This window comes from Corvus moneduloides, chromosome 5 (assembly GCF_009650955.1).
Source record: "Corvus moneduloides isolate bCorMon1 chromosome 5, bCorMon1.pri, whole genome shotgun sequence".
NCBI classification, from domain to species: Eukaryota; Metazoa; Chordata; class Aves; order Passeriformes; family Corvidae; genus Corvus; species Corvus moneduloides.
Window position 1 is genome coordinate 69,861,485 of NC_045480.1, and position 120,340 is coordinate 69,981,824.

At 39.8% G+C, this 120,340-nt stretch overlaps 1 protein-coding gene across 5 annotated transcripts; it reads left to right on the top strand.

The window, feature by feature from the left end:
* Positions 1-12,830: 12,830 nt before the first annotated feature.
* On the top strand, positions 12,831-98,002 carry PRDM5 (PR/SET domain 5). 5 transcript variants are annotated; one of them, XR_004240504.1, is made up of 21 exons: positions 12,831-13,096; positions 17,776-17,859; positions 25,000-25,122; positions 29,811-29,994; positions 30,727-30,901; positions 31,615-31,707; positions 31,978-32,099; positions 34,188-34,267; positions 37,752-37,836; positions 39,087-39,244; positions 44,084-44,177; positions 45,196-45,356; positions 46,805-46,898; positions 58,260-58,345; positions 67,692-67,796; positions 76,657-76,798; positions 86,110-86,270; positions 89,671-89,807; positions 90,785-90,927; positions 95,603-95,707; positions 97,821-98,002. XR_004240504.1 is itself a non-coding variant. In XM_032110486.1 (16 exons), the coding sequence occupies exons 1-16, from the start codon at positions 13,004-13,006 to the stop codon at positions 72,653-72,655; spliced, it is 1,902 nt and encodes a 633-aa protein (XP_031966377.1). In that variant the 5' UTR covers positions 12,832-13,003; the 3' UTR covers positions 72,656-74,106. The 5 variants fall into 5 exon arrangements, 2 of the variants coding, with proteins under 2 accessions (XP_031966377.1, XP_031966378.1); XR_004240505.1 differs by having other exon boundaries at positions 89,674-89,807; XR_004240506.1 differs by lacking the exons at positions 95,603-95,707; positions 97,821-98,002 and adding an exon at positions 91,031-91,383.
* The last annotated feature ends 22,338 nt before the right edge of the window (positions 98,003-120,340 follow it).

Genomic DNA, 120,340 nt, shown 5'->3' on the forward strand with positions numbered 1-120,340 from the left:
TCCTTACTGATCCTATCTACAATGAAGAAAACTGAAAAGGAGCAGGTGGAAGGGTTGTTACTTGAATATTTGCTGTTTATAGACATAAAATACTATGGCTGTTAAAAAGGATGTTACATCGCAAAGGCAGATAGCGTGAGGGAGGGATGATGATGGTGGGAGGGTGTCTCAGGCAGTTAACCATGATTCTTATTTTGACCCTTAGTGGAATCAGGACTTGCCCCCTGTGTCCTGGGGAATGAATTAGTTCTTTGAGGACACAGGGATGAGGACCGCTGCTGAGCACAGGCAGGGCTCACACCAGGCTGTGGGCACTCTTGATATTTTTCCTCCCATGCACCCATGCCTGTGCCAGCTGAGATCCTGCCCCATCACTAATACTGTGCTCATCCTCCTTGATTTCCCATTGCACAACTGGGAAGCTGAATGTGAAATAAACACAGATACATTTACTTCAAGTTGCTTGGCATGGTGTTGCAATTAAAAGCTGGAGCCTACTTTCTCCATTTGTTGTTCAATAGGGAATCATTGTTCCTCCTCCTGGCTTTTGTTTTCCCAAGTACCGTCTCTTCATGGCCATTCTTTCACAGACCACGAGTTTTGTTTGGGTTTTTTTTTTAACGTTTGACACATTTAAAGCTAATGGGCAGGTACTCTAAGCTAATGCGGAGATTATGCTGCTCTGGAGAGCTGGCCTGCTCTGTGTGGAGAGAGCGGAACAGCTGCAGACCGCCTGCAGATGTGGACCGGACGGACAGTTGCTCATGAGTGATTCCATTATGTTTCCTCAGATCCCTCTTTGAGTCATGTTGGGCAACTGCTCCTAACCTCTAATGGCTTCCTTATGCTCTCTCCCGCTCTCGTTCAAGCTGTGCAGCTGGCTGCCGGGGGGACAGCACGGTGACAAAGGCTGCTGCAGCACTCTTGGCAGGCAGATGATGCCTGACAGGGCACGGACAATGCAAGGGCTCTTCTTCCTCTGTAATTGGTGGCTGCTGAGGGCTGGGTAATCGGGCTCATGCCCTCTCCAGAGCGGGTGGAGCAGGCTGAAGGACATGGAGAAAAGGCTGCTTTGGTGGGAGCAGTAGGTTAAAGCAAGACACAACTGTTTCTGGATCCTGGGTAGTCACAGGTTCCCTGTCGGTATTGACAAAGGCCCTTTTCTCATTGTGTTTTGGAGCTGTCTGATCACTGTCCTCTGGCCTTGCCCAAGTGGCATCACAGCTGATTGTATAAGAACTCAGTCTAGCGTTCAGGACAGGCTTTGTAGGAGGCTCTGCCCAGAGCTATTGATCAGCCAGCTCCTAGCTCAGACAGAGCATAGAAGTGAAGGAAGACAGGAAAGTTATGAAATCCTTCTTAGCAGAACCTTGTGCTGCCTTTATTTCCAAGTGTGCAGGAATTGCTTCCAAGATCATGGCTGTTCCTGAGCTCAGATTGTGCCCTAGCACACAGCTTGTGATGCTGGCACCCACTCACCCTTCTGTAAGAGGTAAAGCTTGACAAAGCTGCTACTTATGTGCTGCACGTAGCAGCTAAGTCTTTGTCATCATCATTAAAAGAAACACCAAAATACCTCTGTCATTAAAGAATATAAATCTTTGACAGGAGCATTGAGGTAGGTCTCTCCAGAGCTCTTCCCTCAAACAGCTTTTCAACTCAAACCTCAGGTTTTCTTTGAACAAAGCCTACATCAGACAAACCTCTTGCAACAGAGACAAGAGAGAAAAGACAGGCTAGACATGGGGAAGGGCTTATAAACAAATCCCCTGCTGCTCACTTTGTCCCTGCTCCGAGTCTTGCTTTCAGTCAGCTCTGTGGCTTTCTGGGCTGAAGCAGACTGCAAGTTCATTTTGGCCCCTAGGGAACTTTTCCCATTGTCACTAGGGCTGGTTTCTGGCTTGTCCTGCTGCTCTCGGCTATCTCCTGAGCCTGAGCTGTGTGCCTGTGTCTCCTTGCTGTTTGCTTCCCTCCACTTATCACACCCAGTAGCTCACAAATGAAGATACCACATCTTTTCCCCTGCAGAGGGGCCCACTTTGCTGTGTTGTCCCCTTTAAAGGAAGTTAATATATGAAGAGAAACAATTAAATTGTATACTGTCTATCCTAGCCCCTAACCCAGATATTTTTCTGGAAAAAGAAGGGTTTGTTGTGATAAATGTGAAATGTGCAATATAAATATTTAGCTACTGTTAACTCATCTGTTAATGTTTCCTGCTATTTTTTCAAAGTTGTTTGTGTGCTTCTATGTATGATGTTCCCATCATACAATGCTGTTCTTTTCCATCTCAAAATAAAAACCTATTTTTTTTGAGTTCTTGTATAAAGGAGAAAATGAGCAGTTACCCACACCTCCAGTTTGTGCAAGGTTAATAACTGGGTGATCTCTTTGTCTTGTTTTTCAGCTGGAATTTGTGCTTTTGAGTCCTGTGTTGGTTTTTTTTTTTTTTGGTGGCCTACGCTGCTTATTTCTGCCAGTTCAGGAGATGTGCTTATAATGAAGAGTTTGGTTTAGTGTTTGGTGTATTTTCTGCATGGGATGCATAATTCTGCTCCCATTTTCTGCTGTTGCAGACCTGTGTGAATGCAAGTGTAGGGGCTTTGATTAAGCAGAAAGATCTGATAGGTGGTAATCAGGTGAGGAGTTCCTGGGAACTGTAACAAGCCTTCATCTGCTAAAGTAATGCAGCTCCCACCGTGCTCTGCATAAATGAGTATAGTTCCTTTTTTCCTGCTCCAGATTAAATCTTCCCAATAAGTGCAGAGAAGTGGCTATGGTGGAAACACCCCTCTGTAAATGAACCACCAGTGTAGTGAGAAGTTACACAAATCTGTAACATCTTCCCAATCCCATGGCACCAGAACAGCAAGACACTTCACAGGACAGGGACAAACAATGATACTGAGGAGGAGGAACGGACATGAAAGAAACAAACTATAATAACCAGAATAGAGGCACATTGTCATTAAATGAAAACATCTTAAACAATGACCTTTCTGACAAACCACAGAAATAGCAAACATGCAGCCTTTTTAATAACTGTTCCATACTGGAGTTTTGCACACATACCCCCTGGAAGCTTAATGCAATCCAAATGTCTGTCCCTTGGACAAGGCCTGGGGGTAAACGCTCTTTGATGCCTGAAGGAACAAGTGAAAGCTTGCAGGTTACCTCAAACTGGCAGGAAACCCATGCTCCTCACTATGCTTCTCTCCATTTCAATGTGAATTTTTAACATTTGATGTTTTCTTCATCTTTTTCATTGTTTCTATGGAAGGGAAGTGAGGGGAGATGGGGAAGAAGATTTTTGGTAAATGTTTTGTCATAAAAGGTATGCTTAGTGTCTATGCTAAAAACTAGAGTATGCTAAAAACTACTTGTGTGGAATTTTAGTTTGTACTGATGCTTGGCTGCTGCAGCCCTCATCAGTGTCATACTGCATTTGAAATGGATAAATGTCTCCATTGATATGATGATGGGGGTTTTGGATGAGTTGTCCTATTAGGCAAACACTATAAGCTGAGGGGATGGACAAAATACCATGTGGGATGACAGCAAAATCAGTAGCTGCTCTTTCCTAGACCTCTCAAAGCAGTAGATTTCTTATGAAGAAAATAGTCCGATTTTTTTTTTTTTTTTTGGTATATTGAAACCTTTTAAATTCTCACTTCTTTCTAACAGCTTTCATTAACGGGACCTATCAGATCCAATAACCATCTGGCTCTTAAATCAGGGGTCATTATGTGACTTTAATCTCTCATACCAGCATCTATTAATAAATTTTCAAAAGCCAACTGGAGAGCATTAGAGATTAATTGTGTTAAACTAAATATAGACTACTAAGAGTTAAAATACCTGTGATGGACAAATGTTCATCCACATCTATTTAGTGTTTTATTTCAAGCCTTTTAGGTTGTTGTATATTTTTCCTATGTCTTCTATCACAATTCAGTGTAAACTACTGCCAATCTTATTTGATGGTGTTTTATCAGAATTAAAATCTATTGTATATACCCCTGTAACTCTTACAGCAGTTTGAAAATTAAATTGAAGTAATGCAGTGTCAAGAAGTATTGCACAACTAATGAAATTCAGCAACTCCAAAGAGCAAAAAGATGGTTTCTCTCCAAGTAAGGTGACAGGGGAAATGAAGACTCTGCTTCTGTTTTCTCCTGGGGGCTCTGGGTGTATAGATGTGGCTATGGGAGGACCAGGTTGGTGGGTTCAGAAATCCACTGGTTAGAGAGGCAGGATCCTACCAGAAACTGCACTTTGAGTGCTCTGCATTCACTGTGCTTCCTTCCCTGCCAATTCTCCCTAGGGCTCCCTTGGTGCTGTAAGGATAACCTCGCTCAGGCACGGATCAGGCACAAGCATGTCAGCTGTGATGTATCCTTTGACTCTGTGCAGGTTAATGCTTTTCATCCCCAGTAACAGAAGAGGGAAGTGTGCGTGGCTGCAGGTTGGTCACAGACGTGTTGTACAGGGACTAACTGTGGCTGCTCTTTGAGTGCAGACAGGGCTTCTTCCAGACTTTCTGTGATGACTTATTACAGTTTGGGCAGAGTTTCATATAATTTCCAAAAGGGCATGTTAATGTCTTGTACCTCTTGAAAGACACACTTTTAAATAAGATGCAGCTGCCCTGTACTTTCAGCCCATTCCCTTGTTGCCTTATGAGAAAAGATGACTAACTCATTTACGGCAATCCTGAACAGTAATAACTTCAAATTTATGGTGCACCCAGTGTCCAGATGCCTCAGGGCGCCTGACAGGCTATAACTTACAACATAACTTTAAAAAAAACCCCATGTGATTGAGCACAATGGAACCGAGGGAGAAACAGAAACCCTATTGTGTGATAAATAGAACGGCGTCCCACAAACAATCTCCAACCCAAACTCGCTGCAGCCCGGCCCAGGGGGGTGCCATTGTGCTCTCTGAAATGCCAGAGAGGAGCACTCACTGGAGCTAAGGGGAAGCATTTGGACAGGCAAGCTTTGCACATGGAAAAGCAGAACCAGCTTCAGCTTTAGTCCCAGGAGTTGTGGGTTTTGTTAACCAAGGATGAATACTTCAGAAAGGAAGTGGCAGGCATCTCACAGATGTCTTTTATAGCTATTGCTTTGCTTCAAAAAGCCTGCTTTTCAGAGTACACTTAGGCTCTTATTAATCTAATGATTAATCTCTACATACAGACACAAATATTCTTCCATTGGTCCTACTCTACTAATTTCAGATACTTACAGAACTTCTTGTGGACTTTGATCTGCTCTCAAAATCAACTTCTGCCCCAAAGTGCAGGTGTATCAAGAGTTTGAATCGCCTTCTGCTCCTAGTGAACAGTGAAGGTAGCTCCTGAGAGAGGATTTCTCCCATTGCTTCAGTCTCCAGACATCTCTGCTTTGTGAAGCTGAGTAGACCTGTCAAGTTTAAACTGAAGGCTCTGTCTGAAAGAGAGGATTTATCTGAATCATGCTATCCTTACTTGTAAGGAAGGACACATTTCTAATTTTTGCCTTAATTTCGAAAACATAATAATAAGGGAATAAAGAAAAATTATTCAAAACGGAGTAATTTCACTATGAAGTATTTGTAAGAACACAACTTAATCTTTGAAATAGCTGTTGGTTTTCTTCATTTTTCCTTTATCATTTGTTTTTCCAATGTGCAAAAGTAAATTTACAATTGATCCTTGCAGACCTTGGCAATAATATCCAAAAATCATTTGAGCCAGAGTCATAGACTTGATGATTCTTATTATTTTTAGAGTCTAGTCTGACATCTTGATGTTTGGGACAGAGCTGCTGAGTACCCCTGGTGTCAGATGGAACATAACGAGGATGAGAGTTTTTAAATGGAGGAATTCAACAGAGAAGCCTTTTTCAAATGCTCATCCTGCACGGTTTAATGAGAACTTAACTCCTGACAAATGTTGGTGGTTTGATTTTTTTTTTGGTTGGTTTTTGTTAGGCTCAGTTCATCTTAAACATGCATGTGGTGCCCCTGATTATGCAGGCCCTTAAGCTTTATAAAGCAGTTCATGCCCAAAAGTATTGCTGAAGCTGGTTCTGCTGAGGCCTACAAGTAGAAAACTCCCAGATTCGTTTAAAATTTTTATATTCAGAGCTACCTGCTCTTTCTCAGAACAGAACGTGTGTTTGGATGGAGTGGAGCTAACATCCACAGAGCAGTTTAAGTGTCCGTCCTCTGGGCTTGTGGTAAAGCAGTAAGAATTTCCCATTCTTCCAGAGGAATTTGTTAAGAGTCCTGAGAAGGAAGTATCTCTGGGGGGAAAATGTTGTTAACTGAGAAAGTGACTTCTGTAGAGGGCAGGCAGGGAGGAGAGTGAGAAGCAAAAAATGCATTAAGGTATGTTCAGAGTAGTTGTTGTCCATTCTTAAGTCAATAGCTCTCACTTTGGTGTGTGCTATTGCCTCTTAGGACATGGATGTCAAATTACATGGTGTGTTGATTTCAGCTGTTCTAAAAATAACTAAAACTCAGGGGAAAAAAAAAATCCAACAGCATTACAAGTAATATCCCAGTTCCCAGATCCCTGGTGTCTGTGGGAATTCCCCTTGCACTTCAAATCTACTGCCTCCACCCCTAATGGTTTGGCCACTTGGGTTTTGTGTAGTATCTCAAGTCAAATACCATTGATATCTGTGAATTTAACACTTCATAAAAGAGGTGTGTGGGGGAATAAGTAATTGGGATCTGTAAATACTGGAGGCATGTGCTGGTCCTTGAAACATGAATTCAAAGTGTACAAGTGGTGCACTGAAGAGGATTCACAGAAGAAGTTTTAGGTTCTTTGAAGGGGATGAGGGGAAGCTGAAAGCTGAGGGTGTTTTTCCAGCAGAAAGGAATACTGAAATGCCAAAATGAAGACAAGATGTGAGTAAAAAGACTGGAAAGGGGTCAGAAGGGAAAGCAGTTGGTATGACAACTGCAGTGCAAGACTTGAATATAGAATCTGGTCTATTGCCTCTTAGGTGAACCTGGGAATTAGGTTTAGCCCCCCCAACAAGGTGATGCAGATCTGTTTGTGTTCCCATTGCCTGTAGGCCTTAGAGCAAACTGTTCTCTTCTGGGACCAGGTTTCCTGACCAGGGGAATTAAGTTGCTCCAGCTCCCAGTTCAGGAAGAAATGAACACATCTGTAGTGTGGATAATTGGGGGGTTTAAGCCCTCCACCAGTGGGTCAGGCACAGCTGAGTATGAAAGGTAAGAAGGTAGTGGACACTCACCCCGTTAAAAAGAGGGTAACTCAAATGCTGTTTTTCTGAGAATGGGAAGAAGAGAGGGAGGCCAAAGCACATAATAATCATGTGAAAGATGACCTGAGACAATTCTCTGAGCAAAGGACAGCACAGATTGTGAAAATGTGTGCTCAGAATGGCAAAATGAATTTTCCATAGCCAGCAGTTCTGAGAAATACCTTCTGTGTATACATAGCCATTCTCCAAGGATTTAAAAACATTCTGTGAAGCAGCTTAATGATACTCGAAGTAGTGGAGATTGATGGAGAAGTGAAAATATGAATATCCAACACTACCTGGCAGACATGAAAGGCAGAGGTCAGTCATGAGACTTGTCATCCATCTGCTAGAATAATATCAGCAAACCACTGTGAGTTCATAGTAGTCAGCTGTCTTCCTGCTACAGGAAAACCCAACATGGTGTCCCAGCTTCATGTCCTGTTGAGGAATGGTGGAAAAATACTTCACAGCATTAAAGCTCTTTCAAGGTTTTAGAAAGAATTTGTTGTATGGCTGGACTGCCAAATATGATGAGTTAATGACTGGCACAGAGCAGGTACTGAAAGGGAGACTAATTTCAATGTTTTTTCAACAAATAAAACTAGAATGCACAGAGCGGGAATCAGCTTGGTGATGAAGCTCTTGTTCCATGAAGATCCCTCTCAAGATTAGGTAGCAAGTAGAAGAGGAAGCAGGCAAGTTTAAGGCTTATTGCTCCCAGAAGGAGCACAGGATCAGCTCCAGAGAAGGCTGTAATGGGAAATGGGGCCTGGGAAGGAATAACCTTTATGCAACAGGGCATGTATGGGAATGGTTAGGATTGAAGGAAGTAGCTCACCAGGGAGAGGCTGGATCTGGGAAGTCACTTTCCATTAATGAAGGAAAGGCTGAGTTGATCCTGAAGGGGCTGACAGGAAAAATGGGGGAGGGGGGTACGTCAATTTGGGAAGTCGCTCTCAAGCTGAAATGAGACCTTCCTGAGTTGAGGAAGACACTTTTAGGGTGTGGCCCAGTTCATGTGCTACTACATAAAGTGTTTCTGTCAGTTGCTGTCTCTGAAGAAATTGAGATGGTTTACACTAAATGTTTTAAAATAAGTATTTTTAACCCTTCTCTACTTGCTTTTTAGACTTCTTTCCTATATCACTTTTAGGTCTATCACTGTGAAACCTGAATTACTAGCTTAATCTGCTACTTATTTTAAATTTTGTCTTTTTCTTTTAAACCCTGGTTTAAAACCCTCTCAAACAACAGAAGTGAACACTTAATATGCCATCAGCTGGGGAATGTAAATACAAATGCATGTCTGAATTTTCGTATATTCAAAGGGGAAGTAGAAAAATTTTAACTCTCTAATCCTGGCACCAACTTCTAGAATTTCGTATTTCTGAGAGAGATATTCTGACAGCAACTACTCTGTGCATGTAAGCAAACAATGAGACATAAGTTTAAAACCAATCTGATAATTTAAAGTTTTGCATGACCTTGAGCATCACAACACAAGAAGTCTACATTAGTCTACAGAAAACCCAAAAAATGAACTGTGCATCGATTAGAAGAGAGATTTTGCTAGGGAAATAATTTTTTTAGTTGCAGTGTTCGCTGAATTAAAAAAACTTCAAAAGAATCAGTGTAGAAAAAAAAAACAACAAAACCACCCCACCAAAAAAACAAAACAAAACAAAAAAAAAAAAGCCCCAAACAAAAACCAACTAATCCTTAAAAATAGCTCTGAAAGGAATTTTGCTCAGCAAATCAAAGCGCATCAGGAAAAGAACAACTTAAGCTTCTCAGAGCACCAAAAAACACAGACAAAACAAGCACTGTTACAACTGGAAAAGACCCCGAGACACTGAGTAGATGGGACTTTTTGTCATTTTTAAAAGGCACATTTAATTGTTTCAGAAAGTAGATTGTTCTACATAAAAGAGATTGAGTTTTTAGTTGGTAGTTTGACATATGGTTTGACTCCATGTCAACACAATTTGTTCCAGGTCCTTACGAGTCCCTGTGCCTGGTGATTATGGTGGCAAGGTTGCCATTGTCCCCAACACAGGGCAGGCTCTAAAGGTGTGTTACTAAGCTCTGGTAGATTTTTTTTCTAAGTGGAACTCTGTACAACTGAGAAAAGGAAAAAAATCTCAACCCTGAGAGGTCTGTCTGTTATTCCTCTTCCCATCTTTCACTGAGACTCTGCCATGAGACAAGCTGGAACCTTTCCTTTCTGAACACTTTCAGTGCAAAACGAGTCAGTGCAAACCCCATTTCCATCCTGGTCCAGGCACTGCCGTGTGGAAGGTCTGGGAAGTCACCGTGAAAAAAAGAACAATGGTCCCAAATGAAGTTAAGGACTTTGTACCTAGTCAGAGAAAGGGGCTTGGCAAATTCCAGGGAAACACCTGACTGAAACCCTTGCATTCCTGGTCAAAGCTAAGCATTATTTGCACACTGGAAATGTGCAGGTATACATGAACTAAGAGGAAACAGTCTGACAATATTGTACATGTCCTGCACCTGGGCTACAACCCAGATAAGACAAAGATTTGCTTTGAAAGAGCAGCTCCTGATCATACCAGGTTAAGAGGAATAGGATGAGGTTGGAGAGGAGATCCATAGATTCAGGAAGGATGTTTTCAAAACATACCTGCAAACTTGGTTAAACTGCAGTGCAGAAATGTTTTGTGGACTAGTGGACGTTCAAACTGGGAGGGAGCAGCCATTTTCATGAATAACACCCTTTCTCAGGTGTATCAGCTGCCAGAATCTAATTCTAGCATTGCTATGGATGCTGGAAAAGTTAATATTTTAATACTGGTTGATGCAAGGAACCCTTGAAAGGATTAAAAAACTCTTAGCCTCTCTGATTTCTGTCCAACTGCCTGCCGAGCAGGAGGAGGGAGGATAGAAATGTGAAGTCCCTGAAAAGTTTTAGAGATGATACTACACCATCTAAACAAGGGATTAGCAGTGAAAAGCCATCCTTTCTTCTTGGAGAACACATTTTCCTTCTAAGCTGCTGGACACTTCAGGGGCTGGCATGTTTACTTCTGGCATCTTGAAGACCGTTTTGGTCTTAGATCCTTTTGTTTGTTAGAATGTGACATATTGAGTATGACACTTAAATTAGCTGCTCCTCGAGTGGAGGGAGCAACATACCGTGCCTCTGGTATGATGTTGCAACAAGTACTGTAACTCCAGACAAAAACTCTTGCAATTATTTTGTTTGTCACCACAGGTGGATTCCTGCCACGGCATTTCATTTGGGGCACAGCAGCTTTCATGACTACGGAAGAGCTTCCATCTGAAAATACCTTGTTCCCTTTCCAAGGAAGTTATGCAAATGAATTTTGACAGTGTAAGGCTTCAAATCTGAAGGCTGCTGGATGCTCTTGTGTTTCTCCTTGGGGCTCTGTATAGAGCCATGCAGAAAGAGAAGGCCAACGTGTTCAGTTTCGGTGTGCTGCATTGCAAATGAGTTACAGCTTTAGGGTCAATGGCTGATTAAACTGAGAAAAGTGTATTTTGCTACAGGTGGACAGGCAGTTGTGAATATGTGATCAATGTCACACCACCAATACACTATGAAAGAAAAGACTGGTGACACTTTTGTCCAGTGCTACAGCATTTTTTTTCTAAGTTGTTCAAACAGAGTAAGACACAGGTAACTGCATTCCACATTAGAATAATAATGGCTGAAATTTACAAAAAAACCCCAGTTATTATGTACTTAAAGAGCTTAAAACCAAGACACAAATGCATCTGAATTGTGCTGTATTATTACCTTGAATATCATGTAGAAGAAATCTTTTGAGTTTCAAAATGAAGGACCCCCAAGTGATTTTTTTTTTCTCTTCTAAAGAGAAAAATACTGAGGCCTTCATAAAGTGTAAAATGATTTTAGAATATTCATGACCTTTGGAAAAGGTCAGAGACAGGCAAAATGATGCCAACATTTTAATCTGATATATATTAAGAAAGACTGGCATCCAATCAAAGAAGTGTTCTGGTCTCCAAAAACATTATGTTCAATTATGCATGTGAAACCTTTTGAGCTGGATCTTAATAAAAAGAATAGTTAAATTTTGCTCTTAGCTGTAAAACTGAAGCAATTGCCCCAGGCAACTTATTTTCTGTCAGTTCAATTTATTTGTTTTTGAGATGGTAGAATTTTTATTTCTATAGATTTTGATGCTCCCTTTTTATTACTAAATGAGTAGACAGTGTCCAGGCTATCAGTCAAGGTGTAAAATCTATGTGTCTGGCACGTTTTCATTCTCAAAATTATTCTTTCAACCATGTTGTTGGAACCTTTCATCCTTTTTTCTTGTCAAATTAAGGGTTTCATCAAATTTACCAGAGCATTTGCTCATATATTGAATATCATGCAGTATTGTATAAACTTCTCTGTATATACATGCATGTTGGTGGGAATATACATCACCTTTGTAAATATTTTTTCTTATAAAGCTTTATGATAGCTAAATTATGGCACTGTAGATGATAAGCACAAAAAGCCATCATTGTGTGCAAATATATAGAAAGGAACAAAAAGTAGTCAAAGGGAGTTGCATGTTCAGCTAGACCTGGCTTTTTAAAATTTAATTTCTCCCTAAATGCCCACCTAGGGGTGGGCAGAGATCCAACTGATCCAAAGCACTTTCATGATGATCTGTTCACTGTCATGTGGTAACTAAAATTCAGGACATTTTTTTTATTCCTTCCAAATGACACCAACACAAATTTTTTCTAATGCTTGGGTGGAAAACTAGGAGCTTTTAATATTTAACTTCTACTATTAATACATCTGTTAAGGTAGAAAGAGGTAGAGAGAAAAGAGGTTGTTACACTCCAGTGGTTTAATTATTATTATTATTAGCAGCATGATTTTAAAATGTATCTATAAATAGTTTTTTTCCCCTTGTCTTCCTTTTCCTTCTGGTTGCCTCACATGCCTTCACACTTATTTTTAATTCCATAATCAGATATAACCAACTCCTTTTCCCAGCTGCACCCCCACTTCAGTTTAGAGAGCAACAATATGAGTATGGCATCAATGAAAATCCCAAAAATCTCCAAGAAAGCTATTCAGCTTTCTAGAAGGTGGTCAGTGTATATTGTGCATATATATAATGTACATTTATAATCTATATTGTAGTTTTGTGAAAAAAATACTGGTGTGATGTTAGTCACCTGCTGAAATCGAACTTCTCCTCTCTTTTCGACGGCATTTTGTATAGTTGTAATCAGAAAACCACGTCTTTGCTGGGTATGTTGTAAGAATATACAAAATGTTTATTTTTTAGACAAAAAGTGTCACGTTTGCATGTTCATGAGGATGCTCAAGTTCTGGCTTTAGATCCGCGTTCCCTCAAAACCAACCCCCGAAAGTGAAGGATTACTTGGTTTCGAAGCGAAGCTGCCTTCACGCATTGGTGGAACACAAAAAAGGGGGATAAATCCGAGCGGGACACCGCCGCCCTCCGCCGTCCCCTCACGACGCCGCCATGGCGCCGCTCCCGCCACTGCCCCGCCGGGCGCGCGCGCCCCCTGCGGCCGCCCCGCCCCGTCCCGCGCGCTGGCCCCTCCCCTCAGGAGCCGGGAGAGCCCCGCATCCAGCCCCTCTTCCTGCCCCCTCCCCCGATCTCTCGCTCGCTGCTCCCGGTGGGATGGAAGTCCCCCGTAAGCCTCTTCCTTCTCCCCGGTAGCAGGCGGCGGGGCCCGAGTTCGGTGCAAAAATGCTGGGCATGTACGTGCCGGATAGGTTCGCCCTGAAGTCGTCCCGGGTGCAGGACGGGATGGGGCTCTACACGGCCCGCAGAGTGAAGAAGGTGGGTGATGGCGGGGGGACGGCCTCTCCCGGCCCGGCGGGGAGCGGCTGCCACGTATCACCGGGGAGCTGGGCGGCTCTCCCGCCCCTCTGCCCCGCTCCAAGTTCGCCTCAGCCGCGCTGTGCCCGCCCGGGCTCCCTCTGCTCACGGGAGGCACCGCCCGGCCGCTCCCCCCTCCCGCTTCAAGGAGCCTCCCGGGGCGCTGCCGCCTCAGGCGGGAAGGGGCGCGGGGGCCGGCGGAGGATTAGCTCTGAGGAATTTTATTTTCCCCGTTTTGTGACTTTTTTTAAAACTTTTTTTTTTTTTTTTTTTTTTTAAACTTGGTTTATGTGTCTGGCACAGCTGTGAGGGCAGCGCTCCCCCGGGCGGGACCGCCTCCCTGCCGGTCTGCACTCTGAGGGGAGGGGGAGCCGGCCGGGGTTCGCAGGCTCCTGTCACCCCCCTCACGGCTCTTCGGGCTCGGCGGGATCATGATTTAATTCCTCGTTTTGGCATAATAAAGCCTGGCCTCTGAACGATGTCATTCTGCTGAACTGGGTCTCATACCCCAACCAGGTGATGCCCCTTCACACCTCATAATTGAAAGTCTCTTGATAGTCTGGAATTCCAGCTGAGACTGTCCAGGTGGCTTGTTAGGACACATAAAGGCATACCAAAACGATGAACCTATCATTAGTATACTCTTCTCTGTGTTTTGTGTGTTTTGCTTTCCATCTTTGTCCTCATTTTGGCTCTGAATTTTTTTTCTAATTTTTCAGTGGTTTCATCAACAGGACTTTTGACACGATGGGGTGGAGGTGTCCCATTTTTAAGGTGTCCCTGAATGTTAAGGGCGGAGCTGGAAGGGGAACAATTTTATATAGTTTGGTTTTTAAGACTTCTCTATGGAGATTCTGAAGTTTCATTTGAAAACTTTGTGGGTTCACACAGCAAGGAAGGTTGTACACTGTTAGCAGTGGTTAATCCCTGGACTCAGAAATGGAGTGAGCTCTGGAGTGAAACTTATGGGAATCAGCATCCCGAGTTCAGAGGTGGGGGTCTGAGCTTTCATGCTTCACACTGGTGTCAGTTGAACCATTGGAGTTGCATGCTGGGACAAGTAGAGCATTTTCCTGCCTGAATTATTCCACCTCACTTTTGAACTTCATACGGACAAAGTGTGTGAGATCAGAGCTGTGCAGGCACCTAGAAAAAGTGTTGCAGGTGTCGTGTGTACTTCATGTGGACTGCAGAAGGTAAAGGCAGAGGCAGCTGTAGTAGAGTCTGTTTGTATTGGGAGTGTCTGATGACAGTGTTGGTTACAGACCTGTCCTTTGGCAGGGAACCCTCTGTGCTGGTAGCACAAATGGCTGTGGTGTGCCCTGGTCAGAAGAAAAGGCAGAGGAACCAACTCTTGAGTTGCTCTGTGGTTTATTAGAAGATACTCCTAAAATTTGTTGGGGGCCTAAGTACTGTGTTCTCTGTTGGGTGAAGGGTGGGTGTGTAAATAATGCAGGTGGTACATTGGACACAGCCAGACTCCATGTTACTCTTTTCCATGGAAAGAAAATTCACATCTGTAGTGCTCTTAATATGTTTCCTGTTTAGTAATGAGGCAGAAGAACTGCACTTCATGGCTGTGATAAAGCGTAACCTAGAGCTGTTCAATTAATTCCGTGGAGTTCTGGGATTGGGAGGAGGTGTTGAATGTGACACTTAATTGTGAAGTAAGACCTGTGTTGCTGAGTAGGAAATGCTGCACTGTTTTCTCTCTGCTGCTGTCACACAATTGCAGTTGTCTGAACTGAAAGTAAAAGAAAACATTGGGAGACCTTATAATCAGAAATTGCAGTACCAGCTCTCCAAGTGCTGTGGAGGCCTCTGAAAATTCTGCTGTTAGCAAAGTCTTGGTAATAGTACATTCTGAACTGCTGCTGCCTACCATCTGCTTGTGCACCTTCAGGCATGCGGGGCTTTCAGGTTTTTGTTTGTAATCATAAAAGGTGGAAACTTTCTGTTTTGTTACCTTAACAAAGCTATGATTCCTGTGTACTTTTCTGTTTTCCAGCAGCTGGCCTCAGGCTACAGAGCACCAGCATCAGGAGGCTCTTGGTGTAATCATCAGAGAGCCACTGCATTTCTTAGTGTTTTGCTGTGGCTGGAAGATTAGTCATTGCTGCTTTTTTGGAAGCAACTGTTGAATATAGCTTTTTCAGCATTGGAAAAATGTGCTTGTGTATACTGAATCATTTCTCTGACTTCAGACTGTGCTGTATGCCTCACGTTGATCAGAGGGGACGTTGAAGTCTTGAGTATGTTCTTGATTAATGTGTGTTGGCATATAACAACATGTTTATTAACCAGGAATAATGTGTGTGTGTGTGTGTATATATATATGTATACATGAAGAAAATGATCTGAAAGGCTAACAAATAATTTCACTTATCTCCATGGACCCTTGTGTTCCAAGACATCAGGTTTTGGTTTCCCTCTGAATTTGAGAAGCCGTAAAAAGTGCTTAGAAATCTGCATCACCTACTGCATCACCTAATGTAATTACAGTTACTCTGTGTTGGTGGACATGTTGCTTTTGCCATGGTTCTGAGCTTCCAGAAGGTCTTGAATACTGCAGTAGAGATTTCCTGGTTTGGAGTAGCTGAGATGGGAATGATGTGTGGTGTTTCTTGGTCTGAGCTGTTACTGAGCTTCATCCCAGCCGTGCTGTGGGCTTCAGGGATGGGTGAAATTGACACTATAGGTGCTGTACACATACAGCTGTATTTACCTGTTTCCACCTCCTTTGCTGATGAGGTAAGACAAGGAGGAAGTTTCAGCCTCAGTATTAAATCCTAGGATTTGAAAAACTGGTAGGGGAGGAACTCTGCCATTATTTATCAACAAAACGATGAAGGGTGGTATGGAAATCAATGAGAAGGAAGGACATGAAGTCCCAGAGTGCCAGTGTTTGCTGTCACTGCCCCTGTTTGGCTCCTTTGCTGCTCTGGGCTCCAGTTGCTGACTTCTGCTGTTCCTGTCTTTTTACCTTCTGCTTTGCGGCTCCTTGTAGTGAAATGTTCTTTGTGTACATGATGCCTTGAAGTGGCTACCTAAAAACAGAGGTTAGAAGAGAAGATTAACAGAATAAAGTTAAATATTTATTTGAAGGGCCTTCAAAGGTACACCTTGGGCAGTCAAGATGGACACCCGTGTCACTGATTCTTCACACTTCTGTAAGTTTGGTCCATTTGCATATCAGGGTTAATTCTCCAGTTATAATTTCAGTTAATGATGTAATTACCCCAAGTTTTCCCCTCCTCTCAAAGGCTTTTTGTTTACATATTTTGGGGCCTGGGACGACAAGGTGTCCTTGAAGTGCAAACTTAGAGGGGGTTTGTTACATCTAACCAGCAAGAGAGAGCAGAAGTTAACAGGCCGCACAAAACTTCAGAGTTAGACACTAGGCAGTACAGGATTTGAAAAATATAAAAGTTAAAACCTAAGGCATCACACATTTAAAAATTTACCTCTCAGTTCTGTTGCTTCATTCTGCAATGCCAATTTTCTTTTCCTTTGTTTATTACCACTTCAGGTTGAATTTTAAATACAAGGATTTTTTTTTTTTTTTTTTTTAATTTGATTTCTTGTTTCCAAGAGGGATGATCCTGGATGTTTTCCATTCCACTTTTTTCTCTTTACCTGTAGGCAACCTGTAAAAACTAAGCGAGAAGGGAAGCACGTAGCAGGCTATTGCTGGGAATATGGAATGTGCCTGGAGGAAGGGATATGTGGACAAGATCAATACTTTTATTAACCAAAATTCTGTTGTTTTTTAAAGAAACACCAAAGTTGCTTTTTAATATATACCTATAGTCTTTAATACTTACAAGTATACATGCTTTTGGATCTGAATGCTGCCTGAAGGAACACGGCATCCTGCATTCCAGGTTTTAGGGCCTGTCTGTGCAAATAAGGACAAGGCAGCGTGCGTGGGGGGAAGCTGGGCCTGTGGAAGAAGAAAGTCCTATTTAATTATTTTGCCCTGCTGCTCCTGTTCCTGTGACGTCTGTGCAGGAAAAAACCCCTGATGCCAAATACTTTTGGAAGAACATATCAATGGATGCTTTCACAGCGGGTGTTATGACTAGCAGGTGGTATAACATTTTAATTTTGTTTATGAAGGCTCAAATTAATTCACAAGCACGTGCATACTCCCTTACATTTTTAAACAAATCTCTCTGTATCATCAAGCCCTCAGTTATTCAGTGTTTTGATTTGTGGCACTTCAAAAAGTAGCGTTGCAAATAATCTCGCAAATAAATCTAATGTAAACTTGGTGCTTGCCAGATTCTTTGTTTTAGTTGGATGCCTGTTGCAAGGTGCTTCCTGAAAATTTTGTAAGAAATGTAAGAAATTTGACTTGTAAATTTCATCCTTATTTAAGATAAAGAAAAATCCGGCTTCCCAAAGGAGAAATAAGCGTGCAGAGGGAAGGTATGGTTCTCCAAAGTATGAAAAGAGTGGGAATGAGCTTCAAGTTGAACCCTCAAGGATGTGCACCTTCTTGGCATATAGTAGGACAATAAAGGAAAACTCTCCTTTTCTGTTTGAAGCTAAAAATTGCTCTGCTGGAGATGGGTGATTCACTTGCCTTTTTCTTTTTTACCCCTACTGATTCTTTCTCTTTGATAATTATTCCTTAGGGTGAAAAATTTGGTCCCTTTGCGGGGGAGAAACGAATGCCGCAGGAACTGGATGAGAACACAGACTGCAGGCTCATGTGGGAAGTGAGTAAAGTGACATCATCACACCTAGCAAGAACTGTTCTCAAAATTAAGTTTTACTGCAACAAATCCTTTCTATTTTTTTCCATAGCTTAAAGATTCCTGTAGTGAGATTTAGTACTTTTAAATTACACTGTCGGGGTGGAGGAGGGTTGTTTAAAACTAAAGAAAAAGGAAATGATAGTTTCTAATCACTGAAGTGTGAAAAAATACCAAGTCAAGCCAAATACAAATATAATAACACTGTGAAAAAGTATTAAAACATGTGAAAATAATTGAAAAAATTAAAATAATTTGAATTGGGAGGCAGATTGTAAGTTACAGAGATACAGATTTATGCTGATGGACACGTATCAGCTTATGGCTTCCTTCAGCTGTAATGTAAAACATTTCCTGGTATGACACTTGTGTTGGGATTTGGCAACTTAGATAAGTGAAGTTTTAAATTTTAGCAGCTTATAATGCAACGAGTAGTTGTGAGATTTTTCACAAAAGAGAAGCCTGGTACTATGGGCAGCTTTATATTTTTAATATGTATTAGGCAGGAACAGTAGTTTATACACCAGGTCTTGTAATTAGGTACACAACCCATCCTAGTTCCTGTTGTACCTGTGTGTGCCTGAAGTAAAATCTGAATTTACCAGTTGAGGAGACTGCACTAACTGAAAAATACTGGCAATAACAACATTCCCAACTTGTTAAAAATGCCTTCTTTGTGGTGCCTCTGTTCTGTCTTTGTAATCTTTATTTACTGCTGTAGTTCTTTGAGCAGAATTTCTTTTTTCCTCAGCCAAGCGTTTTCTATTGAACGCACATTTAGTCGTCTTTGACACTGAGGAGGGGACCCGTTCCTTACCTTTTCACCTTTCTCTGGTTAGAGGTGGAAGAAGGACTGTTACTTTTATTTTGTGGGGTATTGTACAAAAAAAGCTTATATTTGACATCTGGCCTAAAGTACTATCAGTGCATTTGAAAAATCTCTGGCATTAACATCACTGAGCAGCTTATGAAGAGAGCAGAGCATTGATGCGGCCTTAGCAGAGCTACAAATAGATTCCATACACTGGAAGGATGAGTGAGAGAATGTTAAAAGCCCATCTCATTTAACCCAAACTCAGTATAAATATCATGAGTGGTGAAGTATTCCTAGGTGAGTGCTAACTCCAGCCTGTGAAACCCTGTTTTCTCCCTTCCCTTTCTTTTGTCTGTTTTAATCTAGAGGTGTGCCTCAAATGCCCTTTCCCAGAGAAGAGGTGTGGACAATTTGTTCCCCTTTCCCTTTAGGTTATGTACTCAGAGCAACCAGTTTCATCCTCTTTGTTCCCAGCTGAAAACAGAGCAATACAATGTGCTTTTATTACAGATGTTTGCTGAGTACAGTACATGTTAATGGGCCCTGGCTCACTTGGCTCTTCCTGATGTTTCTGCAGGTTATTTCAAATCAGTGAAATGCTTGTGCTAGAACAAGGCTTTCAGAAAAGACAGTGGGTGGATTACAGCAATGAGAAGGTCTTTACGTTTGTTGGAAAGCTGGATGATTTTCCAGATTCCTCACTGCTGATGCTGGAATGAGATTTATCTGTTTCTGCAAGACAGAAAAGAAAAGGCAAATACATGTATTTACTGGTGACACTAATATGACCCCATTGACAGCAAATCAGAAAATGAGGTTTTTATGAGCTGTTTTAAAATAATTTCATAATATCTTACTGTAACCTAGTTTTGAGAGCCTTGAAAAGATTCCTGCATACCAAATTTTATGACTTCCTGAATGTTTTAACCCAAGTTGTTCATGTTTACTGAAGTTGATCTGAATGTGAGCTTTATAATATAATTTAAATCATGCTGGGAGTAGTCTTAAGTTGAGAATTGAGACCAGGAATGCAGAAAGTAAGACTTGAACAGTCCAAGTAGATGGTTATTCCAGAGCCTGTGGGAGGCACGCACAGAGACCGGCCAAGTTTGTGTGTAGTCAGCTGTACCAAAGATATTAAAAATAATTAATTTGAAGGCTATTGGAGGAAGGCACACTAAAGCCTGACTTCACAGTCTGATGGCAGTTAAAAACAAAAACATTTTCAGAGAGAACACCTTCAGAAAGAAGGCTTGAGTATAGAGGCTTTTTATAAGTACAAGGAAAAAAAATGGGCATTAGTGCAGCATTTCTTTCCTTGGCATGTGATGCCTGTGATCCAGGCTTCAATTTTATGGAATATTTTTCTGTGAGGAAGTTGGCCACATGCATTTCTAGTTGTGCAGAGTAGTGCTCTGTGATGTGGTCTGTTTTGATCAAGCCATTCCTTTTTCTCTGAGACCAGCATTGTGAGCTGGCATCTTTAAGGCATCACGTTGAGACAGAATTGCACGCATTATGTTTTCTTTTGGTCTCGGGCAAAACATGGGACCCAAAAAATTTATTGAGCCCAGTGATGTTGTTCAGAAAAATTCTGAAGATGTTAGAGTTTCTCTTTAAATTAAATATAGCAGGATGCCAATACTCTGCCTGTAACATGCATAGTTTTGAAGAAATCAAAGGTTTATACTTGCTCATTCAACAGATTCCAGGGAAGTGGGGCGGGTGGGAAGCATCCTTGATCTTGCTGTTATCTTTGTAAAGAGCTACAGGCCGAAATGTTTTATTTATGAGTGGTGTGATAGGAAGAAAAAAAACCGAACAAACCTGTGGTAACCATTTAGTTAGGAGTGATAATAAAAAGCCAAGAAAATGTGCAAATGGCGTTGTGCTTTTTCTTTCTTTCTGTTGTAAAAAGCCCTCTGTGTTATGCCCCAGCTCTCTGACTGTTGTGCTAGTGAAGGACACAGCTTGTTGCTGATGATGAGAGTTTTCTTCTTACTCTTAGCATCATCTCACTAGCACTTTGATTAAATGCTTCTTTGTGTGTATTAGTAAACTTGGCATAGCAGCTCAGAACTGTGTGTATTTGCTGGAAGAGCAAGTGCTTAAAGGCAAGAAGGAAATAATCTTTAGGTATTAAAAGTTCACAGATGTTTTTGCTCTGGAGGCTCAGATGTTCCTTTGTGAGGGGAAGATATCAGTTCATTTCTTTATATATGTTCAGTTCCTTTTCTTCATTATCCCTAACCAAGAAAGGGGGATTCATTTCACTCCTATTGGATTGTGGCAAGCATATACTTCTGGTGATGACTTTGGCAAATGTTGAAACAGGGAGGGCTGGAAAGATTTAGTCCGTCTTCAAATACTCTGACATACCATGAAGAAATGTTGGTCAGGGTTGGATGGAACATAATACGCCATGTAATGCTGAATGTTACATATTTCAGGTTGGGTTTCTGTCTATCTGCCAGGATCATGTTTTCTTCATTGTTACATTAAAACCAAAGAGATCAGCAATCAGTCTTTCAATGGAAGCCAGTGTTTGTGTTTATTTATATAAGAAAACGGAGTGAACTTAGTTTCTACTGCTTGACTCTCATCACTTTTGCTGTGACAGTTGTTTTCAGTTAAGTAAGCCTGCCTGAAAACTAGTGAAGGCAACCGAAAATCTGCTATTGGCTGCAACTAGCTTCAGATCAGGGCTGTGGTGTTTAGGATTGAGGTATAAAAAGTCAAGCACATTAAGCTTGGTGTGTTTTGGTGGCTTTCTTTTTTTTTTTTTTTTTTTTTTTTCCTTCTTTCTTTGATATCTTGCCTGTAAAATGTGCTTTTCTGGCATAGGAAGGCTTTTACACACAAGACATTAAGTCAAATTATGTCCATAGATTCATGATGAAATAAATCTTAATTTGATGAATTCTGTGTTTGCTTCAAGGTGAACATAATATTATAAATCTAGTTCTGAACAATATAGTCTTTATTTTTAATGTATGAAGACTACCTTCCCAGTCATTGTTGCTCCAATACAGTTTACATTGAAAACTGTTTGCTTCTAATGTTTTTTGTGTGCATCTTAATTTAATTTTCAGAAATGCTTTTGTTTTTCTCATTTCTTAAATGATCTGGGCTTTTACACAAGACAGAAATTGGTGCACTATCTCAGCTTCAAGTTTACGTCCCAGATTTTCAATTTTGCTAAATTAGTCCCAGCTGGGATAGATAGGTGTCCAAAGGATGAGAAGTCCAAAGTTATTAACGTTGTTATGAGCAACTCTGTTAAAACTTGTTTTAGTCATCTTTATCCATGTTAAGTGTATGATTTTGTATTAACTTTAGTGACTTTTGGTGCAGGCTCATTAATGATCTTTTTGGTTTTGGTGATGAGGAGAACCTACTGCTGAAAGTAACTGAGAGTGTTAACCTTCCATCTTCAGTTATGGGATATATTTAAGACGTTGGAAAGCATGTGTTGCTAGGCCGAGGTGTTTGTAGTCCAGTCTGAACTTACTGTAGAAGATCTCACACAGTTTGCTTAGGGAGATTTGGGTATCATTCCAGAGAAAGGGAAGTTCAACCCTGCTTCTGAAAGCTCCACAGAGTGTTAGCAGGAGTCTAGGAGTGAGCTTCCTGTACCCTTCTGTCCCTGGCAGGATCAGGTAATGTCCCTTCTGTCCCTGGCAGGGTCAGGTAATGTCATGCACCAGAAGGAGCTTCATTAGCATGGAAAACTGTTGCTGTGTGTTTTGGCTGAAGGAAAATGTCACATGCTGTCTCTGTCCCAGACTTCTTACTGTGTAAGCAAATCAGCAGTTGCTGCCTCAGGTTTCTTTTGCTAGAGTTATTTTAATGCTTTCTCCAGCAGTGTTAAAATGTGAATTCCTGCTCTGCAGTGAGCTCTATGATGGTCTGAACTCAGGGTGCAGCAGTATTGCATCTAGCTGTTTTATGCTATAACAATAAAAATCATATTTTCAGCTAATCAAAAAAAAAGCAATGCAGACAACACTACTTCTCTCTACATGATTGTTTGATGAACATAGATGTCTCGATTTAGAAATGTTTAGAAAATGGTTTCCAGAAAGCAGGCAGTGAGTTTACTGTCTTCAGCAAAGGTAACCATCTGCTTACTTGCTTCGAAGTTTTGGGGTTTTTTTGTTTTTCTCTTGCCAGGTGTGCATGGTAGAGCATTTGCAATACACTTGTGAGCATTTTAAAGTAGCATAAGTGACAAATTTGGATGTGTTTTGAAAATGGGGGGTAATTTCATTGCGGCATAAAAGGCTGGCAGATGGAATAGTGCCTGTTGCTGGTGGGCATTGCCAGCAGCTGAGGTGTTACTTAAGCCCGTTTAGGGTTTCATACAGGGTGCTTATAAATTGATCAGAGACACATTTTTTCCTGAACTCTTCTGTGGTGATCTGGTGCTTGTTAATGTGGCATCATTCAAATTGTCCTGATGGGCGTGGAGGTAGCACCTCACTCTGTGGGGTAACAGTGAATGTCATCTTACTGTGAAGGCATTTGACTGAATTCATTCAGTGACACCTTTTGTGTTGATTTTCAAGAGGATAATTCTTGGGCACCTCAGTTTGAGGTACATAATGTGGATATGTGTGTGCATTTTAGCTTTAAGTTTAGTTTGTTTAAGTGCTAGGTTTGGGATCCACTGCCATGGTGCTCAATGATCAGTTGATCATTTAGGAAACTCCCTATTCATGCAACCAGAAAAGTATTGGTTCATGTCACCAGTCTAGTCCATGCTAAGTACAGCGTTTTTGCAGTTTTTCTTTACTTTTCATGCTCACATGTGTGTATTCAATGCAGCATTATTTCTTTACGAGGTGAAAAAAGCAGTAGAAAATACAGAATGTTTTTAAGGGATTTATCGTATTCCTTTATCGATAGTTTCCTTATGTGTTAAAGCTCTGCTTCGTGTTTGGCATCTCTTTATGGATTGGCAGAGACTCTGAAAGCATAACTGAGATGACTGTGTATCACAGCAAATATAAATTATTCTTATATAATTTAAGGATCAAGCAAATAAAGAAAAATTGATGAAAAGTTAGATAGTGTAATGTATAGTTTTTATAATAGGACCTGGATTACTTCTCCTTCCAACTCAAAATCTGATGGAAGCCTTTATAGGAGCTACATGGTGGGCTCCTGTAACTTGTGCTTTGGTAGCTAAATCACAAAGCCTCTGTAGAACTGGGTGATTGTTACAGTATCACAGAATGGTTTGGGTTGGAAGGGACCTTAAAGACCATCCAGTTCCAACCCCCCTGCCAGGGACAGGGTTGCCACTCACTAGATCAGGTTGCTCAGGGCTTCATCCCATCTGGCCTTGAACACTTCCAGGGATGGGACATCTACAGCCTCTCTGGGAAACGATTGCAGTGCTTAGTGTCAGATAATATTGTTTCCAGATGCATTTCAGTGTGTAGGTTTGACACTTTTCACTGTGGTTAATCCATGTGTTGGAAAGTAATAGCTTTTAAAGTTTGAATGTTGGCACCTTTTCATGTGTCCTTTCTCCTTCAGAAGAGCACTAACGAACTTTGAAGATTCTTGCTTGTTTGCAGAACTACAGTAATTATTTTTTTTCTTAATCTGAGAGCAGTGTGCTGTCACCAGCTATTATTGTAATGGAATACAGTTTTTTTCTTTCTAATAATATCCTAAATGCTTAGGTAATTGAAGCAGTCATGCTGAAGAAATATGATATTGCATTCTATTAGAAACAAATATAGCAAGAATGTGAGCAATTTATATACAAAGCCATGAAGACAATCTAATTTTGATCTTACATAGCCGAATTCCCTAGCTCTTAGGAAATACCTGCTTTGGATACTTCTCGTTGACAGATGGAAAATAAAATCCATTCATTATATAAATAAATCACATGGAATAATAGTGTGGCTGTATGACCTTTTTGCACGACTCTCTATTGACTGGATCAGTGGAGGTTCAAGTGATCTATTATTTAAAATGAAACAAACAGGGTTTTTTGGCAGTGACAGATGTATTTTTCCAGCAATATGTCTTTGTGTTTTGAGGGAGGAGAATGACCTAGTTAATATTAAAGTTTTTGTTTCTGTTGTCTTCATTTTTTCGACATAAGCTGGGAATTTTGTTACAACTGTAGAAATTAGATGGATCTGTAATAAGGTCTAGATATGGAAATGGAGGTATATGATGTTTAAAGTGTTTTCTTCACTGAGTGGACAAAACCTGGACATATTTGGTATTTTAATTTTGCTTGGGGATTTTTTTTTTTAATGTTTCAGGTTCGTGGGAGCAAAGGCGAGGTCCTTTATATCCTGGATGCCAGCAACCCACGCCATTCTAACTGGCTGCGTTTTGTCCATGAGGCTCCATCCCAGGAGCAGAAGAACCTGGCAGCCATCCAGGTAGATTTGGTGGACTCCTCTCATTTGCTTCCTCTTACTGATTTACTAATTTGATCTCCTCCTTGGCCTTCATTTCTTGCAATAAAACTGCAAGATCTGGGGAAAGTGGTGAACTGTTTTTCTGTCTCTCTTTTTAGAAGAGAACTCTTGTGCTTAAGATAATACCATAAATAGGAGTGGTAGGATGGAAGATCAAAGAGGTCCTTAGGATCTGATGCTATTTGAAAGGTTGAAGGACTAATGATTTAGAGACCTGTATGTGGTTCATGCCAAACTTGGGTATGGGCTTAGGTGTGTGTAAAGCAGAAGCATGCATTTACATTATGGTTCAATAAAATTAATATTATATAATATGCATATTATATAATTTAATATAAATTGTGATGGATTTGAAAGGAAGTATGGTGCTGAAAATATTTAAGTAGAAAAGAGAATTGAACAATGTAATTATCTGATAGGATGATCATGTAGTGCCTGAGGATAAATTAATAAAAAAAAGATAATTATCTTGTCTTTTCTGTTGATCTGAATTTATCCAGCTTATTTTTTTTCATTTTTATAGTTGCCATTTGCAGCACGCTGTGGTAATGAGTTGCTCTGCTTTAATTATGTTGAAATATGCTTCTGTTTTTCTTCTAGAAACTTAATTTCACTTGATTCCCTAGTTCTGGTATAACAGTGAATAGTTATTTTATTTTTCTATGCCATCTTTGATTATATAGAGTTCTGTTACACCCATTCACTCTTACTTGACAGCTCTTCTCTCAAGCTGGAGTCTTAGTCTGATTTCTCACTTTTGGAAGTATTCTTTGACTTCACAGAATACAACAGAGACGAGATACTTTTCTAGTTCCAGCTGTTGTTCTTTTGGAGATTACGAAAGAAATTCGCTATCTGCTTTTTTTTTCAGCAGCTCAGTTTCACAGTAAATTAATGGCCACTCCCACATAAGTAAGAATTACATGACTGTGAAATTTTTTTCTCAAAGTGTATACTTGACAAAATGTGGTTTCAGGCTCACTTAAGGTATTTGCTGATGTAATCCCAATTTGCAAGCAATCATGAAAAGGAGAATTAATTATCAACTAGTAGCATAAAATTACTAGTCTGCTTTTTCATCGTGAGATGATTTTTTTTTTCCCCAAGGACTAGCTTGCAGGTCCCTGACAAAAGAATTATAGTTTATTTTGAGGCCAGACAAAAAAATTTGAATTTTTCCATGCCAAGAAAACAAAAGTTCATTTCTGATATAATTGATTGTCCTCCTTATGGTACCAGATGGGAAAGGCTCTCATACATGAGGTGTGATTAGCACCTCAACAGTGCACAGTCATTGTTAGCAAATGCAAAGTAAGGTTGACAAGAGGGAGCAGTGTGAACAATTAATGTTTGGTATTATCTTTCCAGTAAATGACCTGAGCTTCTGCGTAGAAGCTTTAATGGAATATCCACTGCATACCAGTGGGTTTCGTCGTAGGGAAAGTGATAGAAACAAATAATAATTTACTGAATTATTTCATAAGGTTTTTTAGTACCTTGAAGCCTATCATAACACAGAATATTCAGCTGGAAAAATATTCTAGCCTTCATGAGGAGCTATTACTAAGAAGTGCAGTATGGTCTAAGAACACAGGACAAATGTCAGAATTGCTGTAGTAGTTTAGCCTTGGGTTCTGTTTTGTCTCACATTTGTGTCTCAAAGGTTTTCTGCCTTGCCCTGCAATATAACATTATGGGACTAGATAAGGAGAGAGAGCTGAGGCTTCTGTATCTCCTTGGTGTGGTTCAGGTGCTGTATTTTAGATGAGGTATAATCTGAGTTCCTGGGCTGTGCGTGGGGTGTGTGTGTGTGAAGTCATCTCCATGCATTTCCTGGATTGTGTTTGTTGCCCTCACAGACATTGCCTGTATTGGTTTCACCTCTGCCAAACTTGACATCCTGGAGCTGCAGGCAAAGACTGGGAAAGGCAGTGTGTTTGTTTGGAGAGGTATCCAGGGACAGCTGGCAGAACAGGTAGGCTGAAGAGCTGGTTTGCTGCCAGGGAATTGGATACAGAGAGAAGTCAGGTAACACTTTGTGGGCACAGAGGGAAAGTGATTAAGGACTAGGGAGGCTGGGTTGGAGCCAGCTGCTCAAGCTCTGAAGGATGGAAAAGCCCTACACTCCCTCAGGTAACACAAGACTATGTGCTGCTTCCTCCTCCTGTGTTTTAAGCTTTCAGGGGTGATGACATAAGTGTTTTATGCTTTTGGATGAAAGTGTGATGGACTGTCAGTGATTCCATGTTCCCTCTTACAAAGCAGATATGAAGGTGTGTAACTGTATGGAAAAGCCAAGAATTTGCATGGAAGAGGTGCCTGTAGTGGACCAAAAAGGAGATAGCAAGGGCTATTGGAACTGGAAAACTGTATTTGCTGAGCAGGTCTGTGTGGCTTATAGTGTAAAAGACGACAGTGGAGGCAGAGGTGAGGGAAACAAGACTGAATAATAAACCAGGAATAACGTGAAGGGAAGTTATGATGCCCCCCATGATGAACACTTGGAGTTTCTCCCAAGGACCTTTGTGGTCTGCTGCAGATGAATGTTAGGAAAACAGCCAGCATGGTCTGAGCAGATGGGCAGGTGGCATGGCTGCAGATGTGTTCTTAGAAACAGGAGGGTTATTAAAATTATTTAAGAGAGTGGTTACTGTGTTTCCGATGTCTGCATGTACGTAGATTAATGTGATTCATGCAGGTGCTGCTGGTAGAGGCAGAGGTGTAAATTCTTCTGTGGTTTCTGGAGAGCTTCCATTGCCTTCACTCAAAATGCTGCCTTGAGGAGCTACTACAGTGTGGGTGTATATTGATTAATTAGTGCTCTGAATACCTGACTATTAGCATTTGTTTGGCTGGAAAAGCCAAACAAATTAACCTTGGAGGAGAAATGAGTTTAGATTGGGCTAACACCAAAGCTAATTTCTTTCCAATGCAAATGCAATCCAGAGCACTCAGGCATTGACAGTTCTTAGTACTTTGAGCATTGCTTTTGCCTGGGATACATGACTTTTTCTTTTCTTTTTTTAATTTTGAAATTTTCAAAATCTTAGTTTCCAAAAATTCTTTTCATTATTATTTTTGGTAAGCCATTAATAGATATGTGCTTCCCTTCATGAGGTTGTCTCGCTTTTAGAATAAGATTTTCCTAAACAGTGATGTACTGGAGGTTTACCCCAGGGGTTTTGTCCCGTCTCTGTGGAGACTGAGTGTAGAAAGACCTTTTACTTTTCCTCATGTCAAGAGTTTCCGTACATGATTTGTTTTGACTTCAGACTGTAGTGAATTAAAGGTCTCTGCGACTTGACAGAGACATATGAAAACCAGCAAGCTGTAGATGTGTGCAGAGGTTAGGTTGGCATACTCAGATATCTGGACTGCAGAATAGATCTTGAGAAAAAAAAATCCTACTTTTTTTTGTTTTCCAATGCTGCTGTTGAGATAAGGACAGAGAAGTGGTGCATCCTTGAAAGCAGCAGCTCTGTCAAGTCTGCTGAATTAAGTAGGTTTCACTCTTGTGTGACGGTATCTTGAGTAAAATATAACAGACCTTCTACAGCTCGAGGAATGCTACATCCCTGTTGACAGTTTAAATTAATCTTAGTGTATTACAAAAATTAAAAATCATTATCTTGTCCTTGCTCAAGGAAGCTTGTTACAAAATATATGGCTCGATGCAGGGTAAAGAAGCTTCAGTTAACTTTTCTGGGTGTTAATCAGATAAGCTTTAAGATTTATGATAGAACTTGGGAGTCTTCATTGCATAAAAATGAGTCTCCTTCAGTGCTTTAGGTAGTAGTACCTAAAGCACTTGGTTCATATATAGAAAGAAAAAAGGTATCTCTGAATATCACTTTAGGGGACAGATGTACAGATTCCTCCGCACACCCCACTGTGCCGGCGTTGGTAACTTTAATTAAGTGTTGTCAGGCCCAAAGTTGTTAGCTTATGTAGGTATTTGGAATTTTGTTCAGGCATTATCAAGAAGGTTTTAGAGCTTATTATTATGTAGTTTGTCCTGTCGTGCAGAATGTGGGCTGGATCCTTTTGTGGGGCTACGCTGATTTAAACCAGCACAGGGTTTAAAGTGCATTTTCCAGATGTGCCTGTTAATTTGATAGTGAAGATAACTGAGCAGAGGTGAAAGCCTGTTTGAGAAGGCTGGGGATCTTAAGGAGAGAGAGAGAGAGAGAGAAAATAACACTATGTAAACATGGTGCTGAAAGCTGTGTTAGAATTCCTGCAGTCAGCTGGGGAGAGAGATAAAGCTGTGTTGGTTATCTAAGTTTTGCTGGGTTTCTGATCCTCAAATATTTCATTTTCAAACTCTGAAGTTCTTGTCAAGTAGAGGGTGGCAGGAGAGGACTTTAATGCCACCTCCACGTTGGTCTAAACTACAGGGAATAGTGGAAAAGCCTCACAGGTGAGGCAGGGGAATATTTCCAAAATAGCAGAATACAAATGCTCTCTATCCATGCAGCCACATTGGGAAAGAAGTCTTAGCAAGGCTGTTGTAGCATTGTGCTCCCTGAGGTATGGAGCCAACCCTTCCATGCTTGAGGGATAATATTAGTTCAGGGTCTCATACTTGTGTCTAGGTTTTTGTTTTTCTGACATAATTGTTCATTGCCTCTACTTACTGTTGGCAACAGGAAGGGGAAAATATTTTCTATTTGGCTGTGGAAGATATTGAAACAGACACAGAGCTTTTGATTGGGTACTTGGACAGTGACATGGAAGAAGAGGAGGAGGAGGAGGAAGTAGTAACAGTTATCCAGGAAGATGAAGACAGTGGCAGCAATAAAGAAGTGCAACCAGCTGGTGAAAAAATTGCAGGTGAGCAATGTGTAAAATATAGGGTCACTTGAGAGCGTAAAAGTGGTAATGAAGAAAGGGAATGCTGACTGTATAGGACTGGGGAACTGGAAGGTTCCTGGGGTTTAATCTGAGTTCTTGCATTATTTTTATCTCTTTATTTGGGTTTGAGTTGAGCTTCTTTGCCTAATAAGGAGAAGCCAGTCAATTACTGAGTGAATGAGTGAGCCTGGATTTCTTTAGTAGCCATTAATTTTTGAACTAAAAGCAGAGTTTGTTTCACCTGACACACAGGGTTATGAATGCTGAGCTTTTGCTCTTAAGAGGGGTAGTTTCCTTCTTACTTAGGTGGGAGAGAAACAAACCTTTCATAAAGCTGTTCAGCCAATCCTAAGGTAAGCTGTCCAGGAAAAGGAAGGTGAGATGAGCTGTCTGGGGAATTCTCAGCATCTTTATCAAACATAAAGATGAATTTATGAATGACTAATTGCACTGAGGTTCCAATTGAGTTGAATGAGTCATTTGGGCCAACAGTCTAAGTCACACCCATCTTAATACTTTGCATCCATTTTCAGTAATGCTGATGGTAATCCAGTTAAGATAGGCTGTCTGTAATCCCTTCAGAGACTTTGTTTTTTTGTGAGTTTCATGCCACCGTTTTGCATAATCTGTTTCTGGCAGAGAGTCTCTCTTAATGTAACCAAAAAACCTGGGAACTATTCCTTTACATTGGTTTTGCCTCCAATCATGCAGATTCCCTCACCTGTAAGCAGGACCATGCATGCCCAAACTGTGAATCCAGTTTTCCCAGCCAGGAGATCCTAGCTGAGCATCTGCAGACTTTGCACCAAAAACCCAGTGAGGAAAAGGAATTTAAGTGCCGAAATTGTGGAAAGAAATTCCCCGTTAAACAAGCTCTACAAAGACAGTGAGTAGAAACAGGAGTGTTTTTTCAGGGATCATTTAAATCAATTTCATTCAATCATTTATTTCTGTTGACCTAATCACAATCTAAGCTTTAATTTTTATGCATCTGTATTTATACCCTTACCCTTTGCTTTAATCTTTTAATGTGTTAGTTTCTCATGTTTGTTGTAGACGTCAATGGGAGTTGCAAAAATGGCGACAATTTTTTATGTGTTAGAGTCATACACTGTAGACCAGACCTGAGCAGCAGTTTGGTGCAGCATTGCTGGTCTCCATCTGTAGAATATTTAGTAGTTTAGGAGGTGTAATTTTCAAACTGTGGATGTTGGTACAGAACTAAAGATGTAGAACAGAAAAGAAAACCAGTGCTTCATGTTTGCTTAATTAAATATTTGGATGATGGTAAAAGAAATAGAAACATGAAAGATGTGAGATTTAAGAACACATCTTTATTGTCCTTGAGAGTAAATAGGCAGTTTTGTCCCTAAAGTCATATATCTTAGAATTATGGTTCTGTACATAATTGGTTTGTCTTTTGTTGTTTATGTATGTATTTTCTTACAATTAGATATATTACTTTTTATTGTACATTTAATTACAGGTTCCAGATTGTTCACCTACTTTTTGTAAAGCTGTATATATTTTTTTAGTTACTTCGAGCCTGTGTAAGTTGTACAGTGTTGTCCTTACTTGGTTTTTTCCTTTGTTTCATAGTGTCCTTCAGTGCACAGAGAATATCAGTCCAGGAGACTCCTCAAGAAGTTTCCAGTGCTCTGTTTGCAATACTCTCTTCAGCTCGGAATCGAGGTTTTGTGTCCGAGTTACTACAGGACTGCTGTCATGTCCTTGCTGGCCTCCCTTTGCATGTTAGCTTTCCAAAAGCTTGGTAGTGTTTGGGAATCCTAACAGGGCAAGGACTCAAATGCTTTGATTCCTCTCTGCTGTAAGTAATGCATGAGGTGGCCTTGGAACTCTGCAGTGCAGCATGTGTTCAGCTCCCAGTACTTGCTACAGCTCTGGTTTCTGGAGACACTGCCTGATGTGGGGCTTTTTTCCTCTCTGTGTTATCCCATGTAGTTATGAGCAGCACAAGGAGGCGTGCAGAGGGGATGCCAGGTTCATATGCAAGGCAGATAGCTGTGGGAAGAGGTTCAAGAGCAAGGATGCCCTGAAAAAACACAAAGAAAATGTTCACAGTGGTAAGAAAGAGTTTAATGTTTCTTCAGAAAAATCCCTCTGATGTGTTCTTTAGCCTTAAATTTGCAAATCAGAGTAAATATTGTCTTTGGTTTCTTTTTTAATGGATTCATTTGTATCAAAAAGAAAATTAAGAAGCAACTAATTGCAGGAGTAACTATTTCCCCTCTCCCTGGGAGAAATTATTGTAAGCCAGATGAATCATTAGTCTCCTGCAGAAAATGTAATAGGAATCTTGACAACTTCAAACTAGGCAAAGAGTAGATGAAGCAAAGGTTTCGTAGTGAGGAGAATCAACCACTGGCACAAACTGCTACAGGAAATGGTGAGTTCTTGATTTTTTGGTATTTTCAGGACAAAATAGGACATCTTTTTTTGCTTAATAGAACAATTAGGCTCGATAAGGGTGTTGCATAAAATCCTATAGCATCTGTTGTGCAGGAAGCCAGACCAGACCATCCACTGGTCCTCTTTGGCCCTGGTGTGTTTGTATCTGTGCGCTGTGAATCCATAGTTTTCACTCAAACTTCACTCTCTTCTAATGAAAGGGCAAAATACTGCTCTCGGGTGCAAAATGCAGATCTCAGTCCTAGAATTCTGCACTCTCCCTGTGTGTCCCCTCCATGCCAATGGAAGATCATTATGTGTGGGGACAGCAGAATTCCAGAGTGCAGAGAAAACAGTGTTCAGTTGATGGTGACAGCACTGAGATGTTTTTTAAGATTTTCAGTCTCTTTTCTCCTGTCAAACTCTTGCAGTGTAGAGAAAACCTTCTGTAGTCATTCTTACAAGAGATTATCTCCTTTTTCTGGTGTCTGTAAGAATTTTTTTCATTGAGGGGCACTGTTATGTTTAGACTTAGCTTATGTCAGTTATGTAGTAGTATATGAATTCCACAGTTCTCCTGGATCACTCCAGACATGATGGAGAGTGGGTCCATGCAGAATATTTTTTCTCTGCTGGCACAATGAGCAGAGCTTTTAGTTTACCATTTGTGAGTTGTAGAAGTCACAACCGGTGTCAGTGCAGGAAGGAAAAGAACCTTCTGCTAGAAGACACTACTGTTTGGGGACACTTCTAGAATTCCTTTCTGCTTTGTGTTACCTAGAGGCACGGGAAGGTGGACAGGATTGTTGTGTGTTGCCTGTTAAACAAAGCTATGACCAGACACTCCCTGTCACCTTCCTTACCTCTGAAAGTGACTCATTAATGTCCTTCTAAGTTGAAGCACTAAGTGTATTCCTGTGTTATGTATCTGTTTGTGTCTATAAATACTTGTCATAAGTTTTATAACTTTGTACTTTTACAATCTTTTTGCTGTTCAATGTAGTATGAACATGTTTTACCTAAGCTAGGAACCATCTTGCATAGGCATCTTAAATGATAATAGAATAATTATGTTTATGGTGGCTTTGTCTTGAAATAAAATAGCTTAGTGGGTTATTAAAGTGAATCTCTAAAGGTAAGGAAAAGACAAACTCCATTAAATGCCCTGTGACTTTTTAAAGCAGATGTGAAAAGGGAAGGAAAATATGTCTGGTAGGTGACCTATAGCTTGTTTTGTAATTTGCATTTTAGACAAGATTGGAATTCATGATCTGGTGCTCATACAATTTCCCTGGTTTTTTTCAGTGAAAGACCATTAATGATATGTTATTTTATGTAGTAGGATGCTTTCTAAATAGACAAAAATGGGAAATGGTGATTTTAACTTAAGTTTGAGTTTTTATTGTTTCTGCACTACCTCCTGTATTGATTTCTAGATGAAATGAACTGTTCAGTTGCCAAGCGAGTTGTTCTCAGTTGTGAATTGTGGTCTTCATGTGGGATTGGTGGTGTATGGTAACATCTATTTGAAGGGTTTTTTTCTTTATTGTTCTGGTTTTCTTAATTTACATTCCACCAGTAACTGGTTTGTTGGACACCCACAGAGAACTGCTGATATGGAGCACTTTGAAGATGGGATACAAATGTAAAAATCCTATGTCAGTCAAATGACCTGTGAAAAGTCACAGGCTTAGTGGAAATATTTAGGTTCTTTCTTAGCACTTCCTCTTTAAGATGTTGGTGGTATTTTGTTTCTGTTTCAGGAAATTCTAGGAAGAAGCTGATGTGTTCAGTGTGCAATAAGAAATGTTCCTCAGCAGCAAATCTCCAGGAGCATCGAAAGGTCAGTAAGATGAAGGCTGACTCACAGCAGGCTCTGACTTCCCTGAGATGTGAGGCTCTGCTGCTTAGGTCACTTGAAAGCTGCTGCAGAGCAAGCCTTTGGGTGATCTCTTTCATGGTTACAAAGCCAACCTGTTCCGGTGTGGGTATTTATTTTTGTAATCACACTTGCTTAAACCAAGTATCTCCCTGAAGTTTTCATGCATCTCTCACCAAATGCAAATACGTTTGTGCACTCCAGCATTAAGTCAGAGTTGCCTGCTGTTCTTCAGCATTCTTAAGCACTAAGCTAAATCTAAAGTGTGTTATGTAATCATAGCATACATATAGACCATAAAATAGGTCATGAGCTTTCAGTTTTTGTACAAAACACAACAATTTCCTTACTGCTTTTTGACATACCACTTAGGGGAGTTATTTCTATTGTAGTTATGCAGCAGTAAGAAAAAAATTCTTCCTCAGCCCCAAATTTTTAATGTCTTTTTGTTTATGGACATAATCTTTTATAACCAGAACAGGAGGGGTTAACAGTTGGAAAAGCATCTACTTGAAATAAGGGTGTTCCTGTAGAAATACAGATGGACCATGAATATGAGATTCTGAATCCATTATACCCAAAGGAAGTCCCTGCAAGATTAATTTGATAAACCACAGAAACCCAGGAGAATCTGTTTTTGCAAAAAGATACATTGTACTGTTTATCAGATTAACTGTAAGTCTTTAATAATGCCCTGGTTGTAACCTGAATCCGTTGAGGATATAAATGATATCAATTAAAATATGTTGTTGCAAAGGAAAGGGTGGGCCCCCTCCTTTTTAATTTGTTTTTCTCCTTGCTTGTGTTAGTATGTCCTGCATTTCTTGTCTAATAGGGCTGTACTTTGTTATCATGGTGTGCCTTGCCCCACATGTCATTACAAGTTTTACACATTGGCACAGGTTTTACACATCAGGCCTTGAAAATGCAAAATATCCTGGTTAGTATGCCCATTTTATTAAATGCTTGTTCTATTTCAGTAGTTGTAATTTTGTGCAGACACTGTGACACACTAACAAGCTTCTCAAATATCACTGATTGTGTCTCACCTTGAGAATCACCATGAGGATTTTGTGCATAAAACTTTGTTTACTCTTCTTGATTGGCTTTTCTTTTAAAATATCCAGAAAATGGGTATTCCAGATTTACACACTTATATCAGATAGTGAAGGAGGTTGCACATAGTAGTACTCATGCTGTTTGTTTGCTTGAATTGATTTCTTTCTGTAGGAAGTGTGGCAGGATCATCAGCATTGCCAAAAATATTTGTACAGGCAACAAAACCACTAAGAAAATAATAGGTGAAACCAGGAGAAAAAGATGAATTTTCCCCCTATCCATTTCAATGTAAGGAAACAAAAGTAGAGAATAAAATGATGAAGTAGAAAACAAGCCCAAACAACAGAAAGAAAGAAGTCTGACAAGCACAGAGAAAGGAGGTAAAGAGGGTGGCTCTAGGGAGATGGACATTTGTTTGCTTTCTGAAGACATGGGCATTCATGTCATCTTTAATTTGAACTCATTTTTAGCTTTGTGTGTCTTGTGCACTGCTTGTGCCTTAACTGGCTAAAGATAAGCCCTTCCTTAGGCATGCACAATTAAACCTTGCTGTTGTCATCCAGACTGCTGCTTGTACCACGCTAGTTTTTGGTGACATGCCTTGGTTGTTTGGGGTTTTTTAAAATTTTATCTCAGTAAATTCAAGGAAACGTAGGGCTGTGTATATCCACCAGTTTTTTGTCTTATCCTCCAGCTGTACTGTTACTACCTTTTATCTTTTATTTATAGGAGTCCATGATTTGGGCTGCTAAGTGGTGTAATAACATAAAAAAATTAAATTCCCAGCAACACATCTCAAGAAATACTGTGCATGAGCCTACAGAAGACAGGGTAATAGAATGAAAAAGACTGTTGGAAGATTTCCTTTCTGCAAGTTTGTGATGTCTCCCGGTAAAACAAACAAAACACCATCTGAACTGGATTCTGATACTGAATTCTGGAGTTTGAGTAAAATGCAAAGTTAAATCACTTAATAATGATAATAATGAGGAGACAAGCAAGGACAGTGTTCATCTTCACTGATGCAGATTCTGCTAAATGATTCCTTTTAATAAAAGTATCTCATGTTTTGGATTTTAATTGTTCACAGGAACTTAAATTTCAAAGTGAGCAGGTGCATGTGAGTAGCACAGGCTGCCAGGCCTCTCCACTGATGCTCTACTGGTCTGTAGTGGAAAGGGAAGAAACATTCAAACAAATCCCAGGGTTGCTGGTTTCTTTTCCCAGTCAGAGTTGATAGTGCTGCGCTTCCAGTGTTTGTAGGTAGACTCTCTGTCTGTTCAGCTGTGGGCTGAGCTCCTGACTCTTATTGTAAGCATGTGTTTTCATGGTAAAGCAGCTCATTCTTCTTTCAAGAAAGAAGATTAAGGACACCTTTGAGTGTAGGACAGGAAGGCTTTTTTGACTTTGGGAATGCAGGTTTTATGGGTTACTGGTAGGACTCTCTTGTGCTGGTGCCTCTCTGGGTTTCTTACCAGATTTCTCACATGAATCTGTGCAGTTCCATTCAGCTGTAATTCTGTCTGCTGGAGACAAGGGACCAAACCAAGGTAGATCCTACTTTGGTCAGAATTCGAGAATGCGTATAAAAAACCCCTTGCTTCTTTCTGAACTTTTTAAACTTTGTAGAGCTGGACTTCCTGCAAAATTGTTGTGAGTAGAATCACACTTAAAAATCCTCTCTGCTTCTCGACCCCCGGCCCTCTTTTTTTACCTGCCAGTGCCTAGCATCTCTTTTGGGTTAATTTCTGACCACGTTGTTCAAAACTGAAGAGTGTTTTATTCTACTGGGCAATCTTTATTGTTTGTTTGCCAGAAGTTTCTCTCAACTGCCTCCTCTTTTTCCAGCATTTAGTCCTAGATGCCATTATGTGGTGTGATGTTGAAAATCCTGCATTTGTAGTTTGAGACAGTGCTGCCCCTCTACTGTCTGGCCTCTAGTAGCTTTTAAGAGAAACAGTTCTGCAAGAGTTTGATAGTACTTGTTTTTTAAAATTCTGACAGAAGCTATGAAGTGGTTTGTTTGTTATTTTTATATGTGTCTTATTGACAAGAAGAAAATGTTCTGAAAAGTTACTCTGCATTTGGTTTTTTAATACTTTCCTAACAACGGTATTTTAAATGGATCTGGTAGTTAGAAACAGGTTATACGAACTTGCAGTATAGGTGTAATGATAATTTTTTGTTTGCAGTTATAAATTTTTATTTTTTGGGAGATAGTCTTTTTCAGCAAGAGACAAGCAAGGGGGAAATCACAGAATATTAATGAGTATTAGTATAGCTACTGGCTAGTAAATAGCTACATTCTACTAGGGAATTTCTGTATATGTAAGATGTATGGTCTTGTTTCACACACACATTTAATTATCATAAAACACTCATTTTGCAGGTCCATGAGATCTTTGAGTGTCAAGAATGTGACAAGAAATTCATTTCGGCGAACCAGCTGAAGCGCCATATGATAACTCATTCAGGTAATGTACAGAAATGACACAGAGCTGTATGTGTGTGGATATGTATTTAATATGTATTGAATTTTACCTGAATTAGTTGCTTATGGAAGGCCCGATGAAATCTGTATTGTCCTGAGCTGGGCAGGCCAATCTCAGGTTCCAAGGAAACTATCCAAGCCAGCCTTTCCAAGCCTTCCAAAAATCCAAGTGAAGTGGTGTAGTCTTCTTTGTATTGCTGCTTTGTCAAGCTGTTTTGTCGTGCTAGCTGGGGTGGATGAGGTCAGTAAGCTGGGATGAGGTAAAAGATTGCTCCATGGCTTAGAGAGGAGGTGAAAAACCAGTGGTTGAGGTTTTATGCTGAGGAGAAGAGGCTGGGAGCTGTCAGTGATCTGTGATACACACTGAGTGCTTTCCTGTTTATCTGTATATGTGTTAGTGGGCTTATAGCTTCTGGTTAGAGGAGAGCAGCTCATGGTCCACCCCATCCACAGACCACCCACAAATGTTCCCTTGTGCCAGCACAATGCCAATGTGAGCAGGGACTGTCCCGTTGTAGGTTTGGAAGTGTGGCACAAGTTGGCTCTGCCAGGATTTCTGGTCACTGCAATCCAGCGTTTTCTGTGTCCTTCACCAGTGATTAGAAACATCAAGCAACACATTTGAAACACAAACATTGTTCTGTCAAATGCATTAGCATTTAAACAAATGCAGGTTTTTACAGCTGCACAGGCTTAGAATTGAACTGTTTTCTTGGTATCAGTCCACAGCAAAAGCTCGTTTCTTGCAACATAATCTGTATCTCAGAGGCTCCTGGCTTTTTGGATGAGCATTTGTGCAGTTAAGTTGCAGTCACCAGTTGAAGCATAAAGGCTTTTTGCATAGAAACTTTTGGTTTTGGAAGCTAATATGTATATTGTTAATTAAGTTTTAAAACATTTAAACTGTCATGCCTTCTTTAACATTTGTAATCTGGAAACACAGTTTTCCTCTTTGAAGTCATTCTCTTTTGATTTAAGCTAATTAATCAGAGTTGAGTTTAGCAATGAGTATTGCAAAGAATGTGCCAATTTCTTGAGATACACCATGGCTCATCTTTTGTGAAGTGACTTAACTGTCTAACATAAAGGGCATTAGATGTCTTTCTAATTGGTTTAATCTTAATTGGGTTGACTTAATTGCAGAAATCTCTTTGAGGAGATGACTGTCTCTGCCTTTCATCTTCTCCCCCTGTATAAACAGGAGATTAAATGTCCCCCACTCATTTTCTGCAGAAAAACGCCCCTACACCTGCGAGGTTTGCAATAAGTCCTTCAAACGACTTGATCAAGTGACTGCACACAAAATAATACACAGTGAAGATAAACCTTATAAATGCAAGCTTTGTGGAAAGGGATTTGCCCACAGAAATGTTTACAAGAATCACAAGAAGGTAAAGCACTCTGCTGTTGTTGTTTACAGGTCTGCCAGCCTCAGATTTGCAGATTTTTTTTTTCTTTTAAGTGGTTCATTGTTAAGCTCTGCCATGCTTATAAACATGGGATTAAAGTACTGGAGAATGTAGTTTTAGTGTTCTTTGTTATATCCAAGATCTCGAAAGGCTGAATCAATTCTAGTAAACAAAATAGTTAAATAAGCAGAAGTAGATCACAGTTGCTTGGTTAAAAGCATCAAATAAATCCCATTTTGACTTTTTTGTTCTGTTTTATTTTTTGCTTTGTTTGGTGGTGGTTTTTTGTTTTTTTTTTAAGTACTAGGTTACCAAGTTAATGTTACTGATTTAAAGATGTCTCCAAATATCTTTTTTAAAAGTGTAATTGAATAAAACTATGTGTAGTACTCTTGCAGTCATTGTTGGACTTAGCAGCAGATGCTTCCAAACGACACTAAATTTGAACTTGGTGCAGTGTTCACACATTAAAACCATGTGAGAAGAAACATTACCTGAAAAACAGGCTCACAAAGGGATATTCTGCCTGTGTTGATTGAACCTCAAATCTGTTGGCCTAATTTCTGTAATGCCTGTCATTAGTTCTAACCTGGGCTTATGTTTCTAATGGCAAGGCTCTATCCAGGACTGCTGTTTCAGAATTACAAGGCTGTGGAAAAAAAAAAAAAAAAAAGAAAAAAAACCCCAACCCTGATACAGCCATACCTCCAAGTCTTTCGCAGTGTGGCTCATGTTATATTCCATCTGGGAATTTGGCACAGGATCTTTGCACCATCTCTTGCACTTGCAGCCATAAATCATGTAAGAGCAATAATAATGCCTCTCACAGGATGAAATGGTGATGACTGTCTAAAACGAGAAGGCATGCAGCAGCCTGCTGAAGGACAAGATTAGCTGCCCTACATTATATTTTATGTTTTAGACTTACAGAAAATTGGACAGGACCTTGCAGATAGATTGGATATATTCTGAGAAAAATGTATAAAATGTTATCTAGAAAGATAGCTCTATATGTTAAGTGAATACTTCTTACATGTTTCCTGATGTTAACTTGCCACTGATGACTGATAGGGAGTTTGGGTTGAAAATGGACTTCAGGATTAAGTATGAAGGAGTAAACACTTTGACCCAATTCTGTGTTTAAAGCAGCAGCACCGCTAGCATGGTGCAAGGATTAGAGCCTCCACTAAATGGGAAAAATATTAAAATTTAGACAGCTTTAGTGGGTATCTAATTTTGACAAAATTCCTTAAAGCGTGTTGGAATGCTGGTTTCCTGGACTTGTTTGCACCTAGGGCTGGCCGTAAATCCACTCTCTTCTATATTGAGAGAAACTTATTCCTGTGTTTTGCATAAAGATTACCCAAACAGCTGTGACTGTTCACCTATCCACGTGTAGGTCTCTAAATTCTCTTGCTGAGTGAAGAGGTGAACAGGAGAGACAGGAGACTGACATGGATTGCCTGAATTGCTTTTGTGGACACACCGCTCTCCATTGAGGAAACAACAGGAGGGAGACGTAGCAGACAGCAGAGGGGAGTCTGGATGTGTCTGCACAGAAGCCAATTGTGCCACACAGCTGAAGGATGTGATGGTTTTGGATGCCAAAATAGTTTTGAGTACCTTGATTTTGGGAAGGCTATGCCTCGGGAAAGAGGACAATGGTTCTCCTGCTTGTTCACGGGAATGTTGTTCCAGGAGCAGTGCAAATGTAAAAGTCTATTGTGTATCGTACTTCTATGTATTTCTTCAGCTTGGGTTTTTAATGATTTTTAGCTATATGTTTCCTGTAGGATGTCCCCCTAGGTTTATTTTCGTTTGGAGGAAGAGAAGTTGAACTCTAAATAATTTCAGGGTGCTTTTCTGAGTTCCAGGATTAGGTTACTGAAATAGTAGCAGGGAGCATAGATATCTGCAGTAGGAATGATGGGTACAGGAGTTAAAAAAACACTTCATTCAACAGATGCCTTTAAGTTTGATAGCAACATGCTTAAAAAACCTTTGGATTTTATAGAAGGCTTGCATCCTTCTTACATTTAAGAGAATACAAATGCATTTTGTGCCTTTGGGTTCTTGGTCTGTGTTTTAGATGGAAACTTGTTGCTGTTGTTTCTGTAATTCCTGTTTTTTTAACCTGATTTCATGTTGGAAGTCTCAAAATAAAAATGGCTCCCACAATGTGTTTTTAAACATCATTCAGATGTGGGTGTCTGTTGGGTCATTTCAAAAGTGCAGAAGGAGATCAGTTCCTCACATTTCACAGGATTTCACTGGGACATGCAGCGGAGTTGCCAAGAGTGTATCTGCTCTGTTCAATGGAGCATTGGGATGTGAACCTTAACTGAGCACTGATGTTCTTAGAGCTGCAGATCTGAGGCAGGAACTGGGGTACCTCTCTGATCTGCTGCTCCTGCAAACAGGTGCTGCAATGCTCTCTGGAGGTGCATGTGCAAGCTGGCTTTGCCACTTGCTTGGAGATGTCAAGGCTAGGAAGTGTTCTGGGATATGGAACCAGCTCAGATGTTCTCAGTGAGAGCTGAGACTGTGACTGAATGGTCGTGTGAAGAATACAATTCCATTTTTGTGACAAGGCAAGAGAGTTGTATCTGAAATGAAGAGGCAAATGTAGCAAAGGGATTGTGCTACGGATAAGAGCAGTCACTTTTCATGCAGGGTAGATTGGATGAGGGTGCATGATCTGAGCCATGTAATGCAGATTACTTCCATACAGGAGATGTTTCTGCTCCATCTGGTCCTTTGTTGCAATGTATAGCGGATGAGTTCAGAGAACAAAGTATGAGGACATGACAGCTGAAATAGGTCATCAGACGCAGGATTTTAAAGGGTTTATGGCTAATCCAGGGTTGTTTGGTCCTGGGGAGCATAATGATTTGAAACGACTGTATTCCATCAGTTTATCTGTTGGGAATAAGTAGCCTTGGGCTGGGCTTAAGCCTCCACAGATGCTGTGGTAGGAAATGCTGCCATGAAATGCTCCATAAGAGCCCACTCTCAGTTGTTGGGATGATCTGTGTACCCTTGCATGTGGGTGTGCCTGGTTAGGCGATTTTCTTCGTAAGGAAGTTAAGATGTGCAGATGAATCTGTGTCTTCTGATCAAAAGATGAGGAGAGCTATGAAGGAGATGCTAAGGAGGAGTTCTGTACAAATCACTGTGCTCTTCAGAACTGTCACTCACGTGGCGAGTGTTCCAAACCAGGGCGTTTTTTAAATAAGCAGCATGAATTTTGCGCTCGTGAAAGGTGCCAGGTTGACAGCTCTGGAGACTGAACCCTTCTATTTATCCACAGAACAGGTACAGCACAGACAGCAGCACTGCGAGCTTCCCCACAGTGTCTCGTCAATGTGTCCCAACCCTGTTCTGGAGGAACCCCCAGTTGAGGTGAGAAGGCAGTTCAGTCTCTTCATGTCCTGTCAATCCTTGGCCTCACTGCCAGGGGGGGCTGAGCAGTGTGTCAGCTAATGCCAGCTGTGTTGGGAACCTGTAGAGTCTGGGCTTGAACATGAGAGATATTCCACACCTCTGATGGTCCTCCAGCAGTCTTTTTGCTTGCGGTGACATAGGCTGAGGTAAAGGAATTATTTTGAACCCAAGGCCTCCCTACACCATTGCAGTACACCCAGGTTTTGGTGCTGTGCATATGTGAGAGGGCATCGGTGTTAAAATCAAACTGGGTTCAAGGCCCTCAGCCAACCTGTCAATAATTATGCTGTCTCCCCACAGTGCCCTTTTCCCCCACAGCTGAAGGGGTAGAATAACAGTTGTGTGGATTCTGGATAGCAGAAATAGATTATATAAATACCTGCTGTGCTAATATTTGCCCTTAGTCTACTAAATTAACTCATTTACCTAATTTCCTGCATATTATAAAACACCATCCATCCCCTTTTCCTCTGGGTGCTCCAGCTTCTAATAAGGTCCTTGTGAGCTAATAAAGTATTTGGATGCTGATGCTTTAAAAACCTGCTTTCCTTTGCAAAAATAGTAGGAAATTGGGTAGATAGTAAATAAATCAGTACAACTTATTATCTACAGTGGGACAGCTGTTAATAACACTAGGAAACAGGGAAAGTGCTTTGGAATTTACAAAAGTAAAATAAAGCTGGATGTTTCCCAAACTCCAAAAAAGAAATTTGCTTCAACAACTCTGTGGTCTGGGAGATTCATCTGAGCTTAGCCTTTTATTTTATTCATAGCTTTGAGGCTGTTTTTCAGCTACAATGAATTTTTCTACAGCCAACAAAAATCTCGGTACTGTTGCTTCCATGGCTTTGTTTTTTTTCTGGTGATTTTTGTCTTTTGGTATTTTTTTTTAAGAAAAGAAGCTATATATAAAAGTAATCTCATGATTTGAGGAATTTTCTTTGCCAAATTTTAGGTACTGTTTTGAAAATCAGATTGGTTTTACCTTAAAACTTAAAAAAAAGAGGGTTGTGTGTGTTCAACTTTAAAGCATTTATTCATATAAGTATTAATGTAAGGCCAGTGTTAGAACAGCTGAAGCAATACAGCTGAGCTTGTAGTTTTTTTCTGTGGTTGTTCTGTATTTCTGTTTCTGTTTACATGCACACCTCGTGACACTTGTGAGGACGGGGAAGGCGCAGTTACTCAGTAGCTGCTGTGCTGGCTTTCAGGATCCTGGATGATGGCAGAATGATTATTTTAATTCTTCATCCCCTGATGTTTCCAATTCTGATGTCCCTTTCTGAGTCCAGTCTAGAAAATTTGCTGTAGTTACTGCAATGACAGCTGATTGATTTCCATGAGCCTTTCCTCTGACACGTTCTCTTTCATCCACAGACCCATTCTGAAGAGAGACCGTTCCAGTGTGAGGAATGCAAAGCCTTGTTCCGAACCCCCTTCTCTCTACAAAGACATCTGTTAATCCATAACAGTAAGCGCAAAGTCAGGGAGGAAAAATGGCTTCCTGGTTTCTCACATTGGGCTGAGAAAAACAAATATGTGGCACCTTGCTCCAATATACAACTTGCTGTGTTAAATTGGTACTAAGAATCAACTCTGTATGCAGGGAGTTAAAAAATTCAGAGCCAGGTTCAAAGCTTGCCTTCAGATGCACTTAAATGCAAATCCAAATACGCTGTAGAAAATCCAGCAATGATTTGAGGTCTGATGGCAAGAGATTTATTTCTGCATTAAGTGTGATACTGTTACCTCCATTTTAAGAAACAGAGATAAGTCGGTGACTTGCTCAGCTTTTGTAGGCAGTCCGGTTTAGAGCTTGACACTGAGATTGTCTCTCCTGTGCCAGGCCAGGCTCGTGTTTCCTGCTCCTGGCATAGAACTAGAGCTGCTCAGAGAAGTGCTGTATCCATTTTCCCTCATGAGTAACTTTTCTTGGCATTCTGTCCTTTTTTTTTAGTTGACTGTGTTACGATTTTCTTTTTGGTGGAATTTTCTCCATCTCTAGTATTTGCAGACCCCTAGATTAGCATTCAACCCTCTGAACATCAGGAGTTTAGATTTTAGAAAATACTGATGATGTAAAATCTTCGTACCTCAGAAGGCAGTACTTTGATTTGGGGAATATTCACACTGGCATAACTAAGAAAATCATGATCCTTTTTATAATCCTGCATAACAGTGTTTCTGTTAGATGAATTATTGGATTGGCATGTTTAGTTTGTTCTTCTACAATTGTCTTTCAAAGCTTCTGCAAATTTTATAAAGCATTGGATGCTGTAAATTTTTTCCCAATGTTAAATGTTCAAAATGATAAGGGAAAAGGTTAAAAACCTGTTCAGTAATGTGTATTCTAACGAACAAGGATTTGCAGAATATCCAAAATCCATAATTCACAATATGCAGAATTGTAGGTTTTGCTGAAGGTCTCTCTAAAAACATACACTTTGACTTTTTTTTCAAAGAGGATGACCTGGTTTTTGCTTTGTTAGGTGAGAGGACCTTCAAGTGTGATCATTGTGATGCCACTTTCAAAAGAAAGGACACACTGAATGTTCATATTCAAGTAGTACACGATGGACATAAGAAATACAAGTGTGACCTGTGTGACAAAGCTTTTGTGACGCCCTCAGTCCTGAAGAGCCATAAGAAAGTGAGTAGAATCAACTGATGGTTTCTTGTGTGCCCTCAAGGTTGTGATTCAGTGTAGAATCCCCAGCTGCTTCTGCATTTCTGGTTTTCAGTAGAAAGCTTACCCTGAAATGCTCATTGCAGTAGTGGTGTTCTTGGTGGCAAGCACTGTCTATAGCAAGTGCTTATGTTAAATCCAGTGCTCCAGCATCAGGTGTGTGGCAGGGTGGGACTTGCTGTACTGCTCTTAACACACTCCTTTCCACCAATCTCTGCAAAGGAATTGGGGTAAACTTTAGGAGGAAGCTTGCTCACTAGTTTGGCCTGAGGCACGATTGATGTTACAGGGAAGAAATGCAAAGAAAATAATTGAATCAAGAGCAAATCAGCTGAGAAAAGTCAGTTTAGGTGTTGCCACCTAATTCAGATTGTGAGAATTCGTTTAAAAAGTCATGCATGTATTGCTTGCCATGTAGTACATGCTTCATGGGTGTGTGTAAAAATTGGAATTGCTTTTGCTTTGTGCTACTGTCAGACTAGGACTGGCTGTGTTTGTGAGCCTTGTAGTCGTCATGTATTGCTCCCAGAAATCCCTTTGGTATTTGGGTCTTTGGAATGAATTAATAGCTGTGTGTCTGGTATATCCCAATATTGCTGATAGAGATACAAATGATTTCCAAATAACTGTATCCTAATCAGGTGAAGTTTAACATTCATATCTTTAATGTTAGGGAATGAAAACAGTGCAAGTCCATCCAGTATTGAAATGAGATCTCATTTACTCTTCCTTCAGCTACAGCATAATGTGTACTATGTGAGATAGGTTTTTTATGATGTAATGAAGAAATTTGTAATGAAGAATCATTTCAGTGTCTTTCATAAAAATAAGAAGTAATGTCCGTATCTGAAGAGGGTCGTGTGCTAGCTCGAAACCGAAATAGTCACCTGTACAAATAACTGAATGTGTTATCTTTGCTATCTCATTTAAATTAACATTCTTAGATGAGATAATCAGAAATTCTCCACTAAAAGAACAGCCACAGTTACAAGGAAAAGGAGTTCAATAGACTGATAAATCTTCAGTTCAGAACTGGGTGTTGAAAGTACAGTGTGAAAAATGATGGCGACCTTGTGTGTAATTGATTTCAGGGTGATCTTGCTGTTGACCACAGAGGTTGGATGGGAGAGTTTGTGATTTTTTTTTTTCCCATTTTGAAATAATTCTTTTATTATCAGCGAGACCTTCTAGCCCTAAAAGCCTGATTTCAAAAGACAAGCTGGTGATAGCTACAGTGTTCTTTTTGTGATCAATTCTCTAACACATAGAGCTAATTAGAATCTTTGCCTGGTGTGATGGTAAAATACGTAATAGAGGTAATAGCAGTCAATGTCAATACAATTAAATAGTCCATATTTCACTTTTTTATTTAATGCTGAACAGTCATTCTTGTCTTTCCCCACCCCATGTAGACTCACACAGGGGAAAAAGAAAAGATCTGCCCATATTGTGGACAGAAGTTCGCAAGCAATGGAACGCTGAGAGTTCATATTCGAAGCCATACAGGTATTTATTATAATAGATAAGACTTTCTAAATATGTTACAAGGTATCTCTGTGTCCACAGTTTATCTATCTAAAACCAGGCAAATTTACAGGTAGGCCTAACACAGTATCTTTGTCAGCCATTTCACCTGCTCAGTGTGTAAAAGCTGTTGTCACGTTTCATTTTGCAAGTTTATGTTTTCATTCACGTAAGTGGCATCAGGCAGCTGAAAGAGGTTTCTGTGTGATACTTTGTTTCCAACATAAAACTGTGTAGATTTGCCTGTGGCTTCAGAGCGTGAGTTAACAAATAGCCTTCCTATGACATTTTCTTCACTCTGCATAACCACGTCTGGCTTGCAGGGAGATGACAGTAATTTCTGTGTGCTGCTGATGTTACCCATCAGTTTGCATGGTGCAGAAAGCCTCAGTTTTTCAAGCTCATAGTGCAGATGGCTCTTGGGAAAATGCTCTGGAGATGTCCAAGTAAAAATGCTTTTCACACATGTGCTGCCACTAGTTACATTTCAGCTCTCTCAAGTAGGCTTCCCTAAATTTAAGAGTTGGGCTAAGGTGAGTTTTGTAAAACCACACACCAGGGACCTCTACCCTTGAGTTTAGAGCCCTGCAAAATTTGTAACCTCTGTTATAGGAGACTGTGACATTTTGTACTTACTTGAGGGAGAAGGACGCTGAAGATTTCTAGTACCTTTGTAAATGAAATGCAGGGGGGGAAACTGCCTTGCCAGGAGATGATACAGGTTGGAATTACAGGAATATGGGTTGTGGAAACAATTTATGAATGAATAATGCTGCAGAAGGGAAACTTTGAAGGCCTCTTTTTTTACCCAAGAAGCTAGAAGCAGTCATTTTATAGTTACTAACTCAGGAAAAATGCCTTGCTAAATTCATTTATAGTGACCTGTGATAAATAAACTCTGATCCTTTCCTCTTCCAGTCTTGCTGCTATTACAGTGTCAATTACATTTTTGGTGGTTTGCATCCTTCACTGTGAGAATGAACCAAAATAGGTTTTCATAGTAGTTTTTGTAATTCTTTTATTGTTCCTGATCATTTCTTGATTATCCTGATGAAGAATGGGGGGGAAGTTGCTGCTAAGTTGTGACTTGTGGTTTAAAAATAATATTTTTAAGTTACATGGCAAAATGCCTTATGTAAGGCTGAGTGAGAAAATGCTGCATTTGGATTCATGTTGTAATTCTGGAGAGATGGTTTTGTTTGGTGCTGTACCTGAAGGCTTCAGCCATGTTGTTCTTGGTCTTAACACAAGCTCACTGATCACAAGAGGAAATTGTTATCCAGAGTTCAGTGAGCCTGAGGAAACAGAGCTTTCTGAGGAATAACTTGCATCGTTCCCAAGGAACGTAAGCAGAGCTGATGAAGGAAATCCAGATCATCTGCAAACAGGGTAAAAAAAGGTTGAGCAGTCAAATTTCCTACAATGTGAAAATCCTTGACCACTTTTCAGGGAATTTCTGAGCAGTAAGAAATTTTCAGTTCATCAAATAGTGGAGCCACAAACTTATTTTACTCAGAGATGGATGTTTGGTTTCTTAACGTCGCAGTGACTAATACTTCATGTTATTGGTGTCTGTTAAATTCTTTGGGTTTGAATTAATAATTTCAGAACTGTGCCATCCTTTTTTACTTTGGTCAGACTTCAGAGTATCACTTTTCATTGTGAGCTGGAAGTGAAACAAGCAGCCGATGTCTGTTTTCAGGAGATGATTCATCCTTCTGAATAAGCCTTGAGCTGGGGCTAAGCTTTTGGTGCGACTAAGCAGTCCACAAGAAGTGTAAATATTGCAAAACCCTTCTTGTCTTAGTGTGATTATAGATGATGAGGCTTGAGGTCTGTGTCCAGACATTTGCATTATCCCATTCTCTGTGTGTGGTCAGCTAGACTTTGTTTTATGAGCTACTTTGTGTAAGAGGTTTTGTTCTGTATTTACAAAATAAATTGAGGTAGAGGTTTTTTTAAAGAGAGCTGTGCATCACTTTTTGTCATCCTTGTATTTATGAAGTTGTTCTTTACAAAAGGTGAGGTTCTAGGCTACCTTTCTGGTTCTGCTTTGGAATTATATTTTTGATATGCTTATTAATCCATATACAAAACCAGAAGCTCAGTCAGGTTTTGTCTTTTATTTAGTATGCAGCATGTGCTCTTGAATATTGCTGCTCACAGACATGCATGCTTCCTGGATAAGCAATTTTCTTCCCTCTTCTATCTTCAAATAAGACTCTGTAAATGAGCCCAAACAGTACTTGGCCTTTTGCAGCAACTGAGCTGGCTTGGGGTGAGTGAACATGTCTGCATGTGCATGTATAGAGGGAAGGGGGTGATGTTTGCCTCTGAACCTGGAGTATTGCTCTGTAATTCATCATCTGGGTTTCAGCCTTGGCATGACAGAGACAGCGCTCTGCAGGTCAGCTGAAACACTAGAGCACATTCTCCCTCTCCTGTATCCTGTTGGTTTATGACTTCTTGGGGTCACAGGGAGCTGGGGTTAATTCAGCAAAAGAATCCTTTGACTGTGATATAAATTCCTTGGCTTGTTCATAAATTGTAAAAGAAATCCTATGGTCTGCTCCATGGGCTTGAAAACCAGGGGCCGGGAGGTTAATTGCTTCCCTGAAGTTTTAAGCAACTTCCAGTGTTAACAGTTTCTGGCTGAAGTTTGTGCAGCTTCTCAGTTGCCTTATGCATAGCTATTTAAATGTGTTAATTGCTGTGGGGTGTGTGTGTATGGATCTGTGTGTGCCTGTGTGATCTGCCTATAAACACACACACACATTTTACCTGCCTGCTTTTTATACTGTTGCTTTCCCAATTATTTGTGTTCTAATCCCTTCCATCCTTGGGATGTAGCACATCAAGTTGTGCAACAGTGAAAGTTGTTCTGAAGCAGTTTATATTTGCAGGTAAATTTCTTCTAGAGTTAGGAGAATTAAGGGGCTTACTGAATTCTGTCCCTTCTATGCTGTCCTTTCCCTACTCTTACTTAGGGATGGATGAGGAACAACTAATGACCATAAATGTCTTACAGAAAATGACATGCAAATATAGCTTAAAATATAACCTTATTTTGCTTTTGCCGTCACAGTTAGTCCAAGTCCTGATAAGAAGCCAGTAAGATAACTTTACATCTGTCCTAAGTGTTCTCTGAAAAGATGAATTTTTCAATTCTGTGTCATTTGAAAGCCAGGACTTATTGTCTGCAAAAAGCAGCTTTGTTTTTTAAGCACGAATTAAGAAGGTTCTTTGCAAATTTACTTCCATATACATGAGTAAAAGTAAAAGATAATACCAAGAGATTACATTAAAACAGCAAAAAGCTTTTGAACAACAGACTTCTATATCCTTTGTGCCAACACAGTTAATCCTACCTTTTCAACTTCCATAAGTAAAAACTGCTTTGTAAGCTTTCAAAAACATATAACTTTTGGTGCTGGTTGCCTTCTTGAAATGCCTTCTGCGCTGAGAGCCTGATGTTATGCACCTAATTTTGCCATTATAGTCCCATATCTACAATTTAACTAAGATTTTGAGCATATTTAAAATCATATTTAAGTCCCAACTATATAAAAGTCTAAGTTAAAATTCTGCACTTCTAAGACAAAATTCCTGAGTAAGCAAAATATTAGTGGTGGAGTTATAATAATAAAAATCTTTGGTTTTTAACATAGTTCAGTCATATCTGAACAGAGAAGACTTCAAAGTAGTTGAAGGAAGTACTGAGTTCAAGTACAGTATGACTTTTAATTTATTGTGGTGTAGAATATGTCTAAACAAGCAACTGTTTGTTCATGTACATAATAATGTACAGCCAGAATCCTCACGCCAGCAGATTTTCTTCTAAATTACCTTACAAGTAATTTATGTTTTCTTACATAGGAGAAAAGATAAAAGGCAAGCTTGAAGGAACTTCCTCTCATATGCCAATGAAGTATGTGGAGGAATGTATCTGTATCTAGTCAGTGAACAGCTTGCAGATGTCTACAGATAGGTTCTTTCTATTCAATAACTTATAAATGATCCCTCTTTTATCTAACCAATTTAAAAAGGAGCTTGCAGAAGGCCTCAGAGGTAAGGATTCTGCATTTCTAAACTTTTCAGTTTATACATCATTGTCCTGTTCGTCTCCAGACAACAGTTAAATCTTTAAAAATACCTGCGAAGTTTCATGCAGCTGTCAGCTTCTTGTTGTCTGTACCCATGAATGAGGAAATGTTCTTTTGAGGGGTAGATTGTTTGAATGAGAAATTTTAAGATCAAATGAGCTATTGATTGATTAATGCATGTTCTTGAAAAGACTCGGTTCGCCATTAGGTTCACTGAAGTAATAGATGTTACATTTTCCACTCAGAGAAATCAGATTGTTTAATTCCAGTGATAGCTGCAAGGAATGCAGCTGGTTTATTCTTTAAAGTTGTGTCTGTTTTTTATTTATTACTAAAATCTTGACATCTCTGTAGAACTGATGAGAGTCTATAAGTAATAATGGTAGTCCATGCTTTACTCCATGGATGCAGATAGCTTTCTTATTTTGTAGCATTTTTTTACTAGTCTTTAGGACTTACTTAATGGCAAATAGCCAATATCTCAATTATATCATGATAATTTTGATGGACCAGATAGAACAAAAATTTTATTGGTCTTAACTAGAAACAATCTGAATTCTTTGAATAAACCCTAAACTTTGCAGAAAACAAATCACCTCAGCTATGAAAGTACCACTTCCATACCTCAAAAATTAAAACCTGGCTAAATACTTAGAAAAAGACAAGGAGTAGAAAAAAATGTTTCAAGCCTTCTGGTTTTCCCTTTTTTTGAAAGAATAGGATTTGAGTTTTTTTCTTATTAAATATGTGACTATTTTTAGTGAGTGGGAAATGCACGTAGTTGATTTATATGAAACCAATACTAGTTCTTCCTGGTGCCTGGAAAATGAGTGTTGGAGCTTTGGTAGAAAGCATTCACAAATACACAAACTTAGAGTTTTTCATCATCAGTGAGGAAACAAACCATCTGAAAAAACAGAGGCATTTCATCATTTCATCTCTTGTCTTCAGAGTCTGCCAGATTTGAATGTTGGTTAAAAGGAAGTAAGAAATATCTCTTAATTGCCCCATACCTGAGGACTGTTTCTCAAAGAACAGGACTGTTCTCAGAGCAGTCAGAGCTATTCCTTTCTTTATCTGGCCCACTATGAGTATAAAATTACCTGTGCTTTTGGTGTTTCTGGGTCTTGTCTCAGCTGATGTCCTCAAGTATTTTTTCTTTCAGATCACAAACTTACTTAGCTCTTGGCATGAGAGAGCTGTTCCTGTGTGGGGACTTCTGTACCTTCTCAAGTGCTAAATTTTGAGTGTTTAGTGGCTGAAAAAGGAGGCAGGCCAAAATTTTGCACAGGCCAGATCACTTTTTATTGTCTCGTCCCGATTAAGACTAGTGCAGATGTCATAAAGAAAGCAGCTCACTGCTGCAGTTGGCCAAGCTCCTTGATTGCTCTTCCGTTCTTTTCCCTCCCTGGAATCCCTGGTCAAAATTACAGAAATGCCTGAGAGATGGACGGTACTAAATGCTTTTGAAGATGCTACTCAGGATGTTGAAAATTGTCACCTCTACATGGGAGGAAGTTTATTATTTTGAAGAGGTGTTTGTTTTCTCATGGGCCTGCAACACCAAAGTGGTGAAATTTACTGAATGTTTCCTTGACCTGTGAATTTTTGATCTTTACTCAGTGATTGGTGTTCTGGCATCTTCTACTTTAAGTTCTGTTGGAAAAACTGGGTTCATTGAGTTCCTGTTTAGTTTAATTTTGATTCCTAATGAAGTCCTTTTCATGTGGGAGAAATTCAGGTCTGTGTATTTTAGGTTTATTTGTGTTTGTGTGTACACATTTGCATAGTGCATTAACGGAATTATGTTCAGTTAAGGATACAAAGTTTTTAATTTAATGGAAACACTGTGGGCAGGAGCAGCTGAGGTTAGATGTGTGAAGCTGCCAGGTGCCCTCTATGAGCAGTGTTCTAAAGCAGATGTCACAGATTATAATTTTGTTACATCCGTTAACCTTTTGCCCATCCTTACTTGCTGTTGAATGCTGTCATCACCCCAGATTATCTCTGACTAAAAAAGCCCTTTTGCAATTCCCATTCTGGGCTGCCCTGTGGATCATCTGGTAAGGAGTGTTAAATGTGTGATCCAGATGGCCTCCAAATTCCTCCCCAGGTGAACTGTGCTCATTCCACCGCAGTTGGGCGATGGTGGAGGCTCCCTTCTAACCCTCTCCCTTACCCCAGTCTTGAGTTAGGACTTGAAAAAGGGTTGTAGTTTGCTTTTTTGAAAGCTGATATTTTGAAATAATGCACGTATATATGTATTTATACAGAAAAACCTAGCTTTTATTTAGGAAACAATCTTCTAATCCTGATAATAAGTTTACCATCTGAAAGGGAGCTATATTTAAAGCATGGTAAATGGCCTGTGGAACAGTCTGAGGGACCACATTGCTGAAATTATATTTGTTAATTTTTTTAAGAAAACTGAAGACAGGAATTTTCTTGAAGCTGTATATGCTGCACACGATCTGATGTTCACTGCAGTCTGTCTTAGGTCTTTTTCTGATGTTTATGAGTGTTGACCAAAACCATTAATGCTGAATATCCCAGCTGACCGGGCAGAGATGTATTAAAAAGTATATAAAAAACCCTCACCTTGATAATTTTGCTGCATTATTAGAATTCTTCATTCCTTAACAGAGCAGTTGAGTTCCAATAAAGACAGCAAGCCAGGAAATTCCTGCATGAAGGTCAACATGAATACCTGAGAATTGTGTTTAGGTGACTAAGCAAGCTGCAGGAGAACGGGGACAGTAAACAGGGCTGCAGATTTCACAGATGAAATGGAAGTAATGCCTGTGTATGGTTTGAAAGAGCAGTGAGATTGCTGCTTTGGTTTGCTGGGCTATTCAGACTTTCGCTGCAGTCTGTTCAGATTAGGACTATTTCTTGGTTGTATGTTTTGTCTCATTGGATGGGAACCTATTTCTCATGTGTAAAGTACATGTTTGCCTAATCTTATTCGAGGTCATTGTTTTGAAGTAATCGCTAGCACCGGAGCTTATATCAGGTTTCCACCTAACTTGAGAAACAGCTCTTTTTTTGTGGCTCGGCTGGCTACAGGAAATGCAGAATACATTGTGAAAATAGCAATGCATATGACCAGTTTGATTAACTGTATCAAAGTCCTTATTAAATGTCTAGCTGTAGCCACTGAAATCTTGAAATCTTCAAAAACTAATGTATATTTGGATTTGCTTCTTAATTGTTTTGTATCTGTCTGGGAAATCTGTGTGCTAAATTCAGTGTAAGTCCTGCTTTATAGCACCTGTGATTGCAGATGTCTCATAGGAAACTGTCCTGAGTCAAACTGGAATGGAAGGACCTGGTATTTAACTTCTTATGCTACATTAATACCACTAGGTATTGTGATCTCAGCCTAGAGATCAAGGCAAAAAAAAAAAGATGTCAGTTCTGTCATGACATGGTTTCAGATCAAAATCTCATATGTTTTTCAATCATGGAATTGTTTTTCATAATCCTTGTATTAAGGTTAAATATATTTTTATTGTGTTAAAAGCTTTGGGTTTTGTTCATACAAAATCTGGAAGTAGAATGTCTAGACTTTGAATTATGCTAAATCCATCCCAGGATTATTTATTTGGGGTTATTTGTACAGAAGTGCCATTAATGTGTTGAGCAGTTCGTTCTGGGACAGCGGGGACATGAGAGTCAGCTGTAACTCGGGGGTGAACATGACATTTGTTACATTTGACTTGCATGGGTGTTCTGTTATTTTAATGAAAGCAATAGTTTTGTTTAGAAAGCCAATTTTAAAAACACCCAAACATAAAAATATTTTGATATTTTATATATATCTATATATAAAAATGTTTATGTAAAACTGCAGAGTGGAAATGCCATAGTTTTTAATTGGCATTGACTTTGCCTAAGGTGCACCCCCACTTAGTATGGTCTTATCACAAATTCACACCATCTCAAAAATGTGCTTCTAGCAGCAAATCCAAGAATAAATTGTAGTTTATTGTAGGGGAAATAACTTTCTTTCACTTTGATTCTTAGTAACTCCTTCTTGTGAAAACAAGAGAAAGAGGAGTTCGTGACTTGCAAGATATTTCATTTGCTGGTCTTAGTAATTTTTACTTCTAATCTTGTGTTAGGGATCCATTAATTTTCTGATCAGAGAAGTTTATCATCTGGAAATCTCTACAATTTCTTGTGTAGAAGTTGACCTGAGGTTTATTACTTCAGTGTTTATAATTGGGTTTTAGTGGTCTTTGTGGATGGATGTTAAAGCCCTGATGGATAGTGTCACCTTCCCAGGAGTTTTTATCACATGGCCTTGCTCTAGTTTGTCTCTGACAATTCTAAACTTTGGGGAAGCACAAACCCCTCTCCTTTGTGGACATTTGCCATAGTTCTGTATGAAATGTTGCACGTCAGCAAGCCTTCATGTGTGGGAGGAATATTTTTAGCATTCATTGTTTCAAATCTCCCTTTTCCCCTGTTGGCATCTCATTCCATTTGCTTCTCACAGGATAAGAGAAAGTTAAACTGTTCCTTTTTATCATACAGGACTTAGAGTGGGACAGAGTGTGTAAGACTTCTCTTGGGGAACCTGCTTCCCAATAGTCTCCGTGAGGAATCTGGAATCATTCTGATGAGAAACTGCCTGGTAGCATGAATAATGTTTGCCTAGCCTGGCTCAGAAGCAAGGAAGGAAGTTAATTTTTACCAGAGGTAGAGAAGGTAATATGTAGGGTTGTAATAATCTTGCCAGATCTGATGTCCACAAGATCAGATATTTAATCTAAGTTAGTTATCTGGGCTCCTGCGACAGTAAATAGCACAAAAGATGCATTGTCAGAGGGCAGTTTATTCACTTCTGAGACAGACAACAGAGGCCCTTTCCAGAGAGCCATTCATAAGAAATTTATACTAAGAAACGTGGTTGTTGCTAGCACAGATGTGTTTTAAGTGCCCCGTTGTTAATTTTGTAAAATCCTAAAACCTTTTGAGGTAGAAGATAAGAAGATACACATTTGAAAGATGTGCATGCACAGGGTGGACACTTGCTTGTGTAAGCACTAGGACACTTGTATAAATTTTAAGCATGCAGCCTGTGAAGATTAGGTGAAGGAAAAATAACAATAAAAGCAACAGTAAAATTACTTGGGAACATCTTTTAAATAGTTTTACTGGCAGCTATTGACACAAGCGCATGAGAAATGTATATAATTCAGAAAAACAAGATGGCTCCTAGATTGAATGTCAAGTCAGAGCTGGCACTCTGTGTTACATAGTAAACTTGATTTTCGGAACAGTGAAGATTTTTGACGATGGACAGTTTGTAAGAGCAGCTCGAAGCCTGACGTGTTCAGGTGTGACACGTTGATGTGGAGTCATATTGTTGCCCTCTGCTGGCATCTGCTGAAAGCTCCTAAGGCCTTACTCATCAAGCACCATGGTGTCCGTGGTTGATTTCAGAGGGCAACTGTTAATCTGTTTCAGACAAACTCAAGCCCATCCTTTGAAGGCAAAAGTCATTCTCTTTAAAGAGACTTGGGGGTGGGGGAGAGAGGGAGTAGGGTACAACTCCTACCTGTCATCGCTCATCTGCTTACAAACTGCTGAAAGCTTTAAATTCTACATTCAAAAGCCCCCAAACATAAAAATGTCAGCTGAATTAATTAAATATTTGAGTACTGACAACTGTTGGAGTGTTTGAATTTCAGAGGCATGAATTAAAGGCATCGAGGGTCAGGAGAGGGAGGATCATATATCAAACTGCTCAGTGAAAACACAGCTCTAACACAGAGATTGTTGTCATCGTCTTAAAAAAGAACCCCAAACCCCAATTCACACAGTTTTGCTTTCTGAGAGATGACAGAACACAAGAGAGAAAAATATTTGTGTTTCACAGATAGTGAAACACAGATAGTGTTCACAGACAGTGCCTTGCTGTACTATCTTGTGCAGCTGTCATTCACTGAGTTATTTATACAGGAGTAAAAGACAGAAGACAACAAAATAATCTGTCTACAAAATAGGGGAGGGTGTACATCTTCTTCCTTAAATAATCATCTCACCTCAGGTGCCCTTGAATCTCTACACAACATGTGGATATGGAGATTTCATGTCCAGCAGTGACTCCTAGTCAGTATCTTTGGGATATTGATGAAATAGTCTGGTTTGGGCTTTTTAAACTGTAAAATGTATTTAATCTTACTTGCCTATTTTAGAAGATTGAGTATGAATGTTAATAAGTGCTTGAAATTTCGTCTATGTTAAATCTATGCATGCAGAGAGATATATGTATATACACACCTTTGTGAGCAGAAAGCTGTGCACTATAAAGTAGGCTTTGCTTAACTTGTGACCAACCTTTACTTGAGAAGACACCTTCAACATTACGGTTGTGTAGAACAAAATCCAATTTGTTAACAGAAAATTATCATCTTAATTTTTTGACCTGTGTTTTGTAATGGAAACAACCTGATCTTTTAAAGTGTTGTATACAGGAACAGGAGGCAGTAGACTCAGATTCCAGTACATCGCCTGAAGAGTTAAAAATTAAAATGCATTTCTTCCAAATGGTGGTGCTCAGAAACTCTTTACTGTTTGTCTCTGAACAGCTCGCTATCCACATTACACTAATGTGAGTTTGGGAAAATCGATGCCAAATGACACCAGGGTAATGGAGCATTAAACAAATACCTTTCAGATATGGGATGCTGCTAAGATTGTTCTGTTTCTATTTCAGTCATAAATTGTGACACAAATATTGCAGAAACTTTTGATTAACCTTCTAATACAGATACAGCATTATAAAAGAGTGGATTTTATATTTATATTATAATGGGATTCTGACACCCAGAGGCCTCTAATAATGACCAGATGTGAAATAGAAAAACAATTTGGGAGCAGTTAGTGCCTAATCATAAAAGTGACCATGTGTAAATCACTGTAGAATGTGGTTTGAGCAAGGGCATTAGGTGTTTTCTTTTTGGTTTTATTTTCCCCCCCCCCCAAGGCTGTCTGTCTGTATTCATATATTGTAGTGCAAAACCAGTCAGCAAAGAGGAATATTTTGATCCAGCACTGCATCCTGCTCAGGCAGGATTGTTTGTAATTTTTCTAAAGTTTGATCTGTTCTTTGAACAGAGTGTGAAGATGAGGCCAGAGTAAAGTAGTTCAGTTTGACAAAGAGCTGTGCTGCAAAGCATTCATCCTCTGAGGGCACATTTCTGGGTTCTGATGCTTCTCTTGTTCTCAGGTGAGCGTCCTTACCAGTGTCCTTACTGTGACAAAGCATTCAGCAAGAATGATGGCTTGAAGATGCACATTCGCACCCACACCAGGGTAAGTCCCCCACAATTTTATGGTTACTTGAGGATTGTCTGTGACTCATGGGTGGTGAAAAGTAATTAATTGCTGTTTGTGTAGAGATTAGGCTCTGCCAACCAAGGTATTTTATACTTACCAAAATAAGAGGCAAAGATTCAAGTCATTAACTTATAAATTCTAATTAGGACTCCCTTAGTGTCTGTTTTTCCTGTATTTGATTTCTTTTATGTTGGAATAATAGCTGTACTAACCTCTTCATTTAACCTGTGGTTATTTATAGATATAAATTAATGTTGTTTACTGAGTAAACGGTTCTGTAAAGGCTTCACTGTTACTGAAGCTTCAATATCCAGTGTTCTGATTCATACTGTGCCTGTAAAATCCAGTCACTCTGAGGTTTTCTAGAGGCTCTGCTTTACTAACTGATGACAATTCTTAAGATGCAAAATTACTTTATATAACTTTTATTTAACTGGGAGCTGTTACAGCTCACAGAGATCAGTGCAGCCTTGAGGCCAAACCAAGAAAGTTCTGCATCTATTGGGAAATAGGAAGGGTGGCATTTAACTTAGTAGTCTCCATATGCAAATGGGCACACAGAATTGCTTTCTGAATAAGTAAAAATAAAAAGAAAAACTGTTTGTTTAAATTTCTGCTGTTCTATGTGGGTCTTCAGCATATTAACTATGAGGTCCTAGATGAAGTTTTAGCTTTTGTACCCCAAACTATCCAAGTAATCAGTAGTTTGTGCAATGCTTCTTGGTAGTTCATTGGGAACAGGCTAGTCCCATGTTGTTAGTTGTTTCTCCTTTTTCTCCAGCTGTTAAATCACTTTAAGAAGTGCTATAAATTCTTTTCTGTTGTTACTGTCCCCTCTAGGAGAAATTTCATGACCCATCTAAGTTCTGCATAGCTGTGAGGGGTAAACAAGCTCTGAAACAGTGCCAAATTTAATTTTTTTTCCTGGTTTTTCATACAGTTTGAGTAAAAACAACAAACCCCCAGCCTCCATAGGAGAAAAATAGAGTAAAAAATAATAATAGTAGGCTTTTAGAGTCTACAGTGATTTACACCAAGTGTAAAGTGTCTTTCTTCAAAGCATTTTTTAGCTAATAGGAAAGGGAGGAGTTAAGAAAATAAATTTTAAGGAGTGCATTTCTTTTTAATATATGTAGATGCTGTAATTAGACAGGCTTTGTGTTGCACTAAGAACATAATAAAATTTGGTTTAAAATGTCTCAGGAAATGCTGTGCTGTACTGTGTAGGTCAAGTATCACCCTTAGAGGTACAAAGAACTCAGTTCACACCAAATGCGATGTAAGTGTCTCCATATACTTGAGATTTCTTGGTCATCTATATCTGAAAGGTCACATTTCAGATTTTTTTATTTTTGTGTGTGAAGGTGCTTCACAGACCGCTGGTCATTCCCACAGCTATAGGATTAAAATACGCAGCCAAAACATGGTTTTTAGACCTGATTAGGTTTTGGTTCTTTTTGTGGTCATGCTGCTCCTATTCCAAAACTTGACAGTGAGGCACATTCATATATGAATGGCATTCCATGTTCATTTATCTCCATGTAAATGTTATTTTACTTTGAGACAACAAGAATCAGCACTGGTAACATTTACATTACCAGTAATTTTAAAATTGAAGCCTGTTGCTATGATCTTGTATGTCCCAACTTTCCCTCTTCCTCACAGTTCACCTCATTTAATATTACAGTCGAACTGGATAACTAAAAAAAATCAAAGGAGGTCTTAGTAGGAGCAGGAAAAAAATGGGCTAGAATTATTAATAAAAACGGTAGAAGAGAAAGTGTATTACCAATTTCCATGGATTTTCAAGCCTGAAGGAGGAATTATTCTGGGTCTGTTCTGAACATTGTCCATGCAGTACTGTATGATAATAAGCTGTATTTTATTGTTCAGGTGAGTAAATATTAGTGCAGGTACAGGGGTATAAATATGTATTTTAGTTGATGTGATTCAAATGTAAGTGCAAGAACAGAGTGGTGAAGGGAATTGGACAGGGGGGAAGAGGGAGCAGGTGATACTGAGAGGTAAATGGGGAAGACACCATTATTTACAAGAACACTTGTGTGCTTGGCAAGAATGTGAAGTTTTACTTAATCTTAGTAGTAGGTTGATGCTTGTCAGTAATGCAGGGTACAGGAACCAAACAAAACCCCTTTCAACAGAGGAAATAGCTGCTGAGCTGTTCAGATGAGTCTTTTTGAAGTGAGTGCTCATGATCTGAATCCTGACTCTGAAGGAGATGTGTTCTAACTGCACAGTGTAAGGACTTCTCCAGCGAGGAAAGAAACCTGTGCAGAAAGAGTTTGAAACCCCTGAGCGCAGTACTAATGCACTAGAAGGTGTTCCGTGCTCCTAGGCTATGTAAACAAAGACAAAACGAAAGATTAGGAAATAAAAAAGGTACTGTTTGCCAAAGGTCTGGGTCCTTTTGTCAGTTCTAAGAACAAGAAAAGCCTGGAAGTCACTCTTGAAATTTCTCTTTTCGGTCATCCCATCTTCTGACTTTTCAAAACAGTGTAGGGTTGTTGGCTCTTCCTTTTTTTACCCTTTCCTACACGTATGTTTTGTTTGAAATTTATTCTTGCATGCAAAATCATTATTCAAGGACTGAATAGTGAGATGTATAAATCCTGAAGGTATTTTTGTATCAGCTGAGCCTAGCAATGTGGAAATAAACACAATCATGCAAGGGCTATTCTCATAAATATCTTGAAAAAAAGAATCTGGTCTTTTGGCCAGAAAGTTTGTGAAGTAGCTTAAAAGTAATACTGTGACATTCACCAAGACAGGAGAGATTAAATCTCCATGTATTTTACCAGTGAGCTTAAATGCCAAACCTGATGCTGGGGATCAGGGAAGGCTGCTGGAAAAATCATTGTACAAAGTTGATTAAGGTCTGGCAGCTGCTAAAGTGAGCACAGCCTGGGTGGCCACAGGTGTCAGCTCCAGTTCTGGAGTAAACAGAGAAGGTAAGGCCAAACCCCTGCTGGCCAGGGCAGGGGGAGAAAACACCACCCACCTGACATTAAAATGTCACCTGAGTACTGATTTGTTTCTATGAAAGTAAATGTGTTTGGTTTATGGTTTGATGGGTTTGGGTTTTTTTTTTTTTCCCCTTACAGAGAAATATAACAGCCTAGGAAAACATAAATGAGGAACTCATTGAAGTTGTTGATGAAATGAATTTACAGACCCTATCAGCTTTGAGGGGGAATACATGCACACTTCCAACCCTCACACTGCAGGAAACATCAGCTCCTTCCTAAGGCTTTATTCAGTGCCTGACTTAACATTCCATCATTTGAACTTAAACATGTGGAAAAATTATTTTATGTTACAGCAATAGAATTGGTAATGTTTGAAAATACGGCCATTGATAGGTGCCCAGAGTTATTGTCACGTTAAATTGATGTTTTCATTACTTCTGAGAATGGTGATTTTATTACAGTTGATTTCAGTGATGGAAAACAGAAAGAGTCGAAGCTATTTGAAAAAGGCTTTTCAGCACTTGATTTAAATCTTTCATATTTACATATAGCAGGTATATTTAATTTTTATAGCTTGTTTAAAAATCTGATTTCCAGTGGGTGGGAGCTGCCAGCCTGGGCTCAAATGGTACATTTCTGAGGTAATTTAAAAAGTAGAGAAATTTCAGTGTATCATTTTTGTTTCATGCATAAATGCCTACTATTTTAAAACACAGTATTATTTAAATACATTTAAAACCACAGTGTGTGCGGGAATTAACCCACCTTGAGTTAATTTCGATTTTTATTTATGAATTTTGTGGGAATAGGGATAAATCATGGTAAGTATAGAAGTGAGGCAGTCTCTTGTAGAGGATCCTTCCCATCAGTGTTTGAGCTCATTGCTAGGACAGTACAAAAAGAGGTCCTGAGTTAAACAGGGTTTCCAAGGCACTCATTTATAACTTTATAGTGCACCTTCTTTTTTAACTCAAAAGAATATTAAAATAATAGTAAATGAGAAATAATGCAAGGGCAATATTGACATAATTTCACTTCTCCTGTGTTTCCCAGGAAATATTAGGGCTTTAAAGTTTGAGCAAGGGTCATGTGTTCTAGAAGCACCATAGAATGCTGTTGTCAAAAAAAAAAAAATTACTTTTTTGTACTAAATATAGACTTCTGTGCACATGACAGTGAGTAATGAAATAATATGATGTGTTGATTGAATTTGGAGGGGTTTTTCCATATTGGATTTTGTCTATATTTCCCTGTCGGTGAGATAGGAGTGAGTTCCCAAACATCTGCCTGAGGATGATGACTTTGCCAGGGCTGTGGTTTCCTTGCCTCTGGAATCTGTGTTTGCATTCAGAATGTGGAAGGTTTGAATCCCACTGCAGCTATATTTTCATACTTTTTTTACATAATATTGACTGATGATCATCCCTTCCTCGTGGAATGAAAATGTACTTTTTCTATATCAATACTATTTTTTTTCCAGGAGCAGGTGAACATCCACTGAATTTTCATCATGGCTGATTAAATAAACCCTCCTTCATTAAATTTTAGGGGCAGAAATTACCTCAGCAGCTGAAAAAAAACACAAAAAAATAAGAACTTTTCAGATTATGGGTAGCAAATCGGCAGGAGTACCATAGAAAATGGGAAGTTAATGATATGGTAAAGCCCAGCTAATTGCATATACTGTATCTTTTTTAAGAAATGCACTTTTTTTCCCTGGCAGGCATTTCAGAGGAAGATGCATGCTTTTGTTTTAATTACAAATTTTATTGCAAAAAAAGATTATTTTTTTAATACTCCTAAAACTGAATTAATTGAGATCTGTTCTAACAAAAACATTAGCCATTTCTAATAAAAGTCACATTTTTGTTTAAATCTGCCAAAATTATTTCACAGTTGTTTTAACAGGAAGGTTTCTTGGCCTGAAAGGATTTTGCTTTTCAACAGAGGAAGCATGTACTTGTAAAGTGATTTTTAATTGAGGTTTAATATTGTAAGTTTCAAATCCCTACCACTTCTATAGAGTTGTAAATTCTCATCACCTTTTGTCTGCCTGTGTCAATGTTATGTTAGTAATTTAAGTAAGCCTCTGTCTCTGGGTCAGCCACTTGCTGTAACTTGCAGAAACTTTCCAGTTACTAAGAGAGCATCTTGTTAGTTCTTGCACGTTTTTCACGCTTAGATACAAAACCGGACTCCATTAACTTGGGCTATCTGTGGTTTTAAGTGTAAGAAGATTTCCTGCATTTTCAGGTTGGCAAAGCTGTAGGATTTCCAGATTTCTCTTTGAGAGTAATGAGCTCCTGGTAGGTGCAAACACAACTGGTATATTTTAATGTTATCTGGCTGGTCATGTTTGTTCATTTGAGGCCACGTTTTTCCATTTTCCTGATTTTTTTTTTTTTTTTTTTGATTTTTTTTTTTTTAAAACAGTGTTTTTGTTAACCCTCTGTTCAGGCGATAATGCAAGTATGTGTAGCAGCAAATGATATTTATTAAGAGTAATACTGATATTTCCAAAATTGCCTCATAAAAAGCAGTTTGAAAGCAGATAGTGTTACTGTATCTATATCTCACGAGTAGGCATTATGTGAAGCTACTCCTAAAGGAAAGCTTTATTTTAGAACAGTAAAAAGAAAGAATATTTAAAAAAAAAATTCTTTTGTGTCCTGTTACATCACCATTATTCATGTCTGTCAATTTTCACGTTCATGTCACAAGTGTAAATGTTTACGAGTAATACGACACGTCAAACTTTTCCTTTTTTCTCTGAACTTCTCTCAAAGTTCAGTTTTCAGCATGTTGAAAATACAGATCCATCAAGTTGATTGTTGTGTTCTTAACTCCTATTTTAATCTTGAGCTATGATTTATTTGGTAATAATAGTGTTTAAATTATGTTTGTCTTGCTGTAACCGTGGAGCTCATGTAATAATTCTAAATTCAGATTTAGAAAGCAAGTTGGAGACACTCCTACCAAAGTCATTGACGTTTCACCTGTGTAACCCATGTTACCAGGTTTACAGAAACAACCACGTGTACAAGTGCTAAGTTAGTGTACAAGAATGTATTCATATTTCTTAAGGGACCTACAGTCAACTGCAGCAGCAGCTTGCAGTTCAAATATTTTGCATTTAAGTATTTCCATCTGCTGTGCTTGCAGGACACTCTGTGCACACTTTCTGTCGAGCTGTTGAAGGTGCCATCAAATAGCCTTGAGATTTGTCATGTTCTGAGTGAGGTCTTCCTAATGCAAAGCACAACTTGCTTAGAATCCAAGGTGTGATTTGTGGTTCAGCTGTCCTCAGACACAGGAGTGTGCACTGCAGGCACTTCGTTATATGACATAGTTGTTGACATCTTGAATTTCTCTCAGTTTTAATGGTGAAACCCATCAGAGATGGGAGCATTTGAGTTAGTGTGCCAGGCTTACACCTTCCAGAGTACCATTGGGCTCTGCTTGGCCTTTCCTTGTTCAGAGGCAGGAAGGTTGTAAATCCTGATCTGCATATTTCTGTTCATACCTGGCATGCTTAAAACTATGATATTAAATCACTGCAGTATCAGCCACATCTTGTCCCTCTCGCTCTCCCTGCTCCCTTTGTCATTTAGATCATCAATAAAAGAAAACACATGTAATCCTTCAGCTTGGCTGCCACCATAGCCCATGGCCTGGCAGATGCTTCTTCAACAGAGGGCAGATTTATAGTACCAGCACTTGCTAACTCCTCTGAAGTCAGACTTGATCTTCCTAGTGAGCTCCTGTTTTGTTGACAGTTAGCAGGTTTTTCTCTTTGCTTGATGTTTTACATCTGTCCAGCTTTTTTCTCATCTCGGTGTTGGCCCCTTTTGTGGTGGCATTAACTTTTTCAGACCTGTTGCCATGGTTTATTATCTTTTTTTTTTCTCTGCTCACATTTAAAGCAGTGATGGTTATGCTAAGCAAACATCATATTTTCCATGTTACAAGTGTTGCTTTCTCCAAGCATTGTGCAATGGAAATTTGACACGAGGGGGAGAAGCAGGAGAGAGAAAAGGAAAAGCACAGAATGTTTTGTTTTGAAGAAACTGGTCTGTGAGGATGATGTCTTCTTCAAAACCAACAACAAAAAAAAGTCTTTTTCTCTGGAGATAAATCGAGGGCCAAGTTTTTCTCTGTACAGCACTACTGATTTTCCTGAAACAGACACAGATGTGAATGGGGGGCAGCTTCACTCAGGGGAGAGGAGGCTGGTGTGAATCAGAGTCGTGTCTGCTGAAGTCACTGGAATATACAGATGAAGGGATCTAAAATTAGATCAAAGACAGCTTTGGATGTGTTTCATGCACTACATATGTGAATTTCAATACAAATGCCAAGGGGATGTTAGATACACCCTTTTTTGCCACAGAGAATAATACAAATAGCCAAACATAACCTGTGGGAAGATAATGCAGCCCAGGTTTGTGACTGAAGCTTCCCAGAGTTTAAAATGGTTCTTTGTCCAAACTGAAATCCTGAAATCCATTTAGCACTGAAATGATTCACCTGGTCATTATCAAGTCAATTCTTCAGATAGCCGAAGACCAAGATAATCAAAAGGGAGCGAGTACACCTGGTGCAGTTTGCAGTAGTGAATGCTTTCATAGGTGTTTAAGATGTGCACATCGTATACTTCACTTTGCACTTTCTGGGGAACAACCTCCACACAAAAAGGCTGCTTTTGGACAACTCGCAGAAATGTGGTTTGTGTTAACCACAATGCAAAACCAATTAAGGGCTTGTTGCTGAAACCTGCTTTTCGTATGGCTTATTCATACATTTGCCTTAAAAATGCAGACCCTACTCCACAAAGTCTTTAGTCAGGGCAGCAAAGCTCCCTTTGACATGAACTTTTTGGTCTAGATGATGATAATTTTTTTTTCACAGATTGGTTCAGATCTTTTTTAGGTAATTTGTTATGTTTTCCTGTCTACTGAAGAATCATGGAAATAACATTGCTTTTTCTAGGAAACTTGATTGGAGGAGACTCTGAAATGAAACAACCCTGTTTTCACCCCTGCTGAAGTGTCTGGACCTGCAAAGAGCTGCCCTAAAGAGAGAAACTGGGACATACCCAGGCACTAATTGATGGTGCACTGTGTTAGGTGTATGGTTAATGCTGGTGAGCCCTGGCAGGATTCAGCAATATATGGAGACCTGATGCTTCCCACAGATTGAGAGTAGGAATTCAATAACCAGAGGCTATTCTCTTTGTTGCTTTGATGCCTGAGTTGTTCCATCTCGCTTATCCTTGGATCCCACATCATCTCCCAGAAGAACTTGATTACTGCCTATTATTTGTTAATTCATAGATCTATCTTTTTTTTTTTGCCTACTGATTTATAGTCATTGCTCTCAATTTAATTTAGTAAAAAGTGTTTACTTTTCTTGAAATACCCTTCTTCAGAACTTAAGCAGTACAGAATTAGAGACCACAGAAAAAAGTAGGAGAGTGAAAGAACTATAGTTGATTCAAAAATAAGGGTGCCTCTAGGACATGAAAATTTTAATGAGGCCATGTGCAGTGCCATAATGCTAATTCTTACATTTAATTGATTTATTAATTGTTGATTTCTATACAGTTTTTTTGTAACTTTAGTGGAATCAAGAAGGAATTACACCTATATAAATTTCTATATGAAGGAAGAACTTCAAAGAAAAGGTCTTTACATGAGTGGGTTTTCTTATGTATCTGTAATTATTTGTTTGAGGTCAGTGAAATTGCGACTTTTTAACATCATGTGTTACAGTAGCTGCTAACAAAAAGTTCTAATAAAAATACAGATGGCTTGGTTGCCATCTGCACTTCTTTTGAGATTCTGCAATGAATATGTGATTAACCTTCTGTCACCACTTTTCAAAATAAGTTCTCCTGCTATCACTAGCTTTCCTTGTACCTCCTCTTCGTCCCCTCACCTCTTCCCCTGCTTGGAAACCTCCAAACAAACCTGAAGTTTTTGTGGATAATCTTACTTGTCTGGATGCTTTAAGCATTTGTGGAGGATAAAGGAAAGTACATTGGAATTTTATGTTTCTGTACCTTTCACGTGACAAAAAGCAGACTCCCCAAATGGCCGGGTTTGAAAGACTGGGACAGATAATTAATTCATAAGTGGGTGCTGAAGTGGAAACTGTCAGGCCGCAGCTTTCCCAGCTTTCACTTAATCATTTGAAAGTTGTTTTCTGTTGTTTTCACTGACTCTAATCCCTTGGAGAGAATATAAAACTTGCACCATCCAGCATGGAATTCCACTCCTTTAATGACCTGGGCTCTGTGTTGACTCACTTTCACTCGATGTTGTCATTCAATGCAGGAAAAACCGTACCAGTGCTCGGAGTGTAACAAGGCTTTCAGTCAGAAGCGAGGCCTGGACGAGCACATGAGGACCCACACCGGGGAGAAGCCCTTCCAGTGTGATGTGAGTTCCTCTCCTCCTTTCCCCTTGTCTTCTCAGCCTCAGTGCAGCAGCAGGATTTAATTGCAGGGATATTGTGGCCTTGCACCTATTGGTTGTGGCATAGTTACACTTCACATGGGCTTGAATTGCCCAAGGAATGAAAGGCCATTCAGGGAGTTTTATGTACCCTCTTTGCTTGCCAAGAGCCTTGCATACCCCTTCATTTTATGGTTTTGGATCCCATAAGAGTTATTTTCACCATTAGTAATGCAATTTGGATGTTACCATTTACAAATTCGTGCTGGTTGGGTTCCTGTATGAATTGTATGACAGGTTAATAGTTGGAGATTAGCTTGTGTAGGAAAAAGGATTTCATTTATTACATGGAATCTGAATGCTTCTGATGTTGAATGACATGAATATGAATTCAGAATTGCCTGTTTCTCGTGAAATCTGGTCTGATATTTTCAACATCTGCTCACAGCCTCTTTTTGTTGTTCAGTGAGGAAATCTGGGATGCTGTGCACGCTCGCAGCACTGAAATGCAGCGTATCCTGTGACAGTTCATAGATCACTGTCGGGTACCTTTTATGCAGCCTGCCCCCCTTGTATACACCATCTCTCAGCTTCTGGGAGGTAGGTGGGAAGGCTGAATGTGTAGAAACTGTTGGGGAATAATGTCTTTCAGAACTATCAAATGCCGAAATTGCTGCTCAAGGATTTAGAGAAAAGCATCAGAGTGGGTGTAGAATTAATGTAGGTGTTTTGTTTTGTGATACTGACTCTTCATGAGGCAGTCACAAGGGGACTGCCAGCTCTCAGTTATATCCTAGATAGCTCAGTCTGAGCAGCTGTAAATTCGCTCAGAACTTCATATACTTAGATGCAAAATTAGAATAACAGCTTGGCAGGAAAGTTTCAAGGGTCTGTTAACTGTTCTGGTTTTTAATGAATGATCTGATGTCATTTCATTGAGAATAAAATACATTAATTTCACGAAAAAGTTCAGCTAAGATATTTTGCTGATGTCTACAAGTTAGGAGATTTGCTGTATTCTTTTGGGATAATCTCAGCCTGGCTCTGGATAGTACCTTGAGGATTTCTCTAACTCCAAATCATTGTCAATAACTTCTTCAGCTTTCAGATCGCTATACTGTTTATCAGCTCTTGGCTAGCTTGCAGGGTAAACGCAGTTTTTCCCACACTGTGGATCCAAGATTCACTGGTCTTGGATTCACAGTGTGCTTTGCAGACTGACTTGGTATGGTGGTTCTATTTTATCCTTTTTCCTTGCTTTAATTAAAAATAGGAGCTGTATGAAAACATACTTCCCTGTTTCAGCTTTTCCTTCAGTTTTCCTCATGAACTAAATAGAGCTGTACTTTCCCAAACCATAGCATTTCTAGCAACAGCTATAGTCTGTGCCTAGTCCTAGTCCTTCTCTGAGAATTTTTGGTTGCCTTCGGTTACTGGAGATATTTTTTTGTACTTCACGTTTCTGCCTTGCTTCACCAAAATTACTCTTCAGAAGGAGCCTTCTGCTGGCTGCACACTGCAGAGACTGCTGACCTTTTGGGGTTTGGACATAAGAGCAGTCACCTCCACTGTTCATTCCTGCACTCCTCAGTCAGCCAGGTGCCCACTGTGCTCTGTTGCTTAATGAACACTTGGAGAGAGTTAAAATTGATGTTTTCAATTGTTACTCCTTATTTCACCTGGGCTCCTGTTCTGTGCATGCTAGGGACACAGTAAATGTCACCTGAAGCAGACCATTCCTCCAGAGCTCTCTTGCACATTGCATGATTCCAGATGTTTTAGCAGAAGTTACAGGAAAACCAGTAGTGGACAATTACAGAAAAATGTCCCTATGGGGGATGTTTATTGTGGGCTACCCGATAGGAAATTTCCTTTCTACACTCAAATATTTTCACCTACAATTTTTTATTCTGCTCAAGATAGCTGTAGGTGTTCACATTGTTTTTCTTACAATGACTTGAGTGATAATTTATGGCAACAACTTCCAGAAGTTCTTATCTCTGGAATACCACATACCAATTCTTTTAGTCTGTATTTTTGCTTTAAATAGATTTTTTTTTTCCAGAATCAGAAATAAAAGTCATGTCTTCTCTTCCTGTCTCACTCTCCTCTCTCTCAGACACATGGAACAGTCATTACAGTGCAGGATTGAGTTATATGTGAAACTAATCCTTGTACTCTGTTTGAGGAAGGCGCTACAGTTTATTTTTGTGTCTATTCTTGTGTCTTATCAGTCAGAAAAAGCATTTTCAGACCTTAATGTTCAAAGCTCTCACATCCCACGGATAATAGTGGAAATTGAATATTACTGTTTTAAGATGGCAATTCTAGTACATGTCATCTAGGAAAGTGAAAATAACTGAAATGTGGAAATAGAAATGCAGTTTTTCATAGTAAATTAGATATCTATCTGTCCTCTCCAGACTGGCCTGTTTTTTACTGGAAGGCCAATTGAACTTCAGTTTCTCAGAGACAATAGATTATTTTTGAGGGCCAGAAAGGTCAAGTACTGCCTGTCCTGGTTTCTTTCCAGTACAGTATTTCCTTCCACTCTGCCTCTAGTTGACCTTACACTTACTTTCAAATGTCAGTCTTTTCCATCCTCCCTACTTGACCAAAACTTTGATCATTTTGAAGAGATTGATTAGAGTGCAAGTGCACATCAGCAAGAGTGGTTGTAAATCTATAAAATACCAGTCTTGCTTACAAAATTGATATATGAAGCAAACTCTTGAAAAGAAATACCCAAAACTTTTCTGCGTAAGCACTGCACAGGATGTGCCATATCTTGAATAATCCTGTGTGTTCCATGTTCTTTTTGAAGAAGGAAGGTAGCACCACATGCTAGAGCCTTGGAGGAACAGAAGGACACATTCTGTTAGTTAATGAGCAGTATAAACGAAAAAGTGTACTTTGAGGCTGTGTTATAAGCTGTTTATTTTGGGAAAGCGAAGAGGTGTGTGTAAGATACACAGAACACACACGCATCTTGTATGTGTGTATATCCCTGACTGGCTTCCTGGCTCTCAAGAGACATGGAGTATTTATAAGTGTGTGACACTTCCAGCACGCTGGGATATGTGGCTGTGATTAGATAAATGTTATGGGTTCCCTTTATGTGCTCTGTGGAGGATAAACAGAAACTGGTGTTTGGCAAAAGCAGTGCTAAGAGCTGACCCATGGGTGCTGTAATTGGGGTTCACTGTCAGTAACAAAAGGGGGGCTGTTGCTTGGGTCTCAAAGAGGTGATTATTCAGTTAGGGAAAAGCTGGAGGGCTGCAGTTGCTGTATGAAGGTCCTCAGCATTACATCATGTCATAAAGTTAAAAATGTTCTATTGCAACAGCACACACAGTGTGGGGAGAAATTATTTTGGGTACAAAACTTGCCTCTGGCCATTGCCATTTTATGGTCGTTATATGGTTTTGCCTTAATTGGCATAAAGTACATATGCTGGAGGTCAAGATGATCTCCTTGGATAGTCAGCTCTTGTTGTCGTGGTTTTGAAAGGAATCAGTCATCATTCAGCATTTGCAGTAGTTCGATGCCAATACAAATTAAAAGCTTCGTTTTTCTAAAGCGGGATTGTCCTGGGTTCCTTGAGTTTTTTTCTGCGTAAAAGAGATACTGTCTGGAACGAACATGGAATTTTAAGAGTGCAAGCCTGTGGATGTTCATTCTTGTTTAATTATATGACTCTTGCCTATTTCATTTGTAAAATCAGCAGCTGCTTCCTTTACTTACTTTCTTCATTTCCTTGTGAAATTCGTGTTACAGTATTTCCTTGCGTGCTAGGTGAACGTGACAATAAAACTGCACAGTTTCTGTTGAGTTGGTGTCTTGCCTTAACTTTTAATTCTAACTTTTCTTTGCTGAGCTTGTTCTTAACCGTTCACGTTTCTCATTTTAACTTCAGTACAGGGATTTTTATAAAGCAATGGCTTTAGCATGGCAGAGTCCCTCATGCCTCTATCCATTTATTCAAATGGAAGAATGAACTGGACTGCTTGGAGTACAGTGGAGGAAGGAAAGCAGCACACCAGATAATAAAGCAAAGGAATTACACCTTCATTTGCCAGATGTCTTCCATTTTCTTGGCCAGGCAGAGAAAGGCTGGAACAATGAGGTTTCCTTTATATTTATAATTAACTTTTCTTGCATGTATTCATGCATTCCTGCATTCTTTCAGAACCTCTTTATTCTCACTCCTCCCTCCTTGTAACTGAGCAATTGGAACTCATTCTTTTGGAAGCTGCATGTGTCATTCTGGAGGTCAGGAAGAAAATAGTTCATTTGAACTGATGGATGCTCGTGATGTTTTGTCATAATTTTTGCTGCATCCCAGATAGAACATAGCTTTAAAAAAACCTGAACAAACCAACACAACATTACCAGGACACCTCAAGGGGTTGGTGTTTTCAAGATTGGGTCTTTTTTAGACGGACAGCATCCTTGTGCCTGTGGTACCATTGCTAATGTACAACATTAAAAGATACCAGCCAGAGTAAAAATCTCTCAGGTGCTCTCTGATAGAAGGAGTTACTCTTCCAAAGACCAGCTCATTTATTAAGTACTGCAGGTATGTGTGGCTGTGGCCTCAGTGATGTAGCATAAGGAGTGCTATACATGCTTAAAATTCCAATACTTCGTTTGTCTTTGTCTTGTCCTCACTGCCTCAGGTTTGCGATCTGTCCTTCAGCCTGAAGAAGATGCTGATCCGACACAAGCTGACTCACAACCCCAACCGCCCCATGGCAGAGTGCCAGCTTTGCCACAAGAAGTTTACAAGAAATGACTACCTCAAAGTGCACATGGAAAATGTCCATGGAGAAACTGACAGCTAAATACGGCCTCTGTGAGAAGAGTGGATCCAAAGTGGTGCATTTGTACGTGTACAAACTCCAGACTTTCCACCTGGCCAGTAAGCACAGTCAGGAGAAACAACTGTAATACCTACATGTGTTATTTTTCCCACTTCTGTTGAAAATATGCTAGTAGGGAAAAAAAAAAACCAAAGACATTCACCTAGTTTAAAACAGCTTGAAAATAAAAATTGGAAGATACAAGAACTTCAGAAAAGTTGTATCCTCATTTAAAAGAAAAGCTTTAAGCAAACTTGTCTTTGTTAATTACATTTTTAGAAACTTAGATCTCAGTAGCAGTGCCTGGAAATCCTGGACACTTGCAACTGAACTCTTGGCTGTCTGCAACTGTATTTCTGTATCTAATCTACAAGGCTTCATTAAAATTATTTAAGTTGAAACCACACAGAATTTGTCATTGTAATTGACTGCTGATTGTATCCAGGCTTGTTTTATTTATATCATAGTTCTGCATTCTGTTGTAACACAATTTTGTCTCATTTTATTTGTAGCTTTCTCATTACTGTATGAAACTCATTAAGTTGAATTGATTCTTGAGATGCCAGAAAGTGTGGGTAGAGAACTGTGGAAATCTATCAGCATTCAGTATTCCTGTATGAGACTGGGGAGGATTTATTTCTTCTGGTTACATGAAACAAGACTGAAGCGAAAATTTTGAGCAATTTAGTTTTAAGTGCTGTGTTCATACCCATCTCTGTGGCTGGCAAGGCAAGTGGAAAGACATCTGAACAGAGTGGCTTGAGCTGCAGCTAGAGTTGTTGAGTTTACATGTATGTGATTTCCTGGTGAATAGCTGATTCGATTCCCACAGTGTTTCTTCCTGCTGAATCAGACATCCTGGATTTCTTCATCCCACTTAACTACCTTTTTCTTTTTTTTCTTAATTCTGTTCATGAGCACTGGGAAAAATACTGCTTTAAAACCAAGTAACAATCAAATTCTTCTTGTTATCAGAGTGAGTTGTTTGCTGCAGAAGACTCTTCAAAAGAGTTCCCACAGGCCCTCTTGTACAGCCAGATAACCAAGAAATTCTTATCTACAAGGACAGTAAAACTGTAACTTCAGAGGGTGGTTGCATGTGGAATTCCTGAGTTATCAGCAGTTAATATTAAGGCTCTGGCATTACCAAACTGTTCAGATTCATTTTGGACCTGTCAGTGTTTTGCACAATGAACTGGGACATCTATATAGGGTTCCTGCAGATTTTGGAGAAGTGTAATTATGAATAATTCTCTTGTTTGTGACAACCTCCTATGTGTAAAAGCATCCTAAGCCTTCATGCCCTATTTGGTTCCTGAGAGGTAGGTGAAACTTGGAGACTTTGCCAGTCCCATTCCACAAATCATTTGTTCATTTAAAACAAGTATATTCTATGTGTAAGAAAATGTAGTAGAAATAAACATCATCAAGTTCAGTAGACAGTACTTCCTCTCCTTATTTTTAGAGATTTGTTACAATTTATCAGAACAGTTTATTTCTAGGTCCAGAAAACTTTAATTTACAAATAGTTATTTTAAAAAATAATATAATTTTAAGTGTTCAGTTAGCAAAAGCGACCAGTATCATGTACTAAGTTCTGTGATGGTTTTTTAGCTATATATTCTTAATTATCTCCAAGGAGAATTAGGTTGGTGAACTTTTTGGCATGTCTAGGGTGGGTGACTTTGTTGTTGTTGTTTGCCTTTTTGACAGGAATTTAGTCATAGAAAAACCAAGATTACAAGTCTTTGTTTGTCAGCCTTTTATATTTTTCCTTCTTCCATTTGGTCAGTACAAACTCAGGCACAAAGAACAGCAGAGGGAATATAAAAGACCAGAAAAAAACCCCCAAAAAACCAAAAACCAAACACACAAACCTAAAGTGAAGGTTTTCTGAGGAGGTTTTGAGGGACAAGTCTGTTAAAATACGAAGAAGAAAATCCTTTTGGGGAGAAAAAGAGGATAATTTAACATATTTATATGTTTTGCATCGGATTTTTGCCAGAAATCTGTACTGCAAAGTTGCAACATGTTTAGGGTTAATACATGCTATTGAGAAGAATACCTAGTTGGGAAAGTCAATAACTAGAGAGCAGAATGTCCTTTTTTTAAAATTATTTCGAGGTAAACTACAGCATATAAAGATTAATCATGCCATATTTAATCAGTAGCAGCACTTAAGCAGCTGAAGCTTTGATCTTGTTAGTGGTGTCAACAGAACAAGGGATTGGCTGGATCAGTGTGGGAATTCAGACCCTCCTGGTAAACACAAGAAGTAGGTGCAGGAGGTTGAGGCCCAGCTCCAGGTGAGCATCTCTTCCATCTTGTCCTCCAGGAACTTTCTCTTTGGGCTAAAGTGGCTTCAGACCTGAGCTCCTACAGAGCCAGCGCCTGGCTCGCCAGCTCCAGGTGTTTCCACAGCAAGAACTGCCCTGTTCTTTCCGTGGGGGCCTGAATTTCTCCCAGTCAGAGGTAATATGTTTCACATTACTGGATTAATGACCTGTGTAATTGATTTTATATGCAAGGCAGACTTACCAGTATACTACATATTTTTATTTGATCATAGCTTTCTTAAAGAGAAAAAAGGCACAAACCAAAACAAACAGGAAAAAAAAGCAAACCAGCAAACCCTTCTTCTTTGAGTAAAAATTAACATTGACAGTGTCCCACTTGGTATTACCTGGAAAAAATAGAGAATGTGCCCTTCACCTGATTTTGAGAAGTCAAAAATTGAAACCTGTTGCTCTAAAGGTAATTGTAAATTTTTTAGTGTTGTGTTTGTATGCTTGTCCATTAATCATCATTTATTAAAATACTGGCTTTTCTATGGTAACTTGTGCCTTGCAGAAGAATGTGAAAATCTAGAGATGTTCCTGAAACAATGTGTAGTCACTGCAGTTTTAGAAGGTTGTGATTTTTCCCCATGTTCTGTAATTTTCTGCAGATAGCATTCCATTTGTTCTCCTAATTTTTCCATTACAGTTGTCCCCTCTTGGAGAGAGCTCCATCTCTGATGTTAGGAACAGCAGCACCCTCACTAGTTCCTTTTGCTTTTCGTTCTGATCAGCTGTGTGGCCTAAAGGTGGTAGAAATCATTAAGATGATAAATACCCGTTCATTTTCAATGTTAGAATTCTGATTTGTCTGTGTGACTGCGAAGGATTTCATGCTTTCTTTAATTTAAGCTGTCAAGTCCTAAGTAGAAATCAGATAAAGGAGGGAATAGTGTAAGTTAATGTGTGCTGGGCATTTTATGTTGTTTTAGCTTGTACCTTTAATGCTCTGCATTTTTGTCATTAAGTACCAATGCTGTTATTCTTCCAAGACATCTGAGTATGTATTTATTTTAATTTTTCAGTTTAAAAGGTAGCATAACAGTCCCTCTGAAGCATCAGTTTGAGTGGAGGAGCTCAGTGTGCTGCTGTCAGTGTGTGATCAGGGTACAGTAAAATGTTTTCAGTTACGCACTCATTGGGAAGTATTGGGATTCTTTTCACAGTGAGATTTGAAATCTGCTTATTTGGGTTTTTTAGGCAAGTGTGAGCTCAGAATACAGTAGCAGTTACAGCTGTAAAGCTGTGTTCTTGCACACACTTGAATTCTGGCAGCTGATTTTTGTCTCCTCTACATTCCGTGGCACATAAGAAGATGGGGGAAATTTAAGTAATTTAAGTCACAGCTGAAAAGTTGTTACTGGTAAAGTTTCCTTGACCTGGAAAATTACTCATTGAACATTTCAACCTGGGATAGCCAGTCTTTTATTTAATAGTTATTGCCTATTTAGTCTATTTTATCCCCTGTCCCCTTCTCTTTGTAAGCTGTTACTGACTCTGTGCTATGCTGTGTGCAGGGGCAGACAGTGAACTGGCAAAGCTCAGTGTTTGTAAAGCGTTTGCTGCTCGCTTTCCCTGAACCCTGTTTGTTATGCTCAAGTAGCATGTCTTGGAGTTTGCTAACATCAGTTGCCTCTCACTTTACAGCAGCAGTGGGATCAGAGCTGGGCATGATATCCAAGCTGTCATCACCCTCCAGTGACAAGGGAAACGAGGGGGAAACACCCGCCCGTGTCACAAGTGCAGGAGAGACTTGATGGTCCATTTGTCTCCATGGTCTCCAGCTGAGGTAGGCAGGAAAATATTCCTGGATCTCCATCACTGTGCGTGTCCTGGGCCTGGCCACCTCAGAAAAATCTAGATAGTAAGATGGAGAAAGAAAAACAAAGCCACTTAGTGTTTGACTCCTGGCATTACTGTGTAAGACCATGAGGTCTTTCTGTCAACTAAGCCGAGGACACTTGGACTTGGGCATTATTATTCAGTTTAAGAAAGAGAAGAGTATTAAGAGTTGCCGCCTAAGTTTTTGAAATGGCGTGATCCCACAAGGCTTTCACAGAAAGGAATGCATGCGTATGCATAAACTGTTATATAGGTCAGCTATATAAAAGGCTGGAATGGAAAGGTGAGGTCACAGTTTCACAGGGCTCTGAAGCCTGAGTCAGTGCGTGCTCCTGGAAATCAGCAGAGTCTAACTAAATTTTGGAATTTGATTCCATTGTCTAGATTTTCGCTAGCAGGATGTCCTGATAAGCAGAAACTTGGTTCTGTGCAAATACAACCAGAAAATGTCCCAGTTTAAATTTGGTATTTCTTTTGTTCAAAAAAAATTAAGAGCAACGAGACAAAACTGTAAAACCTTTTATGGTTGTGTATAAATTTCCCATAAGCCATCTTGCATTGCTAACAGGTATGATCAGCTGTACTTCAAATATCAATGATCATGTGTTCATACCTTTAGCTGTAAAACCCCTGAAGTAATGGAAGTGTCTCTGGGCATGTTTGTACAGCAGCAGCATCAGGCAGATGTAGCACATAGTGAACTGGGAATAACTGGTTGTCGATTTTCTCATTCCATTTGTTGCATGGTGAAGCAGCATGTTCTTGGCTGAACAATAATTGAAGAGAGTTTGTTTTCATTTTTTTTTTCTTTGAGAAGGGCATTCAGCAAAAAGGAACCAATAATAAAAGTTGTTTGGGGTTTGTGGTTTCAGGGGTTTTGTTGGTTATCCTCCTACAGGGAAAAAACTGTAAGCCCTTAAATCCACAAGTTCATTTCCTGTTTACCAACTGTTCAAACAAAACTGTGAGGAGGTGCTACAACAGGTAACATTGCTGCTGGAGTAGAGACCTCCACTGCAGCATTAGCCAGGTTAACTCTTTGGTACTAATGCTGTGATCATTCTCTGTGTCATGTATCAGACTTTAAAATATTCTTCAACAACCTTGATCTGCCAAATTCAAGGTAAGTCATAAATCCACTGTTCAGGACAAGAAGCACCGAACGTGTTTAACAAAATGACATCTTGTTCTAAATGTTTTAAAGCATTCAAGTCCTTTTGTCTGGTGTATTCTGACTTTTTAACATAGGTCAGTTATACTGTGATAAAACTCAGAAGGTTTGGTCTCTACATTAGCTTCTACATCTGTATGCAATTTGTTCAGTTTTGTAGTAGGTAAAGTGGGGATTGAATCTGCTGAGATGAAATAATAAAAGCCCTTTGGGCATGGAAGAAAAAATTTGTGATTATAGATCTCACTTTGTTTCCTTCCTTTATCACTTAGAAAAAAATTAAAAACTTAGAATAATAAAACCATGGTTGAAAATAACTACTGAATCATATTCAGTCTAGAAAATGCAGGAGAAGGATGAATTATTAAACTGGGAGTACACTAATCTTTACAAGATGCACACTTTTTCCGTGCTCATGGGAGTTTGCTGTTTCTAACCAGGGCTAGTTGCTGCCTTTCCTTCTGGTATTAAGCACAGAGTAGCTTGTAGCTCAGTCTTGCCAGGTGACACTGACAGCTTATGCAGAGGACATTTTCTACTGTTTGGCTTTTGCAGAAGGAGAAGGATGTTGTATTACTGGGTTATTCTGGGCAGAGGGTGCCAAGGCCTGATCTTTCCCATCCATCCTTACAATTTGAACAGCCTCGAGCCATGTATCTCTTGCTATATTTTTGTTTTCTAAACTCACTCTGTATTTCTGGGAGAAAATCCTGCAGTTTTCAGTAACCTGACCCAAAAGTCTTTCTCAAATGAGTGCAGTGGAAAGTTTCTTCTGCAGTGAGGGCAGTTGTTGGTAAGCCAAGCAGGTGAGGTTATCCTGTTCTAAACTATTTCCTCAGCCATGTCCAAAATACTTGTGTGGGATGACAGGGCTGGGCTTAGCTCTTCAATGTGGAAAATGACTCTGAGGTCAGTTCTCTTGGAGCTGCAAATGAGGCCAGGTGTACTAAACCCTGCAAACCAAAGCTTCTGTAAATTCTGCCCATGCCTCTACAGTGCAGCAAGGGATGGCTGGAAGCAGTGATTCTTCTCCTTGCTTTGATAGTTTTGATCAGCCTAGCAACTGCAGTAAGGTTTGAATGTGACCTTAGAGTTCAGATGAGAATTGGAGTAGAAAACAGCTGTGAAATCAATGATTTGAACTTTGTTTGTTTGTTTCTGTTTGTGTTCCCAGTTCTAAACATCACTCTGTAGAAAGCCAACACAAAATGGGACATCACTCAGCTAATCACTGGAGGGGTGGCAAAGGGGTTCAAAGTTAGCTGTTCTCAGTCAGAGGGATAAACTACTGATTGGTATGCAAGTTTAATGATTTCTTTTTCAACTTAATTAATAGCCCATCAGAAGAAAAGAGAAAGAAGAAGTTGGTTTTCTGTGGTATAAATTAGTGTATTTGCTTTGTACCAGAATGGTACCTTCCTGCTGTATATCGAAGTGGCACTATGAATTATTTACCCTTTCAACTGCAATTGTCTAATTTATGTTTTTTTAAATTGACAAGTCTTACAAAGAATCGTCCTACTTAGAAATCGGGCTAACAGCTACTAGCCACGTGATTGCTCAGTATGGATGGTGAAAAAGGTTATATTTTCTGATTTGTATTAAATGTTACAAGGCAAGATTTTTCCAGAAATAGAAAATTAATAGTCAGTTTTGGAGCCCTTAGTTGTGGTTGTAACTCTTGAGCATAGTACTGACCATGTGTCAAGTTATTAGTCAGGTGAATAAATTTATTAAACCTAAGAAAGCCTAACATGTGTGTGTTCCCTAGCAGACTTATTTCATAGTTGCTGGTAACTTCCCTTGTGAATATAAAAGCCCAGTCAGCAGCCAATCCTGTAATTACGAATTTCCTATGATTAACTGTGCTGTTTCCTAAATTAGAGTCTGGCAGTGTCTGCTCGGGATATGGGCTACTGTCATGTTGTCCATGTTAGCCACAGTTCACCTCTCTGTCATAGAGGATAAACACTTAAATGTTTTGCTTCAAAAGGTATTTTCAGAAATACAAAAACAACTTCTGAATGCGCTTACTCTGAAAGAATCTGGAGCTGCATATTTGCTGCGTACTCAAAGTGGTAGTGGCATTTACCTTTGCTTTTTCTGAAAGCAGATTCTGGCTGGATAAACTGCTTTCACCATCTCTTTTTCTGCCTAGTGTTCCTCCTGCCATGTTTTGAGAAGACCCAGACATAAAGAACAATATTTTCTAGAAACCAAGCAAAATAGATCACAGATGAATCCTTGGGTCTGTGTTTCACTTCAGACTTACCTTAGGTGAATCCACAGCTGCTGTAGATTTTGGCAGTACATCCTCTGAGAAAATGAAAAATGTTTTCTTGTTCTCATCTTGTACTTGCTTAACTTTGCTTTGGGAAGTTGATTTATACTCAAGTAAGAAGAAGAAATTATTACAGTAAATACATGTGCCAGAATGTGGTTATGGCATTCACTGTGTACAGTAGGCACAAGAAGCATATTTAAGTTAAAAAGTTTACATATGTAGCATGCATGCACATACACAGATCAAAACATGTACACAGTAGGGAAGAGTTGCTATGAATGTGAATTAAGTTTTTAATAATGACTGAACGAGGCAAATCATTTGGTCATTATAATTATCTGTGGAACCAAAGCCAGTTTAGGACAAATGAAGAGTTGCCTGAACCTGGTTAATAGGATTCATATTTTCACCATATGGCAAGGTTATGTTTTTAAGTAAAGGCAGTCAGGAGTCTAAATGCATTATGAATCCAGTTCCCCCTATCAAATGGTCAGATTCTTCTTAAACCACAGAATGAAGACAAACCCAACCACACATATTTCACAACACCGCGCAAGGTTTTGAGGCTTCTTTTGATCTGCTGTCCTTATGTGTGTCTTCAGTTTACCTCTGTGTCTGCCCTCTTGTGGATTTTAAATGCATTAAATACTGTAGATTTATATTATCCAGGTTTTAAGACTACAGGTCTTTGTGATGATCTGGTGACAAATCTGATTTGCATTATCTAGAACAGAAAGGAGCGTCCGTGTTCTAGGGTTCTTCTGCATTTCTTCTGAATGCTTTATTTGACTAAGAGAATTGTTCTGCCTACCTTCTGGTTTGGGAAGTTCTTTTGTTCTGTTTTTAAACCATATTTGTCAAGCATTTTTTTCCATTTCTCACCCCCTACTGTCGCACAATTGCTCTTCAAACCTGACTGTCTCAGGGAACCATGAATTGAAAGATCGTGACAAGGCATACGAAATACCGCTGATGTATTCAAAGCTTTAGGAACTTTTCCTACGGTCGTAAGATAGGCAGATCAGGGCCTTCTACAACAAAACACTTCGCCAATCCTGTCTATAATTTCTATCTAAAATATTGCTGTGTGTGCAACAGTAGTAAATTGCTTTAAAGCCAGAGGCCAGGGAACACTTCTGTGCTGAATGGATCCAGGAGGATTAGTGTACATCAGCCTGCAAGGTAGAATATAGTAAATCATGCACAATGTTGTTAATGTTTTTAAGGCAATGCAGCTTTGAATTTTGCTAGAGAAATAGGAGGAAGATGTGGGTGGTGTTCATGGTGTGCAACAGAGAAACTCAGCTAATGTAAAATGAATGACCTATCAGACAGTGTTGTGTCAACACAAAATATTTTAGAGAGCCTCTTAGATTATATCTTATAAAAGATAACAGTAAAAGGACAAGGAAGGAGAAATGTGCACTACGGGGCCAAAGTCAGGAATTGAAAAATAAGTGTGAAAAGTGAATTCTTGAGCAGAAATTGGAAATAGTTGCTGGTTTCCTCTCACTGTCCAAGGTGCTGATGGCACCTGAGAGACAGAGACAAGCTCTGCACTACAAAAGTGGGGACCTGCCTTCTGGGACCAGTAAATCCCAGATTGAGGACAGATCTCTGAGGCAGGTTTTGTTCTGTTCTGCACAACAACATGGGATGAGGAGCTCTTAGAGCCTGTCCTACTGACAGTGCTGATACTGTGATAACCACAATGGAGTCATGGTTAGAGCCAGCACAGAAGCATGGTCAGCTGCATTTTGGCATGAATGTTCCCCTATATTAACAGTATTCCTCTGTGCTTGCATTTGAATACTTTGCATGATGTTCCAGAATTTTTTTTTCCATTTAATTTTGAGAAAGTAGTAAAAATATTCAAAGTCTATGGAAATTCATTTCTGGATAGTTACTTTTGGCGTGTCATGTTGCTACCTCATGTAGACTTGGTTCCAAATCTCTGTAATTTTACTGGTTTTTCTGTGTTCATTTTGATGTTGCAGTATTGCAGCAGAGGCTTTAGAGGTCACTTTGGTGGAGGTGGAGTGAAACAACAGATAGAAACAGAGAGAGATAAAGGCACTGAAGTAAATTTATGCAATTTCTTTGTCAAAGATCACATAGACCACAACTCCTGGGCCCAGGAAGATGCTGTTAATCATGCTGTGACATATATTGAAATAAAATTTCAATACTTGTGTTTGATACTACTATTACTTGGCTGTACTGACCATTTACATCTCTGGATGTAAGGCAGGGATTGTGGAAGGGCAAGCCTAATTCCTTTTACTGTAATTGTGTTCATCACAGAATCCTCTGAAATGGACCTTGTGGCTCTGCGGAGATGGATTCTGAAAACAGGTGGATTCTGGAGGCTGAACATGACGCTCTGAGAAAGGTGCCAGCACAAGATGCAGACAAAAAGAATCCTGGTGGCTGTCAAGGATAGAATGGAAATAACATTTGTTTAATTGCTGCTTTTTAAAAGCACATTCATCTGTACACATGAAAATGATCACAGCAATGTTAAATGGTGTTTTGATAGTTAATCCTTTATTATAGTTACAGCCATAAGTTTGTGTGCTACACAATACTGTCCTGCTGTTCTATGCTCTAGTAGGTATATGGAATTATTTATTCCCTGCCTAGCACATACATGTGTGTATGTGTTTGCTAAGACTCCACGGAAACATCTAAATGCGTGTTGGACTTCTGTGAAAGTCTATAGAGTGCACGTGTTTTTTAGAAAATAAGGCAGAGGCATTCAAATGCTTTGCTAAATAGGAAAGTAAGGATGTAAGAAGCTGAAGGCTGTTTTTGATGTCCTTGCTAAATAATAACTTACTTTGTAAATATCTTGGGGGGTAAAGTGCTACTTGTTCTGAATTAGTGAGAAAAACTTTTCCACATATTTTAATACTGACAAATTCCCTTATTCTGCCAACATGACATTCTCATTTTGCTGAAGAAAACTTAGCCTGTTGCTCTTTTTTGCATCTCAGCTTTCAGTTCTACTAAATCTTTCAGTCACTTCTCTTTGCATCTCTATTTTCAGCACATTTAGGTAATCTGTAGGGTTTTAAGTTGTTTTAGCTTGGGTCCATTGTGAGACATTAATACAGCCTTGACAAGGTCCATGGTGTGGAACGTTTTGGTCTCTAACACCAGTAAGAACAGACGGGGGAGCAGAGCCGTGTCTGACGTAAGACACGCAAAAATGTGGATCTCGCCAATTAATCACTGCACACTGCTGACAAATAAGTGACAGTAATTGATGCAGCCCTTTGAGAGACAATCTGGAACTACTGCAGCCTGGGAAAGCTCATTCATTTCTTTTCCTTTCCTGAGTTAGTGGTGAATAACTGCCCTTCCTTAATTGCTGCCTGGCGTTGCTTTATAGGGTGACAGTGTCAGTGACAAGCCAGGAAGTCAGAGTCTAGTTGGAGCATTATCTGGCTAAGTCTTGTCTGCACTCTGCTTCTGCAACTATTGATGTTTTCTTTTCAGTGTATTGGCTGCCAGAGGGCTTATGCACATACACCTAAAGTGCATTTGAGTACTTAGAAGTATTCTGTTAGGTTTTCTGCTTGACAGTCTAATTATCAAAACGTTTTCACTATTTATGTTACGCTCCTACTCTGGAGTGTCAGGATTTCTAAGATGCCCAGTAGATTCCAGCAGTAAAATCTGTGCACTCTGACTAGATCTGGTTTGCACTCCGTGCTTTGTTTTAGGTGAATTTATCTGGCTCAGAGTAAAGCCAGAAGGTCTTATGGCTGTAAGAAAATGTGTAACTGTTTTAACAGGCAGTATGCCAGACCAAGGCAACATATATTCAAACCACTGTCTGCTGCTAAGGTCCTGCTTGCAGAGTATTCCTTTTCTTGACAGCAGGGTAGGAAGTCCCGGCTCAGTCCAGAATACCAGAACAAAAAGAGGTTTCTGCTGAATTTTCTCTCCAGTAGGCAGTGGCTGCTTCCATCACATTGAGCAAACTTTTCTTCCAGAACAACAATTGCCTGCCTTGGTTATTACTGGAGTGAGGCCAAAATATTTCACTTCGATGCAATAATATTGTTACAGCAAAAAGAGCTGCTGAGCAAAACCTGCTAGGACTGTCATATTTGTGGGTAGGGCCACCTCCCACCCAGTTGTGATTTAGATCTGCTGCCATTTCCTTGTAATTACGGGGCTGGCTAAGATCGTATTCACATCCTGAATATGTCCTCTGACTGTTTCCTTGTCTTTCTTTCTCACCTCTTTACTGCTGCAGAAGAACAGGTGTCCCCATCTGAGAAAAGGAGGGGGTAAATTGCTCCCACTTTCTGGACCTGGGAACTGGAGCACAAGGCAGTCAATTGCCCTATTTGCCAATAATCCAAATGTTTGGATCTTGCATTGAGTGGAGCAAGAGCTGCAGAAATTTAGGGCCTCTGTGAACCAAGCTGGTTACATCTGATTTGCGCAAACCTCTGCAGTGATTCAGTGGCAGGACAGAATGGATATCTAAGTGTAGAAGTGAGGAGGGGAAAAGAGAAGAGCTGCTAAATGGATCATGTGTTTCCTTTCACTAGAATCCCTTGCAGTGGCTCTGGCAATTTAGATCTGGCCAAGAACTGCACTTCCTCTGTGGCCACAAATGACAGATTTTTTTTTCTTTCTTTCATTGGGCCATATTTGCTTTCTGAACACAAATTGCCTCTTTAGAGCCTGAGTTGTTTCCTCATAGCACTCTTGTTGCTCTGGTATTGCAGTGGTGTTGCTGGAATAACTGGTGAGAGTGTGCCAGCAGCAGACAGCAAGAATGTTCTGCTCTAGCAGAAACAGTTAAAACATGGGGCTTTGCAGGGTGGGGTGTATAAACTTAGGGGAGGATATCTCAGAGTCTAGGAGTATGGCAAATGAGATGCAGAATGAACTCACACTTTGATCTAAGTTGAGGTGTTTTTTCATGTGAAATAGAGGAAAATGGAGTTCCAGCCGTTGCAAAAGTCCTGGCAAATGCCAGGAGTGTTTCCCTGGAAGATTTTACCATTGTGTTCTTAATTGTTGGAGTAGATTAGGTATGATACAAAACCTGTTTTCTTTCCCTCTTAGCTTTTTTACCCTCTTTGCCTTTTCCCTTCAGATTATTGTTGCTGTTACACATCACCTTCTCAACCCTTCCTTTCCTGGCTGTCTTTCTCTGGGTTTAGATCTCTCTCCAAGAAATCTGGAAAGATGCATTCATCTATTTGCAGAAGAACAAAAGTGCAAAATGAGTGGTGTATTCCCTGCTGATTTCACAACTTGAACCAATATTTTTCCCAGTGTTTTTGCATCCTTTCTCCAGAGGCATCTGCCAGATCTTGATCCCTGCTCAAACTCTCATTGCAGTGGCTGTGCACTGCTGTGGATTTCTAGGATAAAATGTGACCTAGTAAAATGTGACTGCAAGTGGCAGAAGCAGGAATGGTTTTTTTGTTCTAACCTAAGTAATGATGCAGAGTTCAAGATCCCTAGAAAAGCCGTGTTTGACACAATCTGTAATGTATTTTTAACTTTGATGCAATGTAGCTGTTACTATTACCTGCAGTAAGATATACCTATTTTACTGAACTGCTCAATTACTGGGTTTTTTAGTCACATTTTTCTAACATTTTCAGAACTGCATGAACAGAGGCAGCCAGGATAGGCTGTTAGGTTCATTTGGAAGAGAACTTGAGACTGGCTGCTTGTGATTGTGTCCAAGCAGAAACTGGGAACATAGATACTGGAATCCTTGGTTCCTTACTACATTTGTAGTTATCCAGTATTTCAATATTTCCAGAAGAAGAAGCCAAATGAGACCCACAAGTATTGGTGAGAGAAGGAGGCATTGTGTCGGATGAGAACATGTCATATCCCTCTGGAATTGCTTCCCTGCTGCCCACTTTACCCAGTGAAGAGGAGCCCACTGTGTGGCCAATCTCTGTGGAAAATTTATTGAAGGTTAGTAAGGTTGTGGTTTCTTTTGAGTTGTTTTCTTAAAAAAAAAAGAAAAATCTTAATTCCCTGTTACAGATACTTTATTGATTCTGTCTTGAGGTGGATTTTCCCTAAAGAATCCTCAGTTTGAGTAAATGGTGCTTTTCTGAGTGTCAGAGTTTGCATGTGAAGAGGGCATTGGGTGGATTTTTGTGCATGTTTTTCTATTTGGAACTATTTTCTATTTGTACTAAACACTGTAATAAAAAAAAATTGTTTTGAAAACCTTGTTTTCAGCTTGGAGTAGTGTTTGGGTGTCACATGTGTTGTCAACATTTTCTTGCCAGTTTGTACCTGAAACTGTGACTCCATGTAAAATGTGATTTTTTTTTTTTCTTGATATGATAATAGTTCATTAGTATGCTAAAAGATTGTCATTTGGAAAAATCTATTTGCTGAGACATTCGTGAAATGAAGCTTCACTGTCTAATTGAAAATGTTACTCTTAAGAATTGCAGTTTATTTGATGTGTGCTCCGTGGTCTTCTGCTTGTTCTCTCTCACAGCCTGGGATGCTCTTTCACTTTATAGTGTAACTAGTTAGTGATTCCTAACCAGTGAGCTTAAAATTTAGATAAAAAGTTAAGAAAAATGAAGGCAAATACTCTTTTCATTTTGTGACTGTGTGTTGGGTTGACCCTGAGTTGATGGACAGTCTTTAAGACCAATTACGCTTCTCACAATTTACATATTTAAACCGCACAGAAGGGCGGGACTTGCCCCTTTTGGTCGGAGCTCGCCTGCTGGAAGGTGGGGGGGCTCCGAGCCTCCCGGCCCCGCTGGGCCGGGCCGGGGCCACTGCCCCTTTCCCCCTTTCTCAGCACCACGGCACGGACCCTGGGTCGCTGGGGGGAGCTGTCCCAGAGCCGCAGGCAGCTAAAACCAGCCATGGACTGCTCACAGCTAAACCCATCCAGCGCGGCTTCTGGGGACAGGCGGGTCCCTCTCCTCTCCATGCGGAGCCGGCGGAGCCAGCGGGAGCCGGCAGAGCCTCCTGTCTGCAGCCAGCACACTCCGTGCTGAACTGAAGAGGACACCACACAGCCAGCAGCACAGAGGGAGCGAGGCTTTCCCCACCGTCAAGCCCGAACAAGAACACCCTTCAACATGGCGGTTTCAGAGTCAGAGAAAGAGAAGTGAGTCACGTGGGACGGAGCTGGAAATGGCGACGGGAGAGAAGAGGGCGGTGCCGCAATTCTGGCGCGCAGCTTAAAAGAAACCTTCTTGCATGCCGTGGTAAGAAACCGTAATACCACAAACTGTTTGTCTCTTTAATCCAATGAAAGAACATGGGGGGATGGAGTATCCTCGTGTGCCTGTGAAGATTGTGAAGAATGCCTATGCCAGGCTATATAGAAGTAGTGAGAGGCTGTTAGAGACTTGTGGCGAAGAAAAGCCTCTGTGTGCAGGCCAAAATAACTTATCCTTAAAAAGATGAATAACCCCATGTGATGGCCCATGTTTTGTAGTATGAAAGAACTGTGAAATTCTTCATGAGAGACATGTTCTACACACAGCAGACTGTTTGTTTCCGGGCGGGTGTGCTGTTGGTGGCAGTTTGGGAACCACGTGCAACTGAAGGAAAACCTTTTCTTTCTTAAGCCTAAGAGAAAGACTTTTCAAGAACTGCAACACTGACTAACATCCCATGTTCTGTTATCCCTTGTGTGAGCTGGATAAAAGGAGAGAAGTGCTGGAAAGGGGGGGGGGGGGGGATTTACTTTAATTTTGTTTTGTTGTTTTCTCTTTACTTTTAATTCTGTTAGTAATAAAGCTCTTTCATTGTACTGCAACTGTTTAAGGTTTGTGCCTGCTTTGCTTTTCTCCTAATTCTTATCTCACAGAAGGAAAATAAGTAAATAATGGATATTTTGAATCAAAACCACTACATTTAATTGGTGTTTCCGCCCGGTTTCGAACTTAACCCGCTACAGACTGATAAATGACGAAAGAAATAATGAATTGGCCCGGCCATGCTCTGAAGTCTGTGGCAAAGTTAGAATTTGAAACTCAATTCTGAGTCAGCTGTTAGATCAGACTCCCTGACTGGGAAGAGTTTCAGCTGCACAAAATGGGATTTTTCACATGGGATAGTTCGGATGTCACCTAACAAACCAAGTTCTCTTCTTGTTTTGACATGAACAACTGAGATTTGCTCTTTTGCTGGCAGACTTCATTAAGTGTGTGGCTTTTTTAATCACCAGGCAGTCACCCAAAATAGCCTACACATTGTTGGAGTGTCCTTATTGGTAGGAAGCACGGCCTGCTCTCTGATACTGGGCCATCCAAAAGAATGTAGTAAATTTTAATGTGATTGTAACTTAGCCAGCATTTACATAAAAGACAACAATGATCTTCTTGTTATGGAGATCATTAATGAAACATCAGCACTGGTCTGCAAATGTGCTACCATGTTGTGATCCAGCTGAAAAAACAGCCTTGTGTAACTTGAGTATGTTGCATAACACAGGAAGTGGAAAAACAAACTAAATTTCCAATGGTTGTTTACATTTTAGCTAGATCCCAATGAAAAGTCTACAGTGAGTAGCTTTTTGAGTAATTTAACTTCTGTATCCTCTAAAGGAATATCTGGGAGGCTGAATATATTCCTTCTCGCCTGTTCAGGGCTGGTATTTGTGGTTGCATTTCTCAGTGTGTTAATCTGATGTTAGAAATCCAAACAACACTGCACTCCAGATAAGTCATGTGGCACCGTTTGTGTTTCTGAGTGGAGAAGGGGATGAGTGCTCTGCTCTGCGAGTTGAGGGTGATTCAAAATCCATCTTCCTTGTGCAGTCAGGCATGTAACTTGGAAATTTGCTTACCAGTTGGTATCTGGAAAGATAAAAGCAGTAAGTCACATCTTGTGATAGGCAAACTCATATTCCAGTCAATTCATGGGAACACAACCATTTACAGGACTTACTTGATATTTTTTATCAAACTATAGTTTCAGTGCCAGTACATTCAAGACACACTTCTTTCTCTTCAGTGGTGTTCTTCAGTTTTTATGTCACTGTAGAAAGGCAAAAGTTGCAAAACTCAGCAAGATTTCAGGAGGATGTGGCCAGTCAGGAAAGTCTGCAGCTATTTCTAAGTTCTGCTGTTTTCAAGTGCTAAATTCCTCTGAGGATTGTGAGTGATCGGATCCAAGTCTAAAATGTTTGTTAACAGTCTTCAAAGTCCTCCTCTGCTCTTTTTAAACTGAGGTCTCTTTAGGAAGCTTATCTTGTTAAAAAGTTTTTGAAGGTAAAAATTGAATTTAGAAAACTGAACTGCAAAATGAAACTGTCAGCTCTTGCTATGGATGTGTGCAAACTAATGTATGCATGGAGTTCAGGAGACTTATGTTGACTTTTTATTAGCAGGAGATATGTTTCTGTGACCCAGCAGAAGGGACACGGACATTGCGGACCCAAAAAAGATTGCTCAGCATCACCCAGCAGATTGATATTGCCCTACATGTGAATTATTGATGGATGGATCAGCCACACTCTGAATTGTACGTGGTGTTATTAGCTGAAGAGGAAGGGAGGGTGCTGTGCTGGCTTGTTTCAGTAAATAGTGTGGAGATGGAAACTTTAAATTTCTTACAAACTGAACAGAATTGCAGGGCACACAGTCGTTATGGTTTCTTGTGTTATCATTAAAATTAATGGCCTTATCAGCTTCAGCGGAGATGTGCTTTAGTTGGTGACCCTCCGGTGGGTGAGTGAGAGGTGCAGAGGATCTGTCTCCTTTCAGACATGGCTTGCCCTTGGGTATTTTGTGCCAGCAGGACCTCAGGGTAGATGATGAAAAAGCACTTGACAATGGATATAACTGCTGTATACCACAGGGCTAAAGTGACACTCTCAGCCTGTAAAATCTGCTCAAATAAACTATGTAGTATTAAATTTGCATTAAGTATTGTGGCTTATTTGATCAACAGAGCTCTCCCATCCCTCCCATCCCTGTCCCCCAAGCCACAGATGCAGCAGTGGCTTTTCAATTGACTGAGGACACCACATAAGTAATGGTTGCCTGGAGATTATTATTTGGATTTGGTTTAACTGTAGATTTGGCTATGTTTTTGTAATTATTTTTCCTTTATTTTATTTTCCCCATATGAGAATAATCTGCTTTCGATATATATTGTTACCCTTAGATTTAAAATATGTGACAGTATGCAAACTGTATTTCAAATGGTGCAGCACTGGCCAATTTCCAACCTGGGTTAGATTTATAGGATAACAATATATTGTATAATTTTGTGTCAGATTCTTGGAGTGACATTACACTTAGTTAGTTTTCACACCACTACCACCCATCTTTCTATATATAAAACAAATGTTACAAAACTCAGCAAATAGGTGAAAGCTGCATGCTTCTTTTAAAGGGCTGATTGTTTCAGGGAAGATACTTGATCTAGAGATTTGCTGGGATTGACCCTATGTGTATGTGTGTGTTCCATTATCTTATTTGTCTTCTACATTTCAGTAAAGCCTGGAGGTCCTTGGCAGCTGAGCTTAGGGCTGCACACACACAGTAAGACAAGTGGTCTTCTCTGCAGTTGAAGGAGAAAGAAACAAGAGCTGGAAACCAAGAACAACTGTATAGAGCAGATCATATGCTTGGTGAAGGTACATTCAATTCAAAACCATTCAAAAAATGGGGTTTTTTTTACCTTTATAACATACACATTATATGGACTGAGCATTGCCCTCTGGTTGTCCTATTTTGCAGAAGAGTGGCCTGGAATAAAAAAGTTGGTTAAGCTTGGATGGAATGTGCCACTGAGGAGAGAGAAAGGGAGGCAGGTGCATCACTTCCTTTATAATGTGTTTTGTGGTTGTCTATCCATGGGAAAGCTGGCTTTATAACCCAAGGCTCTGAAGCTCAAAGTAGCAAAGGAAGGACCCCTGAATTCTTTATGAACCTCTGCTCCTGACATTACATCAACGGCAGTGTCTTAACAATCAGGATGGGACAATTTTCAGGGAAAAAAGAGACATTGGTTTTGTGCTGCACTTTCTGTTTCATTTATTCTTTGTGTGCTCCTCGCTTCATTCTCCTCATAGTTTTCTGTTTCCAAATCGGCGCAAGAAAAGTAAATATTAAATGATTGCTACAGTGGGAAGTAACACATTAGAAATCTAAAACAAAAAAAGACTGTGCGTGGTTTGTTTATCCTCTAATTAAAGGTAGATTTTTCTTTAAAAGACAGAAAAATCTTGTTTGTAAACTGCTAAATACCCTAAGTCCTGAAGTTCAGTGGGAATACTTTGGAAACAGCTATGATCTAGAACTCTGAATAATTTACCATGGCTGCTTGATTCTGTGATCTGTCAAAGCCACGCTGCAGTAATTGAAGCTGAAGCTGCTCTGCCACTGGAACTGCATAAGACAATAGGGGTCAATGTATTTCAACAGAGAATAAGGGTTTGATCAAAGTTCTGTGCGTTATCAAAAGTAATTCCCTCTTGTAACAGGAGGTTGCCTGCTGATACACGTTTTTAACAGATACCAAAGCCTATTTTCTATTATTTTTGCAGGAGGATGTACGGCTGTTCAACAGCCCATCCTTTAGTAGAAGTAAGTTCAAAGAAATGTCGAGCAAATGTCGCTAATCCTTTTGAATTAGCGGTGCAAGTTCATGAGGTCACTTGTTACAGTGATGTAATATGCAGAAAACCTCTAATAACTGAACATGTGTTGCATGTAAAGCCAGAAGCAAAGTAAACTGGAACACTGACATGAGATTGAGCAGCGTGTATTCTGTATCCACATCAAAGCTCTCAAATGCCTTCCGCCCAGACAAGGACGTGGAGCTGGTAATGTCTCTTTCTGGCTGTAGCAGCAAACATGAGGCTCTTGGAATAGAACATACTCAGTTTGAGCCTCTGAAAGTGGATCCAGACTTGAGGAGATTTAGCATTAATGGCACCGCTGCAAATAACTGGTTGTAGTTAATGTTCGTGTTTACTTCCTTTATCAGATTTATTACACTTGTGCATCTGGTGATAGGCATTTAATGAAATCACGTTTCTAATACCGTTCAGAATTTTTCTGGTTCTTTCCTCCTGAATGGTATCAGAGGTTCCATGCGAGAATTCTGATGCCATTGCAATTATATTAAAATGCACCAAGTCATTCTACATTAGTTAACACTTCTAGAAATGAGCATGCTCTGAGTTTGTCATCTCTTCTCTTGAAGAAAGCAGAATGCCTACTCACTGAGCCAGCTGCTTGATGACATTCACCCTGCTACATTTGCTGCCTGAGTTTCTTTGGAAGCCTGCGCTCATAGTTAGGACAAAAGTTACTGGAAAGGGAGTGCAAAGACCTCTTTAAAGTTTGCTCTGACTTGGAACAGCCATAAGGTGCACCTCAGTATTGTGTAGATAAGCTAGAACTGATCCTTGGAGCAGCAGACCCCAGCTCTTGGCCTGAGTTAGCAATCCCACCGCTCAGACCTTAAACTGGGAAAGGGCTGTGCAGTCTCAGCTGCTGTGGTTTCCAGGTTTGAAGGTAGTTCAGTGCGTCATCACTTTGGGTGTTTGCTTTGGAGTCCATTCTGGAACATAAATCCCTCTGGGATTTTCTTGGAGCGGGGACAAAACATTATCCTCTCCTAGAAATGAAATGAGATTCCATGGACTGTCGGATAGGTCCGGTTGTCTGAGTGCCAGTGCAGCGCGGAATGACTGATTCATTGCTCGCCTGTGCTGGATGTAACTGTTTTATACTGCTGCAAAATGAGTGTAAAACCCATGGCTTACACCGGGAGGTGTTTAATTGCACCTCACTGCTGTATTTATGGCTCTGTCTAAGTTCCTGAGTTTAGTGGAGCTTCCGCTGCAAAGCAGCAGTGGAAATCCTTTGGGAATTTATGGCATATAGACGTGTAATGCCTGTTTTCTCAGATGCAACTGGCAGTTTAACTGAGGACCTGTGTATAATATTGTTTGCAATTTGATTTATTTTGACTATCAGCCATGGTGAGCTCTTATAAAATAATTCTGAACTAACTCAGGAAGTCAGTCTTTTGATATCCTCAAGACGTTAGTGTTGTTCTCTGTGCTTAGAAAGAACAGAGAGATAAATTCTTCATGTTCACTGGAATCACTTTTTTTCAAGTGCAGGAAGAGCACAGTGCCTCCAGAATGGCTGAGCATTACTATACATAGAACATGTGTTTGGAGAGCAGAGCATCAGCTGCCCCTAAGTACATCAGCTGGAATTAGGTGGCTGTGGAGTCAGTAAGATTAAAATTCAGAGGCAGATGCCAGCATTGGCATAGGATGATTTCTGGTCTTGGAGCCTTCATGCAAAGTGCACAATATTCCTCCCCTCTAATCGGAAGCAGATCCTCCCGCCCAGCTGTCCTCCTTACTCTTGCACATTCTTTCATTAGTAGTGTGGGCCAGGCAGTGAAAACTTCATTTCCCATAATATCTTGAAGGAAATCTGTGGGATTATCACCACCTGTTACCACTGTGCAGTACTCAGATGCTGCTCCATGCTGCAAGGTGAGATAGAAAGTAAATGCAAATGTGAATGACAATTGCAGGAGCAGATGCCTGGGAAAGAGAGCCTTGCAGGCAGGATTTCTTGCCTCGGGATCCCTATCTGGGCATTTCAGGACTCTGCACTTCAGCCCATGTTCTCTGTCTATTTCCTCCTTCATCTTTTTGTACCTGCTCTGGTCAGATTGTTTGCATAACAAAAACCATCCAGCAGAGAAGATGAATTGCTTGTAACAGACCCGACGCTGCAGACCCTGATACTGGCGAGTCACGTACTGTGGGTGGGATTTGGTTTCCTGAGCATTTATCCCTGCTGTGCTCTGGAAGATGCCCCAGGACAACTCACTTGGGCCTGCGTTTGCCCAGAAGGGCACAAGGTCCTGGCTCATTTGTCAGCCTCATGAGGACAAGGAGACATGGCCCAGGGCAGCCGAAATGTCACTGCCCACCCCTGTTTACACAACTGAATCCTGCCCACAGTGATGAGCCCTTGCACTCCATGCAAAGGTTGAGAGAAAGTTTCCTGATGAGTTTTTTTGGGAGTTTTTTTGGACAGAAAATTGAGGTTTTATTTATTCTTTTGTGTGATAACGTGCCTTTCCTGCGGGCAGAATTCCCAATACAAACTTGGTTGTTCAGCTCACAGCAGAAATGCAGCCTGCCAGAGAGGAAAGAAACATTTTCCAAGCAATTCCATGGCAGCAGCAGCAGCAGCTTACACCAGTGACTCCCATGCTCTGTTGTATGTTATCACTGCTTAGGAAGCCTTGCATTTCTAATGGAATATTTTGCTGTTTGGAGGATGGTTTCCACTGCTTGTGTGAATCCTACTTTTTTTGCCAGAAAAAACCCCCGAAAATAGGAACAATTAGCAGAAAAACAGGCAATAGCAGGAATGTTTGTCTTCCTGTCATAACCCTAAATTCTTGTAATAGGAGTACATCTGCGGATTAATAATTGTGTCTTGCCTAGAGATCTGAGAGCAAGTAATGAGAAGGTAAAGAAGACCTGAATATTTTCAAACGAAAGAGAATAGATTCCTGGAAGAGTATGGAACAAAGTGCTGTTGTGGCTCCTTTTTGTTCTCTGCACTGCCTTGTGCAGTCTTTGTGGAGGGTGCATAAGGATTTATTTAGAGATGCTGCCCTCACTCTTGTGATCATCTCCACATGGGGCAGAGGTTGGTCTCTATCATTTTTTCTGGGTGGGGGTATTAATTTGGAAAAGACCTGGCTAACAGACTGCTTATTTGTTTCTGATCTTTCTTAATGTGATTATGGTGGCTTATGCTTCCCTTCTGTTGCTGAGGAGGGGATTTTCAAAAGTGCTCTGTTGGCCAGAGCCTGTTCCTATTAAAGAGATCAGAGAGACTCTCCTGGGTGTAATGGAAGTTGAGACTGGGCAATAATAATCGGGTCTTTTCAAAAATGTTGTCGTTGGTAATTTTGTAGGCAGCAGGTGGAACAGTTGAAATGAAGTACTTGGTGCACAAGCAGCCTGTCAGTATCTGCTAAGGAAACATGTGTGCAGGAATTCCACAGGGAGAAATGTAGTTACTGGTGCGTGCTGACCAAAAGCATTGCTTGACAATTGGTGTTGCAAGAATGGAGGGAAAAGAGAAAACAAGGGTAAAATATAAAATATATGGTGAGAACATAGATGCTTATCCCTCAAAACCAGATGAAAATTACTCTGTTTTGTTATTTGTCTACAGGAATTCTTGTTTTCTGTATTCTCGTGTCATTATCCTATTATAACCATCCATCTTTGGCTATGATTTATTCCACAGTGTGCTCAATCAGCATCATGCATGATTGAAAATGTTGGTATAGTTTATACAATACGTGAACGAAGAATGTTGGTGGGGGAAGTTCACCAAAGAGAACTAGAACAGGTAAAGTACAGAAAAGCCCTGAAAGCATATTTATGTTTCCTCTCAGTCATGTCATGTTAGCTGTGCCATTGATTGTAGCTGTTCTGCTCACCTGAAGATCACGTTAGCAATATTTTATCTGTAGCATAAAACCAGATATGGACATAATATGCATAAGTACTGCCTGTCTCCACGGAGGAGTTAAAAGAAGAGGAAGCAGACATCCTTGAGGCACTCATGGTTTTTGCTGAAAGGGACAGGATTTATGTCCATCTCTTCTAGCAGGGCACTGTATTTCAAGTCTTAAGGATGCTGTCAGTCCCAAGCAGCATTTGTTGGAGAATAGCTACAAGATGGTATAAGGGCTGTTCAGTGCTTTTCTGTAAACCTGTGGGAGGATTCTGAAGAGTATTCAGATGATCAGAGCTCAGGCATGAAGCGCGTTACTCCTTGACCACTGCTTTTAGCACCCGACTTATGAAACCCATTTGACCTTCCTGTACATCGATGGAAATTTGTAGTGCAGTCTCACAGCCTTGAGCTTTTCCTACCTTTTCAGTTTTAGTTAGGAAAGCTATTAGCTGGAAATCCCTGATATGGTTTCCTATTATTGGGATTAGTGTAATCAGATGAGTTTTCTAATTGGCTTGGACGGTACCAGTGTTGAAATATTCCTCCTACAGCTTTCCAGTATCATCAGTATTTATCAGTCATAGTTCCTCATTAACACAATATTACATTTCTAGATTATCCGAATTTTTTTACTAGGTTCTCTGCATACATAACAATGTATATCTCAGCTGTTTCCTTCATGTTACTTTGTTAGAAAAATGGGACATTTATCAGTCTGTATTGATAGAGTTCCTAGTTTAAGGATCAAAGGAGGAGTTTTGCTTTTTTTCAGCATTGAGCCTGCAGATGTTTTTATTAAGTTAATCTTCCAGGAACATTTTTTGTCTTTATCTGCTGTCTTGAAAGGGAAGAATAAGTGATGCTGAGTTTCAGATTTGCTCAGTCGCATTTATCTTGTATAAAGTTTCTGTGCTTGACTGGAAGTTGCTGTGACAAATACGAATAAAAGAGGGAGAGATAATGACTACTTTGCCATACTGAAAAATGTAATTGCCGAGTCAGTGCTACTGTCTAAATAAGCTGAAAGAGTGCCAAAAACTCTGCTAGTGTTGCAGAGTTTGGCTCTGGATGCCAGAATTGAATTTGATCTTCTCTGTTGGTGTTCTAGTATAATATTCTAATCCTGTCTCGTTCCAGAGGGAACCTGTGGCATTTTGATTTATTTTTCATCTACGATCTACATTGCCCTAAGCCGAGCAGAGAGTTTCTGGAGAAGGATGCAAGACCCTTTGTCACAGGGCAGTGTTCCCAAGTTCCAAACTGGTGCTCTGCTTACTAAAGGGAACAGGGCACACTCTGGCACCAAGGTCTTTCTTCATTAGCCCCTGTGGCAGTGAATATTACCTTCTTCAGGAAAAAAAAAGAAATAAATCCAAAATCACCTCTGACCACCTCTAGTCCCAGCTATAGGTCCTTGATTAGACTTACTAAGCCAGTTCTATCTGCCTGAAGCTTGGAGCTGTTTAATGCAAGAGCTGTCAGGATTATCTTCCCTATAGTGTGGCTAAGCTGGCAAGTGGGGAGCTAGTTCATCATGTGTCTCCTGGATGAGGGAGTTTGGGGAATTCCTGGGCTCCCAGCTGGGATTTAAGTCTCACTTGCTTTGGAGACAGCTCTGCTGCATCTGTTAGCAGTGGTGACAGTCTCAGGGAATCATTCCTTCATTCTCACATGGGCTATCTCTTCTGTGTGCTTAATTGTGTTCCAAGTGAATTAAGTACTAAAGCAGAGTTCAGCAGGGAAACACACACCTTTTAAAAATGGACAGTGCATTCACTCGTTATCTGCGCTGACCCACGGTGAGAACTCTGAAAAGAGGTTCAAGTAAAAAGCCTGGTATCTTGGAACCATGCAGCTCCTGGCTCCTGAGAAGAGATGTGGGCATGGAGCATGTTTGGGATGGGATTGTGAGAGCTGTGACCTGCAAGGCCACATAGTGACCAACATTTGGGAAAATAGATTTTTGTGTTCTTTGACCCTGGGCTAATTTACATGCTTCCAGGGACTGCAGGCCTACTGGTGCTGACAGCAGATGGCTCAGGATATTCTCACAGGAGAGTGTGAAGTAACTGGAGAGGTGGGATAATTGTGTTGGGCTGTTGGCCCCGAAGTCCAGAGCTGTTAAAGGCTGCGAAGCAACGCAAGGAAAGGAGTTGACCACGATGGATGTGCAGCAGTAACGAGGTGAAATTGCATTGCCCTTTCCACAGAACCGATAGCCTGTTAAATATTCCTCTGTAAACACGAGTAAATGAACAGGCAGAGATTTCTCAGATGTCTGGCAGAAATGTTGTTAATTCAGTTGTGTAGCCGCGGTTGAACAAGTGGCGCAAAGCTGAGAACTGTCTTGCGCTTCATTTGTTTATTTTTAAAAGTCTGTGCTTCCTCCCATTTGTCTTGGCCATTCTGTTGAATATATTCAACAAAGAAATGGGAACTGTGTGCAACTGGAAGCATTTCCAGATGGGCTCTGTGTGACAGGAGGGAATACAGTCTGTGGGACATATATAACAATGCATAGAAACAAAGGGTATACACCTGTGACTTGAAAGTACATTTAGCGTAGTAAATCCTCAGAGTACACCTCAAGGAGTGGAATGCACTCATCATCAGCACATACTGCTGCTAGTGTCTCCCTCAAATAAAATTTTCAAGGGGGCGGGATGTAGTAGTGACAGTAAACTAATGAATGCCTTGCCATCTCCCAAGCCAAGTAGTAAAATTTCTGCTGGAGAATTGAGCTGTTTTGCTTCTAATCTTATATATGTAGAGCTGGAAAATGCATACGAAGGGTATTATTACCGAACACAGCATCAAAACCAGCCCCCAGCCCCTGATATGTTGGCTCTATAAGCTTCCTCCAGGGGATTTTACAGAAACCATGGCTTCATGTCTCATTGCGCACGTCTAAATAAATAGCAAAGACAAGCATTTTGCATAAGAGATGCTACAATACAACAGCAAGGTTATTAATTTATTTGCCCCTGGCAAAAGCATTTCATGGCTGTAGTCATCAGCTCCAGTTATTTGTTATAGTGTCGTCTTTGAGTATTGTTTATCCAACAGTATTTACATAGAAGCTCATTTGTGAGAGGTTTAAACATTTTTACAGAGTGAAGTTGGTATGTGTTTAACATAAATACAAATTACTTTAGAAAATGAGGGCAAGACACAGATCAAAACTGGCTGTAGACGGCTGCTGAATTCACAACAGGGAGCTGGACTTACATGGGTTTTAATACCTCAGATTCCTCCCCAATCCTTTTATTTTCTCTAAAGCAATTTCCAGCAAAACCACATCTTATTTCCCCTTGCTGAGACAGACCTAAGCATCCCCTTTCTTTGAGAATGCCGAATTCCCTTAGGCAGACACCCAGGAATGTGTAATTTAAAAACAAAATTTAGAAGAGTAAATAGATGGGAAGAAAAATATGATAGCTGCAAGGGTAATAATGCATTCATACGCAATTGCAAAAAAACCAGAGACAAATACAAAAGTTCCTCTTGAGTGTAATATCTTAGTAGGTAGGTATTAGCACTCGATTTTGTACATATTTGTACATATTTGATAGGCAGACATTTGGTTTGCATCTCGTATGCATACTACTATTATTTTTGCATCTCATCTTACAAAAGGTTCTGTTCTGTAGAGATGACGAGTGGATAAATCTCTGATTCTTCCATCAGAAAAAGAATTTTGGGCAAATTTTACGCTCCCTCAAGAAAAAATGAAGCATTCTCATTCCTGCCTTGACCATTGTGTGAAAGGAAAAAGTAATGTTTCTAAGGTGTGTAAGTTTTCATTTTATTGTGGGAAATGCTCTGAGCCTTGTTCTGTTGTGTAGCTGCCTCTATTCTGCCAGCAGATTCCAGAAACTCCCTGAGATGTTTTCAGAAATGAACTTCATGGCTAATTTATTTATGAACAAGAGAGTATCCCGAGAGGCCAAAAGTAGGGAGTACTTTAGAACAGCAAGATTGCCATTTTGTATATTTTGTGCAGAAAGAACTAAAGAGACTCTTCCTCAGAGTTCTTTGCCTGCTCATGTTTTTAGGAAGGGTTGCTATTTCCATCAATTCATCTGTGACCTGGAGGAGCCATGGTGACAGATTTTTAGATCGTCCCTGGAGTCGTTCAAGCCCTGGGGTGATGTCTGTTCTGTCTCTAACAAAGACCAAGATACTGGATTGTAGCATAGTCCCTGCCATAAATTTAGTATTTCCTCTCTTTAAAGCCATCAATTTGGGTTGTACTGTCATTATGTTCCTTCAAAAGTCTTTGCAACTGAAACCCTTCCAGAAGGCGAAAAATTAAATTTCCTGCCTGAGAAGTAGAGAGATAAAGTCTGCCTGGGTTCCTGCTTCTCTGCAAAAGTCCTACCATTGGGTAAAATATGCCAGTTGAACTTCTTTTGGTAATACTGGCATCATGAATTTTCACATGGAAGTTTTAATTCATCAGCCTCTGGTGAGCTGTTTTGGTGATATGTACATTATTTTAGAAAAGGTTTTGTATATGAGATGAAAAAGAGAAGTTGCTGTGCTGATGACAAATGCCTGTGCAGTACCCCTGTAAGCAGTTCAGATTTTATAACTCCACATTTATTCCTGATGCTTGGTCATTCCCTGTGTTATGTTGTTCCTTTTATGAAATGAAGAACAAACTTTGAGAGAAAGGAAGGTGTCTCCTGTTTTCTTAAGACTTGACCAAGCTAAAAGCACTGCTGTGACTTTGTAAGTAGTCTCAAACCCTGGTTTTTGATTGTCCCTTGCTGCTGGAATTGTAGTTCTTGGATGTGTGTCTGATTTTGCTCCATTGTGTAAGACATGTGTCGTGAAGGTGATACTCCCTTTCCAGAAGTCCTCAGCTTGACATGATACAGCAGAAGTAAAGGTGGGAAGTAGTGTCACAAAATCAGTTGAAAATGATAGAAAGATTTGCTTACTCAGCCTGCTGTAGACTTGCACACAAAGTGAGAAGTGTTCTTTTTCCCAAAGCAGAAAGATTTGCAGGATTTTCTAAAAATATCCCTTTAGCTGAGATTTTTTGAAGCAGACAAATAAAGCAGATTATATTAATACTCGAAACAATTAGCAAACATGATGCTTCTGCAGGCACAACTGTGGGACAAAGGCTATTTTTCTGTCAGTGATACTCCTGAACTATGGTAGGTGCAGTTAATTTCATATTTGGTGGTTATTAACACTTCTGAAGTGTCTGAAACACTGCCTCGGCTCTACTATAGTGTACTTTTGGAACTGATAGTGTTTTGTAATCCTGTTGTTTGGTGATGAATATTTGCACATTTTCTTGGGCTTGTGCCCATGATTTACAAGGAGATGCTTTGTAGACTGTGGAAAACCCCAGAAAATTTCTTGTCTGCGTATACTCAGGCAAACTGAAATAAACCTTCAATTCCAAGATAGGATACATGCTATTCCTGCTTTGAACGCTGTACCTTCATCACATGTGACCTTGGTGTTTGATGATTTGGCACAGTGCCACAGCAGAATTCGATGATCCACTGGAAATCGTGATTCTTTCATGTGGAAAACAATAAAAAGCATATGGTATCAATTATACTTCACTATTTCTTTGAGAATTCAAGCACCAGAAATAAAAAACACTGTCTGAAGACTCTGAATTTCCATTAACTGGAAACAGTTGGTATAAATTATTTTTACTGAAACTGCTCTACTGGCCCTGGGTAATAAAAGCAAAAATAACATTGGCATTTGATTGACTTCATAGGTGCAAGATATGTCATGCTCAGAGGGAGCATAAAATTCTAGGTCGGGCAGTGGAATCATTTTATTAAATACCATATTTGTCATGGAGAAGCTCTTGGAAAAATGAGTGTCCTGTTACCTTAATTTCTACTGCATCTCTACTGAGCATGGTGATTTGCTGATCAAATACACAGAGTAATGAACATGATGGGTAGCTACAGTAAAAGTAGGAGGTAAGAAGAGAGGCTTCTGGAGTAATAAGAATTTTGGTGAAAATCAAAGCTGAGTTCTTCAAAGGAACAGTTTTACTGGCAATGTATTTCTAAAGCATGGCTTGGATCTGGGTTTTGGAAATTTCAGAGCTGTGTATGTTGTGGTGCTTTGCTCTCCTGGGGAGCATGTTCATTTGAACTGGCCTCTCAGAAGTCAGTAACTATGCAAAGAGTTTCTTTTGTTTCTTTGTTCTTTTGTTCAAGATCGAATTACTCTGCAGAATTTAGAATAATTCAGAGTGGTAGCATCTCAAGTCAATTGCAATCACACTTATATTGCACTGTGTTTATCTTAACACCCAAGATTTATCTTTAGTGCTTATTACCACATTTGGTAAGTAGCATTTTTACTATGGTTTCTGTGATAGGAGCAACTCTATAAAAATAGTAGCTTGTACTCAAATAGAAGCTTAAACTGAGCTGATAGCAGCTCTGAGATAGAAAGTTAAACAGAATGCATCTGCATTTGTTATGGGAGAGCAATAAGCAAATCAATAAAATGGTAACCAAGAACTAAAATAGGAAAGGAAGTTAACTTCCAGGTTTCTAAATTTTGTCAATGAGGAATAGACTCTTACCCCTGTTAAAGGTGACTTAAATCAGTGGGGCTGCTTGTGTAATTAAATCCTACCTGGTATTCCGAGGTTATGTGCCTATAGAGTTACAGTGTGGGTTTATTAGGCAATAAAAAGGGGCACGGGAAACTCACCCGAGGGCAGCCCTTGTCCATGCTGTCCCTTATTTGGGTCAGTTGGTGATAGGGAAGTGTCACAAACTTCACTGTAAATTATTCCTATTTTCTCCAAATAGTTTTAGCTCCAGTTCTGATGGCCCAATATACAAATGCTTTCACCAACATATTCCAAGTTTAATAATATTAAGAACGTCATATGTACTTGGAAAACATTAACATCTATTTTTATGAAATAGCATCTGATAGTTAAACTGCCATATTTTTTCCAGACTTCTTTCATTAGAGAGACTGATGACTATTACTACAAATATCCCATGGAGTATTCAATTATGCTGGAAGGAGGGCGAAAATGATATGCCAGAAGCTATGCAAGAGAGATGATGCACATTATTCTAATTTTTTGAGGTTGTAGATCTTGGGAAAAGCAGAGATTTATAATGCCACTCCCTGCAATAATTAAGAAAGTGTGTGTCTGATTTATATGTATGTGGTGAGAAGCTGGAGAAATTGACTGAAAACATCATGAAAAACACAATGTCTGTGTAAAAATGATCTGCCCAAAACTCCAAATCTTACACACTTGTCAGGAGATAAGTTTATTCTTAAAAGTGAAAAATGTCTTTCTATGCTTTGGTTGTCAGCCATTGTTTTCTCTTCTGCTCACAGTGGTTTGAAGTCAGCTAAAAAGAAGTGTATTCAGTGAAAATCACCCTGATAACCCATCAATATGATGTTTCATAAATCTTGCCCTCTGAATGAGAACAGAAACCAGGTCATGTTTCTTTACTTCAGATTAAGGATTGGCATGATTCAGCAGGTAAGTTAAGTGTATGCTTGCTATTGAAAGAGCTTTTTTGAGAAATAAGTCGTCTTTGTCTTTGGAGGAATTCCTATTTTGATGACTCAGGTGCAGAGAACAGTAGCAGGTTTATGTAGTGTTGACTTGAGGTCAGGGACAGTTGTGTGTTTGCAGATCTTGAGGTAGAGTTTGGTAAGGCCAAGTTATTTTTCAAGATCTTTTTTTTTTCCTCCCTTCAATTGCAGCTTAGGATTCTGTCTTCAAATGATTGTAGACAGTGAAATTGTTCAAGTCACTTGAATGGAGTATATTTTTTATGTTTGGTGAGTTGCTTTTTTTGATAATTTGCTTTGCACTTGTTCCAAAAGCACATCGGGAAAGGAAGCTCTCAGTTTCTAGGGGAAATTACAGATAAAATTTGTCTGCTTTCCACTGAAAGTGCAAGGACAGTAAATGAATACTTTGTGTCCTCATAACTGTTAATTAACATGTCAGGCTGTGTTGCAGGATTGATGAGACTGTCTCATCTGGCAATGCTTTCAAGGGAAAAACCAGTCTAAAGACTCTGGGTTTTTCCGTCAAGTCTTCTCCATTTTCTCCAGCAAATTCTTGATTTGACTGATCTCACTTCCAGTTGTTTTAGATGTTGAATAATAATATTTTGTCTTAATACAGGATTCAGTTGGAAAATTAAAAGTGGAAATGCTGTGTCTCTCATATTTCCTGTTGTTTGTGTCCAGTGTAAATATCAGGGTTTGGTTTGGGCATCTTTCTCTGCAGCATTAATCAGCTCTTTATTAATTCAGACTTTGTAACAAATGGGTAAACCGGCTTCGTTGCCTGATTCATAATTCATTGATATCAGTGGTGGGATTCCTTCCCATTAATTGCAGTGGTAATCAGATAGTAATTATTGTTAATTTAATAGCCTGGGCTTGAAGTGCAGGAGTAACGTAACAATCTGGAATGTTGGATGGTTTTTGTTGTTGTGTTTTTTTGCTTTTCCCCCAACAAGATGAAGGAAAAGAAACATCAGAAAGTTTTTGTTTGTTTACTAGCTACAAGAGAGCAGAGAAATTAAAACTGTGTGTAAGGGTATCTATCTATAAAAACGAAAACATAGCATCTTTAGAGTCAGTTCTTTCTAAGAGTAATTTAGCTCATATGCTAATAGCATTTAAATGTGGCATTTATATTCTATAGCAAAAACCTGTAGCTGGTGGAGAGAGATTATTATAGTTTAGCTAAGTTTTTTAAACCCAAGTAGGGTAATCTAATTAAAGTGAAGCAAGAGAAAATAAGTGTTGTTTGCAAGTTCATTTTCTTACATGCTTCTTTCTTCTCTTGGGTATGTGATCTGTCTGCCTGGTAGCACAGAGGCAACATTACTAGGTGCTCAACCCAGAACTAGGACTCTTGTGTTGAGATTATAGCTGAAGACAGACTTAATCACCTTTTGTTTTCTGGAATAATACCTGTGTTTACAAAATGACAGAAGTAGCACCTTATTCTGAAGTGAAGTTTGTGTATAACAATGTCAAATGCGTGAATATGTTTCGGTCATGGCAGAGAAGGAGCTTGTCTTCACCATCCTCAGCAGTCCAGCACTTCTCACAGTCTTGTGAGTAAGAAAAGTCAGCGGTCAGAAATGTTCTGCAGGGTAACAGTAAGAAGTTTTTGTTACAGCATCCCAGCAGGCAGGGAAGAATGAGACCTCCCAAACAACTTGGAGGCAGGATTTATACACACCTGCACCCAGCTTTGCATGTGAAACAAGGACACTGAGCACTGGTAAGTACCTGTTTTGCTTCTTACACCAAATTACCTACAAAGTTTTTGCTGCCAGCTGGTATTTTTTTGTGTCTTTCTCAGTAAGTTCCTTCTAAAGGTCACAGGTGACAGACCTCTTTCCTAAGCTGGTGTTCTTGCGTGTCCTGAGACATCAAAAGGAAATATCTGAGGTGAGGGAGTGAACTGAAGAGAGAAAGGAATGCTGTGCAAGTAGGATGAGTTTATTCCAGTTACTCCTTTGAGAGAAAGGTGGGACTTGGAGGGTTGTCAGTACTGTATAAATGTGCATTTCTGGGAAAGGAAGAGGCACCTCTTGTTGATTAGTCTGATCAAAACAAGTCTGTCTCTTTTCTTTTTTCTTAAATGTGAGTCAAAAGTATATTTGGACAGCTTGAATAAAATTCTGGATTTTAGCTGGAACAGTACACCTAAATCCTTGTGCATTATGAATTGGCACCACTGCACTGAAATCAAGGAAGCTTTGTTGATTTATATCAGCTGTTGCATATTCTTGACTAGAAAAGAGTGTAATGTAATGTGTGTTGTAGATGTCCTGATCCAAATGTTTTCAAGTCAGTTCTTTAACTAGCTTGTTTAGGTGACTGAAATATCCTGGAAAGTACATTAAAAAAAAAAATCATCTGAATTTAAAAGAATGTAGTACTCCATGTGTCTCTAATTGGGCTATATGTTGTACCACAGTAATCCTAAGGCATGCTTCCTTCCTATTTAAGTTCTAAATACTATAATATTTAGTGCGGCCCCTGTTTTGAGGAAGGATTATATGTGCCTAATCCTGCCTGGAGAAACCTCAGGATGTGTATAAACAAGTGCTGTTTAAACTGAGGCTGTGACACTGAATCTGACCGTGGTACTGGTGCAAAAGAAGATGCAAACTGCCAGGAACGAGGCTCACAGCTTCATAGGGTTTGCTCACCAGAACAAAAGCATCATACTGGATGGATGGATTGATTGATTGAATGCCAAAACCCACTCGGGGTCACACGGGGAATTACCTGCCACAGTGCTCTTCTGGCCAGAAACTTGGAGGAGCAGACTGTGAGAAAAGCATCTCTAAGAGGCACTGCCCTCCCCAACCCTGAGTCAGAACTTGGGGGAAACCAGAAGCTGTTGGCCTGGAACAAAGTGAATGTAATTGGTCTCATCTTGGGAGGAAGAACTATTTTTGCTGGCATTTTTCCTCCTCCGCTTGGCAAAGACTAGTGTGTTATAGTAAAACCTTGAAGACCATAGAGTGTCTGTGGGCTGTTGCCCATCCTTCATATGATCCATCTTCGATACCACAGCAATTTTCTTGACAAGATAGCAGTGTTGCAAAAAGGATTTTTTTTCTGGCATTAAAACAGTTCCATGTTGTCTCCCCAGGACTGGTTATCTCTTGGGCCAAGAAAGCTTCAGTTTGGGTGCTTGGAGCCAGGCACACACTGCTTTTGGCTATATTTGCCAAGGTTTGGCATTTACATTTCTGTCTGACTCTTTGCCTCCAGTTGTAGCTTTTCCTATTCTTACATTTGCATGTGAAAGGTACTCTGGGTCTTTTGCTGGTATCCTGCACCTTAGGCAGTTTCATAATGGCCTTTAAAAGGTATAAAAGAGGCTTCTTGGCATAGCAGCTCATCCAGAGTGTGCTGCCAGAGCTGCCCCACCAGTGACAGCAGCGCAGGAGGTCTTTGTGTCTTTGCATCTTTAGCCCTAACTCCAGAGCATCATTGTTTCTCTGCTCCTAAGAGAAAGGGATGTGGGTTATGATGTTTTGGCACTCATTGCATCTCCTGAAAGATTCCCAGCGGTAAATGGAAGTCAAGAGAAGCGTGGGCTTGTGTGGAGAGGAATGGTATGAGAAGTGTGAAAAGATGGAAGTGAGCTGTTGGAGAGGGCTTAGGTTTAACATGGCAGTGAGTTAAGAATTTTCAATTCCAGCCTCCCTTTATTCCCCAGAGTGAAAGATTGGAAAGGAGAGATTTAACTTTGCATTAAAGCAAAAGCTTTAAGCAAAGTGTTCTACATCTGAGAGCAGGCATTGGTTGGAGAACAGGGTTCTCAGCCTCTCAGGCCAGGAAGAGCCTGCTGTGCCCTCAGGAGGATGCAGGCCTAAATCCCTTTATTGATAAACAAGGGTTGTCTGCTCTTAAGAATACAAAGCAGAGGTGAATATAGAAGAGGTGGCATTAAAAAAAAAAAAAAGCTATAAAAAAAATTACTGTTGGGGCCTTGTGAAAAATGAAAGTTAATTCTCCTGTTGAACAGAAGTCCTTCTGGCAGGTTGTGTAACTGCCTCTTTTATCTGCCGGTAGAACTGGCAGAGGAGGAGAACTTCGGGGAGTTTTAGGATAGGCCACCATGCAAAGACACCGCAGAGCTTCATCCAGTCCAGCTGATTTACAGCTGTTGTCTCTCTCTTTCTCTGAAAAGAAAAGGAAAAGTAGACTCATTTACCTAGAAGCTTGGAAAATACCTCACATTTACTAGTCCTGCAAGAAAGAGGGAATCAGAATGAGCATAGAAATTATTGGTCAATTGGACTTCAAAAGCTCAAGAAAAAGTTTGGCATGCATTTTGAGTAAGGATTCTTATTTTAGCTTGACAATATCCTTGATCCCTGTTTATTTTGGCCAGTTGCTAATTAGTACTATGATTCTTGTCTGTGATGGTTTATATAAAGTATCTCGAATTCTTGAGTGCCCAGAACTCTCGCTGGCTTTAATGCTGGTTTGTGTTACACTTGCAATTCATGACTAGGTTTCATTTTAGGCATCTATATTTAGTTTTTTAAGGCACTGCTGTGGGGAAAGAATCTGCTCCAATGAGACATCTCCAAGGAGTGCTGGTTGTGTGGAACACTGTATTTATTGAACGGCTTAGCAGAGTGGCAGAGTAAATCAGTGCTGGGTATAAATGCAGCTCTTGTAAAGTACATGTTACACTAAATACCAAGATGATATGTTGCATCTCTACACCCTCTTTTTATCTTGAATGTTACAGTCCTATCTCTTAGTAGTTGCATTTAGAAACTGAGGGGGAGGGGAGAGTTAAGACAGCCACAAAAATCAATCTACGTCGAGATTAAAAGTCAGAGAAAACTGAGATATGTTGGCAAAAATAAATTCCACTCCCCAGATTCAAAATGCACTTAATTGTATTTAAAAATGGCAGAGTGAGCCATGCTCATCATTGAATGACAATGGGATGAGTGTGAGCTCCTGAAATGTGCACCACAGTGTGGCAAAATGCCCCTGCATCACTGTTAGATGAAAACAGATAAGCTTTCTAAACACTGGATGCTAAAATTTCAGTTTTGAAAATAAATGAGGCAATAGTAATAAAAATACCATTATAATTTGAGTCAAGTCAGTCCTACAGTAAAAGTGATCTATTAAAAATACCAAGGTTTTCAGTCCTTATCTGTATAAATGATTCCATTCTGAAAAATGGCAAATGCAATTCAGTGTTAATTGTTAAGAGACAGGGTAAGCTGGAACAGCTAATTGAAAGTTATACCTGTATTGGAATATATCCTTTTTATGTTATGTGCCACATTACAAAAGGAAAAGAAGGTAATTAAATTTATACTTTTTACAGCCAAGTGGTTCCTACAAATAAAAATGCACTCATGGAATGACAAGACATGATTTATTCCTGTGCAGAATTGCTAGTGTAGATATCAGCACAATTAGCCAAGCATCTGAACTACCTAAACAAGTAGTTAATGTGTCTCTATTGACACTTCCTCTCTGAATTTCAGCTGCAGACCCAAGAGTGCTGGCTCACTCTGGTGCAAAGTACAGGTGTAAATTATTCTGCAAAAGAGACTGCTGAGCTGAATGAAAATTTAAGTAATAGACAAGTCTTGCCTCCATCTTCTCTCTTCTTGTATGTGGCTTCTTTTAGACTCCCATCTCTTCAGAGTAGGAGGATTAATACCAATAATACACTTTATTATTCTGTACTTCAGTGCATTCCTCAAAAGACAAGTAATAAAGCTTCAAGGATCCAGACAATAATATGATGCAAACAACTGTTCTAGTTCCCCAGCTACTTTGTTTTCTAACATACAGCTTGTGTCTGTCCTTGGAAGATAAGATCGGGGTTTAATTATGCCCTTGGACAACCCAGCAAAAGAAGAAATGTCAGGAAGGGGGATACTTCAGGGAGCAAAACATTTGGGTGAACTTCCTCTTTGGAGAAGCATAAGACTTAATCTCTCAAACATAAGCAGACTTTTCTTCCTCTCCCTGGATAACCCTTGAGTAATTGCTGTGCAGAAGTAGTAAATAATGTATTCGTGAGTTTAATCCACAGAATTTCATGGCACCTTTACTTGTGCTCATGTCTCATCTTTGAAAAGTATGTGAGAAATTAATTGAAGCTATTAGTGTTCTTAAACATACCTATATCCCTCTAAAAATGTGTTATTCCAAAATGACAGGAGGACAGTGACTGCAGACTGTCACCCCAGCCAGTGGCTCAGCTCCAGGGCACCCAGGAGATGCACGCACAGAAATCTTCCCCTCTCCTCAGACCCACAAAAGAGATCTCTGCCATGGCCAGAAATCTTTTTTTCTCAGAAAGAGCAAAGTTCCTCTGTCAGCCTGCATCCTGATACACATTTGGACTGCCAGGTCTTGTCTGCAGCCCTTTCTTGTGTCAGAGGCTTGCCAGGAAAAATTATAATTTCAGCCAGGGAACCATGTGTTCTATGCAAATGAAAGCAAATAGTTCTGGTGTTAATCATCTCACTTGTCATTGAACAAAACAAAGCTTTTGAAGCTAATTCATAAATTATCATCACATCAACATGCAAGCTTTGCTGGCTCTGCTTACCTGTGCCAGGTTATTCCTATAACACACATCCACAGGACTGCCTTGACTCAAGATCTAACAAATATATCCTGATTTAGTGAAAGTCACTTGGAAGATGGTATTGAATCCGGACTTCTTTTATTTGTTGTGAAATAACTTGATGGATGAATGTGCCAAAACTTGGGAAACATTAGTGGACATTACTGGAAAACTGCTCTCACTGTGTCTTAACAGAGGCCTGTGCTCTGGTACAGCTTGGCAGTCCACTACTTTATCAATCTTTAGTCCCTTTGCAATACAGATGTTGCTTTATTTTTGAGATAGAAACCAAACACAATTTAAAAAGCAAAAGATGTTCTTCCTGAAGACTGTAGAGCTTTACATCTACATTGCTCCTTCTCTTAGGGAAGCTCGAAGCCTTTTACTCTCTTTAAACAGCACTGCTTTATGTCTGTCACCGTACCTGTGATTATCTCATTGTTGGGGTTTGTATGTTTGGTTGGCAACACATGCTCATTCGCCTGATTAGCACCATGCTTTAATTTCATTTAATAAGTGTATTTCAGAGTCAGAATGATCCTCATCAACCAGAGTAATTTCACTTTGCCACACAGAATTAATTAAGATGAAGAGTGTCAAATGAAATGTAAAAAATAATCAGTGGTTCTCATTAAGAGATAATAACAAGATTTTTTTCTGTTGTTTAGCAGTTTGGTTTTGGTCCCAGCATCAAATTTTAAGAACTGTTACATGTTGTGAACATTAATTTTAATATATTTTATCTGGCACCATGCAAATAATTAAATCCTTAAGCTTCATTTGACAACCAATAATTTAGTCTTGTAGCTAAATACTGAAAAAGAGCTTTAAGAATAGGTAGCTAATTTAGGCATACATCAGAGTTTGATGAAATGTGTAACCCTTGAAAGAGGAGCTGAAGCAGTCTCTGATGGAACCTAATGATTGTATCCAACAACTGAGTCAGGCCTGATACAATTCTGGAAGATTTGAGGCAAACAAATAAAGAGAAGTTAAAATTCAGAGAAGTGTGTCAGGGCACTAAGGGATTTAGAAAAACTGAAGGATTTAGATTTGTTTTATAAGAGGTAGTCCGAGATTTCTCTTTTGATAGAGCTGGCTTTAAGAACGATGGTGCAGATTGATTCTCCGTGTCCCCTAGGGATAGGACAAGAACTAGTTTGCAGAAAAAAGACCTTTTGATGTCAGAAAGAGCTGATCTCCCAAAACAGACAGCTATTCAAAGTGGTGGTGTGTCTTCCTTCAGAGATGCTCAAGAACAAGGCAGACAGATATCTCCCAGGAGTGGTGGGATATACTTCTCCTGACTGGAGAAACTACTTGGCACCTTCTCTCTGTCTTTGTGCCTGTGTTCTTCCAAGAGTGAGCCTTGGAGAAAGGCAGTAGGCTTCCATAAGGAATGCACTTGCTTAATGATATTGCCTCAGCCAAGGAGTCAAAGTGTGGTCTGAACACCCTAATTCATTAAAACTTAAATAACAGTCATGAGATGAAAGGATATGTAGCTTAAAGCACAGATGCCTGTTGAACCAGGACAAACACTGTGGACTGGAAAATAATTTTGCCAATGAAAAGTGTTGGCTATGTTTAAGGTTAGGGAAATTCTTTTTTAAATGTGTAGGTTCTATATGAAGGCAGCATCATTTGTTTTCTGGATTTCCTTTGTGATGTGACATTTTCAGGATTACAGTAAACAAAAAAGTCATCATGAACTGTTCAAGGAATATCAGCTTCATGGGGTTATGAGATGTCATCCCAATTGCCTTCAATTAAAATCTAAGAAATAAAGTCTCACCCTTTCCAGCTTGTTATTGGGCTGTGAGCCCAATGAAGTAATCTTCCTTTGATTATGCAGCCAGTCCTGAACATATGAATAGATTTGATGACTGCATGCTGTGGTTTGTTGTGGTTTTTTTCATTTTACGGATTTTATTCTGACTGGAGGCTATACAGTCTGTTATGCTACCCATCAGACTTGGCTACAGAGACCAGCTTGGAAAACACTGTTCTTTTCCTGCCAACTTGTTAAGCCTACAGTCACTCAACCTACAACAGCTTGTCAGCTCGACTGAAAAGAGCCAAGTAAGACTTCACCATCATGTTTCTTTCCCTCTCCCTTGCAAAAGACAGTATGTTTCTTGATTCAGATTGGGCAGAAGTTCTTGTGCTCTATGGCCAAGAGCTCTGTTAATATCTCCTGTGTTCTGAAGAGGCAGCCTGGCCCTGTTAACCACTGAGCTCTGAAGAGGAGCCAGGAAGAAAACAATTCTTTCTCGTGAAGTTACAGGAATGTTCTGTTCATAATGCAGCCATGTTTTTATGAGCTTCAGCAACCTAAACACGGAGGGAGATATAATTCCCACCATTTTGCTGTGGCAGAGAGAAGCAGCATGTCCTGAGAGCATGGAATGAAGGGCTCCTGAACTATACTATGGAGGAATAAAATCTTCAAAGGCATCCATGCAACACATGGCATCACTGTCCGATCCACAGAGCAAAATGCTCAGCAGAAACACTCTCAGGACAGCCCATAAAGCTGTGCAGGAACAGCACATTCTAAAGTGAGGTTGCTTTGAGCACACTGCCAGCAACAGAACAGAAAAAACAGTGAGAGGAGGAGGGCTACCAGTAGAAACAAACCGGACATGTTTAGGGGAAGACTGCCTGCAGCTCTGCACACATTAGATAGCTCAGCATACCTGTGCAGAACCATATGAAGCTAGCTAGATTTATCCTTGGCCATTCAGCTTCATCACTCTTAGGTACATTATGGACTCTTGGGGTTTGAATGTTCAATTTTTCTGGTAAAGGAACCCAGATCCCAGCTCTGTCTGCCTTTTTAGTTGCCACTTCTGAGAACCCATTGCGTACTAATTTGCTGAGCATTTTGGCAGGCCAGAGTAGGCACTAGTTCACTCAGTGTAGGCAGGAATCTTCAATTCCAGTTTGTCAAATGCGTTCATGGCACCTTGGAGACTCTGCATCTGCCTACTCTGGCTGTGCCAGCGATGCTCAACAGAGCAAGAACGGGGAGAGAGCACAATAACAGTTGCACCAGAATAAGAGCAGGACCATCAGATAGACCAAGAGCATTGTTACAGCTCTAAAATTAGAGATATAATCAGAATTAAAACCTCCTAACTTAATTTAGATTCTTCTATAAGAACTGCCAATGCTTTCACCCCACAAACTGGGAGCTGTATTTATCTGCATTGCTTGTTAGTCGTGACAACACATGGCTGGGAAGGTCTGTGTGTTGTGGCCAGCCAACACTACAGCTCATCTCTCCTTCTCTCTTTGCCTTTCCTCCCAGTCTCAGTCCCACTGGGGCTTTTCTTTCAAGTTCTGATGCCAAATTTTCTACATCTCTCCTGGAAGGCATTCTGCTTGTAAATTGCCAGAGCTCTCCTAAGTGTTCGCTTCTTTCCTCTTCTTTTCTGTAGTTTTTCCTCTTTCGTTTCCCATTAAATCCATTTTTCTGTGTCTCACTCCCTCCCCCATTTTCATCTTGTGCAGCTTTTACAGCCCACAAGCCTACAAGTTTCTGTAATTCCAATTTCTTGGGGTCTGTGTGGTTTTCTTCTGACTGATGTCGGGTGCCTTTTGGATTGAATGTTGACACAGCTTGTGCTTCCAGGTAACACGTATAATACCTCATGGAAAAGAAGGGTTTATATCCTATAAAAGCACTGAAGTCTGAATTGATTTTAATATTTTCAAACTTTGGTTGCTTAAAATTAAATTATTTTTCATAAACTTCACAAGTTATTATGAAGGAATATAGATGGAGGAAAACACGTGTTTTAAAAGTAAGGTTTTCTGCAGTATCATATATTCATCTGCTTTTCACAACTGAATGACTTTGAAACGCTCTGTTAAGCTGAGAGCAAATACAGCATGAGAAATAGTGCTCTCTCTGTAAATGCTGAGATATGTGTATTTTTAATACCAAGTACACTATTATCAAAACACTTCCTATCGATTGTTGAAAACAACTTTCTCCATGTTTGAGTAATGTTTTGTATTCATTTATTTATCTAGGATGAGGAATAGTAGGAACACGAGAGGTTTTCCTGGGAATGCATCCAAGAAGTGCTGGTGGAGGCTCTCTAGTTAATCACTTTGTCAGAAGGAGGACTTTTTCCAGTATGCAACATTATTCACTTAACTTTTCATTAGGCCTTTTAATGTAAGTACTACCAAAGCAAGCAGCTGTGATGCGGAAACCTTCATTTACACCAGATCACTTGAAAGTCCTGACTTTTCGTCTGTGCATCAACAAATATAGAATATGAATGAATATAGATCTCATGCATTGCTAACCCACAACAGGCTGAGCTCCCCCAAATCCCAGCACTTAATGCAGCCTCAGAGTTTGCTCTCTGTTCCTATATCCTAAGTGAGTGTTGCTCAGAAAGGACTTGAAGTCCACAAGCATGTGTCCACTTCCACCATTAAAGTGGATTCAGGTGCTTGGCATGGCTGTCTCCACGCAGATTTTTCCTTGAATAATTCATAGCTGCACTCACACTTCCCATGGTTCTCTGGCTGGATGTACTAATGTTGTGATTATAGGGCTTTACAGAGCACGTGGTAAGGATCTCACTTTCTTACTGATGTGACCTATTTTCACGTTTTCAGGTGAGAAATTAGCCAAATGAGTTTTCTAATACCTACTATGATATGATGAAATATTTGTATTTTTGTAACCACAGCTGTTCTGAAATGTTGTAAAACTTTCAGTGGTGTGAGGCACTAGAGTTTGATTGCCAGAAGATACTGAATGAAGAAAGAAGAAAGACATCCTGGAAATTAACCTGCATGGTGTTATATTAAAATCTTCTTATGGGCAAAAGGAAATACATCGAGTTGAACCAGGGACTTACCATTAGTTTAGTTAATATCTTGTTACTCTAATCAAACACAGACGATTAATTAATAAAAGCCTCATAAACGATGTGGTAGAAATGGTACAGAAGAAAGTCTTACATTGTTTTCTTCCACCTCTTTTCTCTGGCATTATCTCTGGGCCCTCAGGGCATTGGTTTTGGTCTCCCTCAAAAAGAAAGGGGTGTTTATAAAGTTGTGTCAGCATACTAAGGACAGAAGGGGTTATTGTTTGTTAACGACTGAGAAGCAATTTGTTCTCTGGGCTGGGTTCTTTTTATGCTTCATAAACAGATAGGAAATTTATTGTTTGCTTTGGGCACAGGCTTGTGAAGCTCGTGAGACGAGGCTTAGAGCAGACTTACAGACATGGTGTGGGCAAACAAAGCAGAACATTGCACTGGCTGGACTGGGGTCAGCTTTAAACAAGACCTTGGTGATACAATTCTATGCAATTAATAATGGGTGTTTGATGGCTCTTGCAGTGGAATGGCTGGTTTCTTAAAAAAGTTCATTTTGTTTGAAAACCAGAGTACTTAATGACTTGCAGATGGAATTAACTCTTTTGATTATAGCTGTGCCACATCCTGTGTTGTGCTTTTCAGGTGTAATTGCTCTAGAGCACTGTGAGTGACGTTTTATGCCACAAAAGGATAGCTGTTCTGTGTATTTGGGCTTCCTCTAGATAAAAGGTAATGTCTGTTTTTTAAACATTTTATAGTTTTCAGAATTGCTTTGAAATTCTCTGCAGTCCTGCAATTTTGGGGACAAAACCAAAACTTATGTAGAGACTGAGTGAACTGATTTATGAAAACAGTTTGTTTCTAGCAACTATTTCCCAAACAGTTGCATAAGAGTATAATCTGCATATATTTGAAAGGTATGAGCACTTGAGTCAAAAGAGATGACCAGTGTTATATCAGCCTTAGGAATAGCTGATTGTATTAGTTTTAGTTGTGAAGCAGACTTTGGATCTTATAAGGGATCCCCAAGAGTTCATTGTTTCAAACACAGGTTTTCCTGAAGAGTGAAATACGCATGACACGGTTTGCTTCCCTTGTGCTTGGAACTGCTGGGATGCTTTTGAAACTTCTCGTGCTTGATGGCTTGAAAAACACTGTTTTTGTCAGGATGCTGCACACCTGTAACCTCCACTTATTTTGGGGATTTACAGTCTCGGTCTCAGCCTGTACCAGTTGTTCATCTGGCTTGGTGTCACCTCCTCAACCACAGGCAGCACTTGTTGCCTAATAGATAGGAACTTGATCTCTTTTTTCCACCTTTGCTGCCTCAGTCCTCACAGTGAACTGAAGAACCACTTTTTTGTTTGACTCCGCAGTTAAGGACAACTTTAATGACAAGGTTGGTTTCGTAGACAGGCCACTGAATTTTGTATTCCTCTGGCGCTACAATATAGAAGTTTTGTGCCAGTGGTGTTTACAGTAGAAAAAAAGAGTTCCTTTATGTACTATGAAAGCAGCAGATTCAGTACAGTAGCTTGTTCTGCATTTTCTGTTTTGTTTGCTCACTATTACTAACTCCAGATAATTTATTCCTTTAAAAGCTGACTTAGAGTTTTCAGTTGTGTAATTCTCAGTGTGCTAAAGGCTACACTTGAGGTATGAGCATTCAAAAATGGTCCAGTAGGGATAGTTTACTTCCACTGGTTATTATTTCAGGCATATTTGCAACAAGGAGAAAAAAGGATTTCTTGTTGTTTCAGATCTGCTGTGTTCTAGGAAATTCAAGCATGTGCTTTGAAAGGGTGAAAACCTGGAGATCCCAGAGCAAAACTTTTCCAGTTTTGGAAGCCAGAGAGCTAGAAAGCTCATTCTCCAGTCCTTACATGATCATTTTATAAGATCGTAATTATCTTGTTGTTTTATTTTGCATGAGTAAGTAACTGTGGTCACCTTTTAGAATGGTGATGGTGTGCATGGACCAGTATGGACGAATTTCCTTCTGCTAGAATGACAGCCTGCTGCATGAACAACATGAGGATGGACTTTGGAGGGACAGCAGAGTTTGTAGCTGAGGAAACCCTATTCAAGAGCAAAGGAGTGCATTATAGCCGATATTTTCATATCGTTAAATGCCGTGTTTGGGTTTTGTTTGGTTTAGTTTTTTTCTTCAGAAGGTATGAGAGGCTGCTCCTATCTCAAAAGTACAGTATTAACATTTATTGAATAGGAAATAAGCTGGTTTGTGTTTGTTTTGGAGCTTTCTCTCTGCCTTGTGCATCGTTTTGGTGACTTCAGTGCCTATTTGCTGCCTGGAAAAGCTGCAAAGGGTATGGGGCTTCAGTGCTTTCCTGCCAGGAGGGTGGTATCTAAAGGAGTGGCTTCCACATGGAGAGCAGTTGCACATCTCGAAGCGTATTTTATTCCTTAATTTGTAAGAAGAGCCTTATAGGATGGGTACAAGCCTGTTGTAGTCACTGCTTGTCATAGGGCTTTGAAAGTGTCTTTAAAAGACGTGCATGTCTGGCATGAGCTCTGTGGGGGGAAAGACACATGGAGCGATTGTAGAGCAGTGTGACAAACAGATGGACAGGGTGATGGATTGGGAGGGGTAGGCCAGTGCAAAGCTTGACAGTTGGGATAAATGTAGGGGAAAGAAGTTCTGACATGGGACAAATTTTATGTGGTGATGATGAGCGTCTGGTAGGTGGGTTTGAATGGGGAAGGGACACCATCACATGCTGAGCAAGGAGAGCAGCTTGTTACGTCTCATGTGTTTTTGTGGGACTGCAAGAAAGGCAGCTTGGAAAGCCAGGAAAAGGAGTGACACGGTAGCTAGGACAGAGTAAGGGTATGAAGAAGAGATTAGGGGTGGGGGTGGAATGTAAGCAACCACCCCCAGAACTTCTACAGAATTGCAATCAACAGAGTTCGTACGTGGGAAGCCTTGGGTTTTGTATTCCAGGTGAGCAATCTCCTAGTGGATCTGCAGAATCCCTGAGGCTGCAGGGCTAAGGAGGAGGAAATGAAGACATGTCAAATATGAAGAATCATAGCTTAGTGTTTGGCTGCATTGTTGTGTGAGTCTGTCCATCACTGTAGGAAACCTTTGTGACAGGCACGGATTTGTCATGAGTAGAGCCTGGTGTATGAAATCAACCTTCTCTGCTGGTCTGTCTGAGAGAAAGAGAGGGCCTCTGACACATAGCACCACTTCTAATTACAAGTATTTTATAACCCACAGCCCTAATGAAACTTGGGAGGAATTATTACGACAATGTATTCTTAACAATGTATTGCAAGACCACATTGGAATTATGCTTTTAAACTTTAAACATTCTGCGTCTGATCTAATATTGCAGCTAATCCATCAAAAATTGATCCTGAAGTCTCTCAGAATTGGCTGCTGCTGGTGTAAATGGATATAATGAATGCTAGTGTTGCCTTGCCAAATAGGAAGTGACACTGTAAGTCCTCATAGTGGCAAAAACAGATCGATAGTTCGTAGAAAGATATCCCCAGCAACAGCTGATGGGCAGTGATCTTCATCTCTGGATATCAGTGCTGCACTTAACCATGTCAAAAAAAGGAAGATACTGTTAAAGAAGTACCATGGAATCATTAAAATAGGACCAGAGCTGCCCCCACTTGAAACAGGACCAACTGTACCTAAACCTCTGCCCAGGCACTGTGCCCAGGGGACCTGCATTTGTTCTTGTTCCCTGTGTCTTTACAGTAATAAATGGCATTCCCAGGCCTGTGCTCTGGGGAGTCTTTTCTTCATATCAAAATTACTCCTATCTTTTCTTTCTTTGTTTTTTGTGAGCAAAGCAAGAAATACAATAGAAAAAAATTACAACAACTCAGCAGAACATTTCTGCTCTTACAACCAAGTAAAGATAAAATTTCTTTCAGAAAGCACCAAACCCAGGGATATGCTGTGTTTTAAAGAGTGAAAAGAAATATAAGAATTTATGGACAAGCCAGTCTACAGGCTTGCTGATCAACAAAACAGGAGCTTTAAAGCCTACAGATAATGTAAATATGTTTGAGGCACACTAAGTTTTGTTCGTTTCTTATGAGAGAATATTGAAGGTTTTGGGCCTGATTATGGACAGAGCAATAGCAGAGTATATGAAATAGCAGAGTATGTGAGTTGTGATGAATTCTTTCTTTCCCAATGCTTTTGGGTGACACATTCTGTTAACTATTAGTGAAGTAGCTTCCCTCAGCTCAGCTGTCAGAGCTGTTGTTGCTCCTCTGCAGGCATTTTGCTGTGTTTTCTCACTATATTTACTTAGAAATGCAGTAGTTCTGCTCAACTCCTAGGTCACCTAGAAACACCCAGAAAAAGAGACGTTTGGGTGTCAGGAAAAAAAAATGCTGGAACAATTAGATTTTGGGGAAAAAAATGAAGCTAGTTGAGCAAAGTGGACACTGTGAGCCATTTGGGAGCAAGTTAAACATCACTGTAAATTATACAGGAAGGGCGTAATTCTACAAAGTAAAGTATAAAAGCTGGATGATCCAAGTGATCATTTCTGATGGGGTCCTTACTGTTTATTATTTGGAGAGAGACAAACAATGGTCTTGTAATTCCATGGAAAAAAATAATTGAGACACCAGCATCTGCAGAATCTCAGTGAATAATAATTGCAAATTTTATGCTGTTACTTCACTATTCAGGATTGTACTTGAAATGGAGAAAAAATGCTTTTATTTCCTAAAGCTCATACAGGAAGAGTGATAGAGAAGGAAGTGAGTTAAACCCAAGGCAAATGTGCATCTTGATTATTAGTACTTTATTCTGAACTTTTGTCACAGCTTTCAAAAAACGTTTTAGGAGAGAATTAATTGTACAATATTCTGGTCATTAGTTATCTGGGAGTTTTGTGTTCAAATGTTTATTTTAACATGACAATAATGGTTATTTGACAATGTTTTCATAGTTTAAGATATCTCAAGACTACACCTCTTTTTTTCACTACCCTGTATGTTTTTCTTTCCCAAATTATTACGATTTAAAGGAATGTAACATGATATTTGCTTCATTGAACCTCTGAGCTGGCAAACAGCTAAGGATGAAATGGATGATAGGAATATTAGCTTTTAAATTGTAGAGCACTAATTTAGAAACAACGTAGAACAATCTCATACAAGCTGATATTTGACTTTTTCCATGCCTAGATGATAATTCTGTGGCTGTTAAAGAGAAGAGAGCTATCTAGCGGTTATAGATGTCATCAGCTCTTGTCCAACAGCTATCAAGGACTGCATCCAACTGAAAAGGAGCAGAATGGTTTAAGTCAGCCAGGAGTAATATAAGGTTTGGGATTAAGCTCTGTTACATAGGAGGACAAATTCTGCCACCTGCTATGGCTTTAAAAACTCAGTTTTTAAAATACAGGTTTCTCACTAATTGGAAGTCCTGTAATATTTTTAAGTACAAGTAGCAGCCAGTAATGGGAATTGAAGTGGTTATGATGGGAAATACAGTTGAAGGGCAAGTTGCTGTGTACCCATGGAGTG

Bases quoted from the DNA above. Each gene is read 5' to 3' on its own strand.
- PRDM5 (XM_032110486.1), top strand. From the start codon at position 13,004: ATGCTGGGCATGTACGTGCCGGATAGGTTCGCCCTGAAGTCGTCCCGG. The intron at 30,902-31,614 runs GTGAGTAGAAAC...TTTGTTTCATAG, and splicing joins AAACAAGCTCTACAAAGACA to TGTCCTTCAGTGCACAGAGA. The intron at 45,357-46,804 runs GTGAGTAGAATC...CACCCCATGTAG, and splicing joins TCCTGAAGAGCCATAAGAAA to ACTCACACAGGGGAAAAAGA.